At 35.2% G+C, this 144,179-nt stretch overlaps 9 protein-coding genes and 1 pseudogene across 13 annotated transcripts; 4 read left to right on the top strand and 6 right to left on the bottom strand.

Moving 5' to 3' along the window:
• Positions 1 to 1,048: 1,048 nt before the first annotated feature.
• Positions 1,049 to 2,724, top strand: LOC142610148 (zeatin O-glucosyltransferase-like). The gene has a single exon (XM_075781875.1). It carries the CDS (start codon positions 1,084 to 1,086, stop codon positions 2,482 to 2,484), a length of 1,401 nt encoding a protein of 466 aa, XP_075637990.1. The 5' UTR covers positions 1,049 to 1,083; the 3' UTR covers positions 2,485 to 2,724.
• A 10,172-nt stretch (positions 2,725 to 12,896) lies between these two features.
• On the bottom strand, positions 12,897 to 19,207 carry LOC142611116 (uncharacterized). Of its 5 annotated transcripts, none has more exons than XM_075783153.1 (7): positions 18,750 to 19,207; positions 17,484 to 17,671; positions 16,505 to 16,622; positions 16,260 to 16,394; positions 16,031 to 16,162; positions 14,984 to 15,373; positions 12,897 to 13,296 (listed from the first exon to the last, which is right to left on the bottom strand). In XM_075783153.1, the coding sequence occupies exons 4-7, from the start codon at positions 16,388 to 16,390 to the stop codon at positions 13,158 to 13,160; spliced, it is 792 nt and encodes a 263-aa protein (XP_075639268.1). In that variant the 5' UTR covers positions 16,391 to 16,394; positions 16,505 to 16,622; positions 17,484 to 17,671; positions 18,750 to 19,207; the 3' UTR covers positions 12,897 to 13,157. The 5 variants fall into 5 exon arrangements, with proteins under 5 accessions (XP_075639268.1, XP_075639271.1, XP_075639269.1 ...); XM_075783156.1 differs by having other exon boundaries at positions 16,515 to 16,622; XM_075783154.1 differs by having other exon boundaries at positions 17,484 to 17,589.
• An 11,656-nt stretch (positions 19,208 to 30,863) lies between these two features.
• Positions 30,864 to 32,210, bottom strand: LOC142610557 (putative acetyltransferase At3g50280). The gene has a single exon (XM_075782393.1). It carries the CDS (start codon positions 32,208 to 32,210, stop codon positions 30,864 to 30,866), a length of 1,347 nt encoding a protein of 448 aa, XP_075638508.1.
• A 10,270-nt stretch (positions 32,211 to 42,480) lies between these two features.
• On the top strand, positions 42,481 to 51,797 carry LOC142609775 (disease resistance protein Roq1-like). Its single transcript, XM_075781494.1, has 7 exons — positions 42,481 to 43,079; positions 44,578 to 45,694; positions 45,858 to 46,133; positions 46,263 to 47,078; positions 47,193 to 48,120; positions 49,331 to 50,342; positions 51,097 to 51,797. Exons 1-5 carry the CDS (start codon positions 42,607 to 42,609, stop codon positions 48,093 to 48,095), a joined length of 3,585 nt encoding a protein of 1,194 aa, XP_075637609.1. The 5' UTR covers positions 42,481 to 42,606; the 3' UTR covers positions 48,096 to 48,120; positions 49,331 to 50,342; positions 51,097 to 51,797.
• Positions 51,798 to 57,616: 5,819 nt separating this feature from the next.
• On the bottom strand, positions 57,617 to 59,084 carry LOC142610556 (putative acetyltransferase At3g50280; annotated as a pseudogene).
• Positions 59,085 to 65,839: 6,755 nt separating this feature from the next.
• Positions 65,840 to 68,181, bottom strand: LOC142610555 (putative acetyltransferase At3g50280). Its single transcript, XM_075782392.1, has one exon. It carries the CDS (start codon positions 67,439 to 67,441, stop codon positions 66,101 to 66,103), a length of 1,341 nt encoding a protein of 446 aa, XP_075638507.1. The 5' UTR covers positions 67,442 to 68,181; the 3' UTR covers positions 65,840 to 66,100.
• A 715-nt stretch (positions 68,182 to 68,896) lies between these two features.
• LOC142610554 (putative acetyltransferase At3g50280) lies at positions 68,897 to 70,349 on the bottom strand. Its single transcript, XM_075782391.1, has one exon. It carries the CDS (start codon positions 70,346 to 70,348, stop codon positions 69,005 to 69,007), a length of 1,344 nt encoding a protein of 447 aa, XP_075638506.1. The 5' UTR covers position 70,349; the 3' UTR covers positions 68,897 to 69,004.
• Positions 70,350 to 73,772: 3,423 nt separating this feature from the next.
• On the bottom strand, positions 73,773 to 94,217 carry LOC142610705 (nuclear pore complex protein NUP93A). Its single transcript, XM_075782617.1, has 15 exons — positions 94,029 to 94,217; positions 91,989 to 92,080; positions 91,786 to 91,852; positions 86,094 to 86,153; positions 83,194 to 83,283; positions 82,040 to 82,309; positions 81,347 to 81,442; positions 81,101 to 81,235; positions 80,303 to 80,356; positions 80,100 to 80,183; positions 79,050 to 79,136; positions 78,074 to 78,976; positions 76,596 to 76,777; positions 75,433 to 75,724; positions 73,773 to 74,254 (listed from the first exon to the last, which is right to left on the bottom strand). The coding sequence occupies exons 1-15, from the start codon at positions 94,128 to 94,130 to the stop codon at positions 74,177 to 74,179; spliced, it is 2,592 nt and encodes an 863-aa protein (XP_075638732.1). The 5' UTR covers positions 94,131 to 94,217; the 3' UTR covers positions 73,773 to 74,176.
• Positions 94,218 to 94,987: 770 nt separating this feature from the next.
• LOC142609841 (uncharacterized protein At2g39795, mitochondrial) lies at positions 94,988 to 98,295 on the top strand. The gene is made up of 3 exons (XM_075781561.1): positions 94,988 to 95,229; positions 95,927 to 96,258; positions 97,937 to 98,295. The coding sequence occupies exons 1-3, from the start codon at positions 95,113 to 95,115 to the stop codon at positions 98,100 to 98,102; spliced, it is 615 nt and encodes a 204-aa protein (XP_075637676.1). The 5' UTR covers positions 94,988 to 95,112; the 3' UTR covers positions 98,103 to 98,295.
• Positions 98,296 to 126,977: 28,682 nt separating this feature from the next.
• LOC142610603 (calcium-transporting ATPase 4, plasma membrane-type-like) lies at positions 126,978 to 135,887 on the top strand. The gene is made up of 7 exons (XM_075782454.1): positions 126,978 to 127,369; positions 128,434 to 128,488; positions 128,587 to 130,502; positions 130,597 to 130,758; positions 132,297 to 132,468; positions 132,551 to 132,846; positions 135,276 to 135,887. The coding sequence occupies exons 1-7, from the start codon at positions 127,199 to 127,201 to the stop codon at positions 135,525 to 135,527; spliced, it is 3,024 nt and encodes a 1,007-aa protein (XP_075638569.1). The 5' UTR covers positions 126,978 to 127,198; the 3' UTR covers positions 135,528 to 135,887.
• Positions 135,888 to 144,179: the final 8,292 nt, after the last annotated feature.

Below are 144,179 nucleotides of genomic sequence, written 5' to 3'. Positions count from 1 at the left end.
TCTTAATTTTTATGCATATATATGTATATGTGTGTGTGTATATATATATATATATATATATATATATATATATATTTAAATAATTATGCAAATAAGTAAAAGTCAATTCTCTTCAAAACGGACAAAATAAGTTGATGGTTCATGGTTCATGGAGGTGGGCTTCTTGGAAGGAATAGTGCTGTACAGGTAATGTATATGAAGAGATTTTACTTTTTTAGTGATGTATACCATTTGGTCCAATGAAGAGGAAGAAACAAAAAGAACAGTCTTAAGAGAGATGTGATTAGCTAAATACAATAAAGCCAATAGAAGAACAAGTTGCATAAACTAATCATATTTGACTATTTTTCCTGCTATGGCAAGAAACAAGTTTTAGGCATTGAGGAAGACAAGATGGGCATCTTTTTAGTCTTTACAAATTACAATTATGTTAATACAACGAAGACGGGACCAACTTCTTCTTTTTTTTTTTTTTATAACATCCAAAAATAAATAAATAAAGAAAAATAGAAAATTATCTGTTTTTTTAATGTGTCCCTTGGTCATAACCAAAAGACATTTATAATTAATGTTGACAAATAAATGGAAAAGAATATTAAATAATAATAAAAACATTGACAACTGTATCAAATTTCAAAAGTGAAACAAACACTAATTACTAGCTCTAAAGGGTCCACTTAAGTTCAGTATCATGTGCATTAGACTCAATACAATGCTGCCATGTGTCCAAATTTGTCAAATGTAATAATAATTATAACAAACAACAAGATAAGAAGTTATTTTCAGTCTATTTTTGACACTAGAGATTAAAGAGACACCATATTGATTAATAATTATCATGTGTCACGGTACTATTTTGAATGCATTTTAATTTCACACAACCAAGGATGTGACATTGTAATTAATGAATGCATAACTTTAAAGGATAAAGTTAACAACAAATTGAATTATTCATTATTATCTTGGAGGGGGAAATCTCGATATTTTTTGCTTATAAAGCCCCGAACACAAATCTCCAAAGCCCCTCCAACCCCCTAGAAGATAGACCCAATACACATAGTAAACTTTTTCCAACTTTCAACCATGGCTAACAGCGGCCTAAACAAAACCAAGGTTGTGGTGGTCATGGTACCTTTTCCAGCACAAGGCCATCTCAACCAGCTCCTCCACCTCTCACGTCTTATCATAGCCTACAATATTCCAGTTCACTTTGCTTGCACTGCCACACACAACCGCCAAGCTATGCTTCGAGTCCACGGTTGGGACCCGAATTCAGTTTCGAACATCCATTTTCATGACCTCAAAATCCCACCTTTTCTCACCCCACCACCCAATCCCAATTCACCAAACAAGTTCCCTTCACATCTCCAACCATTATTCAATGCTTCCTTGCATCTTCGTGACCCCTTGGCTTCACTTTTACGTGAACTTTCATCAAGAGCAACAAGAATCATTGTCATCAACGATTCCATGATGGCCTCAGTGGTGCAAGACTTGGTTACTATTCCAAACGCCGAGTCATACACTTTCCATAGTGTATCTGCTTTTACTTATTTTTTGTATTTGTGGGAAGCAATGGGCAAACCTTTAGAATTAGAAACACACGCCAAGTTAGTCCCAAAAGGCCTTCCATCCACTGAAGGTTGTTACACAAAAGACTTCATAAACTTTATTTCTTTACAAATAGAGTTCCAAAAGTTAAGCTCTGGTGTCCTTTACAACACATGCAGGGTCATAGAAGGTAACTACATGGACATAATGGAAACGCTAGAGGGAGGCAAGAAGCATTGGGCTATTGGACCATTCAATCCAGTGAGAAACATAGGTTCAAATGGAAGGCACAAGTGCTTGGAGTGGCTGGACAAAGAGGCACCAAATTCAGTGATATATGTGTCTTTTGGGACAACAACTGCTATGGAAGACATGCAAATGAAGGAGCTAGCAATTGGGTTGGAAAAAAGTGGGCAAAAGTTCATCTGGGTATTAAGGGATGCTGATAAAGGTGATGTTTTTATTAATGGAGAGCTTAGAAAAGATGAAATTCTAAAAGGGTTTGAAGAGAGAGTTAAAAATAGAGGAATGGTAGTGAAAGATTGGGCACCACAATTGGAAATTCTAAGTCACCCATCAACTGGCGGATTTATGAGTCACTGTGGGTGGAATTCTTGCATGGAAAGTATCACTATGGGGGTACCACTAGCAGCATGGCCAATGGCCTCAGATCAGCCGAGAAACACTGTTTTGATAACAAAATTGCTCAAAGTTGGTATTGTTGTGAAGGACTGGTCACGTAGAGATGAGCTAGTGCCATCATCCACTATAGAAAAGGCTGTGAAATTGTTGATGGCATCAAAAGAAGGGGATGATATAAGGAAGAGGACAGTGGATTTGGGCGGTGCTGTCAGGCAGTCCATTGAAAAAGGTGGAGTTTCACGCATGGAGTTGGATTCTTTCATTGATCATATTACTAGGGATATATTCTAGCTAGGAGATTGAGTTAACAGACAAGGAAAAAAAAAACAAAAATTGGGATCTGAAGTTTGTTGTGGCCTGTGGGGAACAGGTTTTAATGTTAGGAAGCAAGTGTTAACTGGACCTTTAGAGTTAGCATCTGAGAAAAAAGATGGGCTCATATTCATGTTGTCTTTGATTAAGTGCTGGAAGCATTCCTTGTATTTCTCTTCTAGTATACAATTTCAGTCGCCAATCTATGGTTGCAAAGTTTGCTCTAATTTTATTCAGAGTCTCTTTGTCATCAACTTTTTATTTTAGTTTTTTAGTTTATCTACTCATGCATCATTTTTTAAATTTTCAATTTTTTTGGTACAAAATATTTAATCAATTTTCAATATATAAGTAATAAAAATTTAGTAAAAAGATGTATCTAAATGTACCCTCAATAACAAAGCAAAAAAAAATACAAATTCCTCTTTTTGTTGAAATGTTACATGTTTTTTTTATGATAAATAAAACAAGTGCTCCGCACAATATTGTCCTTATTAGTCATCTGATGCTAGTCGGTGCTAACGATGAATAAATAAAAACATATGTGAATGATTTGTATGGATACATCGATCATCCATACATAGTATTAAACAGATATATGCTTGTAGTGTATGAATTTAATTATATTATTTAAAGGGTCGTCAGTGCCACAAAGGCACAAAACATTGCTTTCAATGTAAAGCTAAAATCATGAACCAAACCAGAAAGGCACGCTTGCAAGGGTGAATGGCTAATCTCTCCAACTAATGAAGACCACGTGCTAATGTGTGGCCTCCAAAATTTGTCCTGCTACAATAATGAAAAACACTTATTTAGCCCCAAAATTTGTCCTACTTGGAGCATATTCTACTGCTTGATATGTGCCATTTTCCTTAATCTAATCAAAATCATGCCTGTGTACTAACAATTGCTAGTCAACAAATGTAACACGTCTTGTTGACTCTACACATTTCATGTGTTAAAGGAGCTTCAATGGAAGGAAATAAATGCATTAATTTAGTATCACATTTATGTTCAAGTTTAAATTCTTATTTGTTAGCATTAATTTTTAATTTCTCCAATCAATTTCCTAACTATTCCTTTAATTTTTAGCTACTATTTGAATTAAATTTTGTTGAAAATGCATCAATGAGCTGTTATCATAAACATGTGACACAAATTCAATGCTATTAATATTAAACCTATCACAATTTGGAATGAGGCTACAATTCGTTAGATATTGTATATTAAGTTTCCTAATGATACCCTTAAAAAAAATTGATTAAAGATTAAATTTTGAGAAAATTTTGATACTACTTTTATAAAGAAATTAATTAATTTTTTTTATTTTTTCATAAAAATTTTCTAAAAGTATTTCCTAATCCAATGCCCTTAGGTCATTTGTTAACTTTTTTCTTAATTTAATTTTGTGTTTAAATTTATTTGGAGAACCTAATATAATGCACCTAAATTTTAGCCTCTCATCAAGAAATTAATGTGTTTTTATTTGATGATAAATATGTAAAAATTTAATGCCCACAAAATAAGAAATTAAGAAAATTATTCAATACTTATTGTTTATTCCTCTCACACGAATAATAGGTCATAAGTCCTACATAGGACTCATCATTCATGTGAGAAGATGGCCACTACTTTTGAAGTTTGAATAATTTTATCAATTTCTCATTCATGTGTGCATTTTTGCCCCCTGCCATCGCAATCGAAAAAAAAAAAATTACATAGTTGGTACATCATAATTTGCCGTCCATCACTTTAGTTAGATCATTATATGACCCATTATCATCAATGTGCTTCCACTATGTCCTGCTTCACCAATCTAAAAGGAACATATAAACACATACATATCTCCTTCTCAATTCGGAAAGAAAGTTAGTGTATGTTTGAATTGCACTGAAAATAGTAGACATGTTTTTTGTGAGTTTCTGTGCACTGTTTATATTATCTACAAATATAAATTTTAACAAATTTTTCTTTAAAATTGTATCTTATAACACTACTTACACATTTAAAAAATATTTTATTAAAATATTTTTATTTTTTATTTTTCAATTTTCAACCATCAATGGCATTCAAACAGAGTCTTAGTCATACCAAAAACAAAAACAGAAAAAACAAAACACGAGCCAACCAAAGTAGGCATTGGGGATTGGGCCAGTCTGATATCTGCTTCCCCAATAACCTACATGGGTATAGTAAAATGGCCTTTATGTTGTCAAATAGCATAGCTCTACACTGTTTTTGGCTCTATGATTCATGCATCACTTGGGTTGGGTACGTAACCCATCTCGTCTCTCTGCCTCCACATCACTTTCTTTTTGGCTCTATGATTCATGCTTACACTATGCCCTGCATCACCTTTCTAAAGCAAACATATCTCATCCATCATCACTCTTGCAACAAGTTAACTCTAGGAGGAAATAATTGTCAACCTAATACCATCACTCTTGAGCAAGTTTCTCAAGCTTCCTTCCATACCTAACTGTGCTCTTACATCGTTCAACTCATAATTTCTCTAATATTGCTTTAAACAATAAAATTAAATTAAAAATTATTTCTTACTTTTAAATTATAATGGACCATAGGTTTTGTGGAATTTATACCTCATAAAAGTATAAACAAGTGAAAAATTAGCTATATCTTACGAGGCAACATGTGAACAAATTTAAAAAGTAATTTTTTTTTTTTAATTTTTTACTTAAAGAAACTTGAGCCATCTTAAAAAAAAAAAAAAAAAAAAAAAAAAAAAAAAAAAAAAAGAGAGACTTGGTATCAATTGTTTAACATTAATTTAGTGATTATTTGGTATAATCATTTGGGGAGTAATTTTTATATTCTATAGTTCTAGAACATCGATAACCCTAACAAGAAGCATATAAAAATTCCGTGTAGGTCTGAACCATCTTTATGAATGCATACCTTAGAAAAAATAGTTGCTTCAATTTCATCATCAGTCGGTGACAATTTTTTGTATTCTATGGATAAAATTGAGATTGATTTCATCATCGAGTCACATAATTTGTCTACTCGTAACCGATGATTATGGTGACATATTTTGTCTATTGGTGTGACCAAACATTAAATTTGGTAAAATCCCATTACAACAAGCTAGATATTAATTGGGCAGCATCATAAATCATTCCGCAAATATATATATATATATATATATATATATATATATATATATATTTATATATATATTTGAGATTGTGGATGTATGAAAACTGAGAGCTTGGGAGCAGCATTTAGATTTTTCTTCTATTTTACTTTTAGGACTTGTTTGAATTGAAAAGGAGTGGAGGGGAGTAGATTCATAGACTTTATTAACATATAGTTGAATTCTACCATACCATTCCAAGCAAGCTAATCTACAAGTTTCACTGGTTGTTGCTTGATTCCAATTGCAAGTTGCAACCTAAAGCTCAACCTCTTTTTTTTTTTTTTTACTAAGGATGGTGTCTAGAAATTTTTGACTTATGATTATTCTCTTTTTTTCTTTTTTCTTTTTTTTTTGAGAAACAAGTTATGATTATTCTCTTGGGTATGTGTAGTCCTTCCTCTTACACACGCCAGATAATTACAATTATGAATCCCTTAGAAATTTTAGCCCAAGATGCTAACTACAAATTTTGAACACTTGCTAACATACCTAGATTAAATTTGAAGGTTATATATAACTCCTTCCAAAATAGAAGCGTCAACAATGGTCATACTCAAGGTTGTCAAAATAGGGATCCTACGTAGGATCGTTAAAGTTAGGTGAGATCGTAAATTATAGGATCGGATCGTGAATCGTAATATCCTACATATTTTCAGATTTAAAGCAAAAAACACATTAATAATGACTTTGTATGTTGAATAATCACGTAAATTATAAATTCATCCATAAAAAAAACTAAGATTTGTATCATATGGTGTAATTTGCATGTCATACATCAATAAGTTTATACTAACGAAACAAATATATTTAAGTTTTGATCCAATGTATCTAAAAAGTTCAATAAGTGTTTAATTAGCAACCAAATACCAAAATATTTATCAAAACATATGGAAAATATTTTTCAAGTTCTAGGTTCCAAGTTTGAAATCCAAAATAAGTTAGCAAATGAAAACTAGCTAACTACAATATGAAATCCCAAAGTAAGATGAATATTAAGGTGAAGTGGACATTTAATTATTCACATTCTAAGGTTCTTATAACCACCGTCCTAAATTCTTAATCATCATCATCCATTTCATCATCTATGTAGATATTATATATTTGTACACTAGAGTTGTAAAAGACACTAAGATACAATTTCACACTCAACTATTCAAGTTACACCACTCAACAACAATTAAAGAGCATGCTCAAAAAAAATCAATCAATCAATATACAAATCCAAGCATAACTGATAAAATTATAAAAAAAAAAATATTGCAATAATATTTAAACACAAATTAGTATATTGATCAAACAAATTTAACAATATTATAACTTAAAAAACAGTAAAGCCAACATCAAATTCTTCATTTAGAAATGTTGAAGTCTTCATTTTGAAAACAAGTGAACTAGAAACTAGAAAATATTTGCTTAGGTTAACATAATTTTATAAAAATAAAATAAAAAGTCATACAATCACAACATGAAAAAAAAAATCCTTAAAACTTCATCAAAAAAAAAAAAGCAAAAATTTATGTTTTTGGTAAGATCAGTAGAATCTCATACGATCCTACGTACGATCTTACCATTTTTACGATCTTAGTGCGATCCTAAACGTTTTGGTGAAGTGAGATCGTAAAATCGTGCGATCCTATGATCCAAATCGCGATTTTGATAACCATGGTCATACTTCCTTTAATTCCCACACACTCGTCATTTGATAGGATTTCATGCTAAAGTTGTTTATCAACAAGTCATTATACTTTTATGTGGGAAAAATTACAGTTTATTCTTTTTCGATTGGTTTTATCATAATTTAGTTCACAAACTTTCACCCTTAAAGTTTAGATGAAAATGTAATCATTAGGTTCTATATAGTTAACATTTTGCGTTTTGTGAACAACTTTATCACTTATCTATATATATTATATATATAATAGGTAAAGCATAGAAAAACTCCAATTGCAATTCCAAATTTGGATTCTAATCTATATTGTGCCACGTGTCATTGTAAATATGAAATTGGAATCTAATTTTCCTCCATATGTTGTAATTCTGATGTGCTTCTTTTTCTTTTCTTTTTTTCCCACACCCTTGTATTTTCAGGTTCACTTCCCTTTTCCAGACTCACGTATTTTCAGGTTCACCTCCCTTTTCCACATCGATTCAAGCACCTTAATATACAGCTCCCCTCTTCTTCAATCAATGCTATGGAATTTCAAAAGAATCTCTCGGTATTAGTGATGCATGTATTTGAGTATTTCTGTATCTTATAAAAGAAGAGGTTCTCCAAATATTCCGATTGTACTTGTCTTTACAATTTTCATGGTCCTGATTTATGCTCTGCAAAACGAATAACAACCATTCTTAAGGTTTAATTACTGCTTTCTTTCATCTGCCTATACTATCGTTCTTTTTTGTGTAATTTTTTTATTGTTTAATTATATAATTTTGTGGTTTTCGTATGATTGATGTTGCATGTTTATTTTCTTTCATCTGCCTATACTTTCTTTCCTTTTTGTCAATAATTTTTATTGTTTAATTATAAAATTGTTTTGTTTTCCTATAATTGATGTTGCATGTTTCTTTTCTTTTTTATAACACGTTATCAGCACGAGTCTCTACCCAATTTCGAAATAAAGTTGTAATCCCATTATTCTTCAAACATCAAAGATTATTTGTGTAATTTTTTCAACTCACTGTAAGTTTTCTTTTAAAGAATTAGTACTTATCCTATTTGTTTGTCTTTACATTTTATGCTCATAATTTTTGAGATTTTTAATTGATTAAAATAAAATTTATGAGATTCACGTTATTCTATTGTTATATAATGTTATGAGATGTACGTTATGAGATTCACATTTAATTGATTAAAACATTTTGTTAAAAATAGTTTGTGATAAAGTAACTAAATCATAGTTATATGTACCGTGTATGAATCAACCTTAAATATATATGTTTATGTAGCATTCTTTCATTAGAATTTTGTATGATAAAAATATTTGTTAAAAAATTACATAATGCTAAGTTTTACTAAACATGAATAAACTAAGTCTTTTAAACATGAATAAACTCATGATTAATTAAAAAAATAAAATAAACAAAACACAACCAATAGTATCACTTAAATAATAAAATGCAATATATTTATTTCTATTATTTTATTAAATTATATTTATTCCCGTGCGATAGCATGAGTTACATACTAGTTTTTTTAATAGGATAAATTACAATTAGCCCTTTTTGGTCCTTACCATAATTTAGTTAAACAAGCTTTTGAATAGATACATTTTGTCACTCTTCTTTTTCTTTTATAAGATGTGATTCAATTCATTAAAGGACGATAGATTGACAATCTGCCGTGCAGAACTCTAAAAAAGGTGGCAGCAGTCTGAGAGGAACTCAAAGAGAACTTTGCAGCAGCATGGGCTGCGAAATTGTAGGTCCTCTTAGCCCAAACGAAAGACAAATTAAGGAAGGAATTTAAATAACTAAGAGCATATGTTGCCTCTATTTAGCATTTGTCTTAAAGATTATATTTTATTCCAAACTTTAGAAGTTGAATGCACAATTGAAAACTTGAGAATTGAAAATTTGAAATGCGATAAAGACCAACAACATGGGTTTCTGCCCTTAAGGAATTGTCTTATCATGGGAGAAAAATGTTTATTTTGGACGAAATCTAAACAAATATATTTTATTCCAAACTTTAGAAGTTCAATGTACAAATTGAAAACTTGTGAATTGAAATGTGACAAGGCCAATCACATAGGTCATTTCAACCCTTAGGAATTGTCTTATCATGTGAGAAAAATGTTTATTTTGAATGAAACGTTTATTTTGAATGAAATCTTAAAGATTTTATTTTATTCCAAACTTTAGAAGTTTGATGTACTAATTGAAACGTTGTGAATTGAAATGTGAGAAGGCCAACCGCATGGTTAATTTCAGCCCTTAGAAATTGTCTTATCATAACAGGCTGTGATCATAAATATACCCATTATAAAAGTCCACTTATGGACTGAAAAAGCTTGGGTTCCAAAAAAGACACTATAAACCATGCCACGTGTTTGTGTTTTCAAGAATGGCACCAATGGCTACATACTTTGTCATGATTTTTACCAATATATGAAGTTATAAACATGGAATACAACCTTAAACTGATGTGTATGAAACAATTAGCCATTTAACATCATGTAAAACTTGAAGGAGAAAGTAGCAAATAACATTACAAATTCGACAATGTCAAGCATGAACAGGTTCTCATAACATAGTTTTCCTGTTAGAAGCACCTTTTTCCTTCCATGTTAAAGTTGAGAGGGATTGAGTTGAAGAGAGAAAAAAGAAAAGTAGAAGCAAGCTTGAAAGTCATTTAGACTAACAGCATACACCCATAGGTGACAGCCCTTGACAGCTACGTCAATAATATTGAACTTATGTTTATAATAATCTCAAGGTTAATGCTAGACTAATCCTATGATTAGTTTGCCTTCTTTACAAGTCCGTGGACCTACAATAGGTTGGGGTTTGGTTCTCTAGGGCCATGATATCTCTAACAACCCCCGGGCACGCACGACACAAAGTGGCACACTGACATGGCTAGGGCTGACATGACAGTACCCATTGACACCATGTTGTGGCTTTGCAATGATCATCAGCGTAGAAGCACCTAAAATCAAGGCACATGATTTTTATATCACCCAGCCTTATTAGGTTTCATCAGTGGCTAACCATCCCAACCATAAAGTGGACTAAAAACCATTTCCACAGTATTTTGATCATGGTGCCCTCTCCAATGCAAGGGCTATCTCAACTAGCAATAACGGTTCTACTGCATCATTTCCCCCAACTGCATCTCAATTCATTGTATTTGTTCTGCTATCCACAATCACCACATCAAGCTTTATGTAGATGGCCTGAGCCTTCTTGACACCACCTAAATTATCTAATTCCATAAGACTCTTGTCCCAGCCTTAGTGCCACACCACACATCTCCAACCGCCGTTTGAAGCCCTTTTGCATTTTTTTACCAATTCATCATTGAATTCTTATATGCCATATCCCCAGCAGCCAAAAATTTATTATTATTATTCATGATCATCAGCGTAAGTTATTTATATAGCTAATTTCAAAAGAATCTCCATCTTTGCTTACTATTTCAATGCAAAAAAGGCTGAGAAAACCTTTTCGATATAAAAGCTGAAATACCAAAGGGGATTTAATCTTCTTAAGGATGATTCAGTCACCCTCACCCTCTAGAACGTGTACTGATTCAACATAATTCATAAAATTTAAAGCTAAATCTCTACACCAAATACAATTGAAGAAGACCTAGTTTTTCTACCAAAAAAGAAAAAAAGACAACCTGGTTTGACCTTCAAACTTCATTTTAAAAAAGAAGTTTTGACCTTGAAATAGAAAGAATGGATCATTGAAATAAGCTGGGTTAATCAGGACCAATACACCTTACAAATATTTGCAATCGAGCAAGATCAAATGACCAAGATGAAAGCTGAAGTGATTAGACAAACAACACAAAAGTTGGACCTAATTAATTTTGATTGATGCTAATGAATATCGAGACTTTTTAGGCTAAAATTTTAGTTGTTACTATTTTCATTGACTATGATTTATTTTCTATAGTCGCTTGATTATGAAGTTTTTTATTTTTATTATACAGTTATTTTATGTCCTTACTTAATGTAACTTTTTATTTTTTGTTGAGAAAGTTCTTAATGTAACTTGAGAAGTGAGAACCCTGTTTATAGCACCAGGATTTAGTAATGTTTTGTTTTGCTTGAGTAAAAAGTCTTCTGGAATTTTCCCCCCATTAGATTAGTGTTGATTTCAAGCAATCCTAAGAACTGACTCCCAAATTGTAGTTATCTTTTTATGCTTGATATTGACTCCAAGCAACCTAGATGTTGATTCTTACATTTATTCCTCTTTTGTCTATCCATAATCTCTGAGAATTTTGGTTTGCATCACTCTGTTTCATATATCACCTTTGGAATCACAAATTTGTAGATCAACAGATTAAAGAAGTTTTTTTTTATAAGTAACATAAATTTTATTAAAAAATAAAAAACTCAGCCCAAGTACATAGGAAATGTACTAAAGGGGCAAAAACTTCAGGACGCCAAATTACAATGATCAAGCATAACAGGAAGGGTAGAACAAAAAGGAAACAAAGTTCCTCACTTCCTCTAGGTATTAGGAGGTGTAGATATTATTGGAAAATCCAGGAGAGCTTTAATATGACAATCTGAGAATAAAGTGTAAGGAATGGGAATAATTGGCAGTGCCTTGTAGGATAGAAATGCCAATTGTAGTAATGTCCAATGCAATTAGACTCCTAGGAATGCTCTACCGGTGTCTGAATTGCTCAAAGTTTGTCTAGTTGTTAAGTAACAGGCGTGTACAGAAGAAGTATGACCTCATCAACATTGGAAAAGCCATGAGTATATATCAATGACATTTGAAGGAAGGGGTGAGTTGAGAAAAATGGATAAGATATCAGGTCGTTTCTCATATAATTGGATAGGTTTTTCATTGAAGAAATGGCGATATTCAGTTGGAAGAGTAGAAGTTCATATAGACTATAATTAAGCAAATGACTTGAACATTACTTGCCTGTAGCGACCATGCTAAAAGAGGTGCAAGTTACAACCATCTATAACAATTGCACCTAAAAAATGAAAGAAACTATAATGTTTTTTGACAATGAAGTCTATTATAAGACATTTTACAGCCAGTCTCTAAGCTGTTTCAGAGATTAAAGGAAATGCTCTAAGCATTATTTTCTTAATGAAGAGAACAATTAGGGCTTAATAGTACAGCTTCCATAAAATTGTAAATCTCAGAAGAAAATAATTTTTAAAAGCTGATTGACCAAATAATATATCTAAGAATAAGCTCTAATACCGACTATAATAAGGTAGTGTTCCTTAAAGTGAGATTTATTGGCTAAAAGAGCATTGTTTAATAACTATCTGATAATTTTCAGAGTTGAACTATGTAAAACCAATTATAAGAGCATTTTTTAATAAGTAGGTATCAACGACTTGATACTTCAAAGTCAAAATCTATAGTCAATAACTATCTAATACCAACTATAATCAACTATTATTGAAAGAAAATCTCTTAGTAAAATTAATACATAAATAAAGAAAGATTTTGCAAGGTCTCTGATAAAGTTTTCTTGGTGGCTTAAACTATCTTGCACTTCTATATAATTCCCTAACAGAGATCAAACAACATAACAACAAGAAACTTCACCCATTATCAGCAAAAGTTATAGTTATGTATATAAAATTGAAACCCATCCTGTACATAGATAAACTATGTCCGAAAATTGCACATATTTTTCTCAAAATCAATTTCTATAAAACAAATGTTGATGCAGGCGTCTTGCTTATAATATTTGTGACTCCTAGTATGTACGTAAAGCTCTTCATATCTTTGCAAAGTAGCATTTAAACATGGAGTATAGAACAGTTACCACTCCAAAGAGTCAGGGTAGGATAGGAAGCTCCACTTCATCAAAGGAAAAGAAACTGACCCGTCCATATTCTACATGACAAAACCGCAAAGGAATGGCCCCACATTGCCTCTCAAGGACTTCAATATCTGCTATGGATGGTAGATCACCCCTGCAAGAGAAGGCAAGCATAAAAGATTCAAAAACTTTTTGACCAGGATATGCATATCAATTAATAAGTTATAGATCTCTTTCAAAGCAACTGGAGAGAACAAGTTTTGATGGATTAATGAAATATGATACCAAATTTTACTGATCTTCTTCAAGCAAAAATTACTTTTACATTGGGGATTACTGATTTAACACTTTTCAAAGATTATACGGGTGTATCTTTGCAGAATGCCAATTTCCACTTAAAATTTAAATATGATTGTAAACCAAGTAATCTTTATATATTAAGAGGATTCAGAAAGTTAGTTATTGTCTTTTTAATTTCCAAAAATACCCCTAATTTAATTAACTTATTCTTAATATATATAAAAAAAAATAAGGTTAAAACCGTAAATCAACAAAAATTAAAAACAAAAACCTAGCCCATGTTCTATAAAACTTCTATAAAAAATACAAAAATAAAAAAAATCTACCTCATGTTCTCTCTCTCTCTCTCTCTCTCTCTCTCTCTCTCTCCCTCTCTCTCTCTATATATATATATATAATAAATAAAACCTACCCCAAGTTCTTATTAAAAAGAAAATACCCAAAAAAAAAAGAGAATTGCACGCACAAAGCACGTGTGATGAGGCTAATAGAATTTAAAGTGGTAGATAACCAAGAAGGGAGTAATTAAATCATTAAAATATGATTGTAAACTAAGATATAGAATTTTTCTAGGAGAACTGTTGGAGACTTTTCCATTTCTCCCTCTTTACACATTAATAGATATTATCTTCATACTAATTGAAAGCAAAAACAAATGTTTGATAGTCAAGAGTTGAAAAATCCTACCATAATATTATTATTTCTATCTCATATTTCAAAAATGTTACAAATAGGAATTACATGCATGCTTCACATTATGCTAACACATGTATGTGATTATAAAAGACAAAAATGCCTTCTACCCACATTTCTAAGATTGTCCAAAAAAAAAAAAAAAGTGGAAAACATGACTTAATTAAAATATACAAATAAGTAATAAAACAATAAAATCATACAAACTAGAGGCTTGATCTACTGCATCCAAAAATTGAACAACATTTAATTTCCATAGAAACTAATAGAGAAATATCCTTTCATGCTTAGTAAATTTGTAAGTTAATACATTTCTAAAATTAATAACATAGTACAGAATTCCTTTTCTCCTATTGGTAAATAATGAACTTAATACCTATTCTAAAGCCAACCCCACCTGAGCCAAAGCCTAGGGGGCGGAAATCCAATCTTAATAAATGACTATATTTTATGATGGCTGTCAATTCACCACAACCCTCCTCATTTTCCCAGGTTTATGACCAGTTATGAGCAAAATATACAACAGTAAGCACTGACACAGATGGAATTTAAATAAAATAAAATATTTGTATGTACTTAAAAAGAAACATGAAATAATAATCTAGATGCATATGGTGTAAATCCTTTCCCAACAAATTCCTCAAGATATCAAAAACCTAGAAGCTAACACATAGGATTGTTGCAATTAAATGTTTTCAGCAAAAGATAATCTGAAAAAGAAAGTGGTTTAACTTATGAAGTTCTTTAATATAAAAGAACATTTCTAATGATAATAATATAAATAACAATTTGCAATCAACTACAAAAGAGAAGGTTACTCATTCTTAGGAGCTACCAAATACAATTACCTAGTTAAGCAGATCACAAAGCTTGGATCACCTGGAGAAGATTTTCTAAACTTGCTATTTGGGAGATAGACATCAAAAACTGGCCTTGCTTCATTAATATGCATATTATTAAATGGTCCAACAATGGAACTCTCATCTTCTGATTCTAAGTCTACCACTTCACTGCTTTGTGGAGAGCATTGAAGAGAAACAGATGGACGGTTACTCTTAGCATCCTTAATAGACCAAGCAATGCCATGCTGCCCAACAATGTAACCAAGAGATTTCAAGTGCCTATAAACCTCAAATAGCTCCCAAGAGCCTCCACTAACCTTTGCATATAGATCATTTAATGAAAGACTTGTACCATTGTCATCCAAGAGAAGCAATGCGCCTATTTCCATCAAAAACCTACAAAAAAGAAGTTACACTTCACAAATGATTCCATCCCAACATATAATGAAAAAGGACAAAAATACATAGTTACTTCTTTTCAAAAACTTAAAAAGATATATATTCTTTAAAAAAAAAAATTTGCTTTTATCGGTTAATTATCTAATACTACATTTCGCTTACAACACTATGTATAAATTTGAAAGTGTCACTTAAAACTGGTTGAAGTTTTAGTTATTGAAAAGCATTGTTTGAAGTATGTGTCTGATACCTCTTCGTCCTTCAACTTTTATACAAGGTTATCCACAATCTCTTACTGAAGCCACAGTATGAAATTTCAAACTAATTTGCTCAAAAAAATAAAAAAATTCGAAAGTCATAATTTTTGGGACAACCGTAAGCTTAGCTCTGCCTTACAATATAGAATGTTTAATTAGCAAAGGATTCTTCAGAAAATTAAGTGTCCCTCAAATAAAGATACCAAAATAAATAAGTTACAATAAAAGACACTATGAATAAAGAACAACAAGATATTAAAGCTCTAGACTTGTAAATACTGGGTTTCATATTATCACCAAAACAAATAATTAACTTATCCCTTAATTCCTTTGAAAGAAAAACCAAGAAACAATAAGAGATAAAAAAAACATCACAAAAAAATGTCATTTCACATACAGAGTTTCCTCAATTGAATAATAAATCTTGCCACTACGAACTACTCCCATTGTCCTCCACAGTTTACCCTTGTTTTCTACAACCTCAGCCATTCCAATTTCGTTTATCCAATGAGCCCTGGATTTATCTTTCCTGAAAATTGTAGCCATAACCCAAAGTTAAACCCGGAGAGGGGGGGGGGGGATATTTATAATATCATAAAGAATCAATTTTATGAAAAATTCTATACCTAAACTGCAACTTGGATATAAACCCAGATGTAAAATGGAGTTCCTCATCATCCTCATATTTTGTATCTTGCAAATAGGCCTCAGTATCACTTGATCCTCCCGAAGAATTTTCCCAATCCACAGCCTCCATTATGCTACTTATCCAAAAAAATTCACACTTATGTTAAGCCCATTTCATTACTTGAAAAAATGCATATAAAAAAACTGCAGCAAAGAGTTCAGTTTCCTTAACAAACATACTCACCAAAACAGACCTTGGTACAGCCTCAAATCACTTTGAATGCCAACTGTTCAACTCCTTTCTTTTACTTGGTTGTTGGTGGTGGCTCTAGCTTCTTCTGTTCTGGTCTAAGGAATGAACCCTGCAATTTGAAATATGTGAAAGAAATTTAATACAAATCACAAATGGTCAGCACAATTTACTTATAAAAAAAAAAAAACCAGTGGTCAGCTTAATTAAAACACCACCTAGCATAAATAAAGTGGCAACAACTAAAATGAGCATGTAGACGTAGGTGAATTTCACAGGATAGAGATTTCAATTATGATGCAATTGGAATAAAATTTCAAGATTTGTAAACATTTGTAAGGAATCATAACAAATAATTACTGTTACGAGGAAATACAATATACTTATCTATTGAATGAAACCTTCATCCTAAATTCATCTTTCTAGAATTCCCCAACCAAAATACAGCTAAGGAAATTCATTCTAACCTCTTCTGGTCCCCCAACTGAAAATTTTGAAAATGGTTAGGGAACACAGCTAAAGAAAAAAACTTGTATTACTAATTTGTCCAATAAAAAAATGCGTCAAAATACTCTATTGGACCTAAAGTTTAGTCTATGAGCAATGTTAGTCTCAAAAGTTTTAAAGTGACTGCTTTTAGTCCCTAAAAATCTTAAAGTCATAAATTTTAGTCCCAAACACACTTAAAGTGATCAACTTTAATCCCTTGGAGTGATGACATCTCATTTTTTAGTTTGGTCACGTCATCTAAGGAGTAAAAGTGATCACTTTAAATATAAAGGACTTAATCGAAACCCCAAAACTTAAATGACCCAACTGGAATGAAATTCAAGGAAAATAAGGAAAACCCAGCAAATCAAAGATCTGGGTCTCACTGAAAAGGCAAAAGGGTAGGCTCTCTATGTGAGGAAAGTATAACCAAAGGAAAAAAAAAAAAAAAATCCAGCAAGTAAGAAGAGAAACAGACTTTTACCATGGCTTGACTGGAACAGTAAATGGGCTGCAGAGGAGCTTGATAGTGATGAGTGCTCACACAGCGGTGTGTGCGTAAGAGAGAGACAGAGGCTCAGAGGCTAAAACTATGGAAGAAAGGGATACATTTCACAAGGGATACCGGTGTAACGGTGTTAGAGATACTAGTCGCTAACCCCTGTGATGCACCTGAAAATTACTAAAAATGAAATCTAACAAATGCTTGTGTTATTTCTATATTTCAATTGAAGGCGATTTTTTCTTTTTTAAAATAAAATGCTTATTTTTTTTATATGAAAATGTAATATGCCAATTAGCAGTTATGAAAGTTGAGATTTAAATTAAGAGGTAAATATAAGTGAATGCTGCGATCCCTAACCATATGCGTGCCTTTGGAGTTTTATATCTAAGATAACACTTGAGGTTCAAAGTGAGCTCTTACATTTATTTCTAAACTAATAGCATCTAAGTTCACAATACAAGCATATTAAATAAGGCCAAAAGTCTTTGCAAGTCCCCCTTAACCTTATAGAGTCCTTAATACAAAGTCCACATGTTATTTGCTATTGCTTTTGCAACATGAAGCAACTCTTCACATTGATGAAGAAAGTACTCTGACAGTGAAATCAGTCCGTTTACATCTTCACATGAATAAGTAATTAAAATGGCCCAAGTAATTATATTTAATTTTAGAAGATTAAACCACAAATTAGAAACATAGAAACAAACTACCAAATAAATGTGATAAATAATCAAATAAACTATAAATTTTACATGGTAAATCACTATTTGTATGCAAAAATTAACAAAATAATCAAACACGTACTAACAAATAAAAGAAACTGATGCCATCCTACTTCATTTAAACCAAGCTGGCATAATCAACAAAAACCCAATAAACTATCAGCAAAACAAATCTTAAAATACTGGGTTGGCATGAAAAGAAACAATAAATTATCCAAACAAAAATGAAGGACTTTCACAAAACAGACATAAAAAATTTAACAAAGAAGATTATAATTTCACTAAGACATTTTGTCGAACAGGTGATGGGGTTGGCCTATCTTTTAGCATATTGAAGCCTTTTGTTTCAAGATAAAATCTAACGAATGCTCAGTTATTTTGATCAACCCCAAACATTTTTATATATACAAAAAAACAGGGAAGAATATTGGAATAAAATAGCAAAATTTGATTGAACAATGTAAGACTACGATGATAAAATCAAAAAGGAAAATTGAAAAAATAAGATTGCCCTTTTGCTTACCAAAGCGATCTGCAAAGGGCGGAGACGCGAGGCGTGCAAACCCGAGGTTAATGGTTCTATTTTTTTAGCTGCTTCATTTAAATATTATTATTTTTTTATTCTTCCTCAACTCTTTTTCTCTCTCTTCCTCTTCGTATGTCTCTCTTCTCAGATACAAGACTCAAACTACCACCACAGCACCACTACTACTTTACTTGAAACTTAACCACCACACGACCACCATAGGCAAAATCCAAGAAACGCACACTCAAAATCAATCGCCACGGCAAAACCCAAGGCCAAACCCACACCCAAACCCACCACCACCAAATCCAAGAAACCCATACCCAAAATCAATCACCACCACAGTCAAAATCCCCCATGCCCACGGAGATGGAGAGATAGAGAAAATAGGAAAGAGAAAGAGGGAAAAGTGGGAGAAGAAAGAGATAATAAACAATTTTTTTTTCTTACCTTTGAGATACAGTATACAGCCAAAGATGAATGTGCACTCTAGCTAAGATTTTTTTTTTTTTTTTTTCCTACCTTTGACTTTGAGATACAGTGCAAGCCAAAGATGAATGTGTGCACTTTGACTTTTAGATATAGTGCACAGCGAAAGATAAATGGGCACTATAGCTAAGAAGTAATCATTTTTTGCTTTGGTTTCATGAGTCCCATTTTTGTTGTTAGTGGCACTAAAAAATAGTAATATGGTTTTTTTTTAGTACTACTAATAATAATACTTTAAGTGGCTTTGTTTTGCTCAGATCTTTTTTATTTTAGTAACAATTTTTTCTTATTTGAATTTTTCTTGAAAGCTTTTTAAAATTAAAAATTCTATTTCTTTTTTCTTTCAAAAGAAATTATTATTTTATTTGTCTTTAACAAAAGAGTAAATGGAGACTAAAGAAAAGCCTCGGATAATTTTAAAACTTAAAAAACTCAATTGAACAAAAATAAAATTAGAAAATTGGAATAAATTATGATAAAAGTCATAAAACTTTTTTTTAGGGTAAAATTATAGTAAAACTTAAATGGTAGATTTTGTATTTTTATCTATCTTTTTCTAAAAAAACAAAGCCTCTAAAGTCTAAACACGCACATGCATTTGTGAAGAGAATACAACATTTTAGTGTTCACTTTTAAAATGGTCCAAAATGCTTTTACACATTAATCACAATTAGTTTATTCTTTATTTTTAAACAGATAATAGGGTCAAATAAGAAAAAGAATAATTTTTAAATATCTAAATTTTAGGTCATTTAAAACATATTTCCCATATTCTCCATTTTTTGCATTAGAAGAATTGTTTTATAATTACATGTATGTTTCTAATTAAATAATATATTTATTTTTTAATTAAAAAAACTACCTTTACTAGGAATTATTTAGATTGAGGTTAAATATAAGAGAAATATTATCTTAATAATATTTTTACAATACTTTCATAATAAATTCTTTAAGTAGTTGGTTATTTTTTATGGAAAAGATAGAAACTCGTATTAATAAAAGAAAATTGTAAGTATACATGAAAACTCCTAAACTCAGTAGGAGGAACGAAGAGAAAAAACAAAAACCAAAAAAAAACAAGAAGAAGAAGAAGTCAACAACAACAATCCCAATACAAGTAACCATTACTAATTCAGTGCCTGATACATAAAGAAAAACACCATCATGGTTTCTGTTGGGAAGCCATAAATTTCTGGTGTTCCTCTAGGAGTTCGACAGCACTTGTAATGATTCGAGTCAGATGAAACTGAGTTTTCTCAAAGCAGAGCTTGTTGCCAGCGTTCCAAATGGCCCAAGAAGTCACAGGCCAGCGCTCCAGGTTCTTCTAATCAAGCTTATCAAGCAATTGTTTGAAGAGTAGAAAGAAATCTAGTGCAAGATTACTGCACTAGTGCAACTTTCCTCTTAACAACGCCCACACATTTCTGGCCAGGGGGCATTCCCATAGTAGGTGGTCATTGGTTTCAGGGGATTGACAACAAAAATCACAGCGAGGGGCGATGTTAAGCTTCTTTTTACACAAATTATCTCTAGTAGGCAGGATGTTAGAACATGCTCTCCAAACAAAATTACGAACTTTGGGAGGCACATTGAGGGCCCATAATTTTTTCCAAATTGGCCTATCTCCAGTAGCTTTAGAGTGCTCCACACTACCAGGATATTGCAAACGACAAGCAACTTGATAAGCAGATTAATGGAGAATAGACCGATTTTCCTTCCACACCCGTTGGTCTCGACTCTCGAGGTTGAGCGCCATTCAAGGGAATTGCAAGGATTTCCATAGAGGTCCTGGGAGAAAATAATGAAAACAATTTGCCCTGGTCCCATTGTCTTGTTGAGTTGTTGATAAGCTCTGAGAATTGCAAGGGATGGATCTGACCACCTATAATTTCTAGAACATGAGACAACCAGCCTGGATCGGTTATGGCTATGGATTTGCCGCCTCCATGAATGTGCAGCTTGGAAAATAACGGGCTTTGTAAACTCTAAAGAAAAGTGAAGTTGCGTAATAGATAAGCCTCCGAGCCTGTTTAGCAAGCATGACTAAATTGAAAGCATGAATGTCGGAGAACCTCATTCCTCCCTTACTTTGGTGTACATAGTTTTTTCTAATGAATCCAATGAATTTCCTCTCATCCTTAGTTTGCCCCTACCAATATTTAGCCAAAGTGGAATTGATTGTATCACACAAACTCTTAAGCAATAGGAAAAAACTCATGGAGTATAATGGAATTGCTTATGTCACTGTTTTGATCAAGATTTCATGCCCCGCTTTGGAAATAAATTTTCTTTCCATCCTATCACCCGCTTTGATATTCTTTCTTGAAGGTCTTTAAAAGTGTTTACGTTTGACTTCCCAATGGCCATAGGCAAGCCGAGGTATTTCTCACAGTCAATCATAACTTGAGCTTGTGTTCTTACTAAAAAACAAGGTGATTTTCTGTAGAACAAGGTGTGAAATCCGCACACCAAGAGAGCAAGATTGTATTACCTAGAACAATCTATTCTCCTCTGCCTTCCTAAGTAGAGACGAGAGGCCCTCAGCACATAATAAAAATAAATAAGGTGAAAGAGGGCCACCTTTTTTTTTTGGAAAATACTAAGTATTTATAACACACACACAAGGGGAGAGGGGAGAAGGTTTTTTTATAGAAACTTACAGTGACGTATATCCAAAAGGGCCTAACTCTTGGATACACAACACAGACTTTAAACCTTTTTAACTCACACTCATTTTCCAATGTGGAATTAACCCACTATTTTTTATTTTGAGAATACTAAGTATTTATAACACACACACACAAGGGAGAGAGGAGAAGATTTTTTAAAGAAACTTGCAGTAGTATATAGGGTCACCTTATTTAATTCCACAAGATGGAGAAATAAAACTTCCAGACTCTCCATTAATTAATACTGAGTAAGAAGCACTACACACCTTCTCCATTGCCAACTTCACCCAACATTCATTGAAAGCAAAGACTGATTAATTTAAGTTGTGTATTTAAATTAAAATTAATAACAACTTGCCTCTTATTATTTGTTGTGAAAATATTGTGAATGTAGCACTTCTTATAAATATAAAAAAGAGCTTGTAACTTCTTGTACGTTATTGATTTTCTTATTATAATAACACATAATTTATATTGTACATGGTATTATAAAATATATTAGAAAACACCACACATCACATGAGATATCTTCTGATATATATATATATATATATGTAAATGGGTTCAGGTTATACTTGGTGTACATTCTCCAAAAAAAAAAATGTTACACTTAGTGTAATTTTACAAAAGTTACACATTTTTTAAACCATAGATTTCTAAGAAATCTAATGGTTAGAAAATCACTATAATCAATGTTATCTTTGAAATTAATTTGCTTTCCACATTAACTAACCTAATTAATTTGAGAGAATATTATATTATTTTCTTTGTAACTTTCTTTCTCTCTCTCTTAATCAATTCATCCCTAACTTTACACAAAAGCATATTCTCAACGTTCTTGGGCATGGAAATATGCACTGAATTGAAATAGTTGTCTAAACTCAACCAATTAATTCTTCGTCCATGCTTGCCTGCTGTACAATTGAGGGGTCTAAACACGCAAGGTCTAAGCCATTGGCGTGAAGAAGTTGTTTAGAAGAAAGAATACTTTGGGGTGAGTTGGCTTTTATTTTTTATGAACTCAATCCTTGTTTCCCAAGAATATGAAATTTAACTAAATTTTATATTATCAATCTGCCTAGTTGTCGTTAGAAATTTGTGGAGAATTTTAATCACCAATGCCATAGACGTCACACTGGTGGTGCTTAGCTGTAGTTCTGACTATTGCATTGTTGCAGGATTTTCTGTAATTTAAGCCTAGCATTGGAGCTATTAGTGATGTAGCCCTAGGTAATTGTGAATGATAAAGGTTTGATTTTTTTTTGCAGTTGATGATGTCGTTCAATATAGATTTGGTGAATAATCCTCAGTGTCCTTGCTCCCAAGTGGATTTAGCGATGTGACATTCAAAAGCTATAAATAATGGGTATGTTGAGAAATATTCCCAGCAAAAGTATTTTTAATTTTGATAAATCAAGAGAGCAATAATACAAGGGTTTTGTTTGAATATGCAGACTTGGTCATTACACAATCCTGATCAATGGCTTCTTTAACAATTGAAAGTCCAGCACAACTGCCTCCATGCCCAAGAAAGTTGAGAATATACTTTTGTGTAAGGTTAGGGATGAATTGATTAGAGCACTTGCAGCAGTGGAGCTAAATAACTATATAGCTATTTTGGCTCCACCAAAACACCAAAAACAGCCATGCAGCAGTGAAGCTAAAGGTATTTTTTTTAGCTTCATTGCTACAGTTTATATCTATCTATAGATATGCACTGTAGCTAAGAGCTAAAAAAAAATTTAATTTTTTAATCCTAGCCCAAATTAAAATAATAGTTCATCTCTCTCTCAGTCACTCTCACACTGTGCCTCTCTCTCTTAGTCACTCTCATCTCATCTGAAGCTCTCATCTCTCAAAACTCTCTCAAGCTCACTCTCTCAACGTCACTCTCTCAAGCTCACTCTTTCACCGCCTCCGGCCCCACTCATCCTCAATGTCGCCCCCACCGAAGCTCGATGTCACCGACCCACCAGCCGTCCTAAGCTGCCGATTAGCCTCAGACCCACGCCGCCATCCGCCTCAAACCCCTGTTTCGTCATTTTCACACACACTCTCTCTTTATGTCATTTCCAATACATTTTGTTTTCTCTCTCTCTCTCTCTCTCTCTCTCTCTCTCTCTCTCTCTCTCTCTTCGTTTTTAGCTTTGATCGAGTCCCACATTACCCAACTCACCTCAAATTGAAGCACTCCGTTTCGCTTTGCACTCATCATCACTGTCTATGATCACTGATTGATGATTGGCGCAAGTCTCGTCGGCCGGTACCGAATCGGACAGAGTATCGGGCATGGGTTTTGGTTTGGCTGTGTTGATTTTTCTAGGTTTTTGTTTTGTTCTTCTTTACTAGCTTTGATGGGCACAGTGGGGTTGTGGCTGAGCTGTGATTTTTATGGGTTTGATGGTGGATGTGGTTGTGTGTTGGTGATTGAATGAAATATTATTTTATTGTAGTGTTTATATTATTTTATTCTATTAAAAGCTAAAAATAGCTCCACTGTTGTAAAATGTGAGAAGGTAAAATAGATAAAGTAACTTTTTATGTAGCTAAAAAGCTAAAAATTTAGCTCCACTGCTGTGGATGCTCTTAGAAGAGAGAAAGAAAGTTAAAAAGAAAATAATATAATATTCTCTCAAATTAATTAGGTTAGCTAATATGAAAAACAATTAATTTTAAAGAAGACATTGATTATAGTGATTTTATAATCATTAAATTTCTTAGAAATCTAGTGTTTAAAAAAGCTGTAACTATAGTAGAGTTACACATTTTTTAAACCATCAAATTTAAGTAGATCCAACAGTCAAAAAAAGATATTTATTGATGCTAATATTATGATGTCTTCAATATAATCAAGGTAGGAAAAATTAGAACCACCACACACCCTTGGTCCGTTGGTCACTCCACAAGTATAAGTGATTGTGGGGTGTGGGGGACAATGGCCGAGATTCAAGTCTACAAGAGGGAGCTTCACACACATATACATTTAGATTAGGCTAGAGTAGAAATTATATCTTGTATAAAAAAAAATTAAAAAAAAAGTAGGAAAAATTAGATTAAATTAACTTAACGCCGCTTCAAATTTAGGGACATGTTCTCCAAATAGTAGTGATAATTTTTCAGAATCTGTTGAAACTTTTCTATTGATTAATGCAAGTTCTTGCTTTTGGTTTGCATTTACTTGTTTTCCTTCTCTAGTTCTTTCTCTTTGTTTTCATTTTTGTTTTCCTTCTCACAAATCTCTAATGTTAGCGTTCCGCAGTTTTTTTTTTTTTTTCCCCTTCTTCTGTCGGCAATCTATCCATCAAGGTGGAACAACGGTGGAGGAGAGAGATAGAGAGAGAAACGTAGAGAGAGAGAGTCTATAACACTTTTTTGGGTTTAGAGATAGATATAAAATATAATAAATGAGGGATAATTAATGAAATCCTAATCAGAATATTAGCATTAATGAGAGTTTTTTTTTACCATTGGATCTACTTAAATCCAATGGTTTAAACAATGTGTAACTCTTTACAATTACACCTTTTGTGAACCATTAATTACTATTAGATATAAGGGTAAAAAAACACTCATAGTAGGATCATTATTACTCCCTAGAAATTAGTGATTTATGCATTAACTCTTCTTATTAAAGGAAAAAAACTCACAGCATTAACTCTCTCTTTTTTCATTCATATCATCATCTTCTTCCTCTTGTCTTTCTTTTGGCACTATAATTTCAGACCTCCATCATGAATGGTGGTTGAAATAATTCTGAAAATAACATCTCAAGTCTTTTCTTCTTCTTAGACTTGTTGTTGGAAAAAATTCTAAAAATAACTCTCAAGTCTTTTTCTTCTTGCTAGGCTCGTTGTTGAAAAAATTCTGAATATAACGTCTCTATATATAAACAAAATATTTTAGTCAAGATTCTCTCTTAAATTTAATGTGAAAGTTCTTCTTATGGTTCCTCCACAAAGAAATTTATTCAACAGAAAACGCGTCATCCGCTTAAAAACTCCTTTATAGATACAAGATTATTATTAATGGTGGTAATGGAAATCCAAATTTAAGAAATATCTTTTCACTGTAATAGTTTTAGAGCACATGTGGTCTCCTTAACGTCAACTATTAAATTACCATGTAACACCAGATGAATAAACAAAAGAGAAGCTCTATGGCTGCTTTTTGACCTGACTATGAGAATTTTATGAATGGTAGAGGCCTGAAATTATAGTGCAAAAAGAAAGACGAGGAAGAAGATGATGATATGGACGAAAAAGAGAGAGTTAATGCTATGGTTTTTTTTTCCTTTAATAAGAAGAGTTAATGTCTAAATCACTAATTTCTAGGGAGTAACAATGATATTACTATGAGTGTTTTTTGACCCTTAGATCTAATAGTAATAAATGGTTCACAAAAGGTGTAACTTGAACCCATCTCATATATATATATATATATATATATATATATATATAGACACACACACACACACACACATACACACAATAGCCTCATCACTCGCGCGAAGCGCATGTCGAGCGTGCGATGAGTTGTTTTTTGAGTGGTCCAATTTTGTAGAAAAAAAAAACTACATTTTTCTTTTAATTTTATATATATAATTTTTATTTTAAAAATCTAATTTATAAGTGGATAGAGTAATTTGAAAATTAACAGGAGATGAAGCTTTTTTTTTTAGCGGTCCTATTTTGTAAAAAAAAACTATGTTTTTAATTTATTTTATATATTTTTTTAATTTTGAAAATCTAATTTACAAGTAAATAAAGTAATTTGAAAATTAACAGAAAAGTGATCTTATTTTTTAGGCAATATTTTAGTAGGAGTTAAAGTTACATTTTTACCAGATTGTCTTGTAATTTTATCTCTACTTAAACATAGGGGTATAGAGGCATTTTTGAACTAAAAAAATGAGGAATCCAAACAGGAGAAGCCCCTTAAATAATAGAGTATATATATATATATATATATATATATATATATATATATATATATATATATTGTGGGGGGCGAAAAGATCCTGATGAGAATGTGGGCCTTTTGGGCCGTGTTAAGGAAGGGCGACCTGCTACTGGGTTTAGAATTTGTTGGTACTATGGGTCGGCCCATACGCCGAGGGTCCGAGGATCCAGCCGAGGGTGAACTTATCCTCGGACGGACACCGAAGAACTCGGGGTTTCGCAATGAAGATTAGGGGATGACACGGTTAAGACCAATGGTTAAAAGGGGTAAACCCTAGAATGCCCCAGAAGCACTGGTGTTGAAGAAATGTCAAAGATAAAGGCTGCTACCTCCACATTAAAGACCCTGCACCTACCACCCTGGCCGCATTGATGGGGAAGTGACACCTGAACAGTGGAAGAGAAACTTCTGGTTACTATTCAAAGGCACTGGAAAAAGAAATATCTAGGTTAAAGGGGAGGTAAAGCAACACGTGTAAAAGGTATTCAAGAGAGTAGTATTTAAGGGGGAATCTAAAACAGAAAGAGGGGATCTCCCTTTTTGTAACCTAAAAGAAAGAGAAAAAGAAGGAGAGAGAAATTATATAAGAACAGTTCTCGGCTTACGTCCGAACAGATTGATTCATAGCATTCTTTGTTGTTTTTAAGTGTTTATCATATTTAGCTTGCTATTTAATCCTCAAACACTTCTAACCTGGGTTTCAAGCCCACACTCTACAAATTACATTGTTTAAGGCTCGTTGGGCCTGAGCCCGTAACTGTTCTTGGGGCCAGGTGCAATTGTGCACTTACATATATATATATATATATATATATATATATATATATATATATATATATATATATATCTAAAAGTTAAAGCGTAGCATTTAATGTTACTACACTCTTGTTGAGCTACATTATCTACTCATTTCCAACATTCTCTCTCTTTCTTTTAACTCTTTTTTTTTCCTTATTAATTTCTCAACTTATTATTATACTTTCTCCAACTTTCCCCCCCCCCCCCTTTTACCTTTTTATCTCCCCACTATTATATACCTTAATATCACTTTTCCTCTCTCTTTATCTTTCTTTATTTTTTGGCTTTTCATTTCTCCTTCCTTTACTATAAATTCTCAATCTTGTCTCTCATTTTATACATATTTTCCCACACACAAAAGGTTATTTTCTCTCCATTTCTCTCTCTCAAAATTTTGTTTTTCATTTTTAGGAGGAATTTTTTTAAAAATTTTTCTTATATCTCTACTTTAGGTTGATGAATTTTTGCATTATTTGGAACTCTACTTGGGTTAATGTGATTAAGTTGTTATATTTTTTTTTCTTGTCTTTGATTTCATAGATGTTATACTATAAAATTATAAATATTGTATATAAGAATATAATGTAATTTTATTACATAGCATAACATGACTTTGATAATTTGGTATTTATTACTATATTCTTTCTTTTAACTTTTTTTCTTCTCATATTATTTTCTATAACTTTGTTATTATTCTCTTATTTTCTCTCTTGAAATAAAGTGGTTATTCTCTCTCTCTCTCTCTCTCTCTCTCTCTCGACTTTTTATTATTTCTTGCAACTCTACTTTATATTAATGAATCATTGTGATTTTTCAAACTCTAGTTTGGCAAGCTTCAAAATCTATGCTTCCTTCTTCTGCCCCAGGAAACGCTATTAACTTCCCATCTGACTTGTTTCCAAGACCACTCTGCACGGTGATGGGTCTTCCCCAACCAAAGTCATTACTGTAAACATTGAATCGCGGCAAGCTTCCAGTGATCAATGCATTACTTGTTACACTACTAAATTTAAATATCTTTGGGGCTTTTAACCAATCCTTTAAATTTAAATTTAAATAATTTATATTATAACACAATCTTGGCTATGCTAATTACGTACATATCGGCATTTGGTCTAGTTCAGTCTACTGTAATTTACTTCGGTCTGATTTGGTCTACTTATATTCAATTAGGTCTGTTCATTCTACTTCAGTCAATTTAGTCTAGTTTGGTCCATTTGGAAAATTTCGGTCTATTTCAGTCCATTCGGTCTACTTCCATTAATTTGGCCCAATTTGGTCTATTCAGTCCATTTCAATCTATTCAGTTCATTTAGTCTATTTCAGATCACTTAGGTCCAATTTGGTGTACCTACTTAAGAATGGGAAAAATACAAGTTTGGGTTGAGTAATATCTATTATAATTATATGATAATTTCTGGTTACCATAATAATCTTCTTAAGAGAATGAAAATTTGAATAATAATTTTGAAACTTAAAAATTTTAATTGTACCAAAAGAACTAGAAAATAGAATACATAATAAAAATAGTTAGAAGAATAAAGACCATTTCAATAAAACAATAATATCAATCAAAAACATCAAAAATGATAAAATTATATATTTGTAAAAATAGAGTGATAGAAATTACTTTTTGAAAAAGTTTAATTTTTAGGAAGAAAAAATTATTTACATTAAAATTTAGAGATTAAATTATATATATATTTAGTATGATAACCAAAACTTAACATATGATTAGAGAATAAAATTTTGATTATCATAATAATCTATTTTAAAAGAATGAAGAATTCAAATAATTTATTTATATAAAAATTATACATATATTTTTTGCTTGAAGGTATAATAAACCATATGCAATTCATTTTAAAAATAATGATTTTAAAACAAATGAGTAACTACCCTAAAGATAAGATTTGTATATTCATAGCTTTCATGTTTAGAAATATTTTCGCTTAAATTTAATTAGACCGAAGTAGACTGAAATACTACGTTAATATGGCTCAAGAAAATTGTAGCAACAATAAATGCTATACTTAAGATTTTACATATTATGAGTTTGATATATATATATATATATATATATATATATATATATATATATATATATTTTGATAGTAAATTTGGATTTAAAATAAGTGCTCTCAACCCAAACATGTCTTTTCCTTATATGTAAGTACACAAAAATTAACCGCAGAATACCAAAATAGACCGAAGTGGTTTGAATGGACCGTAGTGAACACAAATGAACCGAATTGGACTAAATAAAACAAAGTGGACCGAATGGACAGAATAGGATAGAATGGGAATAAAGTGGACTGAATAGGACTGAATTAGACTAAAGTCGACCAATAGAATAGGGTGGACTAATATGGACTGAAAAGGATCAAAGGAGACCAAATAAAAATGAATGTATAGATTAGGACCAAAGTACACATAATGGACTGAATAGAAACAAATAGGACCGAATAGAACCAATGTCAACTAAATACGATCGAAGTGGACAGAATAAACCGAATAGGACAAATGTGGACTGGATAAGATTGAAGTGGACAAGATATGACCAATGTGGAAAGACAAGACCAAATGGGACCAAAATAGACGGAATAAAACCAAAGTAGACCGAATAGGACCAAACTGGACGACTTTTGAATATTTATCATTTTTATGACATCTTTAGGGCTTATATTTCTAATTTCTAATACTTATTTTATTTGTATTTTTTAACTCAAAACTAAAGAGTTTTTAGCCCAAATATGATAAAATTTCATATTTTTCAACCCAAAAATAAATATACGAAAAAATAGAGCAAAACTTGAAAAGGAAACCTACAAAAAGAATAAATTTAAGGCCCCATTAATCTAAAATGGATCAAAATGACCAAAATTGATTGAATAGACCAAATTAAACCGAATGAGACCAATGTGGACCAAGTAGAAATTATTTAATTTTTAGAGCATACAAAATATTTTCAACAAATTTTAGAGAAAAAATATACATTACATTTCAATTACAAAATAATTATTTATTCCTACACATCGCGTGAATTTGCATCCATTTATTTATAACATTTAAGCAATCAACTCTCACAGACTTTTTAAGAATGTGAAGATTATTGATCGACATCATCCGGAGACTTGTTATTTCAAATTGAATTTCCAACATGTGGATGTTAAAGAAGGTTCAAAAGAAAGTTTAGTTACGAGGCTAAAGCCTCCATGAACTCTTCATCGTCTGCCATAGTCTGCAACGTCTCAAACGAAAGGCAAGCTTCAAAATCTATGCTTCCTTCTTCTGCCCCAGGAAACACTGTTAACTTCCCATCTGACTTGTTTCCAAGACCACTCCGCACGGTGATGGGTCTTCCCCAACCAAAGTCATTACCGTAAACATTGAATCGCGGCGAGCTTCCAGTGATCAATGCATTACTTGTTACACCACTAAATTTAAATATCTTTGGGGCTTTTAACCAATCCTCTATATACTTCTTCATTTCTTCTGCGGTTTGATAAGCAATCACCTTATTTATTTGCCAAGCCACCCAGCCTAGACCGTGTTCAAGAAGATTGTGCACTGTAGTTGTTACGTTCCCAAATAAAACCGCATTTCCTACATATTCAGCTGGCAATGGTGGTTGTATTCTTTGCCTCACTCCCACAAGTACGCCGTAATGAACCTCTTGATTATCGCTGTAACGACGGCTGCGAACCACAGCTCGCCAAAGATGACCCAGTACTGCTTGAAGGGACGAGATGGTGGTGGTGCCCATTTCAGCATTGGCTTTTGCTTTGAGTTGTGCGATTTTCTTCTTGGAAAAATGAAATACTTTTTGTTTGAGTAGTGTAGGAAAGGACCTCTCATCAGAGATTTCACTGGGATGGACAGGAATATGAATGGGGAAATTGATAATACCATTGAAAAAACAACGTTGGAAAATTGGAGGAAACAATTGTGATGTGGGATTAATTATATTACCTCTTGATATTTCAGACCACGTGTTAAAGAAATGCCAGAACGAACTGCCATCCACTGCACAATGGTTTATAGTGCAACCGATGAAAATACCATCGACAAGCTCAGTTACTTGCACACCCAACAATGGCTTGGAAATGCCTTGGTAGTTCAATACGCCATTCATCAAAAAGAAGGAGTTGACAATGTCTGGAACATATTTGGGATTAAGGATATCTGCCACGGTGAGATCATCTACCACTGCATGTACAAACTGGGCTCCAAGGTTATTGCAGTCAAGAAAGAAAGAAATAGTCTTGTCATCATTGTTTTCAACCATGACAAGGCGACCAGCAAGAGGGTAGAATATATCTAATGTGCGGGACAAAGAGGTTTTTAGGTGATCAATCACACTGCCACCTATTAGTTCTTTTTCTCGTGAAGGTGTTGGTTTGAAGAAAAGGAGGCCCTTTTGGATAGGATCAACTAAGAGCAGCTGGAGATCCCATGGAGTTAACTCAATTCTTCGAGTTGACTCGTTGGGAGTCGCTGCTGCTCGGATGGAACTTGTGGATATGAAGCGAATGTGTGTCATCTCAGCTTCGATCAAACTACTGGTAATAGATGAGTGCATTTGCAAGCATTGAGAATTAATGGCTATAAAAGGAGCTCAATGAGAACCGTAGTTGATTCTCAAGGCAATGAAGTGCCAAAAGGGATCCCAGCAACGTCATTATCAAAGTTGTGGCATTTGCTACAAGTCCTCTGTCCACCGTAAGCGAACATTGAAATCTTGGCCACCGACGTTATCTTATTTTGGCCTCTTAAGTTCGACAGAATAGCTTCGTTTTTTTCCTACTTCTGAATCTTTAATTTTAAATCAAATACAAATCCATCTCTTTCTTTCTGTGGAAGGTATTGTTATTTATATTACAGCTGGAGATACTCATTGACGTGTTGTGCAATGAATTCTTATATCAATTGTTATGATTTTGGTCAATCAAAAAACAAAAAAAGGACTAGCTTAAATAAAGCCAAGAACACTCTCTTTAAATAAAACTCAGTTGTATTGATTCTGTGAAAATGATTACAATGAACTGAGAATAGATACAAAGCATTAAGCTGTTGGGTAAAAAGCTTAAGTGATTTCCATAAAGCAATTACTAAACTTATTACAAAACAGTGCCATAAAGTTCATTAACTCCTCCATATTCATGAAGTTCATTAACTCCTTATTTAATTTGAATGTCGTCATCTTGTTATCATTCTTCAATGAACTAGCAAACGGCTGCATTTTATGTTCCAACTTCCCTCTGCCTTCAGCATAAAGAAATAAAATATTTACACGAAACAACAATATTTAACTTGGTTCGGCCAATTTCATATTTACGTATGTCCAAGACAACACTAACCAAAATATCCACTATTTATAATATAAATTACAACCACACTTGATCAAACCTTACAATTCAAACAAACCTCACCAACATAAAAAAAAACTATCAAAAACCTCACATACAAACTCTTAATCCCAAAATCCCAATATGCCAATGACTAATCTTTCATGTTTCAACCCAAAAATCTACTATATTATTTTTCAAAAAAAAACTGACTCATAATCTTCTAGGATTCTTCTTCTCTTCCCATGTGAGAGGATCCTTAAGCAAAAAGCCATCAAATTCTTTACAATAATGCCTATTTATAAGACTCCAAGTATATTTCTTGATAGACAAAGAATACGTAATTACTTTTTCAACAATAAAACTCCTTTTCAACAAAAACCTTTTTTTAGGAAACCAAAACTAAAACTAATTAGGAATTTGAGGCAAATTTCTATCTTGACATCTTATTCTTGTGATACAAAAAAAAATAAAAATAAAAAATAAAAAAACTGGTCAAATGACATAATATTTTGACTCTGAGCCATCTTGGCTCCATAACCTTCGTATTGTTCATAAATTAGCTCACTTGGTATGTAAAAACAAAAAGGATATCTCATAAAGAGGCAAAGAGCGCAAATTGCTTCCAAAACAAGAGGCAAATTTTTTTTTTTTTTTTTTAACTCAGTAAATATTATTTGCCTCACTTTCTTTAACTTAGTATTTGGGCTTTTATTTGCCTCACTTTCTTTAGTAGTTGCTTCGGCCTATCAAGTAGCTAACACATTATTTTTCCTTTACAGTTTGACAAGCTCAAAAAGGATTAAGAAACTAGAGAGAGGGGTGAAGGGGCAAAACAAGATTTCCATGGGCTAGAACAATAGTGAAACTAGTCTGAAAATGGACCAACTTTTTCTTTCTTATTTCATTTTTGGAGTGAGGTTTGAGGTGTGTAGACTTGCAAAAATTATGATTTTCTTTGTAGAGAAAATCTTGTTTCACACTCACTATTACCCAAGTCATACAAATATCCTTGAAATCGTGTTTTTAAAACTCGATTTCAACTCACATGGCAATGTTTATAAGGTGAGTATCAACAGTGAAAGCGTGATAGTCATTACGCTTTCCTTGCATTGCATTAGACTTGTAGCGGTTTTGAAATAAATCCTTTCTATTGCCCAAATCCTATAAATAGGTGCTGTTGGAAATGAAGCCCAATCTTGGACTTAGAGAACATGGGCTACAAAGCCCAATATGAGTATTAAGCCTAATCCATGAGGTAGAAATCAAAGAGTTGTAAAGCCCATTTCCGTGATGGAAAGTTTACAGGCACAAGGCCTAATCCGTGAAGTGGCAAAGACATGGACTTTTGAAGCCCAACTTGTGAGGTGAAGCAGCCGGGCCCTCCATGAGATCTATTTTAAGTAGAGATAGCAGATAGGAGGATTCAATACCCAATTTCTGAAGCGAAATTATCGGGTTTGAAGCCCACTTAGATGGATTTCTGACTTTCTTACCGGTTCCTTAAATAAATAAATAAAAAGTATTTTAGTTCCTACATTTTGACATTTTTATTTTCTTTTAGTCCTTACATTTTAATTTTACCACTTTTAATCCATAAATCAATTAATGCGTGTTATTTTCATCCTTTCCTTCAGTCAACTGACAGAAATTGTTGAAGTGGCAACCGAAGCCATTAAAATATTATTAAAAAAATTACTTGACATTTTTTAAATGCCAAAATTTTTAAAAAAATTAATTACTCAATTTTAATATATAAAAAAAAAACAAACAAACAAAAGATAAAATTTACCAACCCAAACCCAAACCCAAATTAAAATTCAACACACTCGTCAAAACGAAATCAAAACACACTCGTTAGTCCTTACAATCTTTTTTTTTTTTAGAAGAACATTTAACAAACACTCTCTCTATTCTCAAACTCTCTTTCAACTCAATCTTAACAACTTAGGGGCTATTTGGTAAGAGTATTTAAATATAGTTTTTTATTTTGCAATCTATAAAATGGTGGGTTCCACACTTGAATTTATTGTTTAGCCAATATTTTCTAAATACAGTTTTCAAAAAACTGTATCCTATTTTTCTTATTTAAAACAGAATTTTTGAAAACGACTTAGGGAGTGTTTTCAGGATACAAAAAATGTTTTAATGACATAATTGTAAATAAATTGAAAATAGTAGACCTCACATATTTGTCCAAACTCTTTTATTTCTTAAGTTTAGGAGTTTATCTTTATCACAAAAAGAATTCTCACACTTCAAATTTGAAACATATCATTAAAACAAATATATATGATGACCTCTATTCCCTTATCATTATCACCCCAAAAAAAGGTAATCTACAGATTCTATATGTTACTTTTTGTAAATATTTTTTTTTAATCTCAAAATAGAAATGATCTCCCAAACAATTATTTTTGTTTTTAGTATTTTGAAAATTATCCTTAAAAATTATTATCTGAAAACTAGTTTCAAGATCAATTTTTTGAAATTTTTTTTTAATATTGTTTTGAAAACAAAAACAAAAATCCTCCTACCAATCAGACACTTGTTTAGCTTCTCGTTGAATTTTTTTAAGTGTGCAAAAATATACTTATATTTTTAAAAAAGTGAGAAAAAGTGAAGTTTTTAAAAACTATATGTAAAAGTTAAAAAGATTAAAAAAAAAATGTTAACTTATAATTTGTTCCCAAAAACATACTTGATGTTCTAATAACAAGGCTTTAGTGAGCATTAATGAGCAAGTGCTTTGTTGCCATGTGTTCACAAAGAAAATGGAGCATCAACAAATCTACTTAGTATTGGCTTACTATTTTGGAAAATCTTGACTTTACAAAAATGTTGCTGTTTGATAATAACAATTCTTGTTTGCGGTATGGTACGGTGTTGTTTTGGTCCATTTTTAGCACCGGACTTTGCAGTGCGGTTTAACCAAAACCATAATTGCACAGCACCTCATTTTTGCAACCACATGTGCGGTACGGTGTATATGATACGGTTTGAAGCTGGTATATTTTTCAAATTTTGGGTTTTTCTTGCCTAGCCCAAAACTGATTTTTCCTTTTGTTTTGAGCCAAGTTTTAAACTATTGAGCTAGTTTTTCTTTATTTTGAGCTGACTTTCCTAATCGACACTTGCTAGGATCATCAAACTTTTTTTTAAAAATAGAGTTATTAAACTATTAATAATATATTTAATATTAAAAAAATAAATATATAGAAAGGGTGCAGTGCAGTGCGATTTGTAAATAAATATATTAATATAAAGAGAGAGTGTGATGTGATGTAGTATGGTGCAAAGCAGTTTTCTTATTATATAACCACAAACTGCATCGCATCATGCGGTGCAGTGCGGTGCGATGCACTATTACTTGTGGTGTGGTGCGATTATGCTATTTTGCAGGCGGTTTTAGTGCAGTTTTTGTGGTTTGTGCAGTTTGGTGAATACCTCTCTCTCTCTCTCTCTCTCTCTCTCTCTCTCTCTCTCTCTCTCTCTCTCTCTCTATATATATATATATATATATATATATATATATATATTCTCCATCCTCTAGTCTCGAACTTGAATCTCCCCATAGCCCCTAGGTACTAAGCCTAGGGAAGTGCCTCTAGACCAGACAAAAGCAGGAAGTTAGCCTGAACGAATGACCGAAAGGACGATAGGAGGTCAAGGCCTCAGCAAGGGCGAGTGATGAACTTCACTCCTTTAAACGTTCCATTGGATCAATTACTCATGTAGATAAAAGACGACGCAACACTGACCTGGTGGGATAAGCTGAAGGGTGATCCAAACAAAAGACCTCTGAACAAATATTGTTGCTTTGACTGGGACCACTGACACAATACTTTTGAATGCTACGACCTCAAGCAGCAGATCAAAGCCCTCATCAAGTAGGGGAAGTTACAACGATTTGTCAGGGGTGCAGAAAACACACCAATGGACCCTAAACCCAACCAACGGGCTAAGGAAAAACCCAGAGCCCTACTCAGAGAGATAAGGGTAATCGTAGGAGGAAACACTATGGCATGATCATCTAAAAAGGCAAGGAAGACATATTTACGCATGGTGCAAAGTGTCCAAATCTCTGGATGGCCTCCTAAGGCAACAAGGGTTGACAACCCCATCATCAACTTCATAGAAAACGACGCTAGGCGACTACACCACCCCCATGACGACACCTTAGTTATCAGCCTGTTAATTGGAGATTTCAATACCCAATGAGTTCTAGTAGATAACGGGAGCTCGGAAGATATCCTCTACTACCTAGCATTCCAGCAGATGAGGATTGATAAAGAACACCTTCTACCATCAGATGCACCCTTAGTAGGGTTCGGTGGCACCAAGGTCTTCCCTGTGGGGACCATCACCTTACTGGTAACTATTGGGATTCCCTCAGCAGCTCACTAAGGAAGTCAGTTTATTGGTGGTTGATTGCTCCTTTGCCTATAATGCCATCATTGGTTGACCCACACTTAACACATAGAGGGCAGTTACATCCACATACCACCTACTAGTAAAGTTCCCAACGGAGTACGGGATAGGGGAGGCGCAAGGGGACCAGATGGCCACTCGCGAATGTTTTGTTGTCATACTAGAAATAAATGATCACCTACATGCATTGAACATCGAAGAGAGGAAGGTGACAGTAGAGCCAATGGAAGACCTAGAGGAAGTCTCCTTGGATGATAACATCCTAGGCCGAACCACTCGTATCGGCACACAAGTCAACCGTTCAGTTTGCAAGGAGCTTGCCCTCTTCCTAAAGAACAATCGAGACATCTTCGGCTAGAGTCACGAGGACATGCCGTGGATCAGCCCTAGTACCATGGTACATAAGCTCAACGTATGCCCGTCCTTCACCTAGTCCGGCTGAAAAATAGGGTCTTTGCCCAAGAAAGGTACAAAGCCATAGCCGAAGAAGTACACAAACTGCTAGAGGAAGATTTCATTTGGGAAGTCTACTACCCGACTGGTTGGCCAACGTGGTCATGATCAATAAAGTAAACGGCAAGTGGAGAATGTACGTGGACTTCACCGACCTAAAAAAGCATGTCCGAAGGACAACTAACCACTCCCATGCGTTGACCACCTCGTGGACTCTACGGTTGGCCACTAGTTGCCAAGTTTCATGGACGCCTTCTCCAGGTACAATCAGATTAGATTGGATGAAGCTGACCAAGAGAAGACTTCATTTGTCACAAGCCAATAACTCTTCTGCTACAAAGTCATGCCGTTTGGATTAAAGAATGCTGGGGAGACATACCAAAGGCTTATGAACAAGATTTTTGCTAAGCGAATTGGGCGGAACGTAGAAGTATACATAGACAACATACTCGTAAAAAGCGCAAGAGAGGCCAGCCACCTTGATGACCTTCGGTAAACATTCAAAACCCATCGCCTCTATGATATAAAGCTCAGACCCAGTAAGTGTGTGTTCTGCATAGCGTCAAGGAAGTTTTTGGACTTTATGGTGTCGCAGTGCGGGGTGGAAGCTAATCCCAACAAGGTTTGGGCTATAATGGAGATGGCCCCTCTTAAGAACATCAAGAAGGTGCAAAGCTTGAATGGCAGGGTTCCAGCCCCTAACTGGTTTGTCTCCAGGGCAACGGATAAGTGTCTACCTTTCTTCAAGGTGCTAAGGAAGGCTTTCGAGTGGACTGACGAGTGCTAAAGGGCATTTGAGGAATTGAAGGCGTACCTTGCGTCCCCACCATTGCTCAGTCCTTCCAAACCTGGTGAAGAGCTCTCCCTCTACTTAGCAATCTCCTCGACGGCCGTTAGCTACGCTCTCATACAAGAGGAAGACTGAGTGCAATTACCCATTTACTACACCAGCCGAGCACTTTGGAGAGCTGGAGGGAGATATCCCCCAATGGAGAAGCTGGCCTTCGCACTAAATACAGTTGCCTGAAAACTCAGGCTGTACTTCCAAGCACACACCATAGTGGTCCAAACGTATAAGCTTCTGTAGAAGGCGATGAACAACCTAGAGGTAACAAGACGACTAGTTCTATGGGCGATAGAACTCAGCGAGTTTGACGTCCAGTATCGGCCTAGGATTGCGATCAAAGATCAGGCTTTAGCTGATTTCATTACTGAGTTCACAAAAAAAGAAGACGAGGAGTGGAACCGATGGTGTGAATGATATGGATAGATGGTTTGTCTAATCAACGGGCCTGGGGAGCTGGGGTCCTGCTACGATTACCAGAAGGAGATACAGTAGAGTGTGTGATCCGCTTCCAATTCTCTATAACCAACAATGAGGCAGAATACGAAGTGGTCCTCTCGGGCCTTAACTTAGCTAAAGCAGCAGGAATCATGTCAACAATCATACATTGCGATTCACAGGTTGTTGTCAGGCACATCAATAGCGACTATGAGGCAAAAAGGGAACGGATGAAAGAATACTTGGGCATGGTCAAAGGCAAGGTAAGCGAGGAATTCTCGGCTAAGTTTTTGCAGGTCCCAAGGGAAGAAAACGAGCAAGCTGACCGTTTAAATATACACCACTGTCAATTTCTTTAAGATCGTCTCCTCTCTTCCTGTGTGTGTGTTGTAACTTTAGACTTACTGTAAAAATTTATCTACAAGAAAAAAAAAAAAAGATCAAAGTTTAGTAGAATTGATTTTAGGAAACCTGGAAGAAAAGGAAAAGAGAGGAAATTGGTTGGAAAAAGAAAAAGAAAATCATAATTGAGAATGGTGGAAGACTAACAATAGCTACTTTTCTTTTCCTAATAAAATAGAAAGAAAAAAAAAAGATAGCAACTTTTGCATAAAAGTAAAAAACGTGTGGGCCTATCTCTTTTGACTTTGTAGAATTGCATAGAAGACGGATGTCTACATCTTTTTTTATGAACTAGAAAATCTTTATTAAAAAGCAAGGAAATTACAAGGGAGAGAACAAAATAGCCTCTTCCTTGAGAACATAGCACAAAAATGGGGAGGACAATTGCCATATACAAAATAACCCACAAATCTATTTTCGATAAACCTCTTGGCCAAAGTATGGACAGCCACATTTGCTCCCCCACCTACCCAATGGAAGGAAAGGTTAAGAGAAAGACCTGCCAACTATATAATATTGGCTGTCTATCTCTATTACTTTGATCTACCATTTTGTTAGGGTCAAAGTTTGGTTTTTGGCCATGTACACAGAAAATTTCGTAAGAGATAAATTACACGATCACAAAATAGTATAACAAATTATCAATATATATTGATTTGTATGAAAATTGGTAAAATTCTCTATTTGATTCTTTACAATAAAAGAAGACAATGAACTCTTCTAATTTGATCTCCACAATGCTTTACAATTCAAGCATGATCTTGAATTGTGCTTTGATATCTCCAAGTTGGAATGATTGGATGTATTTGATTTGATGTCAAGGGTCATTGGCCTAATCCCAAACTAAATCAAAAGGTAGTTGAAGGTAAATTCTTACTTTGATTTGAAGAAGTAGGAATTAGCCTTGATTTTGAGGGAGCAAGAGTGCATTTTTGAACTTAGAGATGACTCTCTATTTTAGCAAAGTGTTAATAGGGTTTTCTATTTAAGTTTTTTTTTTTTTTTTTTGTTAATTTTCTCATACGAGAAGTCTCAATTTATAGGAAAGTCAATATAGTTTGATTTGGAATTTTCTCTCATCATTTATTGAGAGTAAATTATTAATTTTAAATTTTAAATTCAAATTTTAATTTAATTCAGTTTTCTATTTAATAATAACCTTCTATGTGAGTCTTTTTTTTCTAAGTTGTCACATCGCTCTTTTCATTTGATGTTGTCCCATGGCTTTACGTGACTTATAACATATGTCTTTTTTTATGTGATTTTATTATGTATGTTTTATAAATTCTTGTACCTAATCACCAATTTTTTTTGACATTTATATATTATATTTTAAAATTCATCAGCCACATTAGTTTGTAAGTTACAGTAAAATTTATAGTAATTTAAATATTTTTCTTATGGTTTATCTCTATTGATGAAAAAAAAATTAAAACAACGTTTATTACGTTGTTTAAGTGACATCTTCATCAATTATATTGATTGGCCAAGTACAAAGCTATTTATTATTTATTGTTCGCAGAAATTGAATTCTTTTTCTTGTTTGGTGAGTTCTGAGAAATGAATTCACTGTTACGCTTAGCGAGTTTTGCTTATTAAAGTTGTAAAGCTCATACTCAGATTATTTAGGTTGGTTTCCTGCGAAGCTTCTATGATTTTGCAATATGAAAAGCTAGACCGCAACAACAGGTATGGTTGTAACTTGTAAATAAGTTTAAAGAGCTATTTTGGGTTTCACTCAGAAACTTCCTTGATATTGCAATGTGAAGTGTGACTTGGAAAGTTTAAAAAGTTTCATTGAAAGTGGACTTATTGGTTTCCTCAACCTGGCAATGTGAAAGTGACAAAGTGGACTTATTGCAATGTGAAAGTGTGACAAAGTGGACTTATTGGTTTTAGCAAAAAAATGGACTTATTGGTGTGAATGTTGGGCAGCATAAATTTTAATATTTTATGCACAAGAATTAAGGATCAATGTTTAATTAATTTTTTGCTTTTTAGGTAGCGAGTATTGATGGCACTGAATCTTTTAATTTGATGCACAATAAAACATTAAGCACCGAATATTTTGGTAGATGTGTTTGAGTATTGTTATTCAAAATGATATGATAATTGTGGTTTAAAAAGTGTTGTGAAAACACGTATTTAAAGTACTTGTAATTCGAAAAATGTGTTTAATATTATATTTCTAATAACATCTTTTCAAAAAATGAAAAAAAACATAATTATATGTTTGGTATGTGTATGTTTTTTTTTTAAAGTGATGACATGAAGTTTAATTAGTGGAACCTAGAGTTTTTAAAATATTTACAATGCAATTGAGCAATGTTGTTTGAAAATTAAAAATAAATAAAATGATTTTCTTTTAAATTCAGTGTTTAAACATTGAAAACTATTGTTGAAATACCTAGTCAAATAGGCTTCACATGTTCCTCTTTCCTTTTTGTTGTGGTAGGTCTAGCTCTAGCATGATGAGACCAAGAATGAGGAGAAAATTTCAATAAAAATGAGTGTACCTCAAGAAAAAAGGAGGGGGAAATTCTGATGATGTGTGCATAGCAGAATTGATTTTGGGCAATCTCCAGTAAAAAGAGGGGAAATCTGTAAGAAATAGAGATACTTTAGTTGATGCTTGGCATCTGATTGAGTGGTAACCAAAGATAGCTATGGTCCTAGAAAAGTAAAAACTTGTGGGCTTCTCTGTGAGCTTTGTATTATTTTTGATAAATTCATTGTTAAATTGAACTTTGAATTATTGCGTGGAGGAGGGATATCTACTTTTCTTGTATTTTTTTATTAGAAAGCTGACAATTTAAACTTGATGATGGTCACACTCACACCGAAAGTTAGACTACATCAGAGTCTCCTTTTGCTTGCATTCACCCACTCTCTCCCTAATTCGTCCTTCATTTTTTTTTTATAATCAATTCATCCTTCACTTAGCTCAGTTATATTGACAAACCCTTTCACTGCTTTCCTTCTTCTCTTTTTAGATCTTCTCATCCATCTGCTCATAAATCCATATGGCCTCATCTTCTTCTCTCACCCCCCAACCCAAGAATTTTGAAGTCTTTTTGAGCTTCAGAGGTGAAGATACTCGTCATGGTTTTATAAGCCATTTATATCACGCTTTGTGTCAACGGGGTATTCACACCTTCATCGATGACAATCTCCCAAGGGGAGAAGAAATTTCTGTGGAGCTTCTTAAAACCATTGAGAACTCAGCCACATCAATAATTGTATTTTCCGAAAACTATGCATTTTCCACTTGGTGTTTGGATGAGCTTGCTAAAATTGTTGAGTGTAGGAAAAAGAATCAGTCAGTGCGACCCGTTTTTTACAAAGTGGATCCATCAGAAATTCGTAAGCAAAAAGGAAAGTTTGGCAAAGCATTAACTATGCATGAAGAAAAAATTAATGATAACAAGAAAGTACAACGGTGGAGAGAAGCTCTACATGAAGCAGCTGGTCTTTCTGGTTGGGACTATGAAAACAGGTATTTATTTAGTGATTACTCTAGCTAGTTGTTCTTCTGGAGTTTTAATTGTTTTTGTTAGCACCATTAAATTTTATTGTCAAACAAAAACTACCATTTATTGTTTGCTATATATACATAGGGTAGACTTAGGATTTCAAGCTAGAAGGGGCCGAACTATAAGAACAAAAAAAATCTAAATAGGTATCCATATTGTAATAACAAACTATCAACCAAGATCAATACACAAAAACATTATTTCTTAATACATTAAGATGCAATTATTTGCTAACAAATACAAAAATAAAATACAAAATAATATTGTTTCTAAAGAGCATCAACTGTTTCAATATATATATATATATATTCACAAACCAAAACTTACTTTTGCTACTTTAATATAGCATTTGAAATGTCTCATACAATAGTATTTTTGGTATTTGATGTTTTAATATTTACCATTAAGAATACTTAATGCTAGTACTTTAATATTGGGCTAACATGAGATTTTTTATTTTTTATTTTAAAATTTTGTTTTTGTTAAGTTTTTGAGTTAGGTAGTTGCTAGTTGGACTAGACAAATTAAAAGAGAGGGAGTCTAAAAGTTATTGGAAGAGTGAGGCACAACTCTAGAAATTAAATATATATATATATATATATATATATATATATATATGTGTGTGTGTGTGTGTGTGTGTGTGTGTGTGTGTGTGTGTGTGTGTGTGTGTGTATTTATAATCATTAAAAAAATTCTTTTTTTTCTTTGGGCCGGGGGGCTTGGGCCCCCTTGGCCCCCCTTTGGTCCGTTCCTGTGTGTGTGTGTGTGTATATATATATATTTTGAGTAAACAATAATACTTATTAGAACACATATGAAAATAGTAATAATAGTGTTTTAAACCGAATTTATAATTTATTACATAACTAGAGTACAACTACAAAATGATCTAACCTTAACCTTTGTAGTTGTAGACTGAGGTTATAAATAGCGGATGCTAGACACACACAACCAATGTGGGATAACCATCCCTATTTTTTTGAGTAAACAGTAATACTTATTAGAAAACACACATAAAAATAGTAATAATAATGAAAATATTCTTCTGCTCTCATATCTTCTACTAAGACAATTATTATGGCAATAAAGATCGAAATAAAAGAACTTAATGTTATATTGTCTTACCAACTATTATTCTTTAAAAAAAATAAAAAAATATTACCAATTAATTAATTAGATTTCTGCAGCATATTATTTTTTTGAAATATTAAAATAAAAATTTAAATTTATTATGATAAAGTAATGGTATTCTTGTCCTCCTCTACTCAGACTTTTCATGCAACTTCGTCTAAAAAGCTAATTTGCTACCTAAAAATATAAATAAACTAATATTTTTTCAATCTATGATTTACATGCCGCTTAATTTATTTAGCAATACTTCAATTCTAATTCTAGTTTATGCTCTTATTTCTCTTTTATAGTCTAACTCGCTGCATGTTTTAAATGCCCTGTGAATGGCAGCTGCGATGAATCTAAACTTGTTCAAAAAATTGTTGAAGATATCTCAAAGCATACTTTAAAGAAGATGCCATTATTTGTTGCTGAATACCCGGTTGGAATAAATTCTCGTGTAGAGGATGTACTAAAATGTTTAAATGTTGAATCAAATGATGTTCGCATGGTAGGGATCTACGGCCTTGGTGGAGTAGGCAAAACTACAATTGCAAAAGCTATTTATAATAGAGTTTCATATCATTTCGAAGCAAAAATTTTTCTAGAGAATGTTAGAGAGAAGTCAGAGACAAATGAAGGCATAATCCATTTACAAGATACACTTATTTCTGAGATCTTAGGTGGTATGAGTTTGAAGGTGCATCACGAATGTAGAGGAACCAACATGATAAATAAAATTCTTTGCCAAAAGAGGGTTCTTTTCATTCTTGATGATGTCGATAATTTGATCCAGTTAAAAAGTTTGCTTGGAAAATGTGATTGGTTTGCTCTCGGAAGTAGAATAATTATGACAACAAGAGATAAACACTTGCTATCCACTTTTCGAAATGGTGTATCAACATCAACATATCTAGTTGAGGGATTAGCTGAAAATGAAGCTATTGAACTATTTAGCAAGCATGCCTTCGAAAGCCATGAACCAAATGAAGATTATTTGACACTTGCAAACCGAGTTGTACGTTATGCCAAAGGCCTTCCACTAGCTCTAGTTGTAATGGGTGCTGATTTGTATGAAAAAACTAAACCTGAATGGGAAAGTGCCTTGAATAAATATGAAAAAATTCCTAATAGAGATATTCAAAAAATACTAAAATTAAGTTATGAAGGATTAGAAGATACTGAAAAACATATTTTCCTTGATATTGCATGTTTCTTCAAGGGATACTACATGAATTATGATAAGGTTGTAGATATCTTAGAGGCTTGTGGTTTATACCCAGTAATTGGTATTCAAAAACTTATTGATAAGTGTCTTTTGACTAAAGATGAGAAGCAATTGTCAATGCATGACTTGCTTCAACAAATGGGTAGGAAAATTGTTCGACAAGAATCACTAGATAACCTTGGAGAACGTAGCAGACTATGGTGTTATGAGGATGCTCTTAATGTATTAACTGAAGATATGGTAAGTTGTTTTGATTCATTTTCTTCATTTTCCTCTCGTGAAATTTGAAATCACTTTCTTTAATGGTTTTTGCTTAAAATTTAATAATTGTTATTATTATTATTATTATTATTATTATTATTATTATTATTTTGGAGATTTACTTACCCATTTGTTCAATTAGGGGTCAAATAAAATTCGAGCGATAAGGTTGTGGTCGCCTGAAATAAAACCAACAAATGTGCAATTAAAGGCACAAGTATTTCGTAAGATGAAAAATCTTAGATTCCTTGTTATTCATAATGTACACTGCCATGGACGCCTTAAATATCTTCCTAATGGATTAAAGTTGCTCGATTGGAAAGATTATCCATTTTCTTCGTGGCCTTCTAATTTTTGTCCTAACAACCTGGTTGTGATCAACATGTCTCGTAACCGACTAGAGAAGCCAACTAAGCAGGTATGTTCATTAGTATTTATAAATTTTTACTACTTTAAAGTCTTAGTTTTTTCTATAAAAAAAAAAATTAAATACTAATGTAAAGATTAAACTATATTTTAAATTTCGAATTTTTTTTTTCTTCTACAGATTTGCGCATTCAAAGCCGCAACATATGTGGACTTCAGTCGGTGTGAATTGATTAGGAAAATACCTGACTTATCAATGACCCCAAACATAAAGCATTTGAATCTTAGTTTTTGTAGAAACCTAGTTGAGGTTGATGACTCTGTGGGGCGTCTTGATAAGCTTGAAGTGTTGGACCTTACGTCTTGCAATAAACTTGAAGCTCTTCCTAGCCGTTTCACGATGAAATCTCTTATATCTTTTAGACTATTCTACTGCGTGAGACTTAAGAAGCTCCCCAATATCTTGCATGAAATGAAAGGTTTAGAAGATTTACAACTGGCGCATACGGGTATTAGTGAGTTGCCTCCGTCATTGGGGAATTTGACTGGCCTTAAGGTGCTTTCTATTGCATCGAATCTAACACTTCCAGGTAGCATCTATACTTTACAACAACTAGAGATACTTATTCTTTGTGGCAATATCACATTTCCAAAGGACGTGGAGATTGATGGACAGCCACTGTGCAATTCTCATGGTGGCTTTTCCAATTATGTTTTCCCAAAATTGAAAATACTAGATCTTCGTCACTTTACAAATCTCTCAGAAATAGATTTTATTCTCAATTGTTGTTGCCCCCTCACATTGGAAGTGTTAAAAATTGTGGCCTGCACAGAATTTGTTACCCTCCCAGAAAGCATAAGCAGATTTGAGAGATTACATGGGCTTTGTATTAGAAATTGCGATGAGCTTCGGGAAATTCCAAGGCTTCCAAGAAGTATAAGACATGTAGATGCATTAAATTGCCACTCGCTAGATTCACAACCACTCTTTCATCGGGTACCTCTTTCTCTCTCTCTCAAAGTTATTAAGAAACGATTTTATTACCTTCACAAATACTACTTGACTTGATTTGCTGAGATGTAATTTGTTGAATTCGCCAATTGAATGCAGTTTCGAGAAATCATAGGTCTTCCATCAAATCTACCACCCTGTTTAGGTGTCACAAGCCACATATTAAAGACTCCACGCTCATTTACAGAATCCTTCCGTAACAACCATAGTCAATATCACATTCTAGTAGCAGGAGATGAGAATGAAATTCCAAATTGGTTTAACCATCAACGTGTTGGAAATTTAATATCATTCTCCATTGGTCCCGAATTTCCAACAATTGCTCTCTGTCTTGCTTTTCAAAAAAAAGACTATGCTACTCTTAGTAGTGTTCTTATTCATGTCGACATTTCCATCAATGGTAGTAAAAGGACGTTTGAAAAATCAACAATCTATTCAGAAGAGAAGTATGGGCATCTTTGTTTTTACTGTAGACCTCAGAGCTCATTGCAGGAACTATTTCAGGACTTGAATCTAGGTGATCAGAATCATGTTGAGCTCTTCTGTGAAACTAATCGTCATATGACAGACGTGTACATGGCTCCCAACATTAAAGCCATAGGAGTCCATGTAGAATGCAATTGTCCTCAACCTCAAAATGTAGAAGCTTTGGGGCTTTCAATGGACAACTATGAAGCAAGGAGCTGCACATGTTTGTGTGGAGCTCAAGCTTGTTGCTGCTGTCTGAAGGAGGTGGGCTCCACGCATTCAGCAGGACGAGCTTCAGCGCATTTGAGCAATTTGGAAAGTCAGATTATCTCAAGTGATACAGATGGTGGCGGGTCATCGTTGGTTTCTGTGCCATCTAATTCAGGGCTTCCAATGGATGTCACAAATGGGTCTGAGTTTACTTTTGGATTTGACGCAACAATTGGTGATGAGTTTGATTTGGGTTCCTCCTCTATAAATGATGATTCTGACTTCAGTCCATATCCACAGTCCAAGAGAATGAGAACCACTTGATCAAATTTCGAAGAAAAATGGCAAGGTACTGTTATTTTCAATAAAACTGTTTTCCACTTGATCTTTCGCATTTGTCATTACATTGAAATATTCACCCATCTCTTATTATGAGTGAATTAAAAAAATAAGTAAAAGAAAAGTGTAGTAGAGAAATGAGCACTAGGTATTTGGCTTTGCAAATACTTGATTGCTTGGACTGGCCTTGATGATCTTTTTTCCATTTTGCCTGTTTATGGAAGTGATTGTAATTTTTTTAATTTGTTGTTTTATTAACTAGATGAGAGCAAAGGGCAGTATGATTGATAAGTATCATCTGCTTTTAATGGATAAAAAGTGATTACCAATTAGTTTTACAATGTATAGCCTTGTCCCAGCAAGTAAAATGCATTTAAGTAAAGAGCATTTTGAAATGGTTTGATGAATGAGTAGTTATCTCCATAAATAAGATTTTATTAGGACCCAATGGATTTATCATTCCCAATAGTAAATGTCTGAGAATAAGTTCTGCATCAACAAAGCAAAATTACCTCATTGATTTGTCATGAATCCAGACACTTGAAGGGAATAAAGTAGTTCAAGGACTTGTTGTTGAGGCTTGGACTGAAATGGTCAAGCTGTTCAATGGGACATTGGTCTCATCATGACAAAGATGCTTTGAGGCATAGATACACACACTTGGGAAGGCAATAAAATGACCTAAAGGTTCTTCAATAGAGTGGGTTATCTTGGTAACTGTTGAGATTATGTGTAGGATTCTTATACCTATATGAATTGCCAATTATCCACCTCTTGTATCTTTAGAATTTTTTTTTTTTTTTTCTTTTTTTTTTCCTGTTATGCTGCTTATATATAAAACGATCCAAACGCATCCTGGTGTTTGGTCTCATAGAAATTAATCTATTCCGAGTTGTTACAAATTGTTGTTATATATGTTGGAGGGGTTTCTAATGAAGATGCAGAATTTCTTGATGCAATGCAGATTTCAACAATAAAGACCCCAATTTGATGATTGGTATATTTCTTGTTTCAGCATTGAGAGCTTCCCCAATAATTCAAATAATATTATTTCCTACCTATATATTCTTATTTATTGTGTTGTTCCTTAACCTACAATATCAGCATTCTTTCAATTATATCATTTCATTTTCTGTCATTACTATCCTAAGTCTAATGTCTTAGAACTGATAATTATACTTATTTCTGCTTGATTTATGGAAATCCAGCTTCTGTTGCAGGGTATAACCAAGTGGGTCAAGATATTGGTTGCATGTAATGGTGTTGGTGAGATTTTCTTTTCACAAGCTTATAACAGGCCGTAGCATTTGGTGAGATTTTCCCCATATTTATTCTGTTTTAGAATTCTTCAGAAGGTGCAAAATTTCATATAACTCTCATAAGTTTCAAATTAAGATATTATGAATAAACATACCATAATAGAACTCTCCCAAATTTCAAATATTTGTTTTTGATATATGGAAATGACAATAGTGATGAAAGGCCAAATTACTGAAGTCACTCACTGGACATTTAGGCTATGAGCTAGGACTGATGCTCTCTCTCTCTCTCTCTCTCTCTCTCTCTCTCTCTCAATACTACCTATAGGTAGAAAGGATTTGTACATTAAATTTATGACTTTCTCATTATTTTATGACCATCTGCATAAATATAGAATAAGGCCATGGGAAAACTAAACTAGGCATAAGTTAATGTAAAAACTTTGACTAAGTATTGTTGTGATATGTTTTATTTTCATGGTAATGCAATTACTGCATTTAGTTTTCCTGAAAGTGTCATATAAAAACAGTGAAATCTCCCCATTTCAAGTAATGTTTGAGATTGACGTTGTTAAACAATATGAAACGAAATAATTATTCCAATTTTTTTCTGGTTCCCTTTAGAATAAATTCTTGCATGCAATAAGAGTTATTTTTGAAGTTGTAGGAGAAAAGGATGACCAATTCTTTGCTAGTAGTGATTCTCATGGATTATATTAACCTTGAGTTATAGCAATTGTGCAGAAGGAATAAGATCGGTCCTACATGCAATGATCAAGCTTTGACCTGGATGATTGCACGATGCAGTAGAAAATTTGGCATTCTGGGTGGCAAAGATGTACTAGAAGATCATAATTTAAGCTTGATGACAGATTTCAAGTAAATAAAGGATCTCCTCAATCAGAATGGCTTTGCTTGTGATGAAAGCCAAACAGTGACAGCTGATAATGATATTTGCGGAACTTATATCCAGGTGAGCGGTTTCCCATTAGTAATGTTGGTAGGATAGAGGATTTTCCTGTTTCATTTCCTCTGGCTGTCATTAAAGAGTACCCCAGAGTAATGTTGCTAGGATTTTTTCCCCCTTGATGAAATGATGTTAACACTTCTTCATGAAGTAAGTAAAATGTTAGTGGGTAACATAGGTTGTAGAGCATAATTCATATTTATCATTGAGCATTGAACAAGATAATATTAAGTAGCTTTCATTTAAAAATAACATTTTGCATGAGCATCCAGATGCAATGACATACAGAGATAGGATCTCAGATTTGTGATTTTGGGATTGATTTATGGTAATGAAAGTTGAATGGTAGATGAAGTTATTTGGAGAAAAAAGTGGAGATCAACATTAATGCTGTTTGGATGGGCATTGATGATAAGAGAGAATATGCAATATCCATCTTGGGAGTTTGAATATCTTATTAGAGAAAAAAACAAAAAAGTATCCAACTTTGTAGGCCCCAGCATGTTCTCAAAAAGTTCAGAGAGCCATCAAGGAGTAGTTGAGGAGAGGCCATGTATAGTCAAAACACATGTGAATATTGAGGAGTTGAGGAAGCTTGCTAGTTGGTATAACCCTAGAAGGCAAAAAGTTATTGACCCTAATTTTTAATGCGCTATCTAAGGAGTGATTTACTAAAGCACTCTACTTATAAATTGTAAAAATAGATAGAAAGCTCTTTGTAATATGTCCAAATTACTCAAGTGCTTTCGAAACAACTCAGGCTTTGCAAACTCGGGATCAAGGACCACAGAGGCCTGTTAGAATGTCCACAGCTCCTGATAGTTGCAGTTGGTGATCAATGCTAAAGGTTTTGGCAAGCTTCTTCCAAGTTGGGGAGAGGGAGAGAAAGAGGGGGGGAGGTGACAGCTTTTGTAGCCAAATCACATGAAGAACTGTTTGCTGGTTGCTCCAGCTGCAATACATCAAGTAAGAAAGACTGCTAAGACGTTTGGCAACCAAAAATTGTTTTTGACAGCTAAGCCTAAGGGCGCTCTCACCTAGTTGTCTTGATTGCAAGTCATATATGGGAGGATATCTACACAAAGAAGAGAAGGCTTCCTTGAAGATTGAAAGTGACAGTGGAAGACACTACTGACTTGCTGACGCAGGAGATGCAAGTGTTTTTTGCTGTTCATATCAGGTATTAACTGAGGCTAGCGTTCTTTGTTGAACCAGCCCTTTTTGTAGTATCAATAGGAAAATAATTTTTTTTTTTTAACTGCATATCCACTCTAGTTAATGTACTCTTTTAGGTGAATTTGGGCTTATGCTTAAAAAACTTCAACCCAGGAAGATAGGAGCCACCAATTCTCCATTCTAACACATTACTTGACAGAAATTTACGTTTAGAACATCCTAGAGTTGTAAATGGTTATCAAAAGATTAATTGTATGTCATTTCATATTAAATTACTCATTTCAAGGTGGATTTTTTTTTTTTTTTTGATACAAGGTGGATTTTGACTCAAGTTGAAAAGCTTTATCTATTTTTAATGAGGTATAAGCTTATTAGAGCATCCACAGCAGTGGATCTAAAATTTTAGCAATTTAGCTATACAAAAAGTTACTTTATCTATTTTACCTATACACTTTACAAAACATGCTGCAGCAGTGCATCTATTTTAGCTTTCAACGCAATAAAATAATATAAACATTACAATAAAATAATATTTCTATTACAATAAAATAATACAAACACAAAACAAAAAAACTCCCCAAACCGATCCACCACCACTGCCAACCAACCAAGATCACAGAAAAAAACCATCAGCACAAATCACACAAATCACAAATCACACCAACAAACCCACACAAATCACAAATCCAGCCATAGCCACGCCACGAAATCCGCGGCGTTCTTGAATCCGATGAAGGCGGTGCCGATGGAGATCGACGGTGAGATGGAGGACTGGGCGAGATGGGTCGGCGGCGGCGAGCTTGAGAGAGTTGAGAGCTTCGACGGCGTGGGCTGAGGTTGATCGGCGGCGAGCTTCAGAGAGCGACTGTGAAGAGAAGACGGCGTCGGCGTGGGTCTGAGGCCGAGAGGGTTGATCGGCGTGGGTCGGCGTGGGTCTGAGCTGAGAGAGTTTTGAGAGAGTTGAGAGCTTGGATCGGCGTGGGCTGAGGCTTGATCGGCGGTGAGCTTGAGGTGCTTGATCGGCGGAGAGCTTCGAGATGCTTGATCGGCGGTGAGCTTCGAGATGCTTGATCGGCGGTGAGCTTCGAGATGCTTGATCGGCGGTGAGCTTCGAAATGCTTGATCGGCGGTGAGCTTCGAGATGCTTGATCGGCGGAGAGCTTCGAGATGCTTGATCGGCGGTGAGCTTCGAGATGCTTGATCGGCGGTGAGCTTCGAGATGCTTGATCGGCGGTGAGCTTCGAAATGGATGATCGGCGGTGAGCTTCGAAATGGATGATCGGCGGTGAGCTTCGAGAGGGTTGAGAGAGAAAGAGAGTGAACTGTGAGAGAGAGAGAGTTGCTTGTTCGGTGACTGTGGGAGAGAAAGAGAGAGGGGAGCGTGTATTGTTTTTTAATGCAGACGTGAGTAAAATATTATTTTTTTTTATAACTTTCAGCTACAGTGCTCATGTATTGATACATGAGCACTGTAGCGCAAAGCTAAAAAAATTTAGCTTTGCCTCCACTGCTGTGTAGGGAATTTTATGGTTTGAGTGGAGCTAAAATAGCAATATAGCTATTTAGCTCCACTGCTGTGAATGCTCTTATGATACATCATTAAAGCTTGATAGAACTTTTGTGGGGACCCAAAAAGCCAAAAAATCTCTTAAATGGGGTGAGGTGAGAGAGAACCAAATCATGCTGAGTCCCACATTGCCTAGGTAGGGTGAGGTCCTGTGCTTTATAATTAAGGAAAGTCTCGACCCCAAATGGGTTTGAGGTCAAAGTGAGGAGCAACCCAAAGTGTACAATATCATGCCAATTTAGAGTTGGCACGTGACAGTTTTTTTTTGTTATTTGTTGTTGTTGTGGTTGTTGTTTTTGTGTGTGTGTGTGTCATCGGAAGAATCAAATACTTGAATACGAATTCGGTTTTGTTCTCTGAATCAGTTGTTCACCTATGCCTCTGTTCGGTATAGTGCTTCCATAGCAAAACCTCTTCAGGGTTGTTCTGTTTTCTTTCCTCTGAATTTAGTAGGCATGACTGCAACACAAATTGTTTAGTTTTGTGTAATCTTGCAGTGTGATTATAATAGAGAGGAATGGTAATTCTTTCCTCCCTTTCACACTCTTGATATTAAATCACAATAGATGCAAGCACACAAGCCTTGACTTTTGCTTCAACCAATTTCTTTTTCCTCAGCTCTCCCTTAGGCCGAATAGCCTTTTAATGCATCAACCCCTTTCTTTTCTTCTTTTTCTCCTCAGCATGTCCAACACGCCTAAGTCACTGCAAGCAGAAAATAGGCTGACTTTTGTGGCTTGTCTGTTGTACATCCCTTCATAAATGTTGCTGGACTTTTGTACATAATTATGGACTTCTGTACATAATTATAGAGAAAAAGATGAACCCAATTCTTCTCTTTCGGTCAAGCTACTTTAGCAAACCCATTTCACTTTGCTGACTTCTGAGCACTTGTCCAACAAGCTCATTCAATGAGCTAAGCAAAAGAGTGCGCTGGACATGTAGGTGTCGGCACCCAACAATCTCTGCTTCGAACAAACTACTGGTAATAGATTAGTACATTTGCAAGCATTGTGAATTAATGGCTATAAAAGGAGCTCAATGAGAACCGTAGTTGGTTCTCAAGGCAATGAAGTGCCAAAAGGGATCCTAGCAACGTCATTATCAAAGTTGTGGCATTTGCTACAAGTCCTCTGTCCACCGTAAGTGAGCATTGAAATCTTGGCCAACAACATTATCTTATCTTGGCCAACGACATTATCTTACAACTGGAGATACTCATTGTCGTGTTGTGCAATGAATTCTTATATCAATTGTTATGATTTTGGTCAATCAAAAAAAAATATATTGTTATGATTTTGGACTAGCTTAAATAAAGCCAAGAACACTCTTTAAATAAAACTCAGTTGTATTGATTCTGTGAAAATGATTACAATGAACTGAGAATAGATACAAAGCATTAAGCTATTGGGTAAAAATCTTAAGTTATTTCCATAAAGCAATTACTAAAATTATTACAAAACGGTGCCATGAAGTTCATTCACTCCGTATTCATGAAGTTCATTAACTCCTTATTTAATTTGAATGTCGTCGTCTTGTTATCATTCTTCAATGAACTAGCAAATGGCTGTATTTTATGTTCCTTTGCCTTCAGCATAAAGAAATAAAATATTTACAAGAAACAACAATATTTAACGTGGTCCGGCCAATTTTATATTTATGTCCAAGACAACACCAACCAAAATATCCACTATTTATATTTCTTGATAGACAAGGAATATCTAATTACTTTTTCAACAATAAAACATTTTAAACAAACACCTTTTCTTAGGAAACCAAAACTAAAACTAACTAGGAATTTGAAGCAAATTTCTATCCTGACATTTTATTCTTGTGATACAAAAAAAAAAAACTAGTCAAGTGACATAATATTTTGACTCCAAGCCATCTTGACTCCATAACCTTCGTACTGTTCATATATTAGCTTACCTGGTATGTAAAAACAAAGAAGACATCTCATAAAGATGCAAAAAGAGCAAATCAATATATATATATAAAAGCAGAGACCTTATACGAGAATGCATGAAGTTTTTCCATGTGGCGCTCTATATGAGTTCTTTGCCATCCTTTTTATTATGAAAGGATGTTGTTTCATTCCAACCTCAAAAATTCCTTCTCACAAAAAAAAAAAAAAAAAAAAAAAAAAAAAAAAAAAACTCAAAAATTAAAAACAATCCAGCTTTTATGTTTAGCACTTGTTGCTTCAGCAAATATCAATTCACTTCTTTCTCTCTCCTAACTCTTCACTTCTTCTGGACAAAACAAAAAACTCTTTCACTTCCCCTTTCAAATTTAAATGCACACTATAGTAAGCACCTGGCAAAGTGAAACCAAGCTTTGCATTGTTGCACCTTTACAAGTTTACAATAATATTATACTTTCCAAGTAATTTCCATTTAGACCAAATCCATCTTAAATTTTTTTAACTTCATTCACTCTCTCTTAACTCTTCAGTTCTCTCTCTCTTTCTCTCTCTCTCTCAACTCTTCAACTCTTCTAGCAAAAAAAAGACTCTTTCACTTCCTCTTTCAATTTAAACGCACACTAATGTATCTGCTTCTTTTGAAAATTAGATATTGATGGATCCTCCTTCTATTGATTGATCAACGATTCCTCTATAAGGTCATGCACAAAAACTCCCTTCTCAATGTCTGCAAATATATAAATATTGTCAACTCTCTCTCTTTGTTTCTTTCTTTCATTTTTTTTTCAAAATTTTATTTGAGTTACCAAGTTTGTGGTTTGCAATGTTTGAGGGAAGACAGACTCAGGGAGAAGCTCAATCAAAAAATCAAGCTCCTCAATGCCACATGTAGTCGGAGCACATACCCATGTATCTATATGGATTGGGCCACATTCAAAACGCCAATTGAGGCAAAAATTTTGTGGGATTCAAAGTGCTAAGAGCCCAAGAGTAATTATATATTTTATTTTGAATCCATAGCGTTTGATAAAATGCTTGACAAAAAATTTATGATTTTTATTTGGTTATATGATGTAGCAGGCTATATAATTGACACGAGTGAAACAAATTAACTTAACTACGGGTTAGAAAGTTGTTATTATTTTTAGGTGAATAATTTTCTTTTACCTATTGAGGGGTTAAGTATTATTTGGAAGCAAGTTTGAAAATAATCACCACAATATACTCATATTCTATGTCTTACTAAATAACAGAACTCAATTGTTAAAAATAAGAACAAAGAAATAAGCAATGAGAACCGCAAAGGTACAAATTAAGAACTAAGTGGGTAGAAAAAATTATGTGGTGCCTCCATTATTTGAAGGTTATCCTAGAATCTATATTAACTCAAAATGGTATTAAAAAAAATTGTTAAATATATTATATTGGTACACCTTTTGTTAAAAATTTGTTACATATGTTGAATCATGTCTAGCTCGACCATCATTGAAACTACTTGCTTTATTTATTTATTTATTGCTCAAGTATCATGTACAGCTGTTCGCGAGAGCCTTCACAATATAGAAGTGTGTTTGTTGCTTTGCCTAAACATGAATCACTAAGCAACCTTAGCAGTTAAAATATTATTGAAGATACTTCATAAGATCAATGCCTTAGTAGACATTTCGTATGACAAAGGATAGATTCAAGGAGTTTGATATGCATAATGTATGTTTGCAATCAATTGGTTTATGATCAACTAATGGTAGGCAACAAAAATATGCTTACATACCCTAAAGTTTCTACTATAATTATAGGTGATTTTAGCAATGAAAATAACTGTCATTTATGCTATAATATATGTACAAAAATTTTCAAAACCAATTTACATAAAAGCTTACAACATTATCTGCGCAATGCGCGGGCAACCTTCTAGTTGCTTCCAAAACAAGGAGCAATTTTTTTTTTAAAACTCAGTAAATATTAGTACTTGGGCTTTTATTTGCCTCACTCTCTTTAGTTGTTGCATTTTCCAACTTAGTTCCATTTTTGTTCTAGCTCAAGAAAATTGTGTTCACCCCTCTATCCTCTCTCTATTCTCCAATTTTTCTCAATCTTTTTTGCTCTATCAAACTGTAAAGGAAAAAGAACGTGTTTATTACATGCTAGTAATTAAGAGAAGAAAAATCCATATACTCTATACCAAAAAATCTAAGATCACAACATTACCACATTTCTGATATGATAAATGTTAGTGTTAGAGAAAAAATAGTGTATCCATGTAAAAGTGAAAAAAAAAACTCACAATTTGCAAACGTCAGAATTCAAAATTCAAAAAAAAAAAATTGTGATCTTAGAAAAGTTCTACTATTCACAAATTACCTCTTGTAGCAATGTGCTCTCTGTAGTGGGTCCAGCCCACGTAACAACTGACAAGCCCAAATAATGACCTTGCCATCCAAGATTAAGGATTCCTACTTGCAATAGGAATAGAAGAAGTCAAAGTATATATAAAGAGCAGACTAAGGGTGTTTCTTATTAATTAGAGTGAAAGGAACATGTTTAGAGAGGCAGCCGCGAAATGAGAAAAAAGTGCAAGCCGCCAGTGAGAGTTCCATCTTTGACCCTTCAGAGTTTTCCACCGTCACCTTTTTTTCTTTTTTTTATTTATTTAAGAAAGTGGAAGATCACACTACAATTTCAAATTGCATTTCCAACATTTCTTGGTCAAAGAAGGATCACAAAAAAGTTTAATTATGAAGCAAAAGTCTCCATGAACTCTGAATCATCTATCATAGCTTGCAATGTCTCAGGCGAAAGACAAGCTTCAAAATCCATACTTCCTTCTTCTACCCCAGGGAACACTGTTAACTTTCCATCAAACTTGTTGCCAGGACCACTTCGCACGGCAATAGGTCTTCCCCAACCAAAGTCATTACCATACACATTGAATCGCGGCCAGCTTCCTGTGATCAATGCATTTTGTGTTACTCCTCCGAGTGTTGATATCTTTGGGGCTTTTACCCAATCCTCTATACACTTCCTCCTTCTTCAACTGTTTGAGAAGCAATCACCTTGTTTATCTGTGAAGCCACCCAGCCTAATCCGTGCTCAAGAAGATTTTCAACTGTAGTTGTTACGGTCCCCAATAAAACCGCGTTTCCCAAGTATTCTTCTGGCAATGGTGGTTGTATTCTTTGCCTCATTCCCACAAGTACGTGGTAATAAGCCTCTTGATTAGCGCTGCAACGCCGGTTGCGAACCACAGATCGCCAAAGATGACCCAATACTGCTTGAAGGGAAGAGATGTTGCTTGTGTCCATTTCAGCATTGGCTTTTGCTTTTAGTTGTGAAATTTTCCTCTTTGAAAAATGAAAGACCTTTTGTTTCAGGGGAGGAGGAATGGACCTCTCATCAGAGATTTCATTGTGATGGAAAGGAATATGCAGTGGGAAATCGATAATACCATCAAAATAACAACGCTGGAAAATTGGAGGAGATATTGATGTGGGATTAGTATTATTACCTCTAGATATCTCAGACCAAGTGTTAAAGAAATGCCAGAATGAACTACCATCGACTACACAATGGTTTAAAGTGCAACCGATGAAAATTCCATCAACAAGCTCAGTTACCTGCACAGCCAACAATGGCTTGGAAGTGCCTTGGTGATTCAATATGCCATTCATCAAAAAGAAGGAGTTGACAATGTCTGGAACATATATGGGATCAAGGATATCTGCCACAGTAACATCATCAGCCACCGCATGAACAAACTGGGCTCCAAGGTTATTACTATCAACAAAGAAAGAGGTGGACTTGTCATCATCGTTTTCAACCATGACAAGGCGACCAGCAAGGGGATAGAATATATCTAATGTGCGGGACAGAGAGATTTTTAGGTGATCAATCACACTGCTACCATGTAGTTCTTCTTCTTGTGAAGGTGTAGGTTTGAAGAAAAGGAGGCCCTTTTGGATATGATCAACTAAGAGCATCTGGAGATCCCATGGAGTTAACTCAATCCTTCGTTGGGACTCGCTGCTGCCCGGATAGTACTAGTGGATTTGAAGCGAATGTGTGTCATCATTGGTTCAAACTAGATAAGCTGAGCACATATGCAACCATTATAGCTGGCTAGCTATAAAAGGAGCTCTTTGAGAATCCGAACAACGTCAGTGTCAAAATTGTGGAGCGCAATACGCCATTCACTAGTCTTCAGTCCACCACACAGTCCACACTTGAGCATTGAAATTTTGACCACATTAATATGTTGTCTTAATTTAGCCGCTACTTTTGACAGAACCTATCTCTTTTCTTTTGTCTCTTTTTGATAATCACCTATCTCTTTCTTTCTATGGAAAGTGGAAACTGGAAAGCTTGGTTAATTATTATTTACTATATTACAACGGAAGATATTCGACATGACTTATTCTTCGACTCATTCAGCAAAAAAAGAACACATATTTCAACTCCATCCGAGCCATTTTTGGGGTGGTAATGACAAAGAATTTAAACTACATTTATATAAGTATATGTCCTTATTTTTTTCTAAAATAAATTTGAATACTAAATATAATTAAAAAATTAATTTTTATTAATTATATTATTAATTTTTATTATTCAAAAGCTAAAGAAATTATTAGAAGGTTTCACATAATTATTAAATGAGTTGGTTTAAGGTTAAGTCATGTCTTAAAATAATTTACTTTGACATGACACAAACACGGTAACACAAATTTCCACCTACACATCTATGCTCTATAACATTTGTATATTAGTTTTTACAAAATTTATGTAATTCAATAATATGCTTACGTTCATAGAATTGCAATGATTTCATTATGTCAGAGAAAATATAAGGGCTGCAATTTAGTACAATCTCTCTAGGAATAATATAAACTCACCTAAAATCTTCATTCATACTCTAAAATACAATAACTACCTATAGTTGTAGTACCCAAAAACTTATCATGGATAAAAACTCAAATTAATTAATCATCCTTTAATTAGTATATGTCTCATAGATAGACAAATATAAATATATATATATATATATATATATATATATATATATATATATATATATATCCTTATCTTCTTTTCTCTCACTTGCACAATATTATTCTCATGCGCTTACTTAAGTGGTCTTTTTCGTTCTCTCTCTCTCTCTCTCTCTCTCTCTCTCACTGGCGGCTTGCAGTCTTTTCTCATTTCGCGGCTGCCAATCTAACCATGTTTCTTTCTCTCTAATTAATAAGAAAAACCCTTCACTCTGCTTTTTATATATACTTTGACTTCTTCTATTCCTATTGCAAATAGGAATCCTTAATCTTGGATGGCAAGGTCATCATTTGGGCTCGTCATCAGTTGTTACGTGGGCTGGACCCACAACAGAGAGCACATTGCTTAAAAAAAAAAAAGGTCATTTGTGAATACTAGAATTTTTCTAAGATCACAATTTTTTTTTTTTTTTTTGTTTGGAATTTTGATGTTTGTAAATTGTGAATTTTTCACTTTCACGTGGGTACACTATTTTTTTTTTTTCCTAACACTTACATTTGTCACATCAGAAATGTGGTAAAGATGTGATTCTAAATTTTTTGGTATGGAGTATATGAAATTTTCTTCTCCTCGTTACTAACATATAACAAACACGTTCTTTTTGCTTTACAGTTCGGTAGGGCCAAAAAGATTGAGAAAAATTGGAGAATAGAGAGAGGAGTGAGGGGCGAACACAATTTTCTTGAGCTAGAACAAAAATGGAACTAACGCTCTGTTTGTTTCAATAGAAAACTATGTGTAAAGATAGTTTTTCTTGTTTTCCAGTGTTTGGTAGCATAAAAAAAGATGAGTCAAAGGAAAACTATCTTTGGTCAACATAAAAAGTATGGCTTATTTTTAGTGATTGTTTTCCAATAAATTTTTTTGAAAAACAACTCTATCTCACTACATACTAAATATGGGAAGTTATGAGTTTGTTTTTCAACTCATTTAAAGTTGCTACCAAACATTAGAAAATGAGATAGTTTTATAGAAAATGCTTCTTAAAAAATGTCTCATTTTTTAAAAAACTTTATTGTTGAAACAAATAGAGCGTAAGTTGGAAAATGGACCGAGTCTTTCTTTCTTATTTTCGTCTTTGGAGTGAAGAGCGATGCGTGTAGAGTTGCAAAACTTGCGAGTTTATGTGATTTTCCGTGTATTAGACTTGTAGTGGGTTTGGAATATATCCATTCTGCTGACCCATATCCTATAAATAAGGGCTGAAGGAGATAAGCCCAATCTTGCACTAAGATAACATGGGCTTCAAAGCCCAATTTTTGTTGTCAACATGGGTATAAAGCCTAATCCGTGAAGTATAGATCAATGACTTGTAGAGCCCATTTCCGTGAAGTAAAAGTTTACAAGCACAAGGCCCAATCCGAGAAGTGGAAAATACTTGGACTTTTGAACTTTGAAGGCCCCTTAGATGGATTTCTGACTTCAAATGGGCAGTAGGTATCTTTGAACTCAACTTAGGTCTGCTTGATTGAAGGGTAGAAAAGTGAGATAATAGAAAATTTGGGAAAGACAGAAATGATTTAATTTTCCTTTATGCATGTTGGTTGGAAGGATGGAAACCTCTTTTTTTTCTTCTTTTTTCTTTTTTTGGCTAGAGAGAAAAAAAAATGAGATGATGGAAAATGAAATTGGTATAAATTCACAAGGCAAAAATGCAAAACTGACCCTCTAACTTTCACATTTTTTTTTTTCATTTCAGTCTTCTAACTTTCAGTTTTGTCAATTCAATCCTCTAACTTTCAATTTTTGTCAATGTAAAGTTCCGTTACAGCTCTATTAATGGCTGCTGTTAGACCCACTAAAACAACGCTGTTTTGCATTTTTTTTTTAATTCGGAATTAAAAAAAAAATCTGAACAAAAAAAACAAACAAACAAAACAAAACAAAATAAAACCCACGCTACATCCTTCCTCTCACACAGCGCCTCTGCCACAATGGAAGAAGTATGCGAAGGCAGACTTCTCCTTCCCTAAACACGAGGAGGAAATCCTCCGCCTCTAGATGGAGATCAAGGCCTTCGAGGCTCACCTCGAACGGACCAAAGACTCGCTGGAGTACGTTTTCTATGATGGTCCGCCGTTCGTCACCGGACTCCCTCACTATGGCCACATCCTCGCTGGCACCATCAAGGACATCATCACCTAGTACCAGTCCATAAACGGCTTCCACGTCACTTGTCGCTTCAGCTGGGACTGCCATGGCTTGCCAGTTGAGAACGAGATCGATCGCCAGCTCAATATCAAGAAACGCGATGACGTTTTGAAGCTTTAGCTCCAGCCAAGTTTTGCTCTGCCTTGCCTTACTGTAGTACATCCATCATCGATTCAGTCAAGGCAGAGCAACGAGGGTGGTGGTGATGGTTTACACGACGAGCAAAGTAGCGAGGGACGGCGAGGAGAGCAGCTGGTGATTTCAGTCCTCAACTCAGTCTCTCTCTCTCTCTCTCAAAGTTACACAAGTTAGGGATTTGGGTCTCCTTTGTTTTGTTTTGATTCAAGGTAAGGGGAAGAAGGTTGTCGTTCCTCTTAACGTTTTTTTTATTTTCTAGATTTTTTTTTATTTTCTTTTAATTTTAAATTTAAAAAAAAAACATGCAAAACGGTGTCGTTTCAGTGAATGTAACAGCAGCCACTAACAGAGTTGTAACGGAGCCCTACATTGACAAAAACTGAAAGTTAGAGAACTAAATTGAAAGTTAGAGGACTAAATTGACAAATCTGAAAGTTAGAGAACTAAAATGAAAAATGGTGAAAGTTAGAGGGTCAATTTTGTATTTTTGCCAATTTACAATTATATCCTCATTGAATAAAACAAAAAGTAACACATTTTTTTAGTAAGAAAATTGTGTTTGGACAATTAGCACCAAAAAATAAAATAAAAATAATGAGAAGTACTAGAAAAGGCCAAAAAAAAAAAAAACCAAAAACCAAAGACAAAAACAAAGAAGAAGGAAAAACAAATAGACAAAATTCTTTTTTTAATAACCACAAAAGGAGGCCAAAACTAGCAAAGAAACAACAAACCCATGTGCCCGTACACATGGGTATTTTTGTCTGCTTCATACAATGAGAGTTTTCCTCTCAGTTTTCTCCCCATTTTGGGGAGAAAACATTTTGGTGGGGCCAAGGAGAAAACTCTCGGGCCTCATCAATTTTTTTCTCCTCTCTTCCCTCTACCAAACACCTACCAAAAATATTTTCTACCCATTTTTCTCTCCTACATTTTCCATCCTTCCTAAAATCTTTCAAACCAAACGGACCCTTAATATTCAGCTAACTAGACTTTAGTGGGCGTTGAAGAGCAAGTGTTGTGTGTCCATGCGTTCATAGAAAATCGACCCTCAACAAATCTATTTAGTATTGGTTTACTTTTTTGGGAAATCCTAACTTCCAATAATCCTGCCTCTTGATAATCTTACTTATTGATAATAATGCACATTCAAAATCGTGACTTCAAATTACATTGCTCTTTGTTTCTGGTAAGTGTGTGTATTATTCGTGTGATAGTGTGTCAAATAAACTATGCTCTATTTTTTTATATGCAATGCAATATTGTCAAAGCCATTTAACTCAACTACCATCTCTTGGTATTTTCAACAAAAATTTTCAAGTTTCAAACCCCTCCCTCCCATTATGCCTGACAAAAAAAAAAAAAAAAAAAAAATGCAATGTGATGTTGTAAGGTTGAAATTTATCAACCATTTTGTTGGCTTTATTCCGTGTCAATTTGCTTGTAATTCAGCACTTAGAAACCCTGTATTTAGATGTGATTCATGTAAGGGTAGTGTGTAAGAAAATATGAAGAAATGCTCAAGATTGTGCAGTGAAGCAAGGACTCGCTGGTGGCTCGCAGCTTGCAAGCCACCAGATGTTGCTCACGAGTGAAGCATGCAAAGAAGATGAACAGTCATGCCAGCTGGAGCACTACAGGACAAAAAGTCCAATCTGGCTATTCTATTTGCTCGCGGCCTGAACTCGCGACTCAGTCAAGTCGCGAGGCCAAGTCACCAGCCAACTCTGTTTTGAAAAAACTGACTCTTCACATTCCTTTGTCTCTCCCGTATATATACCCCTTATACCCACGAAATGTAGAGAGCTTCCAGAGAGAATTTTGAGAGAGAAGCCCTAGAGAAAAACAAGATTGACTCTTCCACAATCTTCACATAGAGACTCTTCAAATTCCTCTACTATCTTCCTCTCCATTGTTACATCCTTGAGAGGTACATTACCAAAACCTTTTCTCACCATACCCATGTCTGCAAGAAGGCTGTTTGGTACTTTGGGAAGCAGTTTAGAAGGAACCAAGTTCATATTGGTTGATGCTAAGGGCTGTAGCGGAATCCAATAAACTAAAGAAGAAATAGGTTCGGCGCAACCTCATTGGAGTAGGAGCTTGGAGGGCTTAGGTACACTGGATAGATTAGGCTTGGAGGGTCTTCTGTTGTCCATGTATCCCAACTACATTTTTTAGTAGATTATTGATCGCTTGGAGGGTGGCGGAGAGGTTTTATGCAGAGGATTTCGATTTCCTCTTCCCTCTTCGATAACACATCGTTGTGTTGTCCTTGTATTTGCATCTCTCTTCCCTTAATCTTTACCATTTAATTTCTGCTGTGGATGTAATTTTATCTAGTTTAGATTATGTTATCAATTTTGTTTTAGCTTATTTACATTTTCTGCACGTATATTGTTTGTTAATAAGCTTGAATTGGTATTTTGTAATTTGAAGGTCTAAACGTTCCAAGGTGTTTTACAAGCTTTTTGAACTTTCAAATGTCAATTTTTTGAGTTAATGATATAGTTATACTTTTTACCTGATAAGTTTGGGACGATTCTAAATTGATCCATTGTATTTCAAAACTTACAATTTTCCCTCTCGAATACTAAAACACTATCAATGTACTCCTTTCGTTACAGTATGTCATATTTGCCCTTTCAGCACCAAAAAAAAAATTTGTTATATTTGCCGTAAATTTGCCAAAAACGTCATTTCATTTTTCTATTTCTATGTCCAAAATGACGTCTTTTACAGGTGGCTTATGGAAAGATGCTAATAACTCAATTACCACTTAAAGCAAGTTCATGCACCGTCCAATTCTGTGGTGCTTGAATCCCTGCGTGTTGCATAAGGTTATAATGGATTTCTGTAGCACTCTCAAATAGCAATCTCTGTAATTGGGATTAGAATTCCAACACCGGCCATGTGCAAAATACAACTTTTTGTAACCATATAACATTCAACACTTTCATTAGACGTACAATTCAAGGTGAAATTGTGCCTATGTTAAGCCATATAACATTTAACTCTTTCAAATCACTTTGTTGAATTATTTATAACATTCAAGCAATTCCTTGCTTGTTTCTTAAAATAAAAAATAAATTAAAAAAACCTTTGTTTGGTAAGTTATTTTGAACACATAGGATCCGTTTGAATACCACTTATTTTGCTGAAAACTGAAAAGAATAAAAAAATTATTAAAAAATTACTATTCACGCGCTTTACACTGTTCATAGGCCTAAAATCATTGTTCATGAACAATAAATAGTGCCGGAGATGCTGTTAAAAAAAAAAAACGTAAAATACGCAAACGCCTAAAACGCAAAACCCAAACGCCACCATAATTTGGGTAAGTATAAATTCTTAATCTAACCAAGGTTTTTTTTTTTTTTTTTTCATGATGGGTCCAATTGAAAACTGCAAATGAAAACAAAAAATGCTACTTTTTTCAGTTTTATATATATATAAAAGAAATACCAGAGTTTTATTAAGAAGCAAAAGAAAACAAAGCATCTGAAATACAAAAGATTCAATACACGATAAAGTTTCTTCAATCCAAGTAACAAAATTATCAATTCCTTTAGCATGATGTGCCAAAGTGTGTACTTGCCTGTTTTCATGTCGCCTAACAGATCATTAACTCTCACAGAGGACAACACTATCATTAACTTTCCATCACCTCTTTTTTAGAAAGTGGAATATCACCAACAACATTTATTAGAAGCTCTTGTAATTTCCATGTCAAAGATGACAAAGAAGGTCCATAACAAAATTTAATTATGAGGCTAAAACCTCCATGAACTCCGCATCGTCTGCCATAGCCTCCAATGTCTCAGGCGAAAGACAAGCTTCAAAATCCATGCTTCCTTCTTCTACCCCAGGAAACACGGTTAACTTTCCATCAAATTTATTGCCAACGCCACTACGAACAGCAATAGGTCTTCCCCAGCCAAAGTCATTACCATACACATTGAATCGCGGCGAGCTTCCTGTCACCAATGCATTACTTGCTATTCCACTGAGTGGCCGTATGTTTGGGGCTTTTACCCAATCCTCTATAAACTTCTTCACCTCTTCTGCTGTTTGAGAAGCAATCTCCTTGTTTATCTGCCAAGCCACCCATCCTAGCCCGTGTTCAAGAAGATTGTCTACGGTAGCTGTTACTTTCCCCAATAAAACCGCATTTCCTAAGTATTCTTTTGGTATTGGTGGTTGTATTCTTTGCCTCATTCCCACAATTACGCGGTAATGAACCTCTTGATTAGCACTACAACGCCTATTGCGAACCACAGATCGCCAAAGATGACCAAGGACTGCTTGAAGGGACGAGATATTGTTGGTGCCCATTTCTGCATTAGCTTTTGCTTTGAGTTGTGCAATTTTCTTCTTTGAAAAATGAAAAACTTTTTGTTTGAGAGGTGGGGGAATGGACTTCTCATTAGAGATTTCATTGGGATGGAAAGGTATATGAATGGGGAAATCGATAATACCATCAAAGAAACAGCGTTGGAAAATTGGAGGAGATTGTGATGTGGGACTATTATTACCTCTAGATATTTCAGACCAAGTGTTAAAGAAATGCCAGAACGAGCTGCCATCCACTACACAGTGGTTTGCAGTGCAACCGATGAAGATGCCATCAGCAAGCTCAGTTACTTGCACAGCCAACAATGGCTTGGAAATGCCTTCGTAGTTCAATACGCTATTCAACAGAAAGAAGGAGTTGACAATGTCTGGAACATATGTGGGATCAAGGATATCTGCCACAGAGAGATCATCTACCATTGCATGAACAAACTGGGCTCCAAGATTATTGCAGTCAACAAAGAAAGAGCTGGTTTTGTCATCATCGTTTTCTACCATGACAAGGCGACCAGCAAGAGGGTAGAATATATCTAATGTACGGGACAAAGAGGATTTTAGGTGATCAATCACACTACTACCCTTTAGTTCTTTTTCTTGTGAAGGTGTAGGTTTGAAGAAAATGATACCCTTTTGGATATGATCAACTAAGAGCAGCTGGAGATCCCATGGAGTTAACTCAATCCTTCGAGTTACCTCATTGGGACTCGCTGCTGGCTGAATGGTACTAGTGGATATGAAGCGAATGTGTGTCATCTTTGCTTCAAGTTCAAATTACAAATACTATATGAGTGCATATGCAAACATTGATAAGGGAGTGGCTATATAAGAGCATCTCCAATAGGCTCTCTAAAGCCAATTATGGAGAGCAAAACCACAACAACAAAAAAACCCCCTCCAACAGTCTCTCCATCTCCAATTTTTTTTTTTTTTTTTAGATTTGCTACAGTAGCTCTCTAGGAGAGCACTGTAGCAATTATTGTAGCTACTCTAAACAATATCCTCCCTTAAAATAATACCCGGTTGAATAAAAAAATAATTCTCTCTCTCTCTCTCTCTCGTTCCTTTTCTCTTTCGTTCTTCACTATCTCTTTCTTCTCTATCTCAAAGTCAACGGTTACAAACTAAAATATACCACAATCAAAACAAAAACACAAAACCCAATTGAAAGATTTAAAACACAAAAACAATCTTTCTCATAAGTCTAATGAAATCTGAATAATCAAATGAAACTAATCAAACCAAAACAAAAAAAAAAAAACATGTAGAACGCCGATCTGTGTAGAACACCGATCTTCACTTCTCTGCCGGTGATCTATGTGTGTATGAGAGAGAATTTATTTGTGTGAGAGAGAGAAAGAAAGAGAGAGCTTCTTGAATGCTCTGGAGTAGACAAAGAGAAGAAAAGAAAAAAAAAAGTAACGTGAAGAGAGCTCAGACAAAGTGCCAGAGAACAAAAGAAAAAAGAAAAGTGAAGATAGAGATAAGGCAAAGGTGTGGAGGAGAAAAAAAAAAAAAAACGTGTGGATGAAAAAAAAAAAAAAAAGATAAGGGAAAAAGAGATACATATCAATTTTGAAGAACATATCTATAATGTGGACCTTGTCAACTAGTTGACCATACTTTTCCACAAAGAGAATTTGAAAAAATAGTGTTGATTTAATTCAACATTTTTTTTTTTGTTGCTAAATTGATTTAATTCAACATGGTTCAATGAATATAAGGATCAATTATTTTATTATTTTCTTTTGATGTCCCCCCCCCCCCCCCCCTCCCCCCCAAGCTGAAATCTTAGTTCTGCGACTAATTTAAACCTGTTTTTTCTATTACAAAATTCTACAATAATAGTCCAATTTTTTGAGTGTTTTAAAGCAATGTTCTTCATGCTTTGGTGTACATTCAATGACAAATTTCTCACTAATTGCTTTAGCTACTTTAGCATATGATGCATTTTTAAATGTGTTGAATTTCTTATTTCCAAGAAGAGCCTCATCTACAAGTATCTCAAGTAACAAATTCTACATGGGTGTGACCACCTAAAGTTGGTCTTGGCATCCTTGTCCTTCTCTGTGTATTTTTTTTTGTTTCCCATTGCTATTCTAGTACAATGATATTCACAAGAAAAATGAGACAAAATCACCTCATTGAATTATTTATGACATTCAAGCAATTAACTCTTACATAGACAACACTACCATTAGGTTTTGCATCACATATTTTTCAAGAACACTGAAGATCACCAACAACATCTAGAGGCTTGTAATTTCAAATTGCATTTCCAACATTTCCGTGTAAATGAAGGTTCACAACAAAGTTTAATTACGAGGCTAAAGCCTCCATGAACTCTGCATCATCTGCCATAGCCTGCAATGTCTCTGGTGAAAGACAAGCTTCAAAGTCCATGCTTCCTTCTTCTATCCCAGGAAACACTGTTAACTTTCCATCATACTTATTGCTAACACCACTTCGCACAGCAACAGGTCTTCCACAGCCAAAGTCATTACCATACACATTGAATCGCGGCGAGCTTCCAGTGATCATTGCATTACTTGTTACGGCACTAAATTTAAATATCTTTGGGGAATTTACCCAATCCTCTATATACTTTTTCACTTCTTCTGCTGTTTGAGAAGCAATTGCCTTATTTATTTGCCAAGCCGCCCAGCCTAGTCCATGTTCAAGAAGATTGTCTACAGTAGTTGTTATGTTCCCATATAAAACTGCATTTCCTACGTACTCAGCTGGCAATGGTGGTTGTATTCTTTGCCTCACTCCCACAAGTAAACGGTAATGAACCTCTTGATTATCCTTGTAATGCCGGCTGCGAACCACAGCTCGCCAAAGATGACCCATTACTGCTTGAAGGGACGAGATGCTGGTGGTGCCCATTTCAGCATTGGCTTTTGCTTTGAGTTGTGAGATTTTCTTCTTGGAAAAATGAAAGACTTTTTGTTTGAGAGGTGTAGGAAAGGACCTCTCATCAGGGATTTCATTCTGATGGAAAGGAATATGAAGTGGGAAATCGATAAAACCATCAAAATAACAACGTTGGAAAATTGGAGGAGATTGTGATGTGGAATCAGTACTATTTCCTCTAGATATTTCAGACCAAGTGTTAAAGAAATGCCAAAATGGACTACCATCGACTACACAATGGTTTAAAGTGCAGCCGATGAAAATACCATCAACAAGCTCAGTTACCTGCACAGCTAACAATGGCTTGGAAATGCCTTGGTAGTTCAATACGCCATTCATCAGAAAGAAGGAGTTGACAATGTCTAGAACATATATGGGATCAAGGATATCTGCCACAGTAACATCATCAGCCACTGCATGAACAAATTGGGCTCCAAGGTTATTGCAATCAACAAAGAAAGAGGCGGTCTTGTCATCATCGTTTTCAACCATGACAAGGCGACCAGCAAGAGGGTAGAATATATCTAATGTGCGGGACAGAGAGTTTTTTAGGTGATCAATCACACTGCTAGCTTGTAGTTCTTTTTCTTGTGAAGGTGTAGGTTTGAAGAAAAGGAGACCCTTTTGGATATGATCAACTAAGAGCAGCTGGAGATCCCATGGAGTTAACTCAATCCTTCGAGTTAACTCTTTGGGACTCGCCGCTGCCTGAATGGTACTGGTGGATATGAAGCGAATGTGTGTCATCTCTGCTTCAAACTACTGCTACTAGATGAGTGCAAGGAGCTCTATGAATATGATACCTTATGAAAAATATCTGTGAAATAGACATTGTTCAAAATATGTGTGAAATAAACATTATGTTATGTTTAATTCTCCCAGCAAAGAAAGAAAAAGGACAATTATGCACGGCCTATTACACAGTATACACAAATTTCAATTTTTATACAGAAATCATAATTTAAAATAATAATTTTAATTCAAATAATAAATCATGTGATCTGGTAAAAAAAAATGTCAAATTGTACTTAATAACGTTAACATCATTGCCAAATTTGTGGAGCCCAACATGTGGATTGAGATCAGGTGTAATATCTAGGGTATTGCACCTGATGCAATTCACCCACCTTTTTTTCACAAATTTTTTTATATTTTTTTACTTTTTAATTTTTCTTTAATATATTTTATTTAATAGTTGGGATTGAAAGTTGCTTTTTCAACTTTTAACAACTTTCAATTTCAGCATGCAATTGCATCAGTGATCTCAATCCCCCAACATGTGCGTAGCCCATGTCTTCTTATCTTGTCTCCACCACATGTGAACACCAAAATCATGTCTAGGCTTTTTGCTCTCATATTTTTGCATGTACGTTTGTTACCTTGTTTGCCTGAATTGTTGTCTTCCATCTTTTCCTTTTGGATAAATTTCATTAACTTACCTTGATATTTGAGATGATGCCAATCAGGTTTAGAACGCTAAAAAATTTATCAATTTGGTCTTTATAACCAACATAGTCCCTAAGAAAAAGAACAAAAAAATTCACATATTAAACATTTAAATTTTTTTTCAATTACCTCACAATCATTAGGCTAACACTCAGATGTAATAATTATTGCCAAATAATTTTGGAACTCTACATTAGGTAGAATTGCAGTCGTAACAATATGATTAAGGGTGTATTTAGTTGGGGTGAAATAAGGTAGATGGAAAATAAATGTGAGAAAATAGGAGTGGATATTGTTTAGTAAGAAGGGAAAGATATAAAAAATTATAAATGGGGCTCAGGCATTTTCCACCCAAGCCCACAAAAAATGCCCCTCCAAAATGGAGAGAAAACAGGCGTTTTCACACCTATTGTTGGTGAATGACAAAAGTGTCATCACCAACTTTTTGCCTACTTTTTTCTACTTTTTCGATTATTTTTCTTTTTCTTTTTCTTTTCTTCCATTTCTTATAAATAATAAGTTGGTTTTGGGCCCTTTTTTTTCTTTTTTGGGTGCTCATCTCACTTTTTTTTTCTTTTTTTTTTCTTTTCTTTTTTTGGCATTTTGCTTATTTTATAAATAAAAAAAATATGAAAGTGTCCATAAAAAAATTTTAAATCAAAAAATGTGTTACTTTTTTTTTATATATTTAGTAATAATATAATGGTAAATTTATACCAACTTCAATTTTCATTCTCTCATTTTTCACCTCTCCAACCAAACACAAATGAAAGAAAACTAAAGGTCCGTTTGGATAGAACTTATGGCTGAAAACTAAAAATACTGTAGCAAAATAATTTTTAAATGAGTAAAAAATTACTATTCACTCTTTTTTTACTATTCATATGCCTTGGTACACTGTTCATGACCCATGAACAGTGCATCAGGTGTTGGTCTTAAAAAAAAAAAAAAAAATGCGGCGTGGACGTGCTATCCAAACCAGCACTAAGTCTCTATTTGGATACCAATGAAAAATAAAAATTATTTCACTATTCAGCTTATTTTTTATGCTATTCATAGGTCTCACTGTACTTTTTGATACTATTCATAAATCTCACTGTATTATTTCAACTAACTTTCACATTTATCTACAATACTTTCAGCAATAAGTTTTTAATTTCAGCAAAATAAGCAATATCCAAACAGACCCTAAATCTTTTCTATCATCTCACATCTTCCTATCCAAACAGACCCTTAAAGCATTAAAATCAGCTCTTCTTAAAATTATAGCATTTGACACATTAAAAAGTCTCTCTCTCTCTCTCTCTCTCTCTCTCTCTCTCTCTCTCTCTCTCTCTCTCTCTCTCTCTCTCTCTCTCTCTCTCTCTCTCTCTCTCTCTCTCTCTCTCTCTCTCTCTCTCCACAATAGCAACAACCGCATCCCCACAACCCTCCACCACCATAAACCCACAACCCACCATAAAACCCTAATCCAACACCACTAGAAATCCATCACCACCACCAAAATTACAACTCACCATCACAAGCCTTCACAAAACCCAAATCAAGTCAAAAACCCATAACAAAACCTAAATAAAAAATAAAATAAAAAAACTTCAACGTCAATCTAAAAAATTCACTACGTAGCAAGGTGGCTATGGCCTTGGAGAAAACCACACATCATCCATCCAAAATTCACATCCAATTTCTCTTTGAGATTAACCCAAACCTCAAACTCAAATCATACATCCAAACCCTCAAATCATACATCCAAACCCTCAAACGAAATCAATGAACCCAAACTCACGAACCTAAAATAAACCCCCAAAAATTCATTCTTTTCAAACCCTAAACAACCACACCCATTCCAACAAATCCCCAAACCCACAAACAATGGGAAAAGAAGATTTTTGGCCAAAAACAAAACTAAAAAAATTAGGGAAAAATAATATAAAAGGAAAAATAAGGGAAATAGAGAAAGGAGATGACGACCACCTCGGTGATGGTGTTGGCCATATGGCTTTAGGCCATGGCTAGGCTTGTGCAAGAAGAGAGAGAAGAGAATGAGGGATAGAGTCTCAAAGGCTCGCTCGTAGTGGTCATTGTGGTGGAGCCGTGGAGTTCTGATATAGAGAGAGATGGAAAATCACTACCATGATGGTGGTGGAGTTTGGTGGTCCATGGTGACCATTGGTGATGGCTGATGTGAGGCTAAGCTTTTGGGTTTAGGGTTTAAGCCAAGTTTCAACTATGGAGTTTCAAAAGAAGAGAGAGAGAGAGAGTAAAGACGAGAAAGATGGATAAAAAATAATTACACATCTATTTGTACTCTCATATTTAGAACATCATTGCAGCCCAATGCTAAACTTTTTGAGATTTGACACATCTGATGTAAGTGGGTCTCTAGTGTTTGTGTGCTAAATGCTACAAATTTAGCATTTAGCACACCTGATGTTAATGCTCTTACATTCATTGATGCTATATTGCATAATTGTATGCTCATTAACTGCAAGTATTAAAGTGACAGCCCATCGTTAAACCCCTAAATTCAAAAGATATTTACTACAATGCAAATGGAATGAAGGCCTATGCTAACAAAGTCCTCTAGAATTGAATAAGTAATTTTGTAAGCAAGAGTGACAATTGCGATTCGTTAGTCTGTTTGAAAAACTACATTCTGGTCTAACTTAGGCTGTAATATTAGGTCATCCCATGAATCAAGTTTTAGAATCAAATGTAATGTATAGATTCACAAAATATCTGGCCATTTATTTGTTTTTCATTTATAAATAACCATGGTCACCCATGAAACCAACGGAAGTCGCTCCAGCCTACAAACGCAAGATGTATATACTATTTTCAGCATTCTCATTCTCTCATTATCATACAAGTATAACCAATTGAAGAAAATGGAAATGACAGATTGTACACAGATTCTAGTTAGCAAAAAGAAAGTTCTCATAAATTTATCATTAACGCATCTAAAAAATTTCTACTAATATCTTACCACATTGCTTAGTATGGTAAGACTGCCTATCTTGATGGCTTTTTTTTACAGAAAAGCTACATACTTGATATCTCAACACAACATAACCCCGTTACATTTGCGCAGCCAGATGAGGCATCTCCATCTGACATCTGTTGTATGCTTCACAAGCTTCGGGCAACCTTTTCGTACAAATCGCGAGGCCAATTCCTTTTCAAGTTATTAGCAATAAAGCTTGCAATCTGCAAAGACAAAGGGATAACATCAAGTATGCCTCAATAATTTGCTTTCAACTTTTATAATACCAAGTTGATATGGCAATCCTATCAACTTTGTATTATAAAAGTTGAGAGCAAATGGGATGCTGAAGTAATTATTGAGGTATACTTGACGTGATCATTCTATCTTTTGCAGATTGCAATAAATAATCACATCAAGAATACCTAAATAATTACTTCAGCATCCCATTTGCTTTCGACTTTATAATGCCAAGTTGATCTCTCTCTCTCTCTCTCTCTCTCTCTCTCTCTGAGTAAAACAAAGTTGGTAAATTAGGATTATCAGATACACCTTTGTTTTGGGGGGATAAGTAAATAAATATAGTGGGCGCAGCCCTAGTACATATGATGTATACAAGAGAAAGTACCTTACAAGAAAGGAAATAAAAAAACTTATCCCTAAAATCCAAAAGCTCCACAAACTAACAAATTTGAAACAGAAAACTACTGGCAGCATTCATCCCAGAATAAAGTGATCCCAGAAATAAAAGCTCCAACTCTAAAACTGATGTTTTGGAACACTATAATGTCCAGCATTTTGCTTTCTACACACATACAAACATAAGACAAAAAGGCACAACCCAACAGATTTCACTACTGCTATGCTTTCCAAAATGCTCTAAAATGAACACAGCTTTCAAGCATTAAATGAGGAAATAAACCCTTCATTGGCTCTTAAAAGATGCTCATACAAAATCCAGTCAGTAAATTTTACAAGTTACGTGTATTAACTAACCAATTCTAACTCAAAACTTTTTCTTTTGGCTCCAAAGAAAAATAAAAGGTAGGGAGGGGGGGGGGGGGGTGTCAACCAGTCTGTGGAAAACCCTGCCTGGGTATATGACCATAGCAGCACCTACCTGCTGAGAAACCTTTGCTTAGACTGGGGAGGGGGAGAATTAGGGGGTGGCAGGTGCTCCCTCAACTCTAACTCAATTTGAAATCAAGTAATTTACATGTTAAATCAGCACACAAAACATGACTGCTTTTAAACAGTGCCCTTAAATTTCATTTTGAAAATATAAACTAAAAGTGTCAAATTTTAAGCTATGCAGAGACTATAAGAATAAAATAGTTGCAGATCACGACTGAGAGAATAATGGAAGGAAAACAGAGAATTTTAGTAACTTATTTTAAGATACCTTAGCCCTCAAGGCACGAAGTGATCCATCAGAATCCGCTACATTGTCCAGGCAAGTAAGAGCAACCTTCAGAAGGTCTGGAACACAATCTTGAACATGAGGTGATAAATTCTGGAACACATCTATGGTAGCATCCGGTGCTCGTGGATCTAATGGAAGAAATGGAAGTTTAGCAACCTCCCTCAAAGCATCTAGATGATGGCCCAATCTTGCCAACTTGTGGATTGACAATATTGCCTCAAGTTGTCTTAACACGGTTTGTTGCGCTAAAACATGCTCTCTCTCTTGAGGACTGCACAGTCAACTCAAGTATCTTTAGGGAAGAAGTTACATAGAATGCAGAGCATATAAAATGTAAAACATATAATAAATACATTATGGAAATTATTGACGGTAGCAGTTAACAGCCCAAGCGGACCAAGACCATGGTTAAAGATTCACAATCATTGGTAGTCAATTTTGACTTTTGAAAACAACAACAAATGTCCCAGTAATTAAGCAGTGCCCGATTGAAGCATAAAAACAACAAAAGGCCATGTAATTAGTTGTTACCACGCATGCGCGCAGGGGGAGGGGGTGGGTTGTGTGCTGTGCAAAGAAGCCAGCAGCAGCAACATAAGTCACCAATAATTTCCAACATACATTCTAAACAAAATTGTGTGAAGTAACTTAAGCAGAGGTATTAAAAATTAAAACAAAACAACTTTGTCAGAAAATTGTAAACTTACAAGGTATTTCAAAGAAGATTAAGAATGTAATTTCAAAATTCACTGTGATGATGAATAATTTGCTAACTATAAATTTATACCAGATAAACTGAGTTACGCCAAATTAAACTCAACTAAACATGAATCCCACTTTGGGACAGCTTGAGTTTTGACAGTCATTTGCTCATAAATTAAACCAGGATGTAGTTAATGACTATACTATAATGACTTGAAAAAAAATTTCATAATTTTAGGAATACTAAAATTCACACATACTCCAGAATATGAGCTTTTCAATTAAAGCCTCAATGCGTCAGAAGGTTTGTCTTAATTGAAATTTTCTTCTACTAAAGTTTATGATTGAACTTAGGTTACAATATTAGAAGAACTACGGACAAAACTAGCTAAAAACATACATGAAAAGTACATATTGAAAATGCTGAGTATTGGAATAACCTGACTTCAGGATAATATCTGTATGTCTCCAGTATTTCATTGCCTGAATGAATGAGGCCAGCAGTCTGGCTCTCACCATCTAATCTACCACGTGAGAGGGCGCATATTGCTTCAGAGAGGCACTTATTGATAGTATCCAGTGCCATTGAAAATGCCCCAACTCTCTTCTGAATTTCTATTGACTGAAGTTCAATGACAAAATAAAGGGACAAAACATAAGGTTAAACACTGAAAGAAGAAAGAAATCAGTTGAAGCAACATCATTTGAAAGAAAGAAACATTAATAGTTGAAGATGGCAGAAAACGAATAAGACTAGAAATAAGAAGAAAGGTGAGCACAAGAAAAGAAAGTCAAGATGTTTGAAACATAAGACATGGGAAAGAAGTAGAGGCCAACTCTAAATACTTCAAATTTAAAAAATCTTATACGATTTATAATCTCGAAAATATTAACATATCATCAGCACTTCAGATTTAACCCAAAAAAAAAAAAAGCTCAACTAAGGGTAGACTGTGCAGATATGGAAGATTACCTTCTTCTTCTTTTTTTTATAAGTAAGAATGATATATATACGGAGGGCTACTCTATGCAGGAAAAGCACATAGCAAATCCAAAAATTACAAGACAAGGAAAAAAGAAAAAAGAAACAGAAGAAAACCAAGCAATAGATTAATTACAAAAGAGAAGAGAGCTAAGAAAAATAAAAATTTATAGCCTATAGAAGTATGTCAATGCACTCAAATAGGAGAGAGTTGACTAATAAAAATAGTGAGTATTTTCAGTACTAAGGCATGCAAGCCTAATAGTTCTTTTTGTTCTTTTCTCTTCTATCTTTGTTCTTTTTTTTATTAGGTACAGTTTCATGCAGCGCCCTTGAAGACCATTAATTTCTCTCTTCTCCTTCTTCCTTACAACCCCAACAAAGTCTTCCACTGACTTATCAAAACCCAAAAACCCCACATACTTTCCCTACCAAATAACCATCAAATAAACTCATTAACCACCCTTTGTTCCTAAACACAATCAGATTTTCTAACAACTTGTTTGCTTCGAGAAGTAGTAATCTTTTTCTTTCTCCCCATCTTTTCAAACTCTAGTCAATTTTGAACCTTAACCCTTCTTTCCAAAAGTTCTAAATCCAGATCCTAAATTCTCCAAACCCTAGACCTACCACAAGAACACAGATAGATTTCCCCAAATTTAACCACGTTAGTCCCACTCCCAAAACATATTAGCGCAGTTAAAATAATATGGCCCACCAACACCGAGTAGAATACGAGATGACTGTTTTTTTGCTCAACATTTTATTAACTTATAAAACTTATAATAATAAAAAAATGGATTTCTCTTTTGCAGCTAGTGAAAAGCATGTAATATGGAACAATAAAGTAAATTTAATATGAACATGCAAAAGGACACAAGGCACAATTTCTCCATGTTAAACTCAAAAGGTAACAAAATAAGGCAAGAAAATTACTTTGTCATAAAGCCCAGCTTCCTGACACTGACAAGCAGCTTCAAGCAGAAATTGATGTCTTGCTTTCGCATCAGTCAAAAACCTTCCCAATTCACCTTCTTCTCCAGTACCTCTTGAACCAAGTAAAAGATAGATCCCACCATCCCGTAACAACAGCTCTGTAAGGAGTTGCTTTAACATCAAGCTTCTCTGCCTTTGCTGATCCACATTACCTCTTCCAGTCCATGACAACTGTCCGCCACCCACAGCAGCTGCAGCTTGTGCATAATATTCTAATGCTGTTGATAGATCACCACTACGTAAGTACATAGATCCATACTGCCTAATCATGCTAGATGCCTCTGCAAAAGCATCCATCACTCCCAGTTTTTGCCCAGCACCAATACCTTCAGAAAGGACCCCATGGTCTGCTAACACAATTGACATGTGAGCAGCATCAATGTTATATCCTCCACCTCCTGTTTCCTTAGACAAGTATAAGACAGCTGGTAGCAACTGGATGCTTAAAAGCAAAACATAAGGGTATACCAGAGGGTCCTTTCCATTTTTTGTATAATATGATGGATCAAATTTGTTCAGGTAGACCTGCAAATCATCCAAACTGTATGGTACCAACCCCTCATTCAGAACAGCAGATGAGACCCCACTCGGGCAGTCCCGTACAGCAGACAGTTTGAACCATAAGAAATCCTCTATAGTATTGAACAAATTTGGTAGATCTCTAAGCAGGCGGTCAATTTGCCTGCGAGAACCAGATATCATAGCATAGAGCAACAACTTTTTCTTGTCATATGCAGCTCGGCCCACCCTATCACCCATTCTTAACATTTTTTCGCATTCTTCTGAGGCGGCAGCTGCAGTCTCAGCGGGCACCATACCTCTAGTATTTATCCATTCTGTAAGCTGTCAAAAAGGAACAATGACTAAGACCGAATAAAATATATAGTCCTATTAATAACCAGTGAACAGTCTGTACCAGGGGAGCAAATTGATGTGAAGCACGGGATGACAGAGCAACCTTTCTCGCTTCGTCATAATACCCAGTTCTCAAGCAAAAATAGATCTGTTACACAAAAGTATGATTTAGTATGGAAAATAATTATTTGAAGCGGGGAAAAGGAATTGCTACTTCTTATCCATAAAAATTTAACATCTTGTATATCAATCAAAAATATCAAAAGAAGTTACGAGAAAAAGGAATTGTTACTTCTTTTCTACATCCATTTGTGCTTTCAGAAAGTTCTACACTTGATTATGACTTCAAAAGTGAGAAATCAAGACAAATCAAAAGCAAGTCCATATCTTCCCTAAATTACATCTAAGAATGAGGACCAGAAGAATGTGCCACACAAGGCCCAAACTGCGTATGTTGACAAAGAGGAAAAAATAAAGCGCACAAAAATACTTCAACAATTGAGATGCATCTGAATCTGACTCAGTTAGTACTACCCTTCAAAGCAAGATTAGAGGTCAAAAGTTTCAAATAATAGATATAAAATACAGAACAGAAAAATGCCGATTGATATTACTTGAAAGGAAGGAGCTAAAGGAGGACCCAAGGACAAAATATGAATGAGACGTTATGTGAAGCTTGTGGGATCATACATATTACATGCACAAACTACCAGTACAGACACTTTACTTGATTTGGTTGTGTATATTGCTTATATCTTGAATTGTTGCCATTCAAACATTACACAGTACCGGGACGTGTAACTTTCAAACAGTTTTTGAATTATAAAGAAAAATGCTTAACAGCATAAACATAACCAGCTTTAGCAGTCATACAATGGAATTGCTTAAAAATTTGGCATCAGTCATGGATTGGAACTTGTGAGTTGCATTATGTATTAGAAACTAATCAGCTGTAGACGTAACTTGAAGTTCAACAATTTGAGAAAACATGATAAAATCATAAGGGAAAAAGGAAGCACACTTGCTTGCATATCATAAATGAAAACAAGAAGCAGATTGATTAATGAAATGCAAGTTAAAAAAACAAAATACAAATGGAAGTATCCAAGACCTGCTGCCAGGTGGTATCAACAGGAGGCTGTCTACGGGCATCGCCTGCATCAAAATCCAGAACTCCATAATCCCTTAAACGTATCTGAAAAATCAATAAATAAATAAATAAAACTAAGGAAACATAATAAATCTTCAAGAGGGTAATGAAATCCATTACAACATGAAACTCCTGAAAAGTTGAACAGAAACATGTTATCAAACCCGAAGAAAGGCGCGAACTCTTTCCAAATTTCCAACCACCCCACCAAGAGCAGCCTACATGAGATCAAAAGATGTAAATTAAGACATAAGCGTTGAAACAACTAGTGCCAAATATGTGTTTTGAAGCAAGCAGTTCCAACTGATATTGTACTTTATGTTTTCACACATAGCTAAACATCAAAATTCTTACAAATATATATATATATATATATAGAGGAAAAGCAAAACTCTTTAGTCATTACCAGCAACAGAAGTTTACATGAACATGATATAATTGGTTGAGGAATTCAAACAACAAAGGTAGAACACTAGAAGCAATAACCAAATAAAGCAATATGTTCATACCGTTAATGAAAATAAGAGAAAATATGAAAGGAGGAACTATTTTCTAAATCAGCCCTCAGCCAATCCATTCCATATATATAAAGGAGAAGCATTTAAAAATATGACATAGATCATTCTGACAGTGACAGCTGATAGGGAGACCTCACTGATGGTATCTTCTAGATACAGCATAACAATTTCTCTCTAACGCATACAAAGGAAAGGAGAAACTATTTTCTAAATCAGCCCTCAGCCAATCCATTCCATATATATATATATATAGGAGAAGCATTTAAAAATATGACATAGAACATTCTGACGGTGAAAGCTGATAGGGACACCTCACTGATTGTATCTTCTAGATACAGCATAACATTTTCTCACTAACACATACAAAGGAGATGAGCATCATCAACAAAATTCAGTTTGCAACTACCAGCATCAAGATAATATAATACTAGACAAAATTAATACCTGTGCAGGATGACTTTGTATTGTATCCATGATATACTTCTCATGCCCCCATTCCAGGTGGCGCCTTGCACCAATGGCTAGTGACATCTTTTTTGATACATTGCGTTGCACAGTTGAATCTTCACCCATTAGCATCTATCCAAATATTGAAAATATGAATTACTTTATTATAAAGAAGTTTTAAGCAAGAACAGGCTCACAAACTGGATTATATTTGACAAGCCAAGCACAACCAAGAAAGTACACCTGAATGAGTTGCCATATCTTCTGCAAGTTAACGGATTTTCCACTGGATCCCTCAAGACCCAAACTTTCATAAGCACTCTTGAAAGCTGTACCAGGCTAATCAAAAAATCAAACAATAAATAAACTTATAAACCATACATAATGGAAAGCCCAACTTTTTTACAAGTAATATATAGGAAAACCTAACATACATAAAACAAAAGTTAACTTAGAGTTTAGACAGAATCTACGGGTCCGTTTAGATACCACTTATTTTGCTGAAAACTGAAAACAATAAAAAATACTAATAATAAAAATTACTGTTCACGCGTTTGGCACTGTTCATAAGCCTAAAATCACTGTTCATAGACAATGAACAGTACCAGACGCGCATCCAGGGAAAAAAATAGGCAGTAAACGCAACGCAAGAAACGCAATACCCAAACGCAACTTAAGACTAAAAGCACAATGAAAGTAAAAAGGTGGATATCACTGAATAATACCACATATCACAAATTGTGCATCAATATGCTTTAAGCTGAACCCCTAACAACTGTTAAGATAACTTATCATGTTGAATTTGCAACTTTACCATTAATATCAATAATTTAGCAGATTATTAAGCCAAAAAAAAAGTTGCAATCAGACAACTCAAGCTTATATTCCTTTTAAACGTGATGTGGGAATAATTTAAATGGAAATAACTATATTTACCTTAAATGGTAAGCCACGCTCCCTTGCATTATTTAAATTCTTCACGACTACAGCATAGACTGATGCCTTTTTCTCAATAATAGGCTTGTTAGCTAGAGGTACAAGGTCCATGCTAGATGGACCAGATGAACGTTGAGGGCTAGACGCAATGGACACCATTTGACCTGGATGAGTAGCCCCAGTGCTGGAATCAATCATGTTAGTCCTGGGTAACGTTGAAATTCGGCTTAAACTCTGTAGAAAATCACGTTTTTCTTTTTGCCAATCCTCCTGTTATAAAAAATTAAAAAAAAATTATATGCCAGAGTCAAGGTTCAAAGCACAATAAGTAAAGAGATCAACTCACAATCAGGGTTAAAAAGCTCAATGTGGAGGATTTTATTATTGATGGTCCTGAATGGACACTATAAGGTAACACAGCCCAGATGGTTCTCCATAAAATCATCCTTGCTAACCATGTAATGAAAATTGGAATAAACCGATTGCCCTATCCCACTGTGCTAGCCCTTAATGACGGGGTTTCCTTTTCCACATTCCAAGACATGCATGACAGTTGACATAAGGTGCACGACTGTGGTCTAGCAGCAAAGTTCCAACACGTAGCCATTATCAATCTTCTTAACCAATAGAAATCTCAGTATGTTAATTGGAAGGAATTCTATAACATGTGTGATCATTCTATTCACAGAGCTTCCACAAAGGGTATTATAAGGACCAACATCCTTATCAATCTTATGTTAGGGCATTTTCACTATTAAACTAATTGTTAGCTTCAAAAATCTAAAAACGCAATTTACAATACCATTTAATCTCATTTGAAAAGGAAGAACAAAAGAAAATCAAGTACAGTAAAACAAACTTAAAAAATTATACAATCGGGATATTAATCAAAGAATTGCTTTATCAGTTAAGAAGGTTTTGCTCAAATAAACAGGAAAACTAAACCCAAAGTAGCTTACATTGAGTCCAAAATTTTATTCAAATTCAACTGATAAAAAAATGGAAGACATAAAGCTAAAATGCAGCACCAAGAAATATCTGTAAATATATTTAAAATGTTAACATGCCAAATATAAAGAAACACAACCAAAATTTTGAACAAGGTAGAAAGCAAGTCATAGCAACATCCAATGAACCCAATAAGTCACACTGACCTCCAAAACTTTCAACATGTAATCATTATAGCTTCTGAGGTTATCCTTCTGAGCTTCCTGAATGGCAGAGACCATTGCCATCTCATGAACCTGAGATGAATACATTGCATGCAATATCAATAAAAGTTGCCGAATACTTCGTGAGGAACTTAAAAGAGAGCCAATCATGAAACCAAATTAGAAAAATCTTGCTCAAAATAAAGAAGCTGTAATTCAACTGCACAATCAAACTACATGTTTGAGTAGGGAGGGGGGAGACGCTAGGAAGTTGGAATAGGCAGAAAGAGATGGGCAGTAGCTAGGTTATTACAGTTCCATTCATTTTCAAGCAGACAGACAGGTGAAACCACACATCAGAACAAAACAAAGTGAAAGGCCGGAAGGCAAGGAAAAGAGTTCAGTCAATCAGGCTTGACAACCAGGAGAAGCAAAACAAAATTAGGATTTGGCCGAAAAAGAAGCAACGCTATGGATACCATGACCAATCACCATTGATAAAGATAAAAAAGAATCTTTCTAAATCACTTCAGGTCAGCAGGGCCTTCAAGCATCCAAAATACGCCGGTGCTATAGCAATTTCAACTAGATATGAGTAGATAGATCTATAGAATAATATTTAATACATGTTTATGTAAAGCCATATACTGAAAGATAGGGGAGAACTAAAAAAGCGTATTTGATAGAGATTCAACTATATCTCAAATATCTCAGTAGATCCTTCCACATTGCAATACCATGCCCAAAGTGTTAATACTGTAGCAAAAAAAGAGATGCATGGGGCATTACAAAGTGTTAATATATACTACACAGAAAGTAGATCATTTTTTATCTTGGAAGGAAGATTTGGATACGTAAATGAAGAGTTAAAGAAGTCTTTTCAAACCAAAGATAATCCAGAACCTTTTTTACATATAAGTAACATAACCCAGAACTTCATTCCATGAGTCCGAATAGTTTCAATTCAGACCAAGTTTATGTGACCCAGAGGGACCTTAAGCGTACATGCACATTGGCAGTGCAGATTGAATAAAAATAACCATCCGAAAGAAGATGCATCCTTTTTTCTCATTTCCAGCCATTAGCTTGTGACTTCTACCGCAAGCTTCCTAATCTACAATGAATCTGAATTTTCCCCCATTTTCAAGAAAGCAGTCCACCCTGACTCACCTAGAGATCTCATTTGCTGTTGGACTTGTAGAAGATCATGCAATCTCCTCGGTCCCTTATCTAGTAGCTGCTAAACATAATTTGAGTTATCTAAAAGCCTGATTATTCAGGAAATTTTGCTACCAGAGTATTAAGCCGTCTACAAATTTTGCACTTAAGAGCGTGTTTGGATAGAACTTATTGCTGAAAACTAAAAATACTGTAGCAAAATAATTTTTAAATGGGTAAAAAATACTGTTCATGCCAAAAATTACTGTTCATTGGCCTAAAATCACTGTTCATGACCAATGAACAGTGACAGACGCGCTGAAAAAAAAAGAAGCCCAGATGTGGACGCTGGACGTGGATGCGCTATCCAAACTCCACCTTAGAGTACTCAGCTGAAATGAATTTACAACTTAATTTAGTTATAGTAAGCTCATCACTAACCCCAGACTTCAAATTCTTCACAGGAAACCAATTTCATTATGTATTCTAAACAAGTCGGAGCACAAAGTGCCAGTTAGGGGGAACAATCCTTCTTCATAAGAGATTAAAATTTATAGCTTAAAGTTAAAAGAGAAAATTTAGGTAAACTGGTAAAGGGTAGGCAAGATAACTAGATGTAGTAACAATGGAAACTTAACTGTGTGGAATAAGAAGGTTATGCCCATCTCCTTTAACTAAACATTAAGTGGTAACCTAATATCTATAACAAGATTTACTTGTCCTCATACCTAACCAACTTCCTTAATGTGATGCAGAGAAAATAAAAAGTACATGTATAGGAACAGAACACTAACAATAAAATTTAAAAATAAAAATAAAAATGCAAATCATTAATGGAGCAGGTCAAAACACCCCAACCAAACCAGCAACTATAACATTTATCAGCCAAATGGTAGATTTTCAAGAATCTCTACTAAGCCCATAACAAAAATTAATTTAAACTTGAACTTAAATTAATTTAAACTTGAACTTTGGGTTTATCTTCAGTCATTTCCAAGATTGAACACTTAGTAGAAATGATCTGTATGTTAAACCAAAGTATAGAATATAAATATCATGTTTCATTTAATGGAGAAAGTCAAGCAAGAATGCAGATGAGTATTGACTCTTTTAAATTGGCAGCACTTGAGAGTACAAAGAACTAACAGAAATCTAAGTGTCCCTATGGAGGAAACAGCCGCCCCAATAAGTCATTGATCTGTACCTAAGTCTTGCTCATTCTGGTTTTTGGACCATGTTACAGAAAAATTTAAATGGATGCAAAAGAATGTGCCACAAGCACCATAACTTTGGATAGTTCTATGCGTTGCATTCTTTCTGTAAAATTTGTACCAAATCTTTACACAGCACCAAAAGTCTCTATCATAACTTTGGATAGTTTTATACGTTGTATTCTTTCTGTAAAATTTGTACTAAATCTTTACACAACACCGAAAGTCTATCATAACTTTGGATAGTTTTATATGTTGCATTCTTTCTGTAAAATTTGTACCAAATCTTTACACAACATCCAATTCATAATTTTCAAATCAGTAACAAATAATCAAATATATATTTCAGATTTTTTTTTTTAATAAATAAATATATATTTCATATAATGCCACATAATTTAAAGAAAATCAATTCATTGAACTATTTCAAGTAAACTAGAAGTTAAAGCAATAAAAACATGATAGTAGCCCTAATGGTGATAGTGAAAATCCATGACAGATCCTTAGTAGACCCTTTGAAAGACAGAAAACTACCTGCTGCAAATACTCTTCGACACTTGTTGCCTCAGCAGGAAAAACATCCTCAAACGTTGTCTTCACATAAAAATATAACAAAAAACAATAAAGAGTGAACAGTGAGCAAAAACACATATTATCCATAGAAAATAAATCATGTAAAATATTGCAACAAAAGCATTGTGAAAAGGTAAAGTAGACCACGAAATCAAAAATGACAGCAACTTTAGAGTAACAGCAAATTTTATAGACACTAAATAAAGAGAATGAGGGAATGATGTGCAATGAGTATATGGATTTTCTAGAGTTTCTTTGTCTGTTTGTTACAGCTTATTTTTCACCTTTTTGAGAATGATGTTTCAAAAAGTTGTACCTAGAAAAAAGTGAAGTTAAAAAAGGTTGTACTTTTAAAAAGTGTGGTTTGATAACGCTACCAAACGAGCACTTGAAATTGAGAGTCAAAGCAAGGGAAGCATGGCTTACAAAGAACATACCACAAGGTGACAAATTTGTGGAGGAAAGCGTGAGGAAGAGCAGTAACTTCAAATGTATATACATATAGGAAGAGCAACAATTAAAATTTATTATTTGCATCTTTTTTTTTTTTTTTTTATAAGTAAGAAGAGAATATTATTAAAGAGAAAAGCGAAAAAAATACAGAGAGTTCACGGTAGTGAACGCATGAAAAATGAAACAAAAAGACAAAAGCAGCCCCTAGTCTATCCTAATAGACGAAAGAAAATCCATAAGGGTAGAACAATCCGAGAAACCCCAATAACAAGACCAATCAAAGAGGATCCGCTGACAAGACTCTAATAACTGAACCACAATTTTCCCCTCATCCTCAAAAGACCGCTGATTTCGTTCAGTCCAAATAGTCCACATTAAACAGCCTGAGACCAAGTTCCAAATGTCAGTACTATGCTTCCCAAACCAATTATACCAACAAAATAATAAGTCCACAACTGAACATGGCATGACCCAATCGATCCCAAACAACCGAAGCATATACATCCACAAAGAATGAGCTATCGGACAACTAAGTAATAAGTGATCCACAGATTCCGCATCACAACAGCACATACAACAGGGATTCGCCAAAGGACGACCACAAAGCATAAGGTTGTCCAAGGTTAGAATCAAACCATGAGCTGCTGTCCACATGAAAAAAGCCACCATTTTAGGAACTTTAACTTTCCAAATGCCCTTCCAAGGAAAAGTGGAAGGAGCTGCATTACGAATCTTATGATAAAAAGACCGAGGATCAAACTTCCCACTACCATTAAGAACCCAGCTAAGCCTATCACACCCTCCACCCCTAGGAGTACAGGTACAGATGAGATGAAGAAGGGAGTAGGAAGCCGCTAACTCCCATTCATTGAAACCCCTGTAAAATCTTAAACTCCACACTCTGTCATTCTCACCCATAGGAAGGCTTAACACATCTGAAATATAGGCCTCCTTATTAGCTGAACACAGAAATAGCTAAGGATAGAGCAATTTAAGAGCAACATCTCCAGTCCACTTATCATGCCACAAAAGGATACGAGAACCATCTCCCACCACAAAAGAGATATGCTTTGTGAAAGAATCCCACCCTTCACTAATACTCCACCATAACCCACAGCCATGAGCCCTACAACAAGCTCTAGTGCACCAACCCCCTTTTCCCTCCCCATATTTCATGGCAATGACCCTTCTCCACAGGTGAGTGGTTTCATGGCCATACCTCCAAAGCCATTTCCCTAAAAGGGCCTAATTAAAAGACGTCAAATTCCGAATTCCCAAACCACCCAACTCACGCGGTAAGCAAACCTTTTCCCAAGCCACCAAAGGATATTTGAAACACTCAACTGATGAACCCCACAAGAAGTTCCTCTAAATACGTTCCAATCTAGTCGCTACAGCTTTAGGGATAGTGAAAAGGGAAAGGTAATAAGTTGGAAGGCTTGAAAGTGTACTTTTCAGTAGGGTAAGTCTACCCCCCTTTGACAAATAAAGCTGCTTCCAACCTAAAAACTTCTTTTCCATCCTCTCAAGGATTGGATTCCAAATAGATGCTGTTTTATACGAAGTTCCCAATGGCATACCCGAGTTAATCATAGGTAAACTACCCACCCTACATCGAAGAATATTAGCCAAAAATTGAATGTTACGCACCTCTCCAATAGGGACAATTTCACTTTTCCTCACATTCACCTTCAATCTAGTAAAAGCTTGAAAACAAGTTAAAGCCAGCCTAATAGTAAGAATCTGCTCTCTAAAGGCCTCACAGAAAAGAATGGTATCATCCGCAAATAACAGGTGAGAAACACGGATACCGGTAGCATTAATAGGACCCGCTTTAAAACCCTGAATGAGACCACCTTCCTCAAATTTCTTCAGGATACAACTTGAAACCTCCATGATCAAAAGAAAGAGCAGGGGAGACAAAAGATCACCTTGTCTGAGACCTCTAGAGCTACCAAAGAAACCAACAAGAGATCCATTAACCAAAACTGAGAAGCGAACAGTGGAGACACAAGTCTTTATCCATCTCCTCCATCTATCCCCAAAGACCATCCTCTCCAACAAATAAAATAAAGTGTCCCAATTTACATGATCATACGCTTTCTCAATGTCTAACTTACACATCACCCCCGGAGTAAGACACTTCAATCTACTGTCTAAACATTCATTAGCAATAAGCATTGAATCCAAAATCTGTCTGCAACCAACAAAAGCATTATGTGACTCTGAGATAAGATTATCAAGCACCTGCCTCAATTTGTTTGCTAGAACCTTAGAGAAAAGCTTATACACACTGCCCACTAAGCTCATAGGCCTAAAATTTTTGATATTCAAAGCATTATTTTTCTTGGGAATCAGGGATAGAAAAGAAGCATTCAGAGACCGTTCAAACTCTAAGTTCCTATGGAAATGATCAAAAAATGCCATGACATCTATTTCCACTACACTACAGCATTTTTGAAAAAATGCCATAGTGAAAGCATCAGGACCTGGGGCTTTCTCCCCCTCCATCTCTTGAAGAACCTTCATCACTTCCTCCTTAGAAAAATCCCTCTCTAATTCGAACTGCTGGTCCTCCTCAATAATGGCAAACTCTAAACCATCCATAGAAGGGCGCCAAGAATCTGACTCAGTGTACAAACTCTGATAAAAATGGACCACCTTCGACCATACCTCTTCCTCGTCCTCATAGAGGACACCATCCACCTCTAAACCCCTAATATGATTAGTTCTTCTATGGGAGTTTGCAACCCAATGAAAAAAGCGAGTATTATTGTCCCCTTCCTTCACAAATAACATCCGTGACTTTTGTCTCCAAGAAATCTCCTCCAAAGAAACAAGATGTGCAATTTCACCTTTAATCTAAATACAACGAGTTTGATCCTCATGAGAAAGACCAGATAAGTCCTCCCTAGGATCCAAACCCATCAATTTAGATAAAAGACATCTCTTCCTAAAGGCTAGATCCTCAAATTCCTCCTTATTCCACTTTTTCAAGTCTTCTTTAAGAGCTTTTAATTTACAAGCCAAAATAAAGCTAGGGGAACCCGAAAAGCAATACCCATTCCACCAATGTCGAACCCTCTCTACAAAACCCTCTTCTTTCAACCACATATTCTCAAACTTAAAGGCACTTTGACCTTTACTAACACTACCAGCCACCACCAAAAGAGGACAATGATCCGAAACTACACGAGGGAGTACCCTTTGAGACACATTACCAAAGTGATCTACCCAATCCACCGATGCCAAAGTTCTATCAATTCTTGACATACAATTTGTCCCCGAATCTCTAAACCAGGTTAACGAAGCCCCTTCAAGAGGTAAGTCCACAAGGTAATTAGCCTCAATAAAGTTTGAAAAGGCAAACATAGCCGGACTAAAAGTCTCACAACCAAGTCTTTCACTCGGATATCGAATGGTATTGAAGTCCCCAAAAACACACCAAGGCATATTCCACCTAGAATGCATCCCTGTAAGCTCCTCCCGCAGAGCACCCCTCTGATTATCATCATTAGGCCCATACACTCCTGTACTAGCCCACACAAAATCATCCACAACCCCCTTCAGCAAAACATTAACAGAAAACAAACCAACAACACTATCAACTTTTTCAAGAACTCTCTTATTTCAAACCAATAACACCCCCCCTGCAGTATTGGCTGCATCTAGAGCAACCCAGTCAAGGAACGGACTACCCCAAAGACTTCGGACGACAGAAGAGTTTAAGGAGGACAACTTAGTTTCTTGAAAGCAAACTATATCACACTTCCACTCCTTGAGAAGATTTTTGCAAACCTCTCGCTTCTGAGGATTATTTAATCCCCTCACATTCCAAGATAACAGCCATAAACTCATTTAAAACTGGTGATCACCCCCATACCATCTGAGAAGTCTCTGTTCCTCCCCTTAGATGCTACTCCATCATAATTAATAGAAGAAATTAAACCTTTGAGTTCTCTAAGCCCTTTCTGCTTTGAGTTCACAATACCTCTAGCAGACCCAACACTAACAACATCAACACATTCTTGTTCAAGAAGACGAAACAGAGCCAGACACTAATCTTCGTGCTTAACAATAGGAAAACCCACAATTCTACAAAAAAATTTCATCAGGCTACTAACCCATTTCGAATTATTCACCACTGACCCTTGAACCTCATCCTCATCCTCATCACCTTCTTGGATCACCTCCAACACCTTTTGATCATTAGGATCCCATTTAGATAGAGGTGAGCACTCCAAAAAACCATTCTCATCCTCTCCATGATCAAGCCACTAGGATTAACTTCATTGTGCTTCCACTAAATCAAAAGATGCTCAAGCCCATCCTGTGACAGCTCAACCCCATCCAAATGGCTCGGCAACACTGGCTCAGCAGTAGGATTGCACCTTTTTTCTCCCTTCTCACCTGAAACCACCGAGGAGTCATCTCTCCTCCCAAAACAAAGACCCTCCTCGCTACCCAGACCTGACAGAGGAGAGAAAGAGTTTTGGGCATCAAACCCAGGACCCATAGGCCTCGCCGTCGCCCCTACCCTCAAAACACCAGCTATCAGAGTATGGGTCTCATCCCTCATCCTCCGATTTGACATCACCACACCAGAAAACCCAAGATCGGGCCCCTCCCTCACACTCGCCGTCACCCTCTGTCGCACTAAAGATGTTTGCATCTTAAATTACATCAATGGTATGCATTTGAGGGGAGCATTTCACTAACCATAATGTTTGAATCCTCTCACTTAGCACTAATATATTGGATGCAACAGCACTAAAATTGTCAAATTCACTTGCAGAATAGTGACATTCATGCATTGACTTGGTGAAATGCATGTATGGAAGCAGGTTTTCACTATATAGTGTGGAATCTGAATATATGTTGCCTTCTGCAACAAATTATGCGTCCAAGATATTAAATATAGATTAAAAAACTATTAGAATTTAATCAAACTCAACATAAAACAAGGATATTTATTTATAAATCATTCAAATTTTACATATTTTTACCTATTAGTTTTCTTTCTGTTCATATTTATACAATGTGTTCAACAGCCTACATAAATTAAGTTTAAGTCGGGAAAAAATATATTGAAAATTTTATATCTAAACCATTCAAGGCACATTTAAATATCACTTAAAGCATGCAGACAATAAGGCTAGGTTAGTATACTTTAGCAAGTAGAATGCAAATAATATTCCACCTTCAATTCAAAAGACTTCAGATCCCGCGCAAGTTGCTCCGCATTTATTCCCTCGCGCGCAAGTAGCCTATAAATCCAATAGAAGAGAGTAAAACAAATAAAAGCAGATATCACCATATCTTTTTCTTGAAAAGAAACTATGGATATAAATAATAATACATTTGAATTCATAAGAAATCTGACAATAGGATTCATAGAGGTACCTTGTGGCAGCAATAGATTGGGAAGGAGCCTCAGTTCGCAGGGTTTTAGCTTTGAGCTTCTTTGATAATGCCTCTAACTGATCTAAGTTTCTCTGAAATAAACACATGATTTAACTCAGAGACAAGAAAAAGCACACCGTATAGATCCATGTGCAGAATTGAGTTTTTCTTTTTTTTCCTAGGAATACCAACTAATATGTTCTCTAATGATAAGAATTCCTAATTTGTAATTTCTTTTAGAAATATCATCTAATCTTTATTCTAAAAATAATTTATTCCAAGAATAAGAAGGAACGCTTCACTTCTGTTTAGATTAATTTAATTAAAAAAAATTCATTAGTAAATATAATGGTGGTAAAGAGAAATGTAGGGACAACCTCTCGCTCAAGTTGCAAAGACTAGTGCAGCAGAGCAGCCATGGCGTCCCGAAATAATGTGTGCCTATCACACCATTATAAAAATAGTGCACCACAATTTTACAAAAACCTCTCTCGTGGAAATACCACGCCACCCCTTCCTCAAGAGGGAAGCGCTCGGCCTTAGGCGTTACAAACTAATTAAACAAAAAATATTTCCTGAACTAGTTGACTGTTATACAACTATTTCACCTAGTTCATACAAAAATATGTTCTTACCATACTGGGGACAAAAATATGTTCTTACCATACTGGGGACATAGAACAAAACCTAAGACTCAAAACTTAGATTATTTATTGGTGAGTAAGTAGTCAGCTTTATCAGCAACAAACAGAGGATCATTTGTCCAATACTGACTGGTTGCCAAGAAATTTTACAAAAATAGAAACAAAGGAAGACAAATGAATCTTGATCACAATACTTACTCCTTTCTGAAAACTAATATACACAACTTGTCAAAGACAGTCACGATTTTTTTTATTCGTAAATTACACATGCAACCAATGTGTCTAGAACCCATGAACTCATCCTTCACCTTCCCCTTCCCCTTTTTGTTTTTCTTTTTTCTTTTTATGATGTGTAAGTTTTGGCCCCCAGAGGAAGAGGAATATGAGATTCAAACTAGCGACCTCCATTTCAAGAGGCGTGATCCCCAACCAACTATACATTTGTACTACCTTTTGGGCTTCACCCTTGACCTTGCTTTTACAAGGGGATGAGAGGAGGAGGAGTGATTTGAACTAAAACTTATTTTCAGCTAAGACAAAAAGTCACATTCGGCTCGATTGATTTTTTTTTTTTTAATCAGGTTCATAGACAACAATAGTAAAAATTAATTCAAAATGTAATTCAGTTGCCTCTCATTACACTTTATTAGCAAAGCACCAGAGCGAAATTGGAAATGAGAGAGTAACCTAAGTACCTTGCGCTATGCTCATGTAAGCACAATTTTTAAAAAAATATACATTCTTTAATTTTCTTTTCTTCCCCTACATTTTCTCGGAAAACAAACTGAAACTGAACATCAAAATAAACTAAGTCCTAAACCTGTATTTTCAAATCTCAAAGCCATTATAAACTTTTTCTAGGTTTAAATTACTTTAACTGTCCCTAACCATTTCTCTCACAGCAACCAAATCCATAAAGCCTCAGCCAATCACATTTTCTCGGAAAACAAAACGGAGCACTAAATAACACAAAAGAACAATTTTCCTCTTTCCTTTATCTCTGTCTCTCTCACGCGAGCACAAATTTTCTAAAAATACATATTCTTTAATTTTCTTTTCTTCCTCCACATTTTCTCAGAAAACAAACTGAAACTGAACACAAAATAAAAAAAATAAAAACTAGTCCTAAACCTATATTCTCAAATCGCGAAGTTATTACAAAACTTTTTCTAGGTTTTGATTCCTTAAACTTTCCCTTACCAATTTCTCTCACAGAAACCAAATCTATAAAGCCACTAAATAACAGAAGCAATCAAATTTCCTATTTTCTTCTTTGCTTTTTTACCTCGCGAAAAAAATCCACACATCTTAAAAATTTTCCAAACTTTTATTGTTTTCTCGGAAACCAAACGGAAAATGTAGAGAGAGAGAGAGAGAGTAGGGTTTGGTTAGGGACCTGAAGAGGAGGGAACTGAGCGGAAGGCGCGGCTTGTTCGAGTAGCTTGGTGGAAGAGTGAAGCAGATCGGTCCAACCACTCATGTCTTGATCGGTCGCCATTGCTTCTTTCTACTTCTACTATGGCTACTACTGTGAGAGAGAGAGAGAGAGAGAGAGAGAGAGGGAAAGGGTTTTAGAAGCTTTTTAAAAGCCCTAATAACAATTTGAAAAAGGTGCTCCTATCCTATACTTGTTGTATTACTCGCTGGAGCTACTACGTTGCCCGGGTCTGTTGGGTCGGGTTCGGATCCGATCTCTTGGTTAGCCCAAAGTATTAGATTAATTTGGTTCTACAACAATGATTTGGTCATTTTCTATTCAAACTTGGCAAAATTTGCCAAATATAGCATGTTTTAGAAAAAATTTAAGAAAATAGCACACGGACAAAGTTAATTAGTTAAGAATCCGTTTAAAAACAACTTATTTAGATGGAACTAAAAATATTTTGTTGAAAATTATATAAATAAAAATTTTTGAAATTCAGATATATTCTCAAAAAAGATTAATCTATAAAATATACATCATATCATAAAACATATAAATATATAAATCTTTTTTAGAGATGATGTAACTTGACAAATACATGGCATAGTTGGAATGGCTCATATGAAAATAGTATTCAACCTTAGAGAGAAAAATTGAAAAAAGCAACTACATTCACAATATGTTCACAACATTTTTACAACAAATTATAGGTGTTTAATTGTTATTGATTCAAATTTGAATCTAATACTAAGATTAATTTTTTACCCAACAATAATAATTAATAACAACCTCAAAAAAAATGTTATGTATATATCATTTATCAAAACATTATGTACTTATCATCTATCAAAATTGAAATGGCCCCCCTCAAAAAAAAAATTTGAAATGGTCCCAAATAAATTATTCATGAAATTATTATAGAGAAATAGAATCCTAATCAAGAAAAAAAAATTTTCAAGGGAGCAACAAAAAGTGAGGGAGAAAATTGGATTGTTCTATTTGAGCACTTGTGGTTCCGCTAGAGGAAAAAGAGCCTATAGAAGTTAGAAGTAGAAGAATGCCGAGGGTGACACCAATTTTGCGCAAAGCTCGTAAAGCTCTTCAAGATTCGGATTTGGTCAAGGCCTTGCAGTCTGAGATCACACACGAGCTCTCCTCCACTCCCTCCTTTCAGGTCCTCTCTTTCTCTCTCTCGCCTCCATGCCTTTCCTGTTGACATAGTCGAAAATTTCTTTGCTTTAAAAATTGGGATGTAATGTAATCGAAATGCATGACCTTCACTACAAATAGCTAAACCATCACTAACCCATTTGCTCAAATCCACTAGAGACCCAAAAAAAAAATTGTAGAAAACAAAAAACATTAAAGTTTAGTGGTGGGAATGTTTTATGGGACTAGACTAGCGTGTGTGAATGTGAAAGATTGATCAGTGGCTTCATGGCTCATCTGGGAAACAAGTTTGGTGTACAAAGTGTAAAATTACCGAGTGTAAATATTTATCCCTCCAAAAACAAGAGTGGAATGTGGAAATTGGTTAAGTTTTCAATTTATAGTTTTGGGGTTTTTGTATAAGCTATGGATTGACAAGGCTAAGAGCTTTTTTAATGAAATTATGATTCTTTGTCATGCCCAACTTGACAAAAATTTATTCCTTTTATTTTGGGAATTGCTATACCATCCTGTTTTGGTGTTACACTCTCTAGGAATTATGATTCATACATGGAGACCAAAGCTGGTATAAACATATAGCTACATTTGACTGTAAAATTTAAACATCTTTTTTAAAAATCGATGTAAGTTGTGTACCTAGTATTGTAAAAGTAAAAAGATTGGCTCCCTATTGAATTGTATGTGTATTGACATGGGTATAGGATGACCAAAGTCATTCTCCGGGGGATTTTGTGGTGGAATGGGACTCACCACAGTCCCAAGATGTGGTTTTACGAAGAAATTGTGAGTCAGGGGAGGAGGTTGCAGTCTCAGCGGTGCTTGGTCCAGTGACTTACGGAAAAGAGGGTGTGTTTCCAAGGGATGTTTTGATGAAAGTATGTTTGAAAAAGCCTGGCCTGAGCTCAATGTTGCAGTTTGATTGTGGTGTTTTTGAGGGAGGTAATGAAGGGTCTCAGTTTGACATCCATAATGCCTATTATATCCGATCACCTACTTGTGTGAGCCCTTCAGACTACAGAGGCCCCTTATTCAGGTAAAATTTTATACTCATACGTTTTTATTGAAAAAAGTTGCTCACTTTTCAATATTACTACTTTGTCTTAATCCAGCAAATGGCACATATTCCTATCAGATATAATCTTTGATCTAAAGTAAATAGCAGCAACAATAACCAGATATATGTAGTTTGATGTGTCCTATTTCTTATTTAAAGTGAGCCTTTCTAAAAGAGTTGCATTTCATGTTTTGCTTAGAGTTGGCTTCTCTTAAGCAGGCTACTCTACTTATACATGGACAATTGATTAGTTACACAGGGATGGTGTGTCTTTACTTCCTTAGCCATTTGAAAAGTATTCTCCCTGTGGGAGAGAAATTAAAATGGCAGCTGTAAGGTTGGTCCACATATGTCCCTAGTTTGATTTTTAGTATCAATTGAGCTCCTTTGGATAGAATTCCATGTATTTACAAGAGGAAACCTCGAGGCAAAACTTAATTTATGATCAGCGGCCCAGGAGAAACTTGTTTTTTATTTTCTTTATATGGAAATTATGGATGTCCCCATTCTACTGAGGTTGCTCTCTAGCGTTGCCCCAAAGAACGGAGGGGTAGATGTACACAGTATCTAAACAATTACTGAATTGTTAATTTTCTTCCTTTTCCTTATTACAGACGTAAATTCCTTATCTAGGATAATTTGACTAGCTGAGGTTCTGTCCGCCACTCCCCCCCCCCCCTTCTCTCCCCCTTCCCCTTTTCTCCCTTCTGATTAGTAATTACACATGCACCTGATGGGTTTCAAACCCATGATCTCTCACCTTCCATCTAGCTATTAGTTTTCTTTTAATCCTAAGGGGTCAGTAAATCACCTTTCCTTTATTGGTTTTCATATTTAATTTTCTCTTTATCTGCCCCTTTTATCTAACTGCTTCTAGGATGTTGATATCTTTTGTTATTACTGTTTGGGTATCTGAAAAGGAAAGGAAGTTTGGAGTTTTGGGAGGAGAAACATTATATACATTTAAGCTTGATGTTGACCCTCTTAACTCTTAAAGGACAACTGTAGGTATGCTAAATGGTGATTTACTTGTGAGTGTTATCTGGAATGAAGCTGTTTCATAGTTATACTAGTCTAACTAATCTTGTTACATGTTAATAAAGTTATTAATCAGGACAGGACATGGTTTTACTTTCTTTGTGGATTTAATTATACCTCTCCCAAACCCCGCAAAAGTGGAAGCTTTGTCCACTGAGCACATCCTTTTTTATCTGTAAATCATTGGCCATGTGATTGTGAGAGTGCTATTTTCACTGTCTATGTTGTCTGGGTACTTATCTGATGAATTTATGATCCATACTTTTTACACTATAGTGTTGCGTCCTTGATAAAGTCATAAAATATAATATAACCCAAAAAATAAATCAGAATCTAAAAACCTCATCTGTACTCCAGCATTTAGCTTATGATATCAAAGTTTGGACTACGATGAAATACTACTAATTACATCTTAGTTTTACTGGATATGTGAGGTTTCTCTATCCCAAAGTCATCCTATATGTTTAATTTTGGTAAATCTTTTCATAATTATTTTTTGTTCCATTCACATCATGTTCATTATGTTGATTGTTTAGATTTTTTCCCCCTGATTTGGATTCTCTAAAATCTAAACCATAATTATCTTTATTATTGTTCTCTCTTTTACATCTGTGTTCAGCACTTTGGACCCTCAATTACAAGATGCACTAAAGGAGTACCTAGTTGCAAGGGGAGTTGGAGAAAGCCTGACCAACTTCCTCCTCCACCACCTACATAAAAAGGAGCAAGGTCAATATGTGAACTGGTTAAAAAAACTTGAATCATCAGTGGCAAAAAGTGAGTGACAGCTGATGGTGGGTCAATCATACATGCTTCATTTTTTTGCATTACTTCTCACCTTGTCTCAATTTATCAACTGTCGTCTTTTTACTTAAACATATTTTGAGCTCAAATTTTTATCATTTGCAAATTTTTTTTTTGTGCTCATTTTACAGTCTGAGCACAATTAAATTGAGTAATGGATCCTTTCAAAAAAAATTTCTTTTTTTTGAGTAATGGTTATGAATGATTTTTTGGATGGATTGCCAAAATCAGCTGCGTTGCTAAATTGGTGACCTGGTGTTGTATGCTGCAACTTTGATGGAGAATCCTTTCAATTTTCATTAATGAAATGTGCCATTCGCTAGCCTGGCCTTAAGTGCTGGGTCCAAACTTTTGCCCCTGTATGGATTTGTTTAATAGGAAAGTTGGCAGTAAAAGGCAGGTGTATCAACAACAAAATACCATAAATCCCTGCAGCCCTTCGATTATAGTGTGAAGATATTTCGGCCTCCAGAAGAACTTCATTGATCAAAATTTGATTAAAGGAAAAAGGAATGCCTCTATTCAATGTTGCTGGATTTTTAAGGCAATACAGAATCTAATTACTAGTGGGATATCAGACAAAACCACGGTAGCTGTATTCCATGCTAGATAGCCATGCACCCCTAAGGCGTTGAAGAGAGTCATGCACATTGAACCTCCTAAGGGGAAGAAGGCATTTCAATGGTACTCCTCTTCCTGCCACCCTTTCAGTTTTCATTATCTATGTCTGCCTTTGCAGTCCTCTGTACGTGAATCTATCAAATTTATCATTGCCTCAAGAAATGCCATATCTATTTACTTTTAAACAAAATGCATATAGGGGGAATGCATGGTTTCAGGGTTTATATAATTCTATATGTATGCAAGCTCTGATCACGGCTCACTCAGTGCGAGCCCTCCTATTCTGGTTCAAAAAACAGTAGATATAGCTTGAATGATACCATTTTTTTCCAACCAGATGTTAGGATACACATTTTATACTTCAACTATAATTTGCTGTTACAACTTTGAAATGTTATATTTTTTATTGGAAAAAGAAAAGCCTTTTCACAAGGATAGTACGTGTAAAAAGAAGCTAGTTTAAATAAAAATAAGAATACCCCCTTCACACCTTCAACAAGGGATGTCAACTTCTTGCAGAAGACACCCAATAGAATATGCAAATAAGAAATAAATAGTGAAGGGATCTGGAAGAATTTATCTTGACAGAAAACTCCTTTCAAATTCATTATCTTTTCGTGGATAATGTGGAAAATTTGAAAAATGCTCTTTCAACTAAAGTGTGTTTAGAGAGAATGAACATTGCCACAGACAAAGAATGTGTATTGTGCCATTCAGCATAAGAGAATTTAGATCATCTTTTCTTTCCTGCTGCTTTGCCAAAGCTCTATGGCTGGGGTCGGCCATAAATTTAAGGTCTGTTCTATTTCTGGTTAAAGTATTGGTTGCAATACATTGAAAATAGCAGGCACCTTAACCCTCCTTTGTAAGCACCATTGCTCTTACTTATGGGCCACCTGGAAAAGAGGAATCAAGCCAAGAAATAAATTGATGGACAGGTAGTTCAAAGCTTTCAACAATGAAGAAACCAAGCAGCAAAGCAAGAAAAATATAAAGGAAAGCCTCAGTTGGCAAATACTTACACTAAAGATAGGAAGGGACATAAATTATTTAAAGGACGCCGCTCAATTGCATAGACAGAGGGGTTATAGACAACATTACTGGCAGCAAGAGAAGCAGTGCTTCAAGTTAAAATGAGTGGCTTTTGGTTATGCAAAATGAATTACCATTTTTTCCATTAGCCATGGGAATGCTCTTACAAATACTGCACTGATGGATTAGGCAATTAGCCATAGAAGTTTTTGTAGAAAATGACATCATTTTGGGGCCAGTGTTAGACTGGGCTAAGAGGTCTTTAGTATTGCTGTCGGGTACAGGGAGCTGGACCGATCTGCCAAGCACCAATCGAGCCTTTAGACTGCTATACTAGTACCCATGTAGACATTAGAACCCTTTATATGGATTGCTCTGTCTCTTTATCTTTTGTTCATTTGTTGTAACAACAACAACAACAAAAAAGAGATATATTAACGGATTTCCTAAAGACATTTATTAGCGAACAATTTTTAAAAGTTTTTGTAAAAAAAAAAAAATTTAATATTTTGACAATTTTTTTCTATTCCTCATAAAAATAGAGTCAGGACTTTTCTAAAATGGTTTGTTAAGAAAGTCCGTTAACGAACCCAAAAAAAGAATAACTAAGGGGAAAAAATAACATTAAGGGCACTTTTTTTTTTAGAGTCACAACAAGGGCACATTTGTTACAATTTAATGATAATCACAGTGAATTAGGAATTAGTATTACAAAGCATACAAGAAGCTATAAATTTTTTTATATACAAAAAAAAAGCTATATTTGGTGAATAACTATTACTATTCATATATTTGGTGACAACACATGAATAGAACCTTAAATGAAATCATATTTAAGTCCAACTTATTAATTTATCCTTTAAATTCATATTTACATTTTTTTTTATAGCTCTAGCATAACAACGTAGAAGTTATCAATTACATATTGGGGAAAGAAGGTTGTATTTTTTTTTTTTTTTTTTATTTGAAGCCAGGTTGTATTATTACTTATTAGTAGCCAAGAGTTGCTAGAACAATTAGGGGAGGGGGATTTGTTAAATACCCAAAATTGCTAACTGGGCACAATACAGATAGTTAACCATCTTTCATATTTTGATAAACGTATGGAAGATATTGGATGCTAGCTAGGGCCTGTTTGGTGGCAATAGTATTAAATTTTTGTTTTCAAAACAATGTGATTTTTTTTTTTTTAAGTTTACAGAAAATGTGTGTTTAGAGTACTCATAAGCCATAATGCAACCAAAAAAAAAAGTTTTTAGAGCCATGTTTTAAAAACTTTATTTTTTTAAAAACAAACACACACACAACTACACAAGGGAGAGGGAAAGGGAAAGGGGTTCAACATTTTTTTTAACTGAATGCACATAATTGGGTGTTTGATATGTGTAGCAATTAAGAATTTTCAGACAAAAAATTAAGAAGTTTTAATGGAGAGAGAGAAATTCCTACAATATTATCAATGGCACCAATCCCTCTCTTCTTCCCATTTCTCCTCCTCCATGTCAAAGATTAGCTTAATCGCACATGGCTTATGATGATGCCGAAAATTGTCAGTAAGCTACGCAGTTCTCATGTGCTCACGACAACACCTGCATAACATCAAGAAAGAAAAAGACCTCAAGAGAGTATCAGTGTGGTACCGGCCAAATACCCTCTGAAGGTTAAGTTAAAGAGATTGTCCAACTCTAGAGTGTCAGGGCTGGGGTGAATTATGCGTACCTGTTTTCTATAGGTTAAGGCATTTTTATAGTGACAAGGAACCGACCTTGGTTACTTGGAGATGAGGAATATTTCCTTGCAAAGAAGATCTTCATAAACGCATGTGATTTAAGAGACCCTTTCCATATAAGGGTTTGGTTAATCGTGGAACTCAAGTTGTTGCTATTTGAAATTCCCTTGGAGACCAAGTAAGCCATGTCATTGCCACGTGGCCTATCTCGACATCGTCGTCATTAGTGCCCGTCCGGAGCCCTATTCATTTATTGCAGGTCATTCGTCCATTGATGGATGATCCGTCCATCCTAGACCGTCCATTTGTTGAAGGTGATCCGTTCACCTTAGGTCATCCGTTCATGCTTAAGAAGCCTCATCGTCTCACGCTCTTGTCTATCATCCTAGTAATTCTTCCTATTGTAGGTCTTGCAAATTTGAACCGTCTACTCTAAATATACCCTCTTCAGCTTATATATGTGGAACATTATCAAATGCCAAGGTGGTTGTCTCTTGAATTTCTCCCTAACATTACCTTAATATGTTCTGTACATTACAAACACACTACAGGTAGCTTCTTCATTCATTGAAACTGCATAGTTCTCTGGTCTCGTAATGCTAAAACTAACCGCAAAAAGTTTTAGCTTTTAAGTGTCATTTTGGGTAAAGGCAAAAAGTTTTTTTTTTTTTTGCCTTTATTTTTTTCAAATAATTTAATATTAAATCTTTTAAAAATAAATTAGTTTTGATTTATAAGTTGTGTTAACGGCCCCGTCAGGTGCTTGTTAATATCCAACTTTATGTCAGAATTTTTGTCAGCTACCCAGTTTTATGTCATTATTTTGTCAACTTTATAAGCTTTAAAGTCAGCTTTATACCATTTCTCCTATTTATTCAATTTTTTTTTTATTAAGTGAGATCCACGTTATTTTAACCTTAATAGATACGGCACAATATTTTTTAACATTTACCAACTTATAAATACTATGCACAGGGTCGGTCCTACGCCTAAGCCATTTAGACCATGGCCCAAGGCCCCCTAACATGGAAAGGCCCCCTGAATATGAGAGTTGGAATTTTTTTTTAACTAAAGAAAAATGTGAGTTAGATGTTCATTTTTTTTCCCAATGCTTCAAAAATTAGAGTTATGATAGAATATTACAAGTTTTACTATATAAGTCTTATAAATTAACATGTCACTAATCACATAAAGTAATTGAATATTAATTTATTCTTTTGTTGAAGTGTCACCTCATTATCACATCAATTTGTAAACTTTTTGTAATAAAATTTAGGCGAAAAACTCATTTTAGTCCATATATTTTCAGGAGATTCTCACTTTAGTCCCTAACTTTTTTTTTCCACTGATTTTAGTCCCTATCTTGAAAAACGCGTCTCATTTTTGTCCCTAACGTTACATCATAGACAAAAATTACACAGCTAGCAAACGGAATAAATTAAAAATATTTAAAAAATGCCCACAAATGCCACGTCATTTTTTAAAAACAAAAAATTAATTTTTATATTTTAACTGAATGAAAAAAAGGAAAAAACTAAAATAAAAAGAAAAACCCAAAAAAGTAAGAAAACTTAGAACATGAACAAACCCAAAAAACCCAAAAAAAGAAAAAAAAAATATATATATATATATATATATACACTGGAGCTCAAGTAAGTTGTCATGTAGCTACAATCTTATCTCTCTCCCTACTTTTCCTTTAAAAAAAATATTTTTCTTCTATTTCTTTCTTCTCTATTCAGTTCACCTCTCTCTCTCTCTCTCTCTCTCTCTCTGTTCAGCGTTAATCCTTTTTTTTTTCTCTCTCCTCTTTTCATCGGTTCTCTCCTTCTCACTGATGGATTGTGGTCTTCAAATCTTCGTGGTGATGAATCGTGGACCGTTCTCTCTCCTTTTTCTGGGTTTCGGTGGGTCCGGCTGTGGGTGATCGTGGTTCCTGGGTCATGGTGTTTCTGTGTGCCACTTTGATTCTGTGGGTAACGGTGTTTTAGAGTAGGTGATGTGGGTTGATTCGGTGGCTGTGGATTGAGGCTGGGTTTTGTGGCTGGGTTTTTGGTGGTGGTCGTTGTTGGTGAGGGTGGTGGTGGTCGTTGTTTTCTGGGTTTGTTCTTGTTTTTCTTCTGGGTTTTGAATTTTCTTACTTTTCTAGGTTTTTATTTTAATTTTAATTTTCTTTTTTTTCATTTAGTTAAAATTTATAAATTAATTTTTTATTTTTAAAAAATGACGTGGCATTTATGGGCATTATTTTAATATTTTTAATTTATTCTGTTTGTCAGGTATGCAATTTCGGTCTTTGATGTAACGTCAGGAACAAAAATGAGACGAGACGAGACGTATTTTTCAGGATAGAGACTGAAATTGATGGAAAAAAAAAATTAGGGATTAAAGTGGTAATCGCGTGAAAATGTAAGAACTAAAATGAGTTTTTTGCCAAAATTTATAATAAGTTTAGCATTTTCTCCCAAAAAAATAACAATATGAATTGATAGAAATGTGACCTAATCTCCATTAAGTGAATAAAAAATGCTAAAACTAATACAAATTTTACGACAAAAAACTTACAAATTGATGCGACAGTAATATGATCGGTGTCACTTGAACATTATAATAAATAAATGTTTGAATGATTTTTTTTTTTATTGGTGATATGCTAGTTTGTAAAACCTATATGGTAAGTATTATTAGCTCACCTTAGATGAATTAGTTATATTAATAAGTATAAATTAATAATAGATTTAAAATAAAAAATAAAGTAAATATTATTTAAGTGATATTTAAAATATCCCTTAAAATTTTTCGCCTTGAACCTCATGTTATCTAGGCCGGCCCTGACTATGCAAATAAGCAATAGGAAATTTGCAAATTATACAAAGGATCCTTATTCCTTGAACCAATCCAACAATGGAAACTTTCTCCAAAAAGAAAAAAAAAATCCAACAATGGAAACAATGATAATTGTCCCTCATATGGATGTTTAGTAGGTTTCACTTTCAGAATCCAGATCTTTTTCGTGGAAGCGACAAGAGACAGTGGGGAATTAAGTTAAAAGTGTGCTCATATCATACGTCGACACCACTACAACGCAAAGTGGCTCATGAGTCATGATAATACATTTATCATACATGGACCACTTTTAATTTTATCATAAAAAATAAGAATGTGGACCCCTAATATTTGAGAGAGTAAAAGGCTTATTACAGCTGTCATGCTGTTCCACTTCCCATAATCTCTTTTTTTTTTTTAAGGGTAATCCTAACATAATTTTTGCTACAACTTTTATTACAATATGCTCACATGATAAGTTGTAAGTAGTAATAATAGATTTATAATATTAGAGATACATAAAAATACACAATTTTGTACCACAACTCATCACGTAATTAGTTGTAAATGGTAGAAGTGTGTCCTCACATGGCCCACCATCACACATCCACTAATTACAACTCATCATGTGGCGAATTGTGTCATAAAGTTATGCATTTTTATGTATCTATATCATTACTTCACAACTTATCATATGAGCAAATTGTAATAAAAATTATGTCCCAAGCATTACTTTTTTTAAAAAAGGAGAACATTTAAACCTCTTTTTGAGTGTTTATTTCTTTGATAATAGGAAGTTCTGTTCCACATACAAACTAAGATGTTGATAAAATGTTATAAATTTAAAATTTTATGAATCTCATGATACCTTAAGAAACTACTAAGTTAAACCCAATCCCTCCAATAATCATATTTTTTTTAATACAAGATAGAATTTCTACTCTAACATAATCTAAGTGTATATGTGTGTGAAGCTCTCTATTAGAGATTTGAACCCCGACCCTTACCCCTAACACCCCATAAACATTTTATACTTGTGGAGTGACCACCGCACTAAGAGTTCACGATGGTTCCAATAATCATCTTTAATTACTCAATGAATGTTGGCACTTCCCTCTCGGTCACGACGTGTGAATTTCACAATTGTTTAGATTATTTAGGGGCCGTTTGGTATCGTAATTTAAGTAATATTTTTTAATTTTTAAATAACATTACACTTATTTCAATACATTTTTTTACCTATATGTATTTTTAAAAAATACAAATAATGTTACTAGAAAAATAACATTATCAAATGATCCCTAGAATCAACGTATCCATTCCCCAGGAGAAATTACTTCCATTTGACATGTCATCTATGATCTATGTCACTGAATTACGTGAATAAAAAAACATGTAACTTAAAATAGTTTCAAAGTGCTGAACAGTTAACACCTTTTGATGAACAGTTAACACTTTTTGGTCTCTCGAACTAATAAAACACCCAACCATATTGGACAAGTCCTTTTTTTTTTTTTTTTTTTTGAAAGGGGAACGTCCTTGTTTTTTTGTTCAAAATGATTGATCAAACGATCTTGCTTATCCTTATTTCCAATACCCTCTTTTATCCTACTTTGTGAAAATAATCTTTTCAAGCCGCCTCTAACGAATCAAGATTCACAAGAATTGTCCATCATCATGTAAAAAATAAAAAAATAAAACCCAATAAGCAAAAAAATATATATCATGACAAAAAATTAAACCAAAATAAGAAGTCAATACCTTGATTTACAAATGCCGCGTAGTACTCTTTAAAAATTTATAATAATAATAAATAAAAGCCATCCAGAAAAGAGGATTAAAAATTTAAAATGGTTTTCCAGGTAAATAAAATTAGATAAACTGAACAGTAAAATAGAGGATTAAGAGCACTCTCATCAGGTGTTTTAAATGTGTTAAATGCTATAATATGACACATTTGGCACACCAAACACAAAAAACGGAGCTTTATTAGGTGTGTCAAATGTCTCAAAATTTTGAGATATGTTACACTACCGTTCCATCTTTAGAATGATACGGACAGGTGTGTTAAAAAAAAACTTTTTTATTCATTTCTCTCTCTTCTTTTATTACTTTTCTTTATTCTCTCTTACTTTTTCCTTCTTTCTTCCTTCGCCTGTTCCTCATGTTTAGTCACTCCCTCATCCCTTTTTCTTCTTCTTTCTTCTCCAGCATCTTCACTAGCTTCAGGTTCTTTTTCTTTTTCTTTTTTTCGTTCCCTTTCTCTGCGCTTTTTTCTCTATTTTTTTTTCCTATCACGAAGAAGAAGGCAATTCCGATCTGAAGGGACTCGCCGATCTGAAGCAGAGCTCGCCGATCTGAAACTCAGCTCGTTAATTGAAGCTTGCCAATCCAACCCAGAGCTCGCTGATCGGAAACTCTTGTCATATGTCTCGGTGTATGTCCAATCTTTGCTCGTTGTTATTAATTTTATAATTGATTTGGTGGATTTGGGAAGTGAGTTTGTTTGATTTGGTGGAAGTGAGTTTGTCCTAGTGGTGGATGTGGGTTTGTGCCGATTGTGGCTGTGGCAGTTGCTGCGGCATGGTTGTTGGTGGCCGTTGTTGCGGCAGTGGTGGTTGTACCGCCGTTGTTGTTGTTGTTGGTGTTGATGATGATGATGATGATGATTGGAGGAGGTCATATATTATTTTAACGTGTAGTAAATATTATTTTAATGTATAGAATTGAAGGATAAAATATATAATAAATGAAATATTGTAAAATGATGTGGTAAAATGATAAAGTAGGTATTTAATGTGTCAAAATAAGTTTTTTTTTTTGAAACATCTGATGAGAATGCTGTTATATTTACAAATGCCATATAGTACTACTACCGAAGATTGGGCTGCATCGTATTATTATAAATTATATATAACAAATGGAGTGAATTGCTTTACATTACTTTACTGCCTCCAGTGGTTGCCAAATTCTTCCACACGCCATCAATCTCTAGTAAGTAAAGAGTTTTTCTTTTTTGGAAGAGCAAGAAAAAACTAAAAAGTAAAAACCCTTTCTATTTAATTTGTTAGCCCCATATTTAAAAAATTATTGCCATTCCTTTCACACACACACAAAAAATCCTATTTATATAAATATATCAAAATTTTAAATTTATTTTTTTTGGGAGGGAGGGGAGCCTACGTACTATATATATATTTGAAATTTTTTGGGGATCCTACCCTGGCTACCCAAAAAATGTTACTCCGCCATTGTTCATTTTGCAATATGGTACCTTAGTGATGGTTGAAAAACAATGTCATAGCCGGTTTTGATAAAAATATATAGTAATAATAAGAAAATTGTTATGTTTATAATATTTTAATAACAAATCTTAGATAGTAAATTGTTGCTGATACTGATATGAACATACCACTGAAATTATGTTTTTGTCTGCCAATAATAGCTAGTAATTAGCAAATGTATAATAACATAAGGGGTAAATTTTGTACATCCAACTTAAAAAATCACTCACATCCAGGGCCGGCCTTAGGCTTAGGCCAATAAGACCATTGCCTAGGGCCCCCTTACTAAAGAAGGCCCCAAATTTGGTGACAATTTTTTTATATAAATATTTTTGGGAGATATTAAAACATTTTAGTTTACATTTTTTTTACTATTAAGAAAGCTCAACCACCGCTCCCCCTTAGTGCGGTGGTTACTCTACAAGTATAAATATTTGTAGAGTGTAGGGGGCAAGAGTCAGGGTTCAAGTCTCCAGGAGGGAGCTTCACACACATATACACTTAAATTAAGCTATAGTAGAAATTCTATCATGTATAAAAAAAAGAAAGCTCAAATAATTAAGTAATGTTAGAGATAGAGATAAAACAAATTTGAATAAATAGGGCTTACAAATAGACATGTTACTAATCACAAGTAATTTAAATAGGAAAATGTTAAAAATACTATAGATTTTACTACATAACTTTTATTCATTTTATTATTTTTATACAAAATAAAAATTCTACTCTAACCTAATCTAAGTGTATGTATGTGTGAAACTCTTTTCTAGAAACTTAAATCTTGGCCATTGCCCCTTTCACTCCATAAGAACTTATACTTGTGGAGTGATTATTGCACCAAGGATGCATGGTGGTCTTCATAACTTTTATAATTTGATGTGACAATGAAAATAAATCATATTAAAAAGTAAAAAGAATGGATTTTAAAAAAATTATTATTATTAGTTAAATATTATTTAAGTGATAACTTAAAGGCCCCATTTGAAGATGGCCCCATTTGAAGATTTCACCTTAGGCCTCCGAAACACTTGGGCCGGCCTTGCTCACATCAATCCATATAAACATGTGTAAATTTAGATTGATGTTATAGTAATAATGTAAATATACAAGGATTAATTGCTATAATAACCATGTAAACATACAAGAGTACTAGCTATTCACATGCAGATGTATTTTTTAATATTTATTTACTCATATATACAGAGAAAGAGGGGATGATTTGAGATAATAATAAAAAATTAATAAATAAATAATATTTTAATAATGGTACTATTTGATATGGATGTTTTTGAAAAGTAACGGTGTAAAATAAAAAAAATAGGTTAAAAATTTTGTCCAAGCTGATACAAATCGTGTGCAAATAATTTCTCTAATAATAATAAGCATGATGGGTTTATGTGAATAACTCCAAGGTCCAAGCCGCTATACGCCATAGGTTTTTGGACGGTACTGCAAGACAATAACAGCGATAGAGATCTTGTATATGATCATATGCCTCTTTTTGCATGTAAGCCTTATGACGTTTCTCTAATCATTCCCCCTTCAATGTTCCACTCCATTGTTTTATTGACTTAGCATTTACATGTCGTACTTTTATTAATTTTAATTTTGAAGGAAATAAAATTATTTATTGTTGAATACAAATAAAAAAAATTATATGTCATTAAAATATTTGTTTAGGTGGAGGGTTGAGTTAGGGGGAAGATTAAATGGATAAATTCATTTAAAGTTTTGACTATGCAAAAGGTGAAAGAGTGACACATGGTAGTAATTAGAAGATGACGAGATGGAAGGCTGAATGACAAAATTCTCTTAGCATGCATCACTCAGCAGCACCTCACACTCTCACGCGTGAGATTTATGCTTTTATATATATATATATATATATATATATATGAAGAAAAGATCCCATTAGAAAACAAGAAGAGATTTTATGCTTTCAAATTGATTCATAACCCTATAAGGCTATAACTCTTTACAATTTTGAGTCTTTGACAACAAAAATGACATTCAATAGTTGGAGAAGATACAATAACTTCTCAATAAACATAAAAGTAAATCAAACAATTTAAACATTCACAAATAATGGCAATGACCAATGAGTGATTCTCTTTGAATTGCATTTCAATTTCAATAAAAGTAGCGACTATTGCATATTAGTATATTCATTCACACATGTATAAACAATTGAAATCGTGAGTTAAAGATACAATTTTAAATTGTGTCTTCATCTCACAATTTTAATATCGAGCCAAATGTTGGTTTGGATTTGTAGAAATTATTACTTGGCAGCTTCTTCTTTCTTTCTTTTTTTTCTTTTTTTTTTTTCTTTTTTTTTTTGGGAATTGGTAAGGAACTTGGCAGCTTTATAAGATATTGAATATACCAGCTGTCATTACGTGAGAGACTTTAGTATTTAAAAATCTTAATTTTCTCTTGGCCTCTATTTATTTATTTATTTATTATTATTATTATTATTATTATTATTATTATTGATGATTTATTTATTAATTCAGCTCGGTGTGCCTTGTTTTAGCAAGTCCATATATATAAATTAGTAATATTAAAATGTATTACAAGTAGTTAGTGTTAGAATTAATGCCCATAAATCCTATTATATGATGTTATATATGACGTTATGTTGTAATTAATAAAATTGTTTTATTATTATTTAAAATAATGGTAACATGAATATTTGGATATCATCATATAGTCAATGAGATGCATAGTATGTGATTTAGTCACAAAAGATATAAATCACAAGTTCTTTGTAAACTCATAATTTTATTTCGTAGTCGGTGATGAAATTGGGCATTTCATCTGCAAAGACTATAACATATCAACTAAGATGATTTGTCTTGATCATGGAAGTGGAGACTTCTAGTTGATATGTTTTAAGAGTTAAGACATATTGAACTAGACCGCTGTGAGATTTATTATTCTCTTAATAACTGTCAAATGAATAATAAATCTCATGACTTCTATCTACATGAACTCTTAATCCTGAAAGAATAATGGACCTAATCATGAAGTGTAAGTTGCTTTGATATATCAGGAACGAGGTCTAAAGTCACGATCAAAATCTTAGTATGTTGGGTAGCTACATTTAGTGTTGATGGAACATATATTCTCAAGATGAAATTTAATCTCTTAACGGATATATAAAATATTCTTTTGAGATAAGTTTAATGGGTTTTGTTATTTAGAGTGTTAGGCCTAACCACTTTAGTAAGGAGTTACTAAAGTATATATTTATAAAATTGAATTTCATAAATATATGATGAATAACTTAAAGGATTAAACTGGGTACTCAAGGATTAAGATGTGGTAATCTTCAAAGTGACAGTTTACATTCATGACTTTGTATTACTACGAATATTTTATGAAGGAGTTGCATGTATAATAAATCTTAGGATATAATTTATTAATAAGGCTTAGAGTACAATTATATTTATATAGTGGTATTAAATATAATTAATGGTACCATTATATATATATTTTTTATCAAAAAATATATAATTAATAGTAATTTTAAACTTGTCAAGAGTTAACAAAAAAGTCTAAGGCCCATTGGAGTTAAAGTCTTATTTGTTCATTTTTTGTCCCACTTCAAGCCACATACTAAAGCCTAATTGGAATAGTCCAAAAGGCTAGCCCAATTAGACAATTAATTATAAAGAGCGAAACATACAAAATTTTGTAAGAGAGAATGAAATAGTTTGTATGTGACACTCTGTTTGTTTCAGCATCAACATTTTCTGGAAAATTGTTCATTTTCCAAAGAGCATTTTCTAGAAAACTATATTATTTTCCAGTGTTTGGTAACGACCTTGAAAATGAGCTTGAGAATGTTTTCTGGTATTTGGTATGCAAATTTTTATTTTTATTTTTATTTTTTATATTTCTTGTGTAATTTAAAACATGCGTATTATGTAAACTAACTAATGTAATCAATATTAAAAAAAAAAAACCAAGGATGAATTTAGTTTTCATACTAAAATTTTGACAATATATACAATAAAAATTAGCTGTCAAATTTTCATGATCTCTACCACTCATTTTACTTACATATATGGATAAGAACGTCCACACACACACACACACACACACACATTTATATATATATATATATATATATATATATATATATATATATATTAACCATTTGTCTATATATGTAAAATTGACAAGAGAATACATCTTTAATAAGTACAAAATAACAATAACTTTTCATTATCTACTCTTTTTGCTAGTACACTAATTGTCTACTATGGTCAACCAGAAGTCTTTAATATTACTCAAAATTATGTATTTATATAATGTATCTACAAAATATATCATCACTACATAATATCTGCATAATGTATCTATCAACAAAAAAAATTGTGCTATGTAAAAGTAATTTAGAGCCATATAGGCACTATGTTTAAAATTTTCGTCTTTTACTTCATTCATTCATTCTTTCTTCTTATTTATTTTTTATATATATTTTTTTAGCACTTTTATGTGCAAAAAAAAAACTTATACATGGAATCCATCAAACCAAAAGTTTCTTAGAGAAAAAAATAAAATCAAATTTGAAATTCAAAGTAAAGAATTGAGATTTTGGTAGAGAGGAATGAATAATTACTACTGCAAATATGTTCTCTTTTGCAAGTTGATAGAGAGGAATGAAATAATTACTGAGTAATGAAGGAAAAAAAAATCTATTCAAAGAACTGTGTTATAAAGGGGAAGAGAAATATGGAGAGAGAGTGAGGGAGAGAGATCTATGGAAGAGGAGAGACCAGAGTGAGTGATAGTGAGGGTGTGAGGAAAGAAAAAGAAAAGGAAAAAGAGAAAGAGTGAGAGTGAGAGAGCGTACTGTGAGATAGAGATTGTTTTCCAAAATTTTTTTTTGGAAAACAAGCTATAAAAAACAAGCCTTATTTTTATTAGGATTTTTCATTAACTAAAGATAGTTTTCCGTTGACTAGTTTTTTTTTGTGCTACCAAACACTGGAAAATGTGGAAAACTATCTTTACAGAAAGTTTTCCAGCAAAACAAACAGAGCGTGAGTGTAGGACACTCTCTTATTCTCCCTTGAACACACACATATAGACTGATTAAGAGACCACACTTCTTGGGCACAAGTGAAATTAGAGTGAAGATTAAAAGTGTTCTCAAGTACTTATAATCTTTAATCTTGAATTTCACTGCATCATGGTACACTCTCTTACTTTTATATTTTAAAATTTATATAATACATATTATTAATTGCAAATAAAATACATCCGTTAATTTTTTATCTGTGTGTAATGCCTACATTGCTTTCCAACAATGATTGTCTTTCTATCAATTACCCCAAAAAAAACAATGATTGTGAATGGACACGGTTCGTACATGGCTTGTCTTTTAACAATACGAACCCATACTTCGTCATGTTGGCACGTGATATTGAATTTACTTGCTCTATTTCTTTCTTTAAAATAAAAACAAAATTCTTTTAAAACCTTTTTACAAAAAATAAATAATTAAAAAAATTTGCTAGATACAAACAAAATTTCGTTACTTCTTCCAAACTAACGTGGGATTAAATATGATTGGTGGCTGGTACAACGTTGATTTTATATAAGTAACTGAAAAATGCAATCAGACCCCACCACGGATTAACTACCAATTTTAATTTAACCAATTAATCAAAATGTTAACAGTGAGTTCCAATTAACTCAACTGGTAAAATTTTGATGATTGAATAAGAAATTTAGGGTTCAATCTCCGTCTATACCAAAAACCAATTAGTGTCTTAGTTTTATGATAAAGAGCATCATCAGGAATGGATGTCATAAGTTGAACTCTCTTAAAAAAAAAATGTTAACATGGTAATTAATTATAGGAAGGTTAACAAATACCTTAACGGTATTTGTTAGTGAACAAGTTGTGGGGAGTAAAAATATCTTAATAGGGATATGGGCCATTGGGCCTTGCTGAGGAAGGCCGACCTACTCTTGGGTTTAGGGCTTGTTGATACTCTAGGTCGGCCCATACGCCGAGGATCCGAGGACCTAGCCGAGGATGCTTTTCCCCTCGGACCGACACCAAAGAACCCGGGACTTCATGGTACAGGTTAGGGAATGGCACGGTCAAGACCAATGGTTAAAGGGGGTGAACCCCAGAATGCTCCAGAAGCACCGGTGTTGAAGAAATGTCAAAAATAAAGGCTGCTGCTTCCACATTAAAGACCCTGCACCTACCACCCTGGCCGCATTAATGAGGAGGTGACACTTGAAGGTGGAAAGGGAAACTTCTAGTTACTGTTCAAAGGCATTAAGAACAGAAATATCTAGGCTAAGGCAGGAGTTGGGGCAACACGTGTATAAAGTATTAAAAAGAAGAGTATTTAAGGAAGGACCTAGAACAGAAATAGGACGGAACTTTTTGTAACCTAAAAAGACAAAAGACAAAGGGAGAGATATAATATAAGAACAGCTCTCGGCTTACGTCCGAGGCCGATTACAATATTCCTTGTTGTTTTCAATTACTTGCAATCTTTAGTTTGTCATTTAATCCTCATATACTTCTAACCTGGGTTTCAAGCCCACACTCTACAAATTCTTATTGTTTAAGGCTCATTGGGCCTGAGCCCATAACTGTTCTTGGGTCCAGGTGCAATTGTGCACTTACAATTGGCGCCGTCTGTGGGAATCTAGTCTAGAAGTAGTAGGGATATTATGGCAGGCTTAGGCTCTCACCATGCAGAGTCACAAGGATCACAACCAGAAGATCATTTCGAACGTCTTGAACATCGTAGGGATCGCGAAGGAAGCGTCCATACAGAATATCCAGGGGCTAGCCATACTCGCGGAGGGGGTAGCACTACTCACGATGAGGGTTCTAAATCCATGCAGAAAGAAATCAATCGTTTAAAGAAGAAGTTACGCCGTGCTAAACGTAAGGTTTCCCCGTCCTCGTCTAGTTTTTCCTCAGAGAAGGATAGGAGAGTTGGCTACAGTTCGAGGTCATATTCCCCCACCAGCGCAACATCCTCTGGTGAGGAGAACGACCAGCCAACCCGCGTACGCAGAAGCTTCTTTCTAGGGGCTTAGGCAACGATACCATGAGTAGGGCGTTGCACCAACTCTCTAAGTCTCCGTTTTCACGGAGGATTGAGAGGGGGAGGCTTCCCAGGAGGTTCACCCAGCCCACCTTTACCATCTATAATGGCCGGACTGATCCGGTGGAACACGTAAGTCACTTCAACCAAAGGATGGCAGTGCACTCTCATAACGAGACTTTGATGTGTAAAGTCTTCCCCTCCCGGCTGGGACTCGTGGCTATGAGATGGTTTAACGGTCTCAAATCGGGGTCTGTAGGCTCGTTTGGGGAACTAACTAGGGCATTTGCTTCGCGGTTCATTACTTGTAGCAGAGTCCCTCGGCCATTGGACTCGTTGCTATCCATGGTCATGAAGGAAGGGGAGACACTAAAAGCATACTCCGACAGATATTGGGAGATGTTTAATGAAATAGACGGCGACTTTGATGAGGTGGCGCTAAATACCTTTAAGGTAGGCCTCCCTACTGATCACGACCTAAGAAAGTCTTTGACGAAAAAGCCCGTCCGCAGCGTACGTCGTCTTATGGATCGTATTGATGAATATAAAAGGGTAGAGGAAGACCGACGGCGGGGAAAAGGAAAAGAGAAGGTTATCCCGCAGAGAGAAGGGATTTCGGGTCGGACAGATATCACAACAACAAGCCGAGGAGGGATTATTTCGGACAATCCGGCTCGGCGACACTGTGTAAATGCGTGTTCCGAGAACCGATTACATCGATTGTAGAAAAGTTCGTAAAGAGCCCTTCTTTAGATGGCCCGGCAAGATGGCGGGGACCTGCGAGAAGAAATCAACACCTTTTCTGTCAGTACCATCAGGATGTGGGCCACACTACTGAGAACTGCCGGTCCCTGTGGAACCATCTAGAGCAGCTCGTCGAAGAGGGAAAGTTGAAGCAGCATTTGTGTCAACCCAGCGGGCGGGTCCAAGTTGGTTCAAACAACCAAAGGAACAGTTCATCTCGGCCAGCACGTGGGAACAATTAATGTTATCTTTGCCGCACCTGGTAGGACCGGCCAGGGTCCCACTAGGGTCATGACGGTTTCCCATCCGTGTGCCGAGGATGTGGGTGGTAGGCCGAAGAGATTAAAGAGCACTTTACTCGTCTCGGGTTTCTCCGAGGAGGATAAAATAGGAACTATCCGGCCCTACGACGATGCTCTTGTGGTAACCCTCGAGAATAGGGAATTATGACGTGAAGAGGGTGATGATAGATCGAGGCAGCGGTGCGTATATCATGTACCCTGATCTATTTAAGGGGTTAAGGTTGGAGTTGGAAGATTTAACTCCTTATGACTCACCTCTTATTAGCTTTGAAGGGAGAGCCGTTGTGCCAAAAGGACGATCCGTTTACCCGTTCAATCCGGCACGGAAACGGTTGAAGTAGATTTCATTGTGGTTGACGCGTACTCTCCATATACAAACATCCTCGCGAGCCATGGCTGCACGCCCGGGAGCCGTCTCCTCTACCTTGCACGTTAAGGTTAAATTCCCCTCGGGGGAACATGTTGAGGAAATCCTGCCAGCTTAGGTAGTGGCCGACAATGCATCTACTTCGCAAGATTTCGTCGCCGAAGTCGAGTTATCAACCTTGCCCATTCAAAGAGTCATAGTACAATTAATGTGCCTCCGAGGCACCTCGGAGCGATGACGGAAGACGAGGCCGTGTTTGCGAGGAGTTAGAGAAGTTTGTAATAGCAGATGATCCAGAGGTTCTTCCAAGTTGGCATACTTTTGCCATACCAAGAGAAGATGGAGTTGTTGGAATTTCCGAAGGACAATATAGATGTCTTTGCGTGGGACCCTTATGAGGCTCCGTGCGTAGATCCGAGCTTTATTTGTCATCGTTTAAACGTCAATCCGGCCATCGTTCGAGGAGGCAGCACACCTCGGCGATCTTCCCGAGAACATTCGAGGCTCGTGAAGGAAGAGGTTCTTAAACTCAAAAGGGCGGGGGCTATCAAAGAAGTTTTCTACCCCGAATGGTTGGCTCATACCGTTGTCGTTAAGAAGAAAAACGGCAGTGGAGAGTATGTGTGGACTTTACCGATCCGAACAAGGCTCGTCCTAAAGATTCTTTCCCAATGCCACGGATTGATCAACCGGTAGATGCTACTGTCGGACATCCTCGGATGAGTTTCTGGACGCCTTTCGGGGTTACCACCAAATTCCCTTGGCGTTAGAGGATCGGAGAAGATCGCTTTCATTACTCCAACGGGGAACTATCATTATAAGGTCATGCCATTCGGGTTAAAAAATGCTGGGCTACTTATCAAAGAATGATGACCCGAATGTTTGAACAAAGAATCGGGGAAAACCATAGAAGTATACGTGGATGATATGGTGGTAAAGAGTAAGACGGTACCTTCGCACATGACAGATTTGGCCGACACCTTCCAAATGCCGAGGGAAGTATAAGTTGCGCCTTAACGCCTCCAAGTGTTCTTTTGGCGTGGGATCCGGAAAGTTCTTAGGATATATGATCACTCATAGGGGCATAGAGGTGAACCCGGGCAGAGGTTAGGGCTATTCAAAATTTGCAGGCCCGCCTCGGAGCCCAAAGGAGATTCGAAAATTGACCGGAATGATTGCGCGTTGAGCAGATTTATTTCTCGGTCGAGCCGGCCGATGCCGTCCTTTCTTTCGGTTGTTGAACAAGTGGAAAGGGTTTCGATGGACCGAGGATTGTGAGTCGGCTTTCCAACGGCTTAAGCAATATCTATCTCGGCCACCCATTTTATCTTGCCCCGAGGTGGACGAGGTTTTATTCGCTTATCCGGCCGTGGCTATTCATGCGGTGAGTCTAGTCCTTATAAGGAATGAAGATGGAGTGCGAGAGGCCGATCTACTATGTTAGTAAGTCCTTGAATGAAGCCGAGGTGCGCTATTTGCCCTTGGAAAAAGCACTTCTGTAGTCCACGCCACGCGCAAACTTCCTCATTATTTCCAATCTCATCTTGTGGTTGTTTTGACCCGGTTGCCGCTCAAGGCCGTGTTGCGTAGTGCCGATTATTCGGCAGAGTGGCAAAATGGGGAACCATTTTGGGAGCCTTTGATGTTAAGTACAAGCCTCGCACCTCGGTGAAAGGTCGTGTCCTCGCTGATTTGGTGGCGAGTTTGTCGAACCATTGTTAGAAGAAACTTCAAAGGGGAGCGCACATGGGTGAAAAATCAGCTTGGTGTGATCACCGTATCGCCTTCGGCTTGGAAAGTTTATGTGGATGGGGCTGCTAATCATAAAGGGTACGGGCGTTGGACTCGTTCTAATGTCCCCTGAAGGAATTGTCTTTGAAAAATCTTTGAGATTGGCTTTCTCGGCTACTAATAATGAGGCCGAGTATGAAGCGATCCTTGGTAGGCATGCGAATGGTACATAAGATGGGTGGCAAGGAAATCCATGTGTTCTCGGACTCTCAATTAGTGGTCGGCCAAGTCATGGGGACCATGGAGGCTAGAGACCCGAATGCAAGAATATTTGGCCCAGGGTTAAACGTCGCCCGAATTCGACTCATTTGCCTTAGCTCATGTCTCTAGGAGTGGAAACACTCATGCATTCTTTGGCTACATTGGCCACATCCTCGGCTCAAGGTCTACCAAGGGTGATTCTCGTTGAGGATCCGGTAGAACCTTCTCTTATAGCCGGCCGACGCACCTCGCATCCATCTAATAAGGCCCGGTCCTAGTTGGATGGATTCGAATCATATCTTTTCTAAAAAATGACATCCTTCCCGAAGACAAAGTTGAAGCGGAAAAGGTACGTCGAAAGGCGCCGCGTTTCCGGTTGTCCGAGGACCGAAGCTATACAAACGATCCTTTTCGGGACCGTATTTGTTGTGTGTACACCCCGAATCAACGGAATCATTACCGGAGGAATTGCATGAGGGAATTTGTGGAAGCCACACCGGAGGAAGGTCCTTAGCCCATGCAGCCCCGACTCGGGGTTATTGGTCAGGCCCATATGCAGAGGAGGCTCGGGACTATGCCAAAATGTGATCGGTGTCGAGGTTCGCCCCTAATATCCACCAACCTGGAGGGGTTCTTAACCCTCTCTCCGGCCCTTGGCCTTTCGCGCAATGGGGCTTGGACATTGTAGGGCCCTTTCCGAGAGGCTGTGGAAACAAAAGATGGTTGCTCGTGGGAACAGACTACTTTACTAAGTGGGTCGAGGCCGAGCCTTTGGCCAATATCCGAGATGTTGATTCCAAGAAATTTATCTCGGAAAAATATTGTTACTAGATTCGGTATACCACATACACTCGTCTCGGACAATGGCGTTCAATTTGACAAGAAGGCCTTTAGGCAATACTGTGGTGAGATGGGTCTATTAAAAAGATGCACTACTCCAAATTATACTCGAGGAACTGGGCCGGCCGAGGGCGTTAACAAGGTCATAGTCAACGGGGTTGAGACGTGGTTAGACGATGCGAAAGGCAGATGGGTAGAAGAGCTCCCTCATGTCCTGTGGACGTATCGGACCACACCGCGTAGGTCCACTGGAGAAACTCCATTCTCTATGACTTATGGAGCCGAGGCGGTGATACCACTGGAATCCGGTTTTCCTACTCTAAAGACAAGTTCTTTTAGTCCAGAGAAAAACGAGGGACTTCTAGAGAAAGATCTTGATTTACTTGAGGAACGGCGTGAGGCAGCTATGGTCCAATTGGCGTATTATCGGCGAAGCTAAAACGAGGGTATGATGCCCACGTGAAGCTAAGGCCACTTGCACTGGTGATCTTGTATTAAGGAAAGTTGTAGGCACTTCTAAGAACCCAAACATGGGGTAAGCTAGGACCTAATTTGGGAAGGCCCCTACCGCATTGTTTCAATAGCAGTGCATAGGGTCATATAGGCTAGGCGACCTAGATGAACGAGTTGTACCACGTCCATGGAATGTAAATAATCTTAGAAGGTATTATTATTAATCAAATAAGCTTTTGTCAATTAATATTTCAAAGTTATGGCCGGCTCTCACGTTTGAAGTTACAATTTTTGAGAATCAAACAAACTTGGTTAAGTGTAGTCCTCGGACCACAAACCTTGTGGAAATTGATGTCTTATCATTTGTTAAACGTAACCTTAGTTATGCGGGTCTTCGGACCTCCTACTTTGGGAAAATTAACATTTGAAGTTACAATTTTTGAGAATCAAACGAAACTTGGTTAAGTGTAGTCCTCGGACCACAAACCTTGTGGAAATTGATGTCTTATCATTTGTTAAACAGACCTTAGTTATGCCGGGTCTTCGGACCTCCTACTTTGGGAAAATTAACATTTGAAGTTACAATTTTTGAGAATCAAACAGTAAACTTGGTTAAGTGTAGTCCTCGGACCACAAACCTTGTGGAAATTGATGTCTTATCATTTGTTAAACGAACCTTAGTTATGCCGGGTCTTCGGACCTCCTACTTTGGGAAAATTAACATTTGAAGTTACAATTTTTGAGAATCAAACGAAACTTGGTTAAGTGTAGTCCTCGGACCACAAACCTTGTGGAAATTGATGTCTTATCATTTGTTAAAATGTAACCTTAGTTATCGGGTCTTCGGACCTCCTACTTTGGGAAAATTAACATTTGAAGTTACAATTTTTGAGAATCAAACAGAAACTTGGTTAAGTGTAGTCCTCGGACCACAAACCTTGTGGAAATTGATGTCTTATCATTTGTTAAACAGAACCTTAGTTATGTCGGGTCTTCGGACCTCCTACTTTGGGAAAATTAACATTTGAAGTTATTGTTTTAAAGAATCAAACAGAAACTTGGTTAAGTGTAGTCCTCGGACCACAAACCTTGTGGAAATTGATGTCTTATCATTTGTTAAACATAACCTTAGTTATGTCGGGTCTTCGGACCTCCTACTTTGGGAAAATTAACATTTGAAGTTATTGTTTTAAAGAATCAAACAGAAACATGGTTAAGTGTAGTCCTCGGACCACAAACCTTGTGGAAATTGATGTCTTATCATTTACAGTTACAATTTTGAAGAATTAAACGAAAGATTGCTTAAGATTTATCTTCGGACTATGACTTTGATTAAACTTAACTTCTGATTGTGTCTGGATGTTAATATCTTACTGTTTATTAACTTGGATCTTAAGTTTTATATCTCTAAGTATTGAGGAAATTTGTGTAAGGAATGGTCCTCGGATCTTACAACCTACTAAAAACAGTGTTATGCATTATAAGGGCTTAATTGTTATATGAAGTCCTCTTTCCTTTTTTAATCGAGGTATTATTCAAATGAATTAACCATGTCACCTTGTATTAAATCTTTAATAATATACGCATGATTATGTGAAAGTTATGACTATGCAATCCTTGGAGTTAGATTTTGATGCTCTGAGAAACTTCTGATATGACTTAATGGGAAAACTTTTGTAATAAGTACATAAAGAATAAAGAAAAAGCAGACACAATCCAAGTGAAAAGCAAACGAAATTGTTCTTCATTAATCAAGGTGAATATACATTACAATATATAATTCAAAAACAAAAAAAATGGAAAAAGAGAAGCCCTAAGCTAAGTCCTAAGCTGTTGGAGGAGGATCTTGCTGAGAGGTACTAGTGCCCTCGGTCTTTCTCAACCTGCCGGCTCAAAAGGAGTCATAACTCGCTTTCCTTTATCCGCTGTCTTTGTTGGAAGGACGTTGGGTTCCACTATCTCGGTTCAAGTCCTTCTCTGCATCCACTCCTCCTTCCTTTTCTTTATTGGAACCGAAGGTTCTCGTAGGATCGGGGAATTTGCCGTGGGACCATCGGAGGTAGGACGGGAAGAGTTGTCTCAGGGGTAGGAGTAGCAGCGGGAGCCTCTTCAATCTCCCGTATTTCTAGGGGAAGCCAAACGTTCTCGGACTTCCTCAAATCCGAAGACTCGGGGAACTCCCCGCTACGTTTAAAGCTTCCCCCATACTTTTGACGATTCGCGGCATAAAGCCGCGAATTCCTCTGTCCTGTTCCTCGGTGGTCGCTACCCCTTCGTCAAAACTTGCCTCGCTTGCGCCTTGAAGAGAGAGTTGGAAGGAGCTGGCTTCTTCCTTCATCGAGCCGATTGTTTCTTCGGATCCAAGCACTCCCTTTCGAGCTTGGGAGAGCTCTTCTCATTTCTTTCCTTAAGGAGTTTGCGCTGTCCTTCTATCCGGGTCTTCATGGTCTTCAAGTTTGACTCGACCCCATTCTTCTCTCTCCTCGGCTCCTCGCTACCTCCGAGGTCAGCTTCTCGTTCTCGGCAAGGGCCGTACCTAAGGTCTTCTCGGTCTCCACCCTAGTTTCGAGCTCAACCCCACGGCTACTTTCCGAGCGTCTTCAATAAACTTTTCAGCTACAAAGACCTCCCGAATAGCCCGTAAAAAGCATGATGGAGTTAGGAATAACAAAAACTAATTTGCTTATAAATATTGTTAAAAGGAGAAACACTTACCGGTGCTAAGTCTCTTTTTAGAGAGAGGAATAGTTGTGGTTGGCCCATCTTTTCCAAGGTCTCCATGTCCTTGGGCGGCGAAGAAAGGCGTTCTAGGACCTCGGCCAGGTGGTGGGCGTGGCCTTGCTTGAACCGCCCCCTTATACCGGGTGGCGGGGAGATAGGAGCGCCGTCCGGCCTTAGATCGGGGGACCCGGGTGGCCGGTGCTCGGTACACTACGGCCTCATCCCCGATTTCCCCAAGTTCGAGTGACGGCTCTACCCTTGCCTTTGTCCGGCTCAGCTGTGGGCCGGTGGGAGTTGTTGGCGTGGTTTCTTGGGGTCTTTAGTAATCGTCCCCTCATTATCTCCCTTCCTCTTCTTCTTGGGATCCTCGGCTGGCGGTTTTGGCTCGGGTAGAGGAGGAGGAGGAAAGCTGGGGGGGAACTTGGGACGTCCCCGTTTTCTTCTTCTCTCGCAACTTCGGCCCTCTATTAGTGAGAAGACCCTCCATTCGTCCCATGTCTTCTACGGATTCGTCCTCGGGAAGGGCAACTACAAACCTGCGATTCCGGAGGCCTCGGTGGCTTCTTCCTCCTCGTCGGAAAGTACCACGAACCGGTTTCCGCGAGGTCTCTGTGTCTTCGAGATGGAATTGGTCTATCTCGTCGTCAAGAGTGTGTGAAGAAGACACCTCCTCTTCGGAACGACGAAGTTGTTTGTGAGTGTATGGCGAGGGGGACCGCTGCTATCGGCCGGTTGTACAAAATAGTATCGTGAGCGTCCGGGAGGTCACGGTCGTCCAAAAAATGGGGCCGAGCTACGTTTATCCTCTTTCGTCTTCTGGTCGCGGCAATAATGGCGTCCTCTATCTCCCTGAAAATCTTTGGAAAGGGGGTGTATCCTAGAATAAGATGAGCAGCCCGGAGTTGTAGGTCCGCACTAACGAATACCTCGGAGCGAAGTACTCGGTTTAGATCGGCAACGTTACGGTGACTCGAGACGAGGACGCACGTGCCGCTTATCCGCAAAAAAGACGTCAAAGCAAACAAACCTGGTCGGATTCACACAAATATTTAACGAATTTAAGTAAATACAAATACGCATTTCGTGTGTGTGTTAGGAGAAGTTGTGTTGTGGGGAGATTAATCCTATGGTGTCGCACCCGGATCCCCCCACCGAACCGGCGTTGGAGGGCCGTCGTGCCGGTTCCGGACACGATCGGGTAGTCGTCCTTCATGCCTTTGTTTGATTTGGGCGGACAGAGATTAGCCTAACGGTGCTAGACCGAGATTTCATATAATAGCCTACCTTAGAGAGTTTATGGGACTCATATAGGAACACGACATCGTGCCATGTGAGGTTTAAACTCATCTGCTCGTTTTAGAGCATCTACACTACCTAAAACTCTAAAAACATTTGGAAGGCATTGGTCGGGGCACAACGGTGGTTGCGAAGATACTCCCTCATTACGGGTTTCATTGGTAGGGTCATCCCACCCTCTCTATGAAGGCTATCATAGGAATGATAACCTCTCCCTCTTTCCTAGAACCGGCCACGGTACATTTGCGGGCAAGTATTCTAACCCTACGTGTTGGGGAATATGGTATTTGGCTCTAAAGCCTTCCATCCCAGCGGCGGTATCAACTAGACACTTGAATCTTCCCATTACAGAGAGACGATAGACTAAACTTTAAAAGGGAGAGTGATTGTATTGGTAGCCGAGGACTGTATCCGAGGAGAAAAGGTCAAGACTAGAGAGAGCAAGAACTTACAAAGTTGAAGGTACGGGTTTCCACGGTTTTCCGGTGAAGAATGATTGTTGTTGTTTTGATGGGATTGATCCACGATGACTTAAATGAAGGCGCAGGTTCCCGAAGCGTCACGACGTGCGAAAAGGCGGGCTCGAAAATTATGTCTGTCCCGCCTAAAATTTCGTGGAGTGAGGAGAACCGTTGGATGCCCATCTCACCGTTGAGCGTGGGAAACAAAGAGTCACTTGCGGTACAATAAATGCGCGCGTTTTCGAAAATGAAACCGCCAAGTGTCATCTTCTCGGGACGCGAAACGATTTCCACACGTGCCGTCACTTATAAAGTGTGTAGAGCGGAGTGTTCGTCGGATCAAAACCCTATTTTTCTCCTCGGACGTTGAAAATTAGAGTTTTGAGGGGCTATTGTGGGGAGTAAAAATATCTTAATAGGGATATGGGCCATTGGGCTCGCCGAGGAAGGCCGACCTACTCTTGGGTTTAGGGCTTGTTGATACTCTAGGTCGGCCCATACGCCGAGGATCCGAGGACCCAGCCGAGGATGCTTTTCCCCTCGGACCGACACCAAAGACCCCGGGACTTCATGGTACAGGTTAGGGAATGGCACGGTCAAGACCAATGGTTAAAGCGGGGTGAACCCGAATGCCCCGTAAGCACGGTGTTGAAGAAATGTCAAAAATAAAGGCCGCCGTTTCCACATTAAAGACTCGCACCTACCACCCCGGCCGCATTAATGAGGAGGTGACACTTGAACAGTGGAAGGGAAACTTCTAGTTACTGTTCAAAGGCATTAAGAACAGAAATATCTAGGCTAAGGCAGGAGTTGGGGCAACACGTGTATAAAGTATTAAAAAGAAGAGTATTTAAGGAAGGACCTAGAACAGAAATAGGACGGAACTTTTTGTAACCTAAAAAGACAAAAGACAAAGGGAGAGATATAATATAAGAACAGCTCTCGGCTTACGTCCGAGGAGGCCCAAGTATATTCCTTGTTGTTTTCAATTACTTGCAATCTTTAGTTTGTCATTTAATCCTCATATACTTCTAACCTGGGTTTCAAGCCCACACTCTACAAATTCTTATTGTTTAAGGCTCATTGGGCCTGAGCCCATAACTGTTCTTGGGTCCAGGTGCAATTGTGCACTTACACAAGTTTAGAAATTTTTTATATAAAAAAAAAACAAATTAATTTTTAATAGTTTTTTTTTCCATATTTCATAAAAATTGTATCAAGACCCATTAATTATAATTAATTTCAAACACAATATTTAATATAGATAAACAATAAAACAATTAACCATAAATAAATGCTCACTAGATTCTAGCAAGATTACTCGGTTAATATAGTATTAGGATCCTGTGGGGAGTAAAAATATCTTAATAGGGATATGGGCCATTGGGCCTTGCTGAGGAAGGCCGACCTACTCTTGGGTTTAGGGCTTGTTGATACTCTAGGTCGGCCCATACGCCGAGGATCCGAGGACCTAGCCGAGGATGCTTTTCCCCTCGGACCGACACCAAAGAACCCGGGACTTCATGGTACAGGTTAGGGAATGGCACGGTCAAGACCAATGGTTAAAGGGGGTGAACCCCAGAATGCCCCAGAAGCACCGGTGTTGAAGAAATGTAAAAAATAAAGGCTGCTGCTTCCACATTAAAGACCCTGCACCTACCACCCTGGCCGCATTAATGAGGAGGTGACACTTGAACAGTGGAAGGGAAACTTCTAGTTACTGTTCAAAGGCATTAAGAACAGAAATATCTAGGCTAAGGCAGGAGTTGGGGCAACACGTGTATAAAGTATTAAAAAGAAGAGTATTTAAGGAAGGACCTAGAACAGAAATAGGACGGAACTTTTTGTAACCTAAAAAGACAAAAGACAAAGAGAGAGATATAATATAAGAACAGCTCTCGGCTTACGTCCGAGGAGGCCCAGTTACAATATTCCTTGTTGTTTTCAATTACTTGCAATCTTTAGTTTGTCATTTAATCCTCATATACTTCTAACCTGGGTTTCAAGCCCACACTCTACAAATTCTTATTGTTTAAGGCTCATTGGGCCTGAGCCCATAACTGTTCTTGGGTCCAGGTGCAATTGTGCACTTACAGATCCCATAAAGTGAAGCAAATTTAGGGTCGTCACATCATTTTAAAAAATTGATAAACGTTAAATGGAACAATCTATTTTACTTGGAAATGGAGAGAATATATAATATTTATTTGACACTAATCGCTAACCCGTGTGATGCATAGGAAAGCTAGTGTATAAAGATGTAAGCTATTATATTTCTCTTCCTCTTTGCTTGTACATTAGGATTCCAGCTTTATAGCTTCCTATCCTTGATATGAAATATTAATCTTGATATGAAACATTAATTTACATAATAAATTACAGAAATGAAACATAAGTTTAAAATAAAGTGAAGAATTAAATATTTAACATCCTCAATTATCCATAAAATGTATGAAACACAAATTTAAAGAACTATTTAATCAATATTTAAAATAAATTGAAAGACAACTTAAAAGTGTTTTTTATATTTTTTTCCTTTGTTGCTTCGTAGTAATCACTGAACGTGTCCTTTTGTTCTCCTTGAATTGTCACTTATGGTTTGAATTGCTTTGGCATTTGTACTATTGGTTGGTTATTTTCCACCAACCTGTTTGATCGGGTTTACTTTTGGGGAAGAAAGAGAGGTTTTTTTAATTAGTTTATTAATTTTAAAATCAAGTCTCCTGATCAACTTGAAGTTTGATATTTACAGCCCACTATTAGATAATTAATAGTTTATTAACTATTTTTTTATTAAGAAAATATTAAAAAAATATAAATAAAAAATACTGATGAGAAAAATTGTGGAGAGAGTAAAGCTTCAGCTTTATTAAGAAAATATAAATAAAAAATATTGATGTGAAAAATTATAAAGAGAGCAAAGTTTTGATTTTATATATATATATAAATTAGCTTATAAGTTCAGTTTTTCTCTTTATAAAAACTTAATATACTATTTTAATTAACTTATATTTTGTTTGAAAGGACTTTTAAGTAAAAGTATACCCAAAAAAACAGACACAAACTCCCAAGCTAGTTGACGCGTTTTTTTGTTCTGAAGCACTTGTAACGGCGTAGGATGTACTTTAAACACGCACTATCGTTAAGACTCCAGATATAGATAGACACAAATTCCCAAGCTCCCGCTTCTACTAGCAAATGCAGACTGTGTTTGCATCAAATTCTGCAGATAAAGCATTCTCTTTTCTCTTTTATAGTTTTTGAGAGAGAGAGAGAGAGAGAGAGAATTGTTGAACACAACATACCGATACAAAAATGGAGTTGTTACTGAAGGAATTCGAGGTGGAGCACAAGAACTCGTCGGAGGAGGCTTTGCGAAGATGGAGATACGCCGTCTCCGTCGTTAAAAATCCCGGCCTCCGTTTCCGCTTTGTCGCCGATCTCGTCAAACGCTCTGAGGCCGAGAAAAAAAGCCGCAAAGTCCAGGTTCTCATTTTGTTCTTTCTTAGTTTCTTAGCTTTGCTTTGCTTATATTTTAGTTTAGTGCTCTGTTTGTTGTTCATAAAAACACAAGGCAAAAAAAAAAAGAAAGAAAAAAGTATCGTTAAATTACTTTTCTGTAAGATACGATGAACTGTGCTTGTTCCGTTGTTAGGGGATTCATTTTTTACCCACAAAAGAAGAGATCATCTTTAGAGTATGTTATACCGCTTATTTGCTGAAAACTGAAAATGATGTAGCTGTGTAAACAGTGTTGTGAGACCCAAACTTGTATTTGGATGAGTTTTGTGAGTTCGTAAACAGTGCTGTGTGACCTGCATTATTTCAGCACAACGCACAAATGTTGGTGATAAATGCTATCCAAACTCTCTCTAAAGTTCTTGGGATAAATTTACAAACAAATGTATGAGAATTTATGATAGCTTTGGATGTATGAGGACGATGTGTAGTTATTTGAAATAGTTACGAATTCCGGCCGTTACATTCCAGGCCAGAATTTTGCATTCAAATTAGTTAACTAGTACAAATCACCCTTTTATTCAATTTCGTTCTAAATTCCAGCCCATTTTGCTCCATTTCACTAAAACCTGTCTAGTATGGTGATTTCAGCCGGTATGTAAACGAATCATTATTTTTTTCCTAAGCCCAATATTTTTTTATTACTTCACTTATATATGATATTTTATTATTATTTTCCTTTAACAATGTGTTTTTCTTGTTTACTTTACTCACATATGACATGGTTTTTTTCTTCATTAATATATTTTGTATTCTTTACTTATATACGATATGTTATATATTTATAGTATGTAATGATATAGGCCGAAGTAGTTCACTGAAATAGGCTAGTACCAAAATGTTCTATTCCAATGGACAAACCAAAACGGGTCTGAAAGGTATTCAAAAGTTTATAATTTGAACTGCATTACATATCACCATGAAGGTCACTGAAGTCTGATGACATTTGGTTGTGAAGTTTTCTAAGACTAAGTGACTCTTTCTGTCATGACTTTTTAAATTCAATCAACCCCATTTTTTGTTTTCCCCAGGAAACGATACAAGCTGCTCTTTCCTGTCAAAAAGAAGCATTGCAGTTCATTGCTGGTATGAAGTTCTAGTTTCTACTTTTGACAAAAGCCTCTTTTTCATTGTTAGAGCTATTTCATTCATGCTTTGATCGATCATTTTATGTTGTTCTGCAGCTGGTGGTCAACCTGATGATACAGAAGCAAGTTTTGACATTCACCCAGATGAACTTGCATCAATTGTTGATGACCAAGATATTGAGAGCTTGAAAATCCATGGTGGAGTTGAGGGGATTGCGAGGAAAATCCGTGTCTCATTGAATGGAGGTGTCAACACTAAGAATTTGCTTACTAGGCAAAAGAATTATGGATTCAACTGTTTTGCAGAGAAACCTTCCAAAAAATTTTTGATGCTCATGTGGAAATCATTACAGGACTTTCCACTTATCATCCCTGTGCTCAGTGCCATGGTTTCTATAGGTTTAGGAATTCCCACTGAAGGGTGGCCTAAAGGCATATATGATGGTTTGGGTGGCATTGTTGGTATGTTCCTAGTAATCATGGTTACAGCCATCTGTGAGTACAAGCAGTCCTTGCAGTTCATGGATTTAGATGGGGAGAAGAAAAAGATTTTTATCCAGGTAACTAGGGATGGGAAGAGAAAAAATGTTTCTATATTTGATTTGGTTGTTGGAGATATTGTTCACTTGTCAATTGGTGATCAAGTTCCAGCAGATGGGATTTATATATCAGGATGCAGTTTGTTGATTGATAAATCAAGCTTGTCAGGGGAGAACGAGCCAGCAAATGTAAATGAGGAGAACCCCTTTCTTTTTTCAGGAAGTAAAGTGCAAGATGGTTTAGGAAAGATGTTGGTGACAACAGTTGGTATGAGAACCAAACGGGGAAAATTGATGGAAACTCTAAATGAGGGAGGAGAAGACAAGACCCCACTGCAGGTAAAGCTAAACAGTGTTGCTTCAATTATCGGTAAAATTGGCTGGACTTTTTCTGTGCTGACATTTTTGGTACTTATAGTAAGACATCTGGTTGTAAAAGCTCTTAACTATGAGTTCACAAAGTGGTCGTCAAGTGATGCACTGACAATTGTGATTTACTTTGCTACTGCAGTAAGCATTTTGGACGTTGCAATCCCTGAAGCATTTCCGTTAGCAGTAACTTTGAGCCTTGATTTTGCAATGAGGAAATTAAAGGAAGAAAGGGCACTTGTGAGGCATCTCTCTGCATGTGAGACAATGGGCTCTGCTAGTTGCATATGCACGGATAAGACAGGGACATTGACCACAAACGATATGGAAGTGGACAAAGTATGGATATCTGAAAAATCTATAGATATAAAAGGTAATGCAAGTGATTTGAAATCAGAAATATCTGGAAGAGTTTTAGGCATCCTATTGCAGGCTATATTTCAAAATACTGGGTCTGAAGTGGTTAAGGATGATAGTGGAAAGTATACCATTTTGGGAACGCCAACAGAATCTGCTTTGTTAGAATTTGGCTTGCTTTTGGGTGGTGATTTTGATGCTCAGCATAGAGAATTCAAGATTCTTAAGGTTGTGCCTTTTAATTCAGTTAGAAGGAAGATGTCTGTGCTTGCAGCTCTTCCTGATGGAAGGGTACGTGCATTTTGCAAAGGTGCATCTGAAATTATATTAAGAATGTGTGACAAAATTGTTGATCGCAATGGAGAGCCTGTTTTTCTTCCTGAAGAACAGGTAAAGAGGATCACCGATGTTATAAAAGGCTTTGCATCTGGAGCTCTGAGAACTCTTTGCTTGGCTTTTAAAGATGTTGCTGAAACTTCCATCGAGAACAGCATCCCTGATAGTGGCTATACATTGATAGCAGTTGTTGGAATCAAGGATCCTGTGCGCCCTGGTGTCAAGGATGCAGTTTTAACTTGTTTAGCTTCTGGAATAACTGTTTGTATGGTCACTGGGGACAATATATATACTGCTGAGGCCATTGCTAGAGAATGTGGTATCCTCACAAAGGATGGAATGGCCATAGAAGGACCAGAATTCCGTAGCATGTCCCCAGAGAAGATGAAGGACATCATCCCAAGAATTAAGGTTCTTAAATTTTTGCTTTGGAATGTTTTGACCTTCAACTATCTATGTTGGAAGATGCTGCATTCATTTTTGTAATTGTGCATAATGGATTCAGGTAATGGCTTGGTCTTTGCCGTCAGACAAGCATACCTTGGTGACCCATTTGAGGAAGACGTTTGGTGAGGTTGTTGCAGTAGTTACTGGTGATGGGATCAATGATGCTCCTGCTTTTCATGAGTCAGACATTGGACTTGCTATGGACATAGCAGGAACACAGGTTTGTGATTCTGCTTTCAAAGTTTCAATTTTATGTACTTATATTTCTTTTTCCTTCCCTTGTGTGATATTGATGATTTGGGCTGGCTTAGCCAGGTAGGCTTCTTGTCTCAGTTTTTTGTTCCCCTATCACACTTTCTCATATGAAATGAAGCAACATGAAGCATGCGTGTGTCTATTCCACATTGTCATTCATGGATCATTTTCTTCTACCATTTCATAGAAGAAAATATGAACTAGTTTTGTGGTAATCAGTGTTTGATCCTATTTGGAATTTTATGTATAGGTCTCTAAATTTTCTTTTCAACTATGTGGTCTCAAACGTTTATTGCTTACTGTCTTACTTATCTCACTGCAATACACTTTTTAATAAACACGCTTAAAATCATTTCACTAAACAGTCCCTATGAGTGAGAATCTTGATCAGCCAAATTATTAATCAGCATCTAATTTCTGACCGAATATCCAATTCAACAAGAATTATCTGTATGTTGCTCCAGTATGAAACCTATTCCTTGGGTTAGCTCACCTTTATTATGTTCTGCTTTATGTTTCACATTCACCTTTTAAGTTGCAGCTTTTGAGAAATCAACTTATTATCTATGTTGGACAAATTAGAAATAGATATATAGGCTAATGGTTCTTGGATCAAATGCAATCCATCCCCTCCCCCCTCGTTCTAAGTAGCTTCAAAGGTTAAGCCACGGATTCAATCCTGTTGAGATATAGAGTTGTATTTAGGTTAATTGCCGAAAGCCACCCTAAGGTATTGGGTATTTGCACATTGCATCTCAAATTTTAAAACTTGCAATCAAAACCCCAATTTTAAGACATACACATCCATAGTCCCCTTCCCTTCATTCTTTTTTCTATTGGGTTTCACAAGCTTGGAATCATATAGTGTTTTTATTCTCTAATCCTCACTCATGTTAGGACACATGAAGACCAACCCAAATCTGTAAGATGTGAACAAAAAAGATAGAAACAGAAGAAGAGTTCAAGGCACGCACTCAAGAATTCCAGATTTATATGGTTCACCAAAAATAAGGTTACATTCACAGGGTTACTACATTTTTTATATAAGGACTACAAAAGAAGTTACAGTAGTCATAGGTACATATAGCAATATAGCATTGTATTCCACTATAACTAGAGCTACGTACATGTGTGACATTACTATAGTGGCCTATGCTTAGGCAAATACCAGAAATACCTCAAATTCCTGGCATAAGAAACATAGTAGATATGGCTCTACATAATTGATATCAATAGTCTGTGTCTGTGTTATCTTTTAGATACAAGATAATATCAAATCTCTATTCTGTCATAGTAAAGTTCTTATCATCTTGACTTGTTTTTCTTTTTCCCCAATACATCACATAATCTTTGTCATTCAATATCATTTTGATTTTGCATGGGCTTATATACTTTTGGACTTGTATCATTGCTTTTTGTTGTGCCACCTACTTCGGTTTCATTTTTATTTTTTTGGGGTCAATTTATTCTTTAATGATCCCTTTTCATGGATATGTTGTTCAGGTTGCAAAAGACAGTGCTGGTGTCATTATATTGGATGAAAACTTTATGACTATTGTGAATGTGGTCAGATGGGGACGTGCAGTATATATAAACAATCAAAAATTTTTGCAATTCCAGCTAACTGTCATTGTTGTTGCTCTGGTGCTCCATTTTGCTTCTGCATGCATCTCTGGTATGCTGGATTGTGAAGTCATGGTTTTATATTTTATTTTGGGCAATAACAGAATAATGAGAGTTTTCCACATAACTTTCAGGATCTACCCCCCTAACGGCTGTGCAGTTGCTTTGGGTCAACTTTATGGACGCTGTTGGTGCACTTGCACTGGCTACAGAACCTCCAAATGATGAGCTTATGAAAAGGCCCCCAGTTCGTAGGGGTGTGAGCTTCATCACGAAGGCCATGTGGAGGAATATTGTTGGTCATAGTGTATATCAACTAGCTGTCCTTGCAATTCTCAATGTTGATGGGAAGCGGCTACTAAACCTTACTGGTTCAGATGCAAGTGATGTTCTCAACACACTGGTATTCAACTCGTTTGTATTTTGCCAGGTATGTGGTACCAGTCCAGTTCTTGAAGAATGTTCTGATTTCTTACTGTCATTATTGACCTTCTCTATTAATGTTGAGTAAATTCCTTTTTTGGGTTTAATTATCATTTTTGTGTCTAACATTTACTCTACTTTACGTTTCAAATGTGTCATATTAGTCCCTAATGTTATGGTATTGTGTCAATATGGTATAGTCAATATATGGTAGATGAAAAAAACTGACAAGATTAACAGTTATTTGAAGTATTATTTTTATTTCACCTAGGTTTCTACATGGCCTTAATAATTAATATTTTTTTTTTAAATCAACTAAAATAACAAACCCAATGCCATTGGGATTGAAATCCCTAAAGTCTATTGGCAGAGCTTTAGTGCAAATCTCATCCATGAGATCCTCTGCATGATACTCAGCATCTTGAATCTCATTGAGCCACCAAAAAAAAAAAACCTATTGACATTTCCTATTAGGAGAAAAGAGAAAAGAATAACTCAAATAATAATATATCTGATTAACTATCTTAGTATGCAACTAAGGATCTGGAGCAGAGAAAAAAACAGCAAGTTTTGAGTGAATCAACATATAACAATGGAGGTGCAAGTTCTGAGAATGGATAGACTCAGAATCAAAGCAAGCTCAATTCTTTTTTCTTTTTGCCTAATACCATGCGTTCCGGGGTGCCTCAAATTCCTTGTTTCCTTAGAAGGGTGTTTGGAAACCAAAGATTCCTAAGCGCGTAGCATTCTTTCTGTGGACTGCTGCTCATGGTCGGATCCTTACTTTGGATAATCTAATGTTAAAGGGCCGCCCTTTGGCTAATAGGTGTTGTATGTGTTGTTGTGATTGGGAGTTGCTTAATCACCTTCTTCTTCATTGTCCTGTTACCCACTCCCTTTGGTCTTCTATGCTTCAGGCCTTTGGTATTCTTTGGGTGATGCCAGATTGGGTGGCGGGTTTGTTATCTTGCTGGCACTAGTGGATTGGGAAACACAAATCGGACATTTGGAACTTGGTTCCGGGTGCTTAATGTGGATTGTGTGGTTGGAACGAAATCGTCAATCCTTTGAGGACAAAGAGAAGACGTTGGATGAGTTAAAACTTTTATGCCATCGTAGTCTTTTTGAGTGGTCTCGGTGTTGGGGTTTCACTGATCGCTCTTCTCTCTCTGAGTTTTTGTTCTCCCTTAGCTTAGTTTCCTGATTTCTCTATGTTTGTTGTGCTGTTTGTTCCTTTTTCTGCCTATTGTTCATCATCATGAACTTCTTGTATTACTCTTTTTTTCTATCTTTACTAAAAATTTCCTGATTATCTATCAAAAAAAAAAGAAATGTGATTAATTTTTATTTCTGGGTGCATGGCTTGACAAGCTTCAAGATGCTGTGTATCAGACAGAGGATAAAAAGAACATTTCTATACCACCATTAGTCACGTCAGTTTTTTCTATACTCCTTAATGATAGAGACTATTTTGACACAATTCCAAAAGTTTAGGGACTAAACTAATGTATTTGAAACATTATGAGCCATTTTGACACATAAGATAAACGTGAGGGACCAAAATGGTAATTAAACTTTTTCTTTTTTTACTGGTTGGGATGTATCTACAAACATACAGATTTCAGTATCTTCTGTTGTATTCCAACTAATTAAAATGATGAATCGAAGATCTTAGGCCTGTATCTTTATAACAAAGTTTGCCTTTTCAAATGTGTCATTGTGTAGTGTGACTGTGATTGTCTCTTCTGTTAGATCTTAGAGCAGTTTGTGAAATTTTCAAACTAGTAATGTGTGGGATAACTATCCATATGCAACCAAACTTGACATGGATTATGGATTGAATCTGACTACAAAGAACCTATTAATTAACTCATATTTCAGGTTCAAGTTTAGCTGAACCAATTAATTGGGATTAAGATTTTATCAACTTGAGTTGAAAATATGTGGTTATCAAAACCAAACCAAACTGGAGGTCAAACTAGCTAGTAAAACCATCAATGGAACCTTTCTTGCTAAAGTTCCTATATGTGACTGGACTGATAAGCTAATCGATAATGAACTTACTGGAAGTCATACATCATAACATATGGTATTGGTAAACATACTCGTTGATTTTTATCATCTTGTGAAATGGTATTATTTTCCAAAGCTTCTGATATAATTTTTTTCCTGATTTACTTTTATTATTTATAAAAAGTGACTCTCTTTTTTTTTGTGGACTAATTATTAAAAAAAAATTGAAATAAAATGAAACTCTGATTTCAATATTAGTGAATCTTAGTGCAATATGTTAGTGTAACTCTGATTTCAATATTGTCTGTGCTCCTCAACTGCTTGTAGTGAACTAAAATGCCCAATATGTATTTATCATATAGTACAACTATGGAAAAGTAACCAAAATGCAATTTATTTATCACTTATGGGATTTTTTTTCAGGTGTTTAATAATATAAACTGCCGGGAAATAGAGAAGATAAACATATTCCGTGGCATGTTTGATAGCTGGATATTCCTAGGTGTCATGGTTGGCACAGTGGCTTTCCAAGTAATCATGGTCGAGTTTCTGGGCGATTTTGCAAGCACAGTGCCACTGAGCTGGCAATTATGGTTACTCAGCCTGTTACTTGGATCAGTTAGCTTGCTGGTTGCTGTCATCCTAAAATGCATCCCAGTTGAGAGATGCAACTAAACACCATGATGTTTATGGGGATAACCTGGCTTGAGAAGGGGGAAAGAGAAGGCTTTTAATTTTCTTTTTCCCTTTTTCTGTAGGTCATGTATTTTTTGAGTAATTATAGAATAATCTTAGAGTATTATAAATTCATACTCTCTCCTCTCATATAATAGTGGGTCTCACTAATTAAATTCATAGTGAGACTCAAAATTCATGTGGAGAGAGAGGGAAAAAAGTACATTTATATGATATTTCCTGATTATTCAATAATTTTTCGTAATTTTTAATTTTGTTATAGAGAAAAGTTCTTACAAAAGATTTCAGATTCGATGTAGTGATTCTCTTTTTAGTAAGAGGAAGGTGTATATAATATTTTTTTTATAAACTCAATGAGCAGTTTCACTTCTTTCATTTCTTAGACATATGAAGAAGTATTAATTATTAGTAGCCGCATAAAAAACAGGTGACTATAACGTTTAGAAAGTAAAAAAAGAAGGATTGTAAAGTACTCAACATTATTGTTAGTAGGCACAACACATATGGCTAACCATCATTCATATTAGACATATGAAGAAGTAAAGTATTAACTATTAGTAGCCGCATCACAAACAGGTGACTATTAATGTTTAGAAAGTAAAAAAGAAGGATTGTAAAGTACCCAACATTATTGTTAGTGGGCACAACACATGTGCTAACCATCATTCATATTTCGACAAACGTCTGCGAGATCCTTTGAATCCAAGATATCGGTAGTTTTAAACCAATCCCAAGTGGAAACTTTCCCCCAAATGTTTCTTAGGTTTCATAATTCAGACCTTTTAGTGGAAGAGTCACTAGACAATGGTGTAAGGGCCATTAGGCAAAAGTATTCTCATATTGCAAAGTGGATCATGATATGTGTATCTGGACCCCTAATAAATGTGGGGTGTTTTCCATCAAATCAACTTTCACTTTTGATCCTCTGTTGCATATTTATCTTGAATGTATGCATTCTGTTTTATAGTTAGTGAATTTTACTGCAGTGTAAGATTCAATACATTGTGAAAGGTGTCCAATTAGTGTAAAACCCCAAAATATTTCATAATCTTTTTTCTTATGATAAGTTAGCATGTTAGGTACTAAAATGTGGGGCCCTAACAAATGTGTAGAGTTTTCCATTAAATTAAGCAACTTACACTTTTGAGGTTTTGTTATACACCAATAATTATCTTATGCATTGAATGTATGCATTTTCTTTTATAGTGTGTAAACTTTTTTATTATTGTGTAGAATCAATACACTGTAAAAGGAAAGATGCATTAGATACATTTTCATTGTCAAGATGATAGTTTTGTCTAATAAGTGTAAAAATGCAAAATATTTCCCAATCTTTTTCATATGATAAATTAGCATGTTAAGTGCTAATATGCGGACCCCTAACAAATGTGGAGAGTTTTCCATCAAAGCAACTTACACTTTTGAGACTTTGTCTTACACAATAATTATCTTATTTTTTGAATGTATTCATTCATTTATAGTGTGTGAACTTTAATGTTGTTAGAATCAATATATTGTGATAGGAAAAATGCATTAAATACCTTCTCATCGTCAAGAGGGAAGTTTTGTCCAATAAGTCTAAAAACGCCAAATTTCTGATCTTTTTCTTAACCAGTATATAAGTTGGCATGCAAAGTGCTAATAAAAGTGATTTCAACGATAAGAGTGACATTAGTTTGCCATATCAACAATTATATATATATATATAGTGTCTCTAGCATTAATTAAGTTTGTTTGTTGGGACAAACACCAAACTATTATAGTAAATGGGGGATGATGTTATAGGATGATGTGACTATTCACTGCACTAGGCTCCACAAGGTTGAACTTAATAATGAAAATGCCATCAAGCTTAATTTTTAAAAACTGAAAAAACCATTTCATCATTCTCAATTTTGAGAAACAGGTTTGGGAAACAAAGAATGAAAACAAAGCCAAAACAGTTTTCACTCGGTGAATCCCACAGATTTTGGGTTTTGAGTTATATAACTCAAAACACTTCAATCCAACTGTCTTTCAATGTCAGTGGCTCAGGTGTTAGGTCTCTAATTCGGTTGCCCATAACAATGCTGCATGGGCTTCATCGTAATTTTGTGGGATCCTTCCCATCTCCAATCTTCTTCTCTCTCTATCCTGTAACAGCTTCTGGCACATGAACCCCTCTTCTTTCCTTTCTTCAATGACATTATCAAATCCAAAAAAAGAAAGGTTCATGAATCATTCATAACATTGGGATGGTTTGGGGAGCGTTTCACGATACACAATTTAACTTCTTTAATGCAGGACCACAATGTGTTGTCCTGCTTCTTTGAATAGGCAAATGCAGAGACATCATCGAACAAGTGTGATATAGGAATAATTACTTATCATACTTCCTTGAGATTCTTGCAAGTATATAATATAAATGATAATCAGACAAAAATTTTCAGAGAGGCCCATTTTGGTGTTTGTTGAGGTCTTTATTTTTATTTTTTTTAGTCTATAAGATCTCATGGTTTGTTTAGTTGTTTTACCCAAAAAAGTCACCTCGAGTTCATTGTTTATTAACATATATATGTTTGTAGGGGGAAAAAAAAATGAAAAAACGAAAACCAAGAACAAAATATATAAATTTAATCGGTATTCACGAATCTAGTTTTTGAGCATGGTCTTATTGATTGCCTTAAATCACGCTTTTAAAGCAAATGATCCAGATTTTCTTCACAGAGTCAGTCAAGGTGGAATTTTTTAAATGAAGCATGTATGCTATTGTTTATACTTTATAGAATGCCATTCATGCTGGGTTTGAATAAGATTTATTTATTGGTAAAGCCTAAAATAATTATTTAATTTATAACAACAAATCGCAATTTCCAAACAATTTGTTATTTCCCAACCTCATTGCGGAGAAAATAACATCGGTTGAGAAAAATTTTATATAACTATGGATAAATTTCAGCAAGCACAGCGAAATCACAATTACACAAGAACACAAAAATTTACATAGAAACCATTTCTTCTTAAAGGAAAAAATTATGGGACAAATTTCAAATAATTTCACTATATTAAATAGAGATTACAACATGATACAATTTGAGGAAAAAAAAAAATCTTCTTTTTCTTTTTACTCAGTGCTCTCTTTTTCTTAAAGTGTATTTCTCACTATTTTCTCTTACTCTCTCCATTTTTCTCTTACTCACGCTATTTTTCTCTTACTCACGCAGTTCTTCAAAACTGCACTTTGTCCTCACTTTATCTAGGATTTCACTCTTCACCCTTCTCCAAATGGCCGAATGGCCTTACTTTATATTTCTTCATCATTTTCTTCTTTCTTCCTTCAACGTCTCTCACAAGTTTAACATTACATCTTCACTTTTGTGGCTTGACTCTTGCACATCCCTTCATAAATGTTACTGGACTTTTGTACATAATTATAAAGAAAAAGATGAACCTAATTCTTCTCTTTCGGTCAAGCTACTTCAGCAAACCCATTACACTTTGCTGACTTTTCACCACTTGTCTAACAAGCTCATTTAATGTGCTAAGCAAAAGAGTGGGCTGGACATGTAGGTGTCGGCACCCAACAACATCTACTGCAACCTTGTATTAGCACTAGCTAGTACTCTCTACATTTCTACTTGCCTCAATTGCTCAATTCTCATTGATCAATCAAGAGCTGACATGTACAAAGATTACGACAGTCTTTAGTCTTGCAACTAATTAATTTTATCTTTTTAGGTTGGGTTTGTATCTAGTCCATTAGTTGTATCCAACATATTAAGATATAGACATGTTAAGATATAGACACATTAAGATATGAACATATATTTATATCTCAATGTGTCCCATTCACTTATACCTAACACAAGTCATATTTCATGTTTTTTCTAGATCAAACATATGGCTAGGATTTAATGTTTTTTTTAAGTAGATTTTTTCTTAATGAAAACGTTAAAACTATTAACAGTGAATACCTAATTTGTAGGCTAGGCTACACATGTAGGTGAGTTTTACCTAATTTTTTATTATTATTATTTTTTTTTTATAAAAGAGTTGTACCTAATTTAGGTTGCTAAGAGCTCCATTGATAGCAATATGGTCATTTTCTTCCTTCCTTAGGTCTGTAGGCCATGCTCTCGTAACTAAGGAGTTCCCTAGGTATGAATATTGTAGGGAATTTTATGAATTCTTAAACATGTGAGAAACAAAAAAAAATAGAGAAAATATATGTCAAAAAAAAAAATCACACGCACAAAATAGTATTTACGTAGTTCGACAATTGCCTACGGCCACGAAGTTGCAGAGATTTCACTATTATCAAGAAAAAATAGAAAGTGTGGCTATAATCTTTTTCTCTCTCACGCACAACGACAACAACAAACCCTAATCACAAAAACAGCGTTTTCTACATCTTGCACACAGGATTCACAATGGGTTACAAAACGGGCCAAAAAATTTTCCCGAGGGCGTTACCCCCGAACTCCCAAGAGGCTTGTCCATGAGTGCTTTGGCTTGGGCCTGTCAACCAAAGCCTCCGCTCTATGGACTAAGCCTCAGAAAATCTCCCATTAAAAATCACGCAATATTATTCAGGTCGGGTCAGGTTGTCAACCGGGTTAAACATAACTAAGCTTCACAAAACCCAAGAAATATGATAGCATGCTAATTGGTATTAACTTTTTTCTTAGATGACATATTTAATAAAATAAATTGTTTTCCCACTCAAAATTTCACATAAATTTCGATTTAAGTCTATTTTTAAAGAGTGATTATTATGTATTCTTGGATTTTTTTTTAGAGAGATTCTTGGAGAAGACTCACATAATACTCCCTAGCAATAAAAGCAAACCATCTCTTACAAAATTTAAACTTTTCATATACTTTTTTAAGCTCATGTTGTATACTTATATTAAGTGTCAGTTTGGGACAAACTGAAAATTTCAGTTTATTTGCAATTTCAGCTTCTTTTTTTTGTACAATTTATGGGTTTCACTGCACTTTTTTGTACTATTCATGAGTCCTACTATACTATTCAGCTAATTTTTACCTTTATTTACAATAATTTCAGCAAAAAAGTTTTCAGTTTTAGCTAAATAAGTTATTCCCAAACGGACAATAAATGATTTTATTTTATTAGTGCGTAATTCCACATTATACTTATTTTATGAATATCTAATAATTTTTCATTTTGTGATTTTATGCTCCTAAATGATCCTTTAAAAAATGTTTTATTATTTGGGGTCTGTTTTTATGAATGTGCCTTTACCACCGCGCACTCTTGGTACGGTGATCATTCCACAAGTATAAGTGCTTGTGGGGTGTGGGAGTCAAGGGCCGGGGTTCAAGTCTCCAAGAGGGAGTTTCACACACACATACACTTAGATTATGCTAAAGTAGAAATTCTATCTTGTATAAAAAAAAAAAATGAATGTGCCTTTTTGTTTATATAATTACAATAAAGATTAATGATTTTCTTGTGAGCAAGTTAAGAAACATAAATATTTTCAGACTCATTGGGATCGCAACCAAACATAGTGAAAAAAGTTATAATTTCCGAATAATATTTTTACATCTAAACAAATGGAATGTAAGGTTTACATGTGAAATCTTTAAAAGTATATATTATTTAAAAATGAATGAAAGAAATTTTTTACAAATGAAACCCTTTTCTCTCCATGTCTATTCTCTCACCTTTTCTTTTCATTTGGATAAAGAAGACAAAACCTTTGTGCGTTTAAACTTTAAAGGCTAAGTCAAAAAGACTAAGAGCCTCCAAACCGAGTGGGACCCATAAATTAGCATTTGTTTGGATGAGTTTTGAGTAATTGTTTTCATGACTCAATGACCTAAAAAAATGGATGAGAGTAACCAAAAGTGAAAATAAGTTTTAACTGTTTTCAAAACTCAAAAACTAAAACCCAGTGGCATGTTCGTAAATAAGATGAAATTGAGGGCCCTAAAAGCCAGTGCATTGTCACATCCCACCGGTCACTCTCTCTTTTCGTTCTTTTTTTTTTTTTTCTTTTCTTTCCTCTCCACTTTTTTTTTTCTTTCTCTCTTCTTCTTTATCTATTATTCTTTTTGTTCTTCTTCAGAGCAAAAAGCTCATACTCACTGACCACTCACAAGCACAGCATTCTTTTTGTTTTCTTCCAATTCAGTGTTCTTTTTGTTCTTCTCCCACCGATCACTCACACACCGACCCAAGTCGAGATATCATCGGCGTCAATCTTTGATCACACGTTGAAAAGCTCCTCCATGCGCTCGTTCTCCCCATCGCTGCTATCGTACTTGTTCTTCGATCTGGCCGGAGCATCGAAATCGGCATCCATAGCAACGGCAGATCTCCATTAGAAACGATTCGATCTGGAAGCTCGTTCTTCGATCTAGAAACTCTGTTGTCGGCGTCAGGAATAGCTCCGTTGGAAGCTCATTTTTGATCTGGAAGCTTTTTTTTTTTTTTTTTTAATTTTGTGGTGTATCATAAATAAATATGAATGGAGTTTTGAATTTGGGGTGATGAACTGCTTTAGGTGGTGTTAAATTGTTGAGAGTTTTTGTTGTTTGTACTTCTTTGGTTAAACTGTGAATGAATTTTTTATGTTAAACTGTGACTGTGGTGGTGGCAAAATGAAATGTGTAGTGAAGAAAATGGTGGTAGATGATCATGAGGGTGAGGTGAGTAGGCTAACAGCAATCTCTAACCAGTGCTCAAGTATGAGTCCCACAAAGAATGCGTTTGGATAGGAGGGCTGCGTCCACGTCTGGCCAGTTTTTTTTTTTTTTTTTCCACGCGCATGTGTCACTGTTCATTGGCCATGAACAGTGATTTTAGGCCAATGAACAGTACTTTTTGGGATGAACAGTAATTTTTACACATTAAAAAATTATTTTTGTACAGTATTTTCAGTTTTCAGTTTTCAGCAATAAGTTCTATCCAAACGGACTCAAAAAGTAAAAAAAAAAAATTTGAGTGATGAAAAGTTGAAAATATGTGCCAAACGGGTGGGATTAGGAAATTGAGGTATTTTGAGTGATAAGTGATGAGTGACGAAAATTGAGTGAGAAGTGATGAGTGATGAAAAAAAAAAATCAAACAATCCTTAAGGTTCCGTTTGTTTTGCGCATCCACGTCCCACGTCCCATGTTTTTGGCCTTTTTTTTTTTTTTAAGTGCAGCGCCTTTTGCACTGTTCATGGGACATAATCAATGTAAACATGCATAGGAACAGTGATTTCATTAACGAACAGTAACCGAAATATATATATTTTTTTTTTCAGTTTTCAGTTTTCAGCAAAATAAGCGGTATCTAAATGCACACTAAAAGATAGAAAGAAAAAGTTGAAAAGAAATTAGTGAAATTGAAATATGTCGAAAACATGTAATGACTTATGAGAATTCATAACCAGAAGAAAATTGATTTTTGTATGCTTTACAGGGAAAAAATAAATAATAAAATTGCGTGAACGTAAATGTTTTTAATTGCGTGAACGAAAGTGTTTTTACCCTTTATTTTCTTGAGCTCATGAGCTCATACCTTTTTTTTCTTTGTTCTCTTGCATAAATTGTTTAACACTTTAACTTTTATAACAGGAAATATCAATGAGATTTGATGGAGACATGATAGGTAGAAGATGACTAAGTTGATAATCTTCAACAATTTTTTAATCAATTGTGTCAACCATAACAAATTATAAGTATTGTATTTACATAAAAACATGAACTCAATTTTTATTTATTTTTTTCATTTGTGGTTTAAAGAAAATTATGAAAATTTATTAGAATAAAAACCTTAGAATATGCATTTATAAGTGAGGTTTTCAATTTTTTATAAAAAAGGAGAGAATAAACCAAACAAGGCGTTTGACAATCCAAAAATAAGATAAATGGTATAATAAGTTGTAAATTTGTTTAATACTAAGCTTGTTTTTAAAAGCTATTTTCTCACAATGTGGAAATGATATGCATGTTTTCATAAAAAGCTAAAGCATAGTTATGTTGTATTTTTTTGGTAACTAAAAAAGGAAACTCATATGTGTGGTTATTGCCTTTGTCCATTCAAACCTTGTCTTGCATGACATGGAATCGTCTGAGCAATAATAGAGCTTGTCATTACTTGAACCCACAACTAACATTTCATGGGATCACTGTCTGGGCAATAGTAAGGTTTGCCACTACTCAAATCTATAACTCCTGGACTTGCAAGTATAATGAGCCATAAGGACTTTTTACTATTAAGTCACACCATTGGGTGATAGTTATGTTGTTTAGATTTTAGACAAGTTACAAATAAATTAAAACTTATTCAAAAATCAATTGATATTTATTTTAATTGAAATTGAGAATAAAGTTTAGCAAATTTTATAATTTGTAGTGAGATGTATTTTCAATAAATATAATAACATAAAATTTTCCATAATTGCTTTTTTTTTCTCTTAACTTATTGACATTTTTTTTATTATAATTGATACATAATAAAAGTGATATCATCAATACTATACTATATCATAAAAATTGTGCTTATAAGTTGTAGTTGCGCCAAATAGTTGTACCAAATTGCAGTGACCAAAATGATGACTTAATTATTCTTATCAATAATTTTAATGAGAACTTATTTGTTCTTATCTATCAACTTATTAATTCTTATCAACT

Source organism: Castanea sativa, chromosome 9, assembly GCF_040712315.1.
Source record: "Castanea sativa cultivar Marrone di Chiusa Pesio chromosome 9, ASM4071231v1".
Taxonomy (NCBI): Eukaryota; Viridiplantae; Streptophyta; class Magnoliopsida; order Fagales; family Fagaceae; genus Castanea; species Castanea sativa.
Note: the sequence above shows the minus strand (reverse complement) of the source record. Positions and strands in the feature narration are given on the sequence as shown.

Coding starts and splice junctions, on each gene's coding strand:
- LOC142609841 (XM_075781561.1), top strand. CDS start 95,113: ATGCCGAGGGTGACACCAATTTTGCGCAAAGCTCGTAAAGCTCTTCAA. Junction 95,230..95,926: donor CCTCCACTCCCTCCTTTCAG/GTCCTCTCTTTC, acceptor ACATGGGTATAG/GATGACCAAAGTCATTCTCC. Junction 96,259..97,936: donor TACAGAGGCCCCTTATTCAG/GTAAAATTTTAT, acceptor ATCTGTGTTCAG/CACTTTGGACCCTCAATTAC.
- LOC142610148 (XM_075781875.1), top strand. CDS start 1,084: ATGGCTAACAGCGGCCTAAACAAAACCAAGGTTGTGGTGGTCATGGTA.
- LOC142609775 (XM_075781494.1), top strand. CDS start 42,607: ATGGCCTCATCTTCTTCTCTCACCCCCCAACCCAAGAATTTTGAAGTC. Junction 45,695..45,857: donor ATGTATTAACTGAAGATATG/GTAAGTTGTTTT, acceptor TTGTTCAATTAG/GGGTCAAATAAAATTCGAGC. Junction 46,134..46,262: donor TAGAGAAGCCAACTAAGCAG/GTATGTTCATTA, acceptor TTTCTTCTACAG/ATTTGCGCATTCAAAGCCGC.
- LOC142610557 (XM_075782393.1), bottom strand. CDS start 32,210: ATGACACACATTCGCTTCATATCCACAAGTTCCATCCGAGCAGCAGCG.
- LOC142610555 (XM_075782392.1), bottom strand. CDS start 67,441: ATGACACACATTCGCTTCATATCCACTAGTACCATTCAGCCAGCAGCG.
- LOC142611116 (XM_075783153.1), bottom strand. CDS start 16,390: ATGGAGGCTGTGGATTGGGAAAATTCTTCGGGAGGATCAAGTGATACT. Junction 16,163..16,259: donor ATATCCAAGTTGCAGTTTAG/GTATAGAATTTT, acceptor TACAATTTTCAG/GAAAGATAAATCCAGGGCTC. Junction 13,297..14,983: donor TTTGTGATCTGCTTAACTAG/GTAATTGTATTT, acceptor CTTCTCTTGCAG/GGGTGATCTACCATCCATAG.
- LOC142610603 (XM_075782454.1), top strand. CDS start 127,199: ATGGAGTTGTTACTGAAGGAATTCGAGGTGGAGCACAAGAACTCGTCG. Junction 128,489..128,586: donor AGCATTGCAGTTCATTGCTG/GTATGAAGTTCT, acceptor GTTGTTCTGCAG/CTGGTGGTCAACCTGATGAT. Junction 130,503..130,596: donor ACATCATCCCAAGAATTAAG/GTTCTTAAATTT, acceptor TAATGGATTCAG/GTAATGGCTTGGTCTTTGCC.
- LOC142610705 (XM_075782617.1), bottom strand. CDS start 94,130: ATGGCGACCGATCAAGACATGAGTGGTTGGACCGATCTGCTTCACTCT. Junction 80,357..81,100: donor TACAAAGTCATCCTGCACAG/GTATTAATTTTG, acceptor GATCTCATGTAG/GCTGCTCTTGGTGGGGTGGT. Junction 74,255..75,432: donor TTCGTGCCTTGAGGGCTAAG/GTATCTTAAAAT, acceptor TTGTCTTTGCAG/ATTGCAAGCTTTATTGCTAA.
- LOC142610554 (XM_075782391.1), bottom strand. CDS start 70,348: ATGACACACATTCGCTTCATATCCACCAGTACCATTCAGGCAGCGGCG.